The sequence below is a fragment of the Euleptes europaea genome, chromosome 4 (genome assembly GCF_029931775.1).
Source record: "Euleptes europaea isolate rEulEur1 chromosome 4, rEulEur1.hap1, whole genome shotgun sequence".
NCBI lineage: Eukaryota > Metazoa > Chordata > Lepidosauria > Squamata > Sphaerodactylidae > Euleptes > Euleptes europaea.
The window spans coordinates 97489397-97633575 of NC_079315.1; the positions used below are offsets into that span (position 1 = coordinate 97489397).

The 144179-nt window shown below is 43.8% G+C and overlaps 1 protein-coding gene across 1 annotated transcript; it reads right to left on the bottom strand.

The window, feature by feature from the left end:
- Positions 1-11407: 11407 nt before the first annotated feature.
- Positions 11408-84531, bottom strand: MAP3K1 (mitogen-activated protein kinase kinase kinase 1). The gene is made up of 20 exons (XM_056849036.1): positions 83993-84531; positions 47838-47988; positions 46683-46889; positions 46238-46438; positions 44626-44742; positions 43950-44098; positions 35727-35848; positions 34156-34237; positions 33864-34041; positions 32282-32572; positions 30098-30219; positions 26822-26913; positions 24788-24977; positions 21101-22355; positions 20238-20390; positions 19320-19482; positions 16699-16830; positions 15122-15264; positions 13380-13511; positions 11408-11824 (listed from the first exon to the last, which is right to left on the bottom strand). The coding sequence occupies exons 1-20, from the start codon at positions 84529-84531 to the stop codon at positions 11675-11677; spliced, it is 4569 nt and encodes a 1522-aa protein (XP_056705014.1). The 3' UTR covers positions 11408-11674.
- Between the last annotated feature and the right edge of the window lie 59648 nt (positions 84532-144179).

Genomic DNA, 144179 nt, shown 5'->3' on the forward strand with positions numbered 1-144179 from the left:
TGAGAGTGCGACAGCAACCGGAGTCAATTAGTGCTTTGACGGGGATTTGTGGGCCACCGTTAAGTTGCTGTAAAACTGCATCCACGTAGACGGTGGAGTCCACGTCTTTAATTTTGGTAGGAGCATTCGGTTTGATAGGAAGATCCTGAGAGGTCTGTGGAGACGCTCCATTCACCACAGACCGGAGCCGTTTTTTGACAAGTCGAGGGGAGATTCCAGGTTTAAGGCTGGAGAAATCCAAGGATTTTCCTCATCCGAAGAGGGAAAATCGTCCCCCAATGGGGCACTTGTAATCCGAGACCCGGCGGGGTCGTTGGTAGTAGGCAGGGAGGCTGGGTCCCCGGCATGGAGTGCAGAGGGTGTGGGTCTTCCCGGAGCTGCGCTGCGGGTGGCCGCGGTGCCTCTGCGTGGTGGACGACCTCGGGCGCGGGTTGTTGTGCTGGGACGAAATATTTCCTGGCGGCGTGGGCAAACGGCTGCAAAGTGGCCCATTTCTCCGCAAGTAAGACAGGCACCCCTCTGAAATCGGGCTTCACGTTCCTGGGGCGGACGTGGGGGATTTCGTGGGACGAGCAGTGGTGCCTTGGGTTGAGGCTTTTGGGTGCCTTTTTCCTTGTGCTTTTGACGGACGAGAGAAATGAAGCGTCGGCGGCTTTCCACTTCCTCGGCTAATAGGATCCAGTCTTCGAGGGTATCGGGATCGCCTCGCATGTAAGACCAGTTCAAAATGTCAGGATGCAAGGCTTCCCTGAAATGATGGATCAGGGTGGTCTCGGGCCAACCTACAATTTTACTTGCCAGTCGTTGAAATTCATCGGCAAATTCTCGAACTGTAGCAGAGCCTTGTTTTAATTGTAAGAGTTCCGTTTTGGCTCTTTCCCCCAGGAAGGGGTCCTCAAACCTCCTTCTCAGGGCAGTCATGAAGTTGTTGAGGGAACGAATAGCACGAGAGCGGGTGTCAAACTGGAGGACCATCCAGTCAGCCGCTTTACCTGTCAGAAGGGAAGCTACGTAACGCACCCGGCTGTCTTCCGTGGGGAAAAGTTGTCCCTGTTCTCGCATATAACTGTCCACTTGATGCAAGAAACAAGGCAAAGTCTCGAGAGATCCGTCATACGTAGTCCTCAATTTGAGTTGCTTCCAAGGGCCGGGCGCAGGTTGACCCGGTTGCATGGGTGGTCCGGGCGGAGGGACAACAGGAGCTCCAGGAGGCAAGGGTGGAGCAGGCACATTAGCGGGTGGTTGCACGGGTGGTCCGGGCGGAGGAGCAACAGGAGCTCCAGGAGGCAAGGGTGGAGCAGGCACATTAGCGGGTGGCTGTACGGGTACCCCCTGACCCGGTATCGGAACGGGCTGTCTCAGAGTTATCAGGGTTTGTTGTAATTGCCTGTTCTCCTGAAGCATACGTTCCATTACTTCCTGGAGTTGATCAACACGGTCGGAGAGCTCCCGATTCTGGGCTCTTAAGAGATGAGCCTCCTCACTTGGGCCACCAGTAAGCTGAGGCTTACTGGTCCGGAAGCTTGTGGCCCATTGAGAGCTATCCCCATATAAATCCTCGTCTTCAGACTCTTCTGAGTCTCGACGTCGGTCAGCCAAACGGCGTGCGCGTTGGGTCGCGCGCGACGGGACAAACGCCGGGGAAAAGGACAGACCTGATAGCCCTAGTACATTGCCTTTAGGGCGCGTGTCCACGTTCGCCTGATTCCTAATCCTTGCTGCCGCCGCCCTGGCTGCTTCCGCAGCCTCTCTCTCTCTTGCGACCTTAGCCGCTTCGGCGGCTTGCTGATCCGCAAGAACTTTGGCGTTCTCAAGTCTCAGGGCAGCCTCTGCCGTAATGCGCGGCAAAAGTTCTGTCTCCAGGAGTGAGAGTATGGGGTCGGGTTCCCCGCCCAGCAGAGGTTGTACTCGAACCGCCAGTGCGGGTGCCTCGGCTCCGAAGGTCGAGGTCAAAACTTGAGCCAAGGTGGCTACCGGGGTGTCCTTTGTACATTCCACAAGGAGAAGAGCGGTGCTAATAGCGACTCGTTTGGCCTCAGCCTGACAGCTGGCTGCATCCGGGATCAGGGAAAAACCCTCCGGTGGGGCTCCCGCCATGGTAGAAAGAGTTTCTCGAGAAATAAGATTATCCAAAAGTCCAGTTAATATTTGTAAATCCTCAGTCGCCAATCGGGCATCGTCCAGTAATTGATCCAAGTCCTGAAGATCTAGACGAGCATCAGTATCCTCCGACGTTAACATCCAGAGACGTCCTTTAAGAGATTGCCACTGTTCCTGTACCAGTCCCCTCAAGCGGCAAACCTCTCGGGTCGTCCGGAAAAGTTCAGCGATTAAGTCTTGTAACAGAGTAGGATCCTCAGAGAAGGGCTCCAGGGTGTAGATCACCTGGAGAGCTGCACAGCTCCCATCCAAATGGCAGGCGAACCCCCCTGGGCTCCAGCCTGGCTAGTAGAATGGTGAAGAGAAGGGGATAGCTGTCATAATGTCAGCCCTTGGCCCACAGAACCAGAAATCACCACAAAGTCATATAGAGTCCAAACAGATGGCTTTTACTGGTCAATTAGGCATACAGTGCAAACGAATAAAATGACAGCTATGAGAGGCTCACTAGCTGGGAGATATTATAAGGCAGGGAAGGCGGGAGATTACACGTACAGGCTGAATACAGTTTCTCAGGAGCTGGGTTCCCAGGCCTAGGTATGCGACCTTGGGGGGCAGACAATACAACGCAGAGACAGAGGCAATAACGAAACCGAGATAGCAGCCTGACAGTAGATGAGGCTGGCGGCAGGCGCAGGAGCATTTGAAAGCGCCACACGGGGGCAGCTTGTGAATATGGGGAAAGCTGCTCTAGCAGCGAGAAAGATGGTGCCCTTGCAGGAAACCCTACACGTAGGGTTGCCAACCTCCAGGTACTAGCTGGAGATCTCCCACTATTACAACTGATCTCCAGGTGACAGAGATCAGTTCACCTGGAGAAAATTGCCCCCTTGGTAGTTGAACTCTATGGCATTGAAGTCTCACCCGTCCCCAAACCCCGCCCTCCTCAGGTTCCACCTCAAAAATCTCCAGGTATTTCCCAACCTGGATCTGACAACCCTACCTCCTCCCCCAGAGTTGATTACCCCGCCATCAGTGATCGAAACCCTCCTTAACATCCTCGAATGCCTGAGGAGTTAATCAGAAAAATAACTGGAATACCTGTCTAAAACTCAGAATCAAATCATAAATTCAAGTTTAGGATGATAGCCCTTCAGGTTGTGGTTGGAAAATTGCTTCCCTTCCCACATTGAATTACACACACACCCTCTGCTTATAGAAAAATAGTTTGTCAAAGAGAAAATCTTGCTTTTTGCTTAGGCGTGCCAACCTCCAGGTGGGGCCTGGAGATCTGGAATTACCACTTGTCTCCAGGTCACCAAGATCAGCTCCCCCTGGAGAAAATGGTTGCTTTGGAGAATGAACTCTGGCTTTATATCCCCATAAGGTCCCCTGCCCAAACCCTGCCTTCTCCAGGCTTCACCCCCAAATCTCCATGAATTTCCCCTACCTGAAGTTGGTATCCTTATTGCTTGTAGTCTTATATTCATGTGAACGATTCCGCACCCTCCAGGGGAACAATGAAACATACATGGGTACATGTTAGGGTTCTGAAATGAGAAACATTAGCTACACAGCGTGAACTTTGCTCTCCCTCTTGGGTGTTAGTGCTAAATACCCTGACTATGCCTCTCCTGCCACTATGCCTCTGTGTGCGCATATCAAACACTCTGGGACAGAGTCCCATGCCATGCACCTTATCTACTAAAATGTGGGGTGTCCTGGCTGGGGTTTATGTAGTGCTGGGGGTGTGTGTGATTAGGTACGGGGAAGAGGGGTTGGCCAGCACTGGGGAAGGAGTGATTTGGTTGCAGCTGTAGTTGGCATCCTGTGCTCCATTGGGGCTTTTGAATGGGGCCACATCTGTGGGGGGTGTTTTGCCTTTTCTGTTGTATGGGTGCCTATGGGATACACTGAGGTTTTTTCTGGCGTAACTTTCTGACAGTTCTTGGGGGCACCTGTGCTGGGGCAGTTTAGGGAGCTAACTCCTGCCATGTCCCTTGGTCTGCCCCTTTGCTTGCTGGTGCAGTGGCTTGTGCCATCATTGGTCCCTGCCGTTGCCATCCAGCAGGGTTGCAGCACTGCCAGGGCACTCCACTACAACATCTCACAGATATGCCGGTGTAGCACCTCGTTGGCTCCCTGAGTGATTTCTCTCCCCACCAAGGGTTGTGCTGTTATTCTCATTATAAAGGTGAAGGTCCCCTGTGCAAGCACCGGTTCATTCCTGACCCATGGGGTGACGTCACATCCCGATGTTTACGAGGCAGACTTTTGTTTATGGGGTGGTTTGCCAGTGCCTTTCCCAGTCATCTTCCCTTTACCCCCAGCAAGCTGGGTGCTCATTTCACCGACCTCGGAAGGATGGAAGGCTGAGTCAACCTTGAGCCAGGTACCTGAAACCAACTTCCGTTGGGATTGAACTCCGGTTGTGAACAGAGCTTGGACTGCAGTACTGCAGCTTACCACTCTGTGCCATGGGGCTCCTAGTTATTCTCATTAGTGTTTTTTATGTTGTTGTTTGTTTTGTGATTGCAGAAGTCATATTTCTTACCACTGCATTCCAAAGTTTTTAACTGTAGAGCTTCATCAACAGAAATAAAAATCGCTGCTCTGGCAAAGATGATGGCAAACTTGGATTTGAGATTCAACAGCAGAAAGCTGAAGCTAAACAGTTTCAGTATAAGCAAGGAGCTGAAGCATCAAGAGTGGGCTAACTGTATTTGCCTTGCAGAGAATAATGGGTGATAAATATAAAACTAGTGTTCCTTAAAAACTTATCATAGTCAGTGCTTGCAGTATTTCCACTCCCACCAAACAAATTACTGATGGGATAGAGCTCTTGAAATAAAGCTCTGTACTCCCAGCTATGAGAGAGGGGAAGACTTCATGGGTTAAAGGTCTAGTGCTATTGGAAAATAAGTCACATCATCAGTTGTCAAAAATAGATTAAAATAAAAGTAAAACAATGACCACATATGTTAAGCTGTGAAGCCAAAGTGTCATCATCTGGAATGTCTTTAAACATTCCATTCCCCCCTTGTCAAAGCCATTTGAATGTTGTTGCAAGTATTTATGGTGAGCCATGCTTAGCTCTATTACCTCCTCCAGGAAAAATGAGAGATGAAAGCAAAGATGAAAAAAAAATCCTCCAATTATTTATTTTAAACGTATTCTTTACTATTTTGTTACAGAGAAGACCTATATCCTTTTTTTAAATTTTTTTAAAACTTTCTTACATGTGAATTCATTTACTGAACATTTGCAATTACTTTGTACTTGAATCGCCAACAAACTGGTGTGTAAAGTTGTACTTTAGCTGAACACAGGCAAACAGAATAAAGGACTGATGTGTGTTGCCACTGAATACAAGGATCTTAAGGCCTTTCTACAGAGTCGTCAATATGCTCTGCTTTGAGCGGAATGTTTTCACAATCTCATTTTCATTTTCAATAGTGTGATTTCAGTAATGGATTTTGAGGGCAGAGAGTAGCTGAGTCAGAAGGGAGCACAGAGTTGGCAAAGAATGTTTAAAAAAGTAGTAATACACTTTAAAGCATCTCTATGTAATTTTAGATAGCCTAAATAGCCCAGGCGAAGGCAGCATGGTATAGCCCAATCTTGTCAGATCTCAGAAGCTAAGCAGGGTCAGCCCTGGTTAGTATTTGGATGGGAGACCACCAGGCAACCTACAGGGTTGCCATAAGTCAGCTGTGACTTGATGGCATTCACACACAAACATACAAATTGCCCAGACCAGCCAGATTTTGTTAGAGCTTGTAAGCTAAGCATGGTCAGCCATGGTTGGTACTTGGATGGTAGACCACAAAGAAATATCAGGGTTGATATGCAACGGAAGGCAATGGCAAACCACCTCTGTTAGTCTCTTGTTTTGAAAACCCCAGGGCTCCCTATAAATCAGCTGTGACTTCACGACATGCTTTATATGCTTATTTTACTGCCATCTTTTGGTATTTCCATGTAATGGCATGGAAACTACACATTACTTTCCCCAACTGTTAAAAGTATGTTTCAATCCCAACACTGGTAAGAATTTTGTTTACAAATATTTCTATTGTCAGAAAAGGGTAACCTGAGAATGGCCTTAAACTAAGAACATAAGTGGAGCCTGCTGGATCAGACCAGTGGTCCATCTAGCCCAGTGTCCTGTTTCACACAGCAGCCAACCAGCTGTCAAGGAGAACATAAGAACATAAGAAAGGCCATGCTGGATCAGACCAAGGTCCATCGAGTCCAACAGTCTGTTCACACAGTGGCCAACCAGGTGCCTCTAGGAAGCCCACAAACAAGACGACTGCAGCAGCACCATCCTGCCTGTGTTTCACAGCACCTAATATATTTGGCATGCTCCTGGAAAGTATAGGTACGTGTCATGACTAGTATCCATTTTTACTAGTAGCCATGAATACCCCTCTCCTCCATGAACATGCCCATTCCACTCTTAAAGCCTTCCAAGTTGGCAGCCATCACATTTTGGGGCAGGGAGTTCCACAATTTAACTATGCATTGTGTGAAGAAATACTTTTTTTAAATCTGTTTTGAATCTCTCACCCTCCAGCTTCAGATGACCCCACATTCTAGTATTATGAGGGAGAAAAGCTTCTCCCTGTCTACTGTCTCCATACCATGCATAATTAGAGAGCTGCTAAACAGGGCATAGAGGCAGAGGCCTTCCCCTGGTGCTGCCTCCCAGCACTGGTATTCAGAGGTATTTAAAAACTTTAAAAGCCTCTGCAGTAATATGAACTGAGCTAAACACTGGGAGTGGGAGGGGAAGTCCTGCTCCGTATTCAGAAGTGCCACCTTTTGTTTGTTTGTTGTAGTCTATTACAAAGGATGTATTTGTTTTAATATTTTTTTGTAAATTCTCCCATTCCACTGCAGATCTCCAACTTTCCCCTCATACTGCTCTTAAGGGTCCCATTCCCCTGGAGAATTTTTTTTTGGGGGGGTGGAGGTATTTTGGGCTTTCATGAGAGTAGGGAGGTGAGGACACTGTGCTTCACTTATGGAAATCTTTTCATCTGTGGTATTCATATCCTGGCTCTCAAAATGTAATTAAGTGGCTCCCAAAGAAACTAAGTAATTACACATGGCAAGATGAAACATTACACAAGACGAGGTGCAGATGTTTACATAAAGAAAAGGGGGTAATATCCCTGTATATTAAAGATTCAAATGATGGAAATGACTGTAAAGTATCTTGGTTAAGTTAAAAAGAGATGCCATTGTAGAAGGGTTCATAAAGCCTAAAATCTGGTAATTACTAAGGACCAGTTACCCAGATGTCTTCCAAGAAACAAATATAGCTACCTACAAAATGGCTGACCCATTAACCTTCTTTTATGGCAATCAGACTCAGACTGTATTTATACATATTGTATCAAAATGCATCAAGAAAGAGGCTTTTCTATCACATTAGCCAAGTCTCCCAAGAACTCTGCCTGAGACCTACCTAACTTGCAATTGGCGGGAAGTAAAAAAAAAAAAAAAGCAAAGGTACACAAACCCTGTCATCTGTTTTGTAGTGCATCCTCCATGGCTATACTTTCCTAAGTGTGCTCTGCATTTACCTATGTGCTGGCTATTCCCCAGAGCTAGCAATAAGCCCATTAAGAAAAAAAATCCACTGTGTTTGTTGAAGAGGAGACGATGGGGATAGAATATCCTTATAAAATTCTTCAATGTAGATGAGGTGTCAACCGGTTATTAAATTGATTCCTGATTGCTCTGCAATATGTCTAGCAAGGCACTCTCCAAAGTACTAAATGCATTGCAAATGCCACTAAACTGATAATGTCCCAGTAGCCTCCTGAAAAGATGCTATTGCCTTAAGTGATATAACCAATAATTCTATGCCAAGCTTTTAATGTTTTCACATAGCAATAACTTATGGTTCCAAATAGCTTTTATGCTATAAAGTTCAACGAGGGGATATTTTATCATCCTTTTGCTTTGTAAATGGTGTGCACGTCTACATGGTATGGATTAAACTGCATCCTTTCTGGTGTTTAGCCTAATTCTAAATATGAACTATACACAGCCAGGTAACCATACAGAAGAGGTAATAAAGAACGGATTATTTACAGGCGTTTTTCAAACTACAAAAACAGCAAAAGAAGCTTGGCCAGAAATGTGTGCAAGCTTACTGTGGCAGATACTAGAAAATGCATGTGTGCAGTAAACAAAAGACCTAGAGAAGAATTTATCTCAAACTGGAGGCTCTATTATGCTTATGCGAGAACAATATAAGTTATGAGGAGTTTGATACAGAGGATATCAAAGCTGTGCTATTTAAATATATTGTTATTCAAATTTAATATAAATATAGAACTATAGAAACAGATAATAAGTATAGTATATTTTAGAATGTTTCGGGATATAAAGGATATCCACAACCAGGGTAGACATGCATACTTTTGTCAAAATAATTGAACAGTAGAGAAGACTTATGAACTATCACTGTAACCCCCATCCCCTCATCCTTTTTTTCTTATGTCCATCCTTTTATTTTTATTTTTTTAAGAAAAAAGAAAATGCATGTGTGCTTGAATGCAAAGAAGTGTTCACTGCCATACATAATGACAACTTTTGTCCAAAATCTTTTATTTACTATAAAGACAAAACCACCAAAATAGGTACAAATTATACTATAAAATTGGTTCAACAGGGTAAAAACTTTTAATTAAAATATCTTGATATATTTAAAATAACAAAGGATATAATGAAGCCAAATTTTCTTAACCCAGAGATTTTTAAAATTTACTTGCACAGTAAGGTGCTAATAGAAGTTAGCCCTTAAGCCCCTGGAAGTCTTAGGAATCAATCACATAGCAAATATAATTTCATTGTGAAAGTGAACTTTGGTAGAAGAAAATCTATAGGACACCTGAGGTAGTAGAAACTGGAATAAAACAGCAGTAGACGTTATTTACAACTTAGGTACCAAATAACATTAAGAACACAAAAATAATTACACAATACAATTTTCAGTCCAGCTTTGATCCAAAGAAAATAAAGATTACATCACATCTGCATTGTAAAACACACCACAATTACCAGCAAGCTGAGGGAAATGCAAACAAACTCAAACAATGCATTTAGACACCGAGAGGCAGTCTGAGTTTGATATGTGGTAGAATGGTGATCTAAAAAGGTAATACTGATTAGCTGAGGTTCATCAGTTTATACAATTGAAAAAATTTTTGTCAGAAACAAACAGCATCGATCTGACAACTGATCTTCCAGTACATGAATTGGCAAGAGTGCATCCTTTAAAGCTTGCACACAAGAGACTTGGAAGCAATCTGATTAGAGTAATGAAAAACTCTAAACTGTCAAGAAATGGAAATCAAGCAACAAAAAACAGAACTACCAAACTTCACATTTCAATTTTGTTTTTAACTCTTCAAAGTTTGCCAATCTTCAAAAAGCAAAAGGAATGTAACATTTCAAGAAGAAATACACATCCACATTTCATGACATCGCTTTTAGTTAATGCTAGCATGATCATTGCTGTAAACCTCTTGTTTTGATTCCAATTTGCAAGGCTGTACATTGTCAAAAATGTACAGTACTATAGCTTATTTTGTTTGTCCTGAGTCTTTGAGCACAACCAATTTCTGGTCAATAATTCAACTGGCTTCTGAAGAGTTAAAACATGAACAGTTATTTAACAAAGTTGATTGAAACACAATTCAGTACTTTATTTTATTTTTAAAAGACTCATTAAAAGCAAAAGAACAGCTGCCATTTTCCTTCAATATTCCATGCATCAGAATCCAAAAGCCCATCATTAAAATCATCATAACACACTCATTTGCTGAAAAAAAAAGTAGTCTGCACTCCTGGTGAAACATTTCGTCACATTTTATTAAAGGGTTTTCCCCCTCCCTCAAGTCCAAGCTCATTTTTCTGTAAATGTAGTTCTAAAGAACTAGGGTTTTGATTATTATTTTTTAAAGAAAGGTTGCCCAATTAGGTAATATTTAATTGAGGGGGCCTGGGAAATTTTTTAAAAAGCACTCAATTTTCCCCAAGGACTTTTTTTCAAGTTTTTTTTTAAATGTAAAATTGGGAAATTTTGGGGAGCACTGAAAAACCTTTTCAAGACGTGAAAGTTTTTGTAGAAGACTAACTACAGCATCAGATAATTCCTATGTATACTGTAGTCAATCAACTCCCTACCTCTCAAATGACAAAAATTTAGATAGGTCCTCTATGATGGCCTAGGGTACAGCAGTTTGCAGCAGTTTGTGGTTTACTTGCCATCTTATGTGCCAACTAGATTACAAATAAAATAAATAGGAAAGTACTGCATATGTTTCAATTCCCCCCCCCCCCCAAAAAAAAACCTGAAGGAAAAAAAACGGTTTTCCCCATGGCTTCAAAGTTTCTGGAAAGTTTACATATAATTGTGACTGTACACAAACGATGTATGGCAGAAGGAAAACAGCAGGCAAGACGGTATCAAGAGTGGACATGTATGCAGTGCTAAACAGCATTAAGACTGGATTAAAGCTTCGTCTCCCAAAGACTCATAACGGAGGGAGCTGGGTGGCAGCAGGCTTGGCACGTGAAACTTTTTTTTTTTTTTTACAGTTTTACCAAGAGAATTTTTTTTTTTACATGAAAAAGGCTCCCAAACCTAACAGTTAAATTGACTCTTGGATCCATGTCCTGTTCAAAAGCAACTGAGCATTCCCCTCCCCTCCTCCAACGTCTTGATTAAAAACACTGACTCAAAGACAGCATTTTTACCTCAGGTTTTCAAATCAACCTGTTATCACAGTCTCTGAGAACAACAAGCTATCCAGCAACATTTTAGCTCGAACCTCATTCTAGCTATTCTCTGGATATGTTTTTTTAAAAGATCAGTTTTCCCTGAATATGAAACAAAGGAAAAAAATACGAAAGCACAGAACCGCAACTTCGGTGGAGAAGTTACAAGGCTGGCGAGCAAATGAACGCGCAGTGAACCACAACTGCCATGGTCAGGGACTCTTAGGAAGGCAAAATGTGGTCTCAGAACAGTCCAGGATTTCTTTCTCCGTATACACGTACATTAAACCTCTTTTCGTGACCAGTGATGGAACAAATAAATTTGGGTTTCTGAGCCAAAATTGCGGATGTCTACACGGTGTGAAATGGAACAGCAACTGCAGTTTTCCCAATGGCTCCAGAGCCCCTCAGCTGCTAATATTGCTGAAAAAGTGCTCCTAATTTTTTTTTAATTACTTCCTCCGCTAAATAATCATGCAGACTTAAAAAGAAGAATTGTTTTCCTGTCACCAAGAGCCAGATCTTTGAGAAAGGCACAGTTTACATATTTTTGCACAATTTGTGAAAAGCTGCATACTGAGCTTAGGTAGAGATCTCGATTTGTCAGTCACATACTTAAGTGTAGGGTCCTCCGTCCACCTCAAGTCCTCAAAAAGGGGTAACTAAGGCCGGCTGAGCAGTCGCCACGTATTGCTGTGCAAGCTGCACAGGAAGACAAGCGCTGTTCTCTTTTCAGTAGCATCATGTTCAGTGTATCACCGCTTTTGCAGAACTACCACGTAGTGCGGAAGACAGGGTGCTTCAGCAGTTCCCTCGCCGGCGGTCTGTCCTGAGGCTGAAGCTCCAAACACCGAAGCGCCACATCTCTTAAACCCGGAGACAGATGTGATGGGATTGATGGAGCTGTGGTTGCACTGGCAATCTGCACACAGAAGATAAAATACAAAGGTTGCTTTCGGGTTTTGCTCTCAAAGATGACTCCCATCAGATACATACTAGAGGAAAACTCCTCGCAACTCCTCTGGTCTGTATTAAACGGGGCATGCAGCGGCAGCTATGATATCACCAATCTCTCCTTGCTAAGTTTGCAAGCTCACCGAGAGTTCAAGCACTTTTCAACTGTCAATGAACTTTGTTTGCTTCAAGTTGCTTTAATCTTGGACGGTTTAGTTGAAACAATTACAGAAAATTGGTTCTTGTAGGTTATCCGGGCTGTGTGACCATGGTCTTGGTATTTTCTTTCCTGACATTTCGCCAGCAGCTGTGGCAGGCATCTTCAGAGGAGTAACACTGAAGGACAGGTCACACAGCCCGGATAACCTACAAGAACCAATGAACTCTGACCATGAAAGCCTTCGACAATATTTTTAGTTACAGAAAAGTTAGATTAATTTCTTTTTAATAGAGGTTAAGAGTTGAGATTAGCGTTATCTTCAGATGTAACTCATATGCACATGCTGATTGGCTTATTTGCACTTATGTTGATGATCTCATATTCAGTTATGAACCAATCAGTTACCTAGATATCAACCACATGCTTAGAATAAATTTTGAGAAAAATAAGATTGATATTTTTATATAAATATGCACTCCTGTGACAAAACAACAACAACCCAGATTCTTGTCTTAGAAGAAAAAAAGGTAAATTAACTTGGGATTTTTGATAATCTCTAAAAGCAGTGAGACAAAAAACTGAAACTTGATTTGCTTTTAAAACTATTACTAACTATATGATTAAGCAATGTTAGGAACTTTGATAATTTTAGCATTTATATTCACAGTAATTGTAGGGTTAACTTTTTCATGCCTGTATTTTTTTTCTGTCTTGCTCAATAAGAATATTTTCTTTTCAGTAAAAGATAAAAGTGTCTACAGGTGCTATGTCTGGTTTGTGGGTTAAAAGTTCAATCTCCTTTTAATAGATAAATCCTGGAGAACTCTGCTGCCAGACAGTTTTGAACAAGGCAAAGCCTTTGTTCAGTCCAGATCCTCTAATAGGATGTGGAAGGGAATCTCTTCTTACAGGCATCTTGATTAAACTGTATATGAATTGCTTTACAGTAGGATAGATCCATTCTGTTAAGGGTGATTCTTCCAGAACACCTAGCTGGAGCACATTTTCTGCATTTCTCATATCCTATTCTATGGGGCTTACGTATTCCTCCAGATGTACTTGTCAGTCTGGCTTTGCAATATCTTATTGCATACTTACACAAAATCAGAATGGAATAGTTATAGAACAATGAAACAACATGTTACTCAGCTGACCAGAGGAAATATTTCTGTCTTCTTGTAAGCTGAAATTTGCCTCTTCAACTTGGTACAGTTTCTCAATGCAAAATCATCATGCCAACTTCTGCTCTATGATTTTTTAAAAGAAGTGAACACGCCTACATCTGTTTCTTCTGCTCCTTCACATCTGTGGGGGGTCAGAAGTAAGCTCCCAGTGGATTTCTCCCACTGAGGTATAACCATACCTTGAATATCAAAGCAAGATGATTGGAATGTTTCTCAGCGTTCCAAGGGGGTTTAGCACAAGCCATTTCTATAACAGCACAACCAACGCTCCATACATCACAGCTCCTACCATACTGCTGGCCTCTCAATACCTAAAAAGAAAAAAATGCAGACTTTAATTTCTCTTGATTCTATGCCAACAACTCAGCACGTATTGTTAGAAGCACTGTGCAACACTTAACGGTTTAACAAATATTACTGAGAACTGCTTAAAATGTTAGGAGGAAAACCTGTCTGGCGTAGTGCTCCCTGTAAAAGTTCCAAGAGGTGGGGAGCATGTTTAGATTTGCATATATAGCCAAATGAATTAGTAGAAATACTCCGTAACATGCATGCATCAAATCACCATCTTTTGCTCAGGGTTAAAAATTCCATAGGCTCCGAACACAAGCTGAATTATCTTGCTACTTTCATATTAATTTGCCATCATTAAATATTTTTATTTTGCACATTTAAATTTATGTCTGCATCCACTGTAATTAAAACCCATTTTTAATATGAAAGTTAGCCATCTCAAGAATTTCTTTTCTTAAACCTTTTTTAGCCATCTCAAGAATTTCTTTTCTTAAACCTTTTTTATTTTTCAAACGTTACATAGACATATAAACATACACTTCAGATTCTTACATTATAATGGAACATACTCTATAACTTTTATTCTGTTATACCTTCTTTGAATATTATAATTGCATATTCAATAGAGTATTTCTTACTTAAATTTTTACATTCTATTATTTTTATCAGTTGACTATATACTCAAGAAATACTTTCCATTTTTCATAAAAATCAGAACCATCTCAAGACTTATAACAAGGGTCTCCTGTCCACACGAATGTATCTTAAAGGGAGAATGGGTCTTTTGTGATGCAGCCCTGAAACAAATGATCATCCTTACCAATTTCAGTAGTTCTTTGCCTTGAAGAACAGCTTGGTAACCACGGTCATATCCTAACATCAGAAGAAAAGCTCCCAAGATGGACAAATCTGGGTATATGTCTATTTTATAGAATACTGTAAACTGTCTGACAGAGTCACACTGACAAAGAGCAACAGTTACAGGGCAGCAAAGGGTGCCCTGGTCACCATCACACAGGTAGTCGGCCAGCCAAACAGTTCTAAGAAATCCTTTAACAGCAGTAGCAAAACTTAAGGAAGACCCTACCTTACCCATTAGTATCCAGTTACTACAGCTATACATAATAAGGAGAGAGCTCATTATCCCTTCTGTTTACAATCCAAGTGTAATGTAAGAAGGAGTATGTGTGCTTTGGCCAATAATTACAGATAAACATTTTCCCCCTTCTTTTGAATGGTGTTACACCTATCCCTGACCAGGAAGCTCCTTTGCCAGAGATGGTTAATCAAAGCCTATGCCAGCACCTAAAGGTTATGAAATGGCAGCTATGCCCAACTAGCCACCCTAGGAGGTGGTGCCAAAAGGTGACAGGACAAGTTAAAAGCCCTACACATTTTCCGGATGAGAGCTCTTTGAGAGACGAATGGGGCCCATTTATTGCTCTAGGACAGGCACATGCCTCTAGAGTTGTAGAATCTTTTGAACCTATAAAGCACACTTATACAAGTTCACTTTCATGCTCTCTCCTTGCGTAGGATGCCACTTTTAACTGCTTGCACTGCTGCAGCAGCTAAAGCATGGGACAAAAATAAAGCCTCTTCCCAAGCTGAGGAAGGGAATTCTTACCTCAGGTGCCATGAATGCAATGGTCCCCAACAACTGTCCTTGAAACTCTCCAGCACCCGTTCCTTTAGATGCCAACCTGGCTGCAGCTCCGAAATCAGCAATTCTTAACCTGTGGCCTGTACTATCAATTAGCAAGTTGGCACCTGTCAACAGCATGAAAAATGTAATTATTTAGTACTGTGTGCACATTTCTCTCAAATATTATCACACATGCATCTGTAACCATTAGATAACAGCAAACAGAATCTCAAAGATCAGGATATTTTTCTTTCCACAACAGCTCTTACCTAAGAATTTAGGCAATACAGGAAATGGAACCTTTATAGAAAAAAAATGCCATTTCTCCCATATATGAAATCTGGACTCTTTTCTGCAGAGTGAGTGGATTTTTCCTTTGAGCCAGGGTAGAAATAAAGGGGACGTTCAACTTTTGTATGTAATGTAACAGGTTCAGAAGACTTATGTTTTAGTTTGGAGATTCTGGCAAGTTAAAGCTTTATGCGAGGAAACAAATTTCTTCTCACAGAGAAAGCCGCTTAGCTCAATTCCTTAAGAATACAGATGAGGAATTAACAACAAGACATCTGAGTAGGCCATGCTTGATTTGGGTAGAACTCCAGAGCTTATTTCCTGTATTCTCTCCAGGATCAGAGGAGCATGTGTATTATATTAGGTGCTTTGGAACACAGGCAGGATGGTGCTGCTGCAATCATCTTGTTTGTGGGCTTCCTAGTGGCACTTGGTTGGCCACTGTGTGAACAGACAGCTGGACTTGATGGACCTTGGTCTGATCCAGCATGGCCTTTCTTACGTTCTTATGTTATGTATATCCACTGGGTATGGTTCTCATTGAAAACGAGAGGGCTGCAGGTCAAGTGGCTCCCTGATAGCTGGGGAACTACTTTTAAGTCTAACAGGCGCAAAAAAAAACCCTTTTGAGATAATAAGGGACCCTCCCCCCAGCAAAGCACTGCTGATGCAGTGAGGGGACCCGCACGCTGCCCACACAGGTCAGCACTCCGTTTCCTGGGTCAGTCCAGCCATAGACCACAGCCAACTTGCGGTAGACCACAGAGGAATTTGCAGGGCACCCAGCAGCTTCCCATCTCTCTCTCATCTCACATTTTCAGAGCTATGAATACAGGCCACCGAATGAACTTTCTGAACACAATCACAACAGCCTTTGAAAGCAGAAGGACCGCCTTTTACACCATGTGCATTAAAAAAAAATATTGACATACCATACTCTCAGTAAAAAAAAAAACCCTGAGGCAGTTTCTGGCAAGAGCATTTATATTAAAAAACACCAAAGAATTAAAACACAACTATCAGCCTTACAATGAATGCTCCAGGAAATAGTTCCATTACTTTTTAATACAATCTGCAATGCAAGCTAAATTCAAGGTAAGGAAACACAAATAAGGCCACAAAAGTGGGTGTACAAGACACAGGGATTACTACAGCTGGGCCAACTGAAAATAATTCCCCCCCTTCCACTAGAGAGTTCAAAGGAATAGAACAGAGGCCAACATCTGTCTGGCCAACTGTAGTTAATATCTACAAAGGTAACAACCTACCTTTGACATCTCGGTGAATGATCTGATTCTCATGAAGGTAAGCCAGGCCACGAAGCAGCTGTTCTGTGTAGTTCGTAACTACAGACTCTTTGAAGGCTCCATATTTACTTAACAAATGAGCAACGGATCCCCCTAGAAGATAAGAAAATGTTTTTGGAAAACTTATCATTCCTCATTAAGAGATTCTAATCTACCTCTGACTGAAGCTACACAGTTATAACTTGAAAGATTGCAAAATTTGTTATACAGTGCAGGAAAGGAAGCAGCTTTATAGTCAACCTTATACAGTCACTTTTGAAGATCTTATAGTTAACATGGTGCCCTTCAGAGAGGATAGCGATCTTTTATATTTGACTTACATTTTTATTTTACAGACAGCTATATTGAAGCTGGCTCTTTTTAAAAATGAAGATCTTACGAAAGTTCCTGTTCTCTGACAATTAAATTTCTCTACGCACTTACTGTCCCTTCATTTTGCAACACTTAACACCTCATTATACAGTCCTTTATATACACGAAACGCAAATATTTAATTAATAGTTTTGTCACATGAACACACAAAGCTGCCTTATACTGAATAAGACCCTTGGTCCACCAAAGTCAGTATTGTCTACTCAGACCGGCAGCAGCTCTCCAGGGTCTCAGGCAGAGGTCTTTCACATCACCTACTTGCCTAGTCCCTTTAACTGGAAATGCCAGGGATTGAACCTAGGACCTTCTGCATGCCAAGCAGACACTCTACCACTGAGCCATGGTCTTTAATTAAAGTAGTCAGTTAGCTTTCCATAGTAATGCCTGTTTTTCCCCCTTCTACATGACACATCTATTAAGGTGAAAAAAAGCATTTCATACTTAGCTTTTAAAATAAAGCTTAGTTTTTCTGGAAATCATAAATACATTTAAAAAGTGATGATTTTGTCAGTGACAAATGTTCCTTTGCACAATGAAGTATAATCCTGTTGGGACAACACTTGCCTTGATTTATCTACAAGGCATACCTGAATAGAAGAAATCTCTTTTGGATAAGGACTTGCATGTGAAAATGGGTCCTATACAAGCAAAGCCATCTTAGAAAATCTGAAATAGCACTGCTGTGTGTTTGGCAAGGGAAGCAAAGGATGTCTAGACCTGGCCTCTTCCCCACTCGCCCCTCCCCACATTACAGCTGATCAATGCAATGAATGATCTTTTAAAAGGGCTCTATGCACACAGCACTGGTTGCCTGGCCATGTCTATATTTGCATCTGGAGAAAAAGGGAAAATTAAAATATGATTTTCTTCTAAGCAGTAAACACATCTTTTTATTACAACACTATCAATGATGGAAGTGGGTCTGGAAACATTCACTACTGCTGATTTTCATTTCTCAGAGCACTACCTGAACTGCTCACACTTCAGTTACTCAGTCTTCCATCTTATCCTCTTACATGTCACTCAGTGTTCACAGTAAGCTTCCCATTTATTTTCTTCATTTCCATGAGCTTGACATGTGCTTTGCCTAGTAAAAATCATGTATACTTAACTAGGTATGAATCTCCCTACAAATTAGAGGGCCGCAGGTAAAATGGTTCCCTACTGGCTGAGAAATTGGCTTTAAGGCTTTATAGTACTAGACCAGTGATGGCGAACCTTTTAGAGACAGAGTGCCCAAACTGCAACCCAAAACCTACTTATTTATCGCCAAGTGCCAACACCGCAATTTAACCTGAATACTGAGGTTTTAATTTAGAAAACTCTTTCCCCCCCACTCCAGTGGATGGCTTTTCCCAGGGGCCAGGTCTACCAGCTCGGATGACCTGGCCTCCAGTGGATGGCTTTTCCCAGGGGCCAGGTCTACCAGCTCGAGTGACCTGGCCTCCCGGAGCAGGACTGGGGCAGGGCTTTGAACCGCTCAGGGAAGGGGGGAGTGGTTCAAAGCCCCCCCCCCCCCCCGCCCAGCTGCTCAACTTATCCGTGCGTGCTGGCAGCGAGGGCTCGGAGTGCCAAGTCCGGCACGCGTGCCATAGGTTCGCCAACACGGTACTAGACTGATTATGCCAAGATGCAGGCCTGTCAGCAGTGGGCATTCTTCATGTGTTAAGCACCGTCAAGTCGCTTCTGATCTATGGCGACCCTATGAATCAATGTCCTCCGAAACATCCTATCATTAACAGCCTTGCTCAGGTCCTGCAGATTGAGGGCTGTGGCTTCTTTTACAGAGTCAATCCATCTCTTCTTGGGTTTTCCTCTTTTCCTGCTGCCTACAACGTTTCCTAGCATGATTGTCTTTTCCACTGACTCTTGTCTCCTCATACTGTGACCAAAGTTGATAGCCTCAATTGACTCTTGAATGAGTAATACAAAAACGTAAAACCCTTGCCTGTTAGAGGCAGGTGTTTCTAACCACACAAAGAGATGAGAGTGGAGAGAGGATTTTTTTTACTATATGTCACAGGTGTCCCTAAAACATTCTATTTCCATCATCTTTTCCCATTTTTTTCTCTTTAATCTACATACCATCAGAACAGGCAAAGTGGTTCAGAAGAAGGGTGATAACGACAAGACATACATAAAGACAGCCTCATTAATGTGCAGAAGTACATACAGAGAAACAGTTGATCCCTTCTTTGGATATGCATTACCTGCCATCCACTCTATAAATAGATTGTAGTTGCTCTTTTCACATGTTGCACCCAACATTCGAATGATATTAGGGTGATTCAGATGATTCATCATTCTTATCTCCTCCCTCAAGGCTTCGACCACCTCTTCCTGCTCTGATGATGTATTCCTGACATATGTCACCTGGTTTGCAAAAAACTGGGTCAGATTTCGCTTCAACAATTCCTTAACCACAGACAAGCAGCTAAGTGTTATGAAATAAATTTCATCCCAATGTAAAACAAGCAAACAGTGATGAAACGCAACTCAAACCAAAAACAAACACAGCACCGAGACAAAGACAGCACATGTATGATAATTATATTAGTACAAATAGTGACCTATTCAACATCATCGGCAGGTAACCACACACAATTTTTATATAAGGAACACAGAAACCTCAATACACAGAAATACCATTGGGATTTTGTTTTTGGTATAAATTTCATCCCAGCAGCACAAATAATGATTGGTACCATTGTTGAACAGTGCATGAAAGAGGCAGAACACATGGACTTTCTATTCAGTATGTCATACTTCCTGCCCTCCTGCATACCTGGCTGCTCGCTGTTTCTACGTGTTTCTTCACATCTCTTTCAAAACAATTTTCTGGGCCCTGTGGGAACAGGGTCTCTTTTTTCCCTTCTTTTAGACAGCTACTTAAGGGCAACTCACATGTGTTTTTCAGACACGTGTTTACAGGTTAAAAAGTTCTCTTTACACTCCCCCCTCCAAATCCATGCATCAAAAAATGCCCACCATCAAATGTAAGTACAAAAAAGCTGATTTTTCTTAAAAAGGGGGAAGTTCTTTATACCTCAAAACTCTCAACATTTATATTTTTTTCCCTATTTTCTATGTATTCAACACTTCAAAACAATTCAAACAGTAACGTCTACCTGTTTCACTGCCATCAGTGTCCCAGTTCCAACATCCTGAGCTTGGTAACATGAAGAAAAGGCACCAAGGCCAATTTGTTGACCTTTCAGCCACTCTATGTCTTCCCTGTAATGGTGCTTTGCTTTGGTATGCCCAGGCAGGGTCTCTGGTGTCTACAAGGTAAGCCATTAGTGGTCAATGAGCTCAGAACATCCACGTGATTTATTCATTAGCATTGACAGACAGAAAAGAGTGATCAGGTTCTTGAAAAACAGGAGCTTCAATTCTCAGGATTCACACCACAGAGTTTATGCATTCTCAGGGACCACAGGGTGCCATAAGGACACCTGCACTGTTTCAATAGTTTCAGAGGGAGAAACTCAAGCATGCTTGGAACCCATTTACAGGAATTTGAAAGTAGTCTCTTAACCAATTCCTCCCTCACTGTTGCCATTGCTTTTTCAACTAAGTGCATGCTTTAGCTGTACCCTTGTGTAAGAAAAAGCAAGTGTATCCCTATTCCCTCAACACAAATTCCACATTATCTATCAGTAACTTCCACAAGATCCTTTCTAGTACCTTCAAACTCACACAGGGAGCTGATTTGCCCTGTCTGAAGAGTCCCATTTCTAAAACTGTTAGACCTGCACTGTTTCAATATTTTCAGAGGGGGAAGCTCAAGCATGCTTGGAACCCATTTACAGGAATTTGAAAGAAGTTTCTAAACCGATTGCTCCCTCACTGTAGCATTTTCAACTGATCTGCCCTGTCTGAAGAGTCCCATTTCTAGAGGCAAAACTGTTAAGACCTTCGGTTCCCCACATGCACTAAGTAAAGAGTATACACACACAAGACATATAACAGCGAAGATCAATTTACTCACATCCTGCTGAATAATAATGATATCTTCACCATTTTCAACCTGCAGCTGAGGAACGATGGGAAGTGCGTCCTGAGACGCCGACATGGCCATGGCAATCGCTAAGGCTTCCTCCTCCTCCGCTTCCATCTTTTCCTTGCACTTCTGATTGTGATTCACATCATCTTTGTACGTGTCGTCGTTTTCTGCTCGTTCCGGAGACAGAACGGCCACTTCAGACTTGAAGGTGACGGTCCCGTCGCTCGTCGGCATGGACGCCTCAAGTAAGTCCTCCATACTGGAGCTGAGCTCTGTGTTAAGATCCAGATGGCTACGTTTCTCTTCTACCGGGGTGAAAACAGTCTCTTCGCTTGGGATAACCGCAGCGCTATCACACTGTGACAGATCGTTTAAGTTAAGCGTCATGTTATTTTTGGAGGTTTCTCCCTGTTTGTTCAGGTCACATGTGGTAGGTCGAGATGGCTTTGGCCGGTGTATGTGACTGAATGGCAAAGGTCGGGCCTGCGTAAAGACCGGGGAAAGTTTTTCCGATTCTTTATTTTCGGCACAGTTCCTCTGAATCTGGAGAGAAAGCTTCCGTTGCATTTGGGGAGAAGCAGAGGGTGGTTTGCAGGGAACAAATCCCTGAGGTCTGAGTTTAGAAACATCAGCTCCTGCTGGCACAGGCGGAGTGGTATGGGAAGGCAGAGTTGGGAATACTGACTGGGGATGACAGGGCGAGAGAGAAGAGTTCAAGCACTGACTATGGGGTCTACCTTTTGTTTGAATGGCTGGTTTTGGCTGCTCCAGAGTTCCTGAAGAAACAGAAAGGCCTAATGAGACACCAGCCACCGCGTCAGAAATGTCCTCTGGGCTGGCACTTGGCTTTTTATCACCTAAACTTTTCCCACGTTTCCCTGACAACTGAATTGAATTATTGGGGGTATTGCTCTCGGTAGACTCTGGAGAGTTATCAGGAACTGGAGGCTGTGCAAAGTCACGCCTGCATTCGCCAGAATGCATGTTCTCCATACCTAACTGGATGGCTTCTGCTATTTCCATTTCGTCTGCAATGGCCATCAACCGTCGACGCATTCTTGTGTGATGCGTTGAGCTCGTCATACTCAGCATTTCTAACAGTTTTACAAACACGTGGGGTACTCTGGCAACCATTCTGGCAGAACTTAAAAATACTCTTCGTGACAGTTTGCCAACCATGGAATGGGAATTGTCAATGGACTGCAGAGCAAAGTTCAGCAGCGACAGCAGCTTTTTGTACCTGGCAGGAAACAGAAGCATAATTAATCATAATTCAGTTTCTTCTCGTGAGGGAAGTGGTGCTCAACATGGCATAAACAGAGCATGTGATGAGGGAAGGGATTTGCAGCCTAGAATTGGCATTGGGGTAGTGCACAAACACCTGGTTTCTTTAAATGAAACAAAATCCTCTGGGCCAGATTAATTGCACCCAAGGGTACTCAAAGAACTTGCAGATGTAATTTCGGAACCTCTGTCCATTATTTTTGAAAAGTCTTGGCAAACAGGGGAAGTGCCAGAAGATTGGAGGCGGGCAAATGTTGTCCCCATCTTCAAGAAGGGGAAAAAGGAGGATCCAGGTAACTACCGACCCATCAGCTTGACTTCTATACCAGGAAAAGTGTTCGAACAAATCATCAAACAGTCCGTCCTTGAGCATTTAGAAAGGATGGCTCTGATCACTAAGAGCCAGCATGGGTTTCTCAAGAATAAGTCATGTCAGACTAATCTTATCTCCTTTTTTGAGAAAGTTACTACCTTGATGGATCAGGGGAATGCTGTAGACATAGTTGATCTAGATTTCAGTAAGGCTTTTGATAAGGTTCCACATAGTATTCTAGTAGACAAATTGGGAAAATGTGGGTTAGATCCTATTACTGTTAGATGGATCTGCAACTGGTTGACAGATCGTACCCAAAGGGTGCTAGTTAATGGTTTCTCGTCGACTTGGAGAGAAGTGACTAGTGGAGTTCCTCAGGGATCTGTGCTGGGCCCTGTGTTGTTCAACCTCTTTATAAATGATTTGGATGAAGGAATAGAGGGGATGCTTATTAAATTTGCAGATGATACTAAATTGGGAGGGGTAACAAATACGGTAGAAGACAGAGCCAAGATGCAGGATGATCTTGACAGGCTGGAGAAATGGGCTAGAACTAATAAAATGCACTTCAACAAAGACAAATGTAAAGTTCTGCATTTAGGTAGGAAAAATCAAATGCATCATTATAGGATGGGGGAGACTTGTTTGAGCAGTAGTGTGTATGAAAAGGAGCTTGGGGTCTTAGTAGACCAAACACTGAACATGAGTCAGCAGTGTGATGCTGTAACTAAAAAGGCAAACGCAGTCTTGGGGTGCATCAACAGAAGTATAGTGTCCAGATCACGCAAAGTGATGGTATCGCTTTACTCTGCTCTGGTTAGACCTCAACTAGAGTACTATGTTCAGTTTTGGGCACCACAGTTTAAGAAAGATGTAGACAAGCTGGAACGTGTCCAGAGAAGGGCAACAAAAATGATGAGGGGTCTGGAGACCAAGTCCTATGAGGAAAGGTTGAAGGAGCTGGGTATGGTTAGCCTGAAGAGGAGAAGACTGAGAGGGGATATGATAACCATGTTCAAGTACTTGAAGGGCTGTCATATAGAGGAGAGTGCTGAGTTGTTTTCTGTTGCTCAAGAAGGTCGGACCAGAACCAATGGGTTGAAATTAAATCAAAAGAGTTTCCATCTAGACATTAGGAAGAATTTTCTAAGGCCGTTTAAGCACGGGAGGTTTTGCCTTGGGTTTGCTGCTCTCTGGACGCCCGTTGTTCCCATCGGAATTCTCAAAACTCTGCACAGAGGCTTATCTTTGAGTTTTGAGAATTTGGATGGGGGAAACGGGCATCTACAGAGCGGCAAATCCAAGGCAAACCCTCCCATGATTAAACAGCCTAACAGTTAGAGCAGTTCCTCAGTGGAACAGGCTTCCTCGGGAGGTGGTAAGCTCTCCTTCCCTGGAGGTTTTTAAGCAGAGGCTAGATGGCCATCTGTCAGCAATGCTGATTCTGTGACCTTAGGCAGATGATGAGAAGGAGGGCATCTTGGCCATCTTCTGGTCACTAGGAGTGTGGAGGGGGGAGGTAGTTGTGAATTTCCTGCATTGTGCAGGGGGTTGGACTTGATGGCCCTGGTGGTCCGTTCCAACTCTATGATTCTATCACCACTGTTCTGTCTCTAAAAGCAGTATAGTGCTTAACATTCAAGGCAGGAAGTTAGCATTAATGAAGAAGAAGAGTTGGTTTTTATACGCTGACTTTCTCTACCACTTAAGGGAGAATCCAACTGGCTTACAATCGCCTTTTCCTTCCCCACCCCACCACAGACACCCTGTGAGGTAGGTGGGGCTGAGAGTGTGTGACTAGCCCAAGGTCCCCCAGCTGGCTTCGTGTGGAGGAGTGGGGAAACAAATCCAGTACACCAGATTAGAGTCTGCTGCTCATGTGGAGGAGTGGGGAATCAAACCCGGTTCTCCAGATCAGACTCCTCCGCTCCAAACCACCGCTCTTAACCACTACACAACGCTTCCCCCGTAATCATTTTTGACATGAAGTATTAATTTTCTGAACTCCCCCCAAAGTTTTAACATTAGATAAAACAACGTTTCAACAAAACACATGATTTTTCTGAAACCAGTACCTGTCAGCTAGGGTGTCTGCCTGTAAAACATCCCCACTGACAATGTGGGGATAAAATTCACCAGGAAACTCCAACAGCAGCCTGTCGATAAGACAAAGACGCCCAAGGAGTGCTTGCCAGTTGTTCGATTCAGGTTGTGTTCCAAGGATGCAGTTTAAAATGAAATCAATGCCACCTATACCAATGGGCCCTACCAAAACAAAAATTAACAGTGAGAATTATTCACAGTCCCAAGCAGATTGTCTTGCATACACTTTGAGCAGACAAACTGCTTTCTTTAACAAATGAAACCATGGTTTCTGATGCCTACAAATTCTAGATATTTTTCAGAATGCCCAACTAGCCCTGAGTTTCAGCCAGGCTTACCACTTCCACGCCATTTAAATGAACGTGGGCGTTTTAACATGAATGCCCTTTGAAAGATCTGATCTTCAACCACATTACTAATCGATCTTAAACAAGATTGGAGCAACAACACGCATCAAACAAACATTACATAAATCTTTAGAAACACTTCACTACCCGTATTAATCCGCATTTATTAAAGCCAGGGCAACATTAAATGACTCTTCATTCAGTGCAACGTTCAAATGATTCTTGAAAGGCATTAAGCGCAAGTCAATGAATCAGAATTTTAAGAGTTGCATATTTAGGCTTCAATCCCACACACTGCGCAATCTGGGGTGGGGGGAGCATTCAGGGAGCTGGAGTGAAGCACAAGTACCACTGCGACACCGTTAGAGCACCTGGGTACCAGAGGTTGGGTAAAAGGAAAACACACACACACACACACACACACACACATATATATATATATATAGCACAATGGCATTTCCTAAGGTTGACATCTGTAACTACAACCAAACGTGTTTCGGCCTATTGGGCCTTCATCAGTGGTTAATTAAAACCCATGTTAAGCCTGCACACATTTACAGAAATAAATAAATAAATACATATACAAACAGCTCAAACCCAACCAGGCATGTGTATAGGTTGTAAAATCTATTGCCAATTACTCAAACGTCTGGTCAGATATATACTAACCAGTATTACAACTAGAACCAATCTGACCAGACGTTTGAGTAATTGGCAATAGATTTTACAACCTATACACATGCCTGGTTGGGTTTGAACTGTTTGTATATGTATTTATTTATTTATTTCTGTAAATGTGTGCAGGATTAACATGGATTTTAATTAACCACTGATGAAGGTCTAATAGGCCGAAACGCATTTGGTTGTGGTTACAGATGTCAACCTTAGGAAATGCCATTGTGCTATTTTAATGTTTTTAAAATATTTTTAACCTTTACATAGCGCTTCCAAAACATTATATTTACAGTATTTATATACAGATATATATATATTTTTCCTTTTACCCAACCTTGGGTACCCAGCTTCTGTTTTTAGGTTGGGTCTTATTCCCCTCTTTTTTCTTCCACTACCATCAGAGCAACTCCAGTTCAAGCTCCTGGCCCGGCAGAGTAACGAGCAGGCCCAAGATAACAATTAGTCAGTTCCCTAAACCAATCCAGCATGGGAATGCCACCCCCAAGAGCTGTTGTTCGCGCTGGTATTTGACAAGTAGTTTCTTTAGAAGTTAATATTACTGGTTATATATTTTAATAATGTTTATTTATTTGTTTTGTTTATTATTTCCCATTTTTATTCCGCCCTCCCCGGCTGAAGCCAGGCCAGTAATTTTAACTTTAACATCTCCCCCCTTTCAAACCTCAGATTATTTCTTACTCCCAACTCAACCAAAGCCCAGGTTTTGTGTAATAATTAATTGTTTTATGCATGTGCAACATGTTGCTGTTTTGTTAGGCACCTTGAGTCTAAAGAGATAAGCCGGGAATATAAGTATTTTAAAAAACTAGTGTGTGATTGCATGTCCATATTCATGTGTTTGTCATTACTTTTCCCTTCCACCCCCACTTCAGTGCTGAAATTCAAATCACGGATAATCCCCCCCACCCCCAATGAGAATTTCAATATTGTCACGTACGTAAATATCAAAACAAAAAGTTTTACCAGATTTAAATATTTCACTACCAACTGCCAGCATTCCTGCCTGGCCCTTGCACATCTCCAGGAGCGTGGAAACTGAAAGCTGGCTTGTGCGGCTATAAAAAGTCAAAATCAGAAATAAATTCTGTATTACTTAAACTTTATAATTATATTATTATAATATTTTGAGAGGCATTCTCACTAGTAACAGTTACAAGGACAGCATAGCAACATATTAGGAATTTCCATTCTTCATTAATACTATTTTGCTCAGGCTCATCTATAGGGTTGCCAGCTGCCAGGTAGTAGCAGGAGATCTCCTGCTAATTCTACTGATCTCCAAATAGAGATCAGTTTGCCTGGAGAAAAATGGCCGCTTTGGCAATTGAACTCTATGGTATTGAAGTCCCTCCCCTCCCCAAACCCTGCCTTCCTCAGGCTCTGCCCCAAAAATCTCCCACCGGTGGCGAAATGGGACCTGGAAACCCTACTCATCTACTCATATGCCTCTGAATATACTTAACTGTGCAATCCTAAGGAGTGTTAACACCCTTCCAAGTCTATTTAAGTCAATAAGATGTGATTCTGCTTAGGACTGAACTGAAAGTAAAACAAGGTTACATTTATATGTAATTATTGTTCCTGAAGCAGTTCTTTGCTCAGTGTACATACGGAACTGTACATACACAGGAAGAACAACAGACCTCTATAGTAGGGGTGTCAAGCATAAGGCCCGTGGGCCGGATCTGGCCCCTTGAGAGCTCTTATGCGGCCAGCGAGCCAGACACTCTCCCCCACTCTTGATCTGGGCTGGCGAGGCATGGCCCAGCCCGACCAAGTGACATTTATGTTATAGCTGGCCCTCGTAACAATTGAGTTCGACACCCCTGCTCTAGAGTTTCAATACGAGCATATGGCATTCATTCCCTTTGTTTTAGCTGGTACAGGTTGAGTATCCCTTATCCGGACTGCTTGGGACCAGAATAGGTCCGTATTTCGGATCTTTTCGCATTTTGGAGTATTTGCATATACATAATGAAATACCTTGGGGATGGAATCCAAGTCTAAACAGAAAATTTATTTTTTGTATATGTTTTATATACACTTTATCCACACAGCCTGAATGTAATTTTAAATAATATTTTTAATAATTTTGTGAACATTGAACCATCAGAAAGCAAACTGGCAGGCTGCTGAGGGCCTGTTGGTAATGCCTGCATACCGGCTCAAAAAGTCCGGTTTCCAGGTCAGTCCGGATATCCCATGTCCAAATAAAGGATACTCAACCTGTAGCTGCCATCTTTTTGTTGTACTTGTTTTCCTTACTGTCACAGCCACTGAGACCAGATGTCCTATTCTTCTTGACCATTTTCAACAGGCCTTATTTCATGGGCCACACACCTCCAAATGGAGCAAACTGAAAGCTGGATAAGTCCTCCAGCAAAGCAGTCTGCATTGGCCACACCTATGTGATTAGTTAACTCTCTGGGGCAGCGATCACTAACAAATTATACTAACACCAATTTGGGATTTCTTACAGGTATTTCTGAGGATGGGTCAGATTTTCTCATCTTCTGAGCATGGAGTAGGGGTTACTGGGGGTGTTGGAGAAGGTAGCTGTGAATTTCCTGCATTGTGCAGGGTGTTGGACTAGATGACCCTGCTGGTCCCTTCCAACTCTATCATCCTTATGATTCTATGATAACAATAACCAGTCCTAAATCTGGGAATTATAGCTCTGTGTTCTTAGCCTAAGGCAGTGGTCGGCAAACTCATTAGTCAACAGAGCCAAATATCAACAGGACAACGATTGAGATTTCTTTTGAGAGCCAAATTTCTTAAACTTAAACTATATAGGTAGGTACACTGTTTATTAACTTAATAAACTTTAATTAAAGTTTTAAGTTTTAATTAAACTATAGGTCCACTGAATAAAACTTGATATCATACTTAATAGTGATCTTATTTATTGATAAAAATTAAATTGTAAGTCCCTGCCATTTCCCCCTCCCTGTCCGGAGTCCTCGTCTGGAGGCCTGGTCTACCGCCATAAAAGCCTATTGGTAAACCTGGCCTCCGGCTGAGTCCCATTAGGAGGCCAGGTCTACCCATTGGCTTTCTTGGAAGTAGGCCTGGCCTCCGGAGGCCCATAGAGGCCAATTGCTAGACCTGGCCTCTGAAGAGGGACTTTTCCCCCTCCTCGGATTCCAGGTCTACCGCCAAGAAAGCCAGTGGGTAGACATGGCCTCCGAGGAGGGAAAAAAGTAAGTAAGGTATCCATAAAATTAAATCAGGACAATGACTGACAAACACTTAATGTGAACAATGGCCTTGCATCTCCCCGACCCCCACTCTCGGCGGCCGCCCTGGCACATACCGGCCACCTCGGCCTCCTGCGCTCGCCTCTCGGCCTCCTCCTCCTCGCCGCCACCTGGGCTCTTTCCTTCCTTCCCTCCCCGGACGGCCTGCTGTCCGCCCCTCCTCAGCGCCTCGGCCTCCGAGGAGGAGGAGGAGGAAGGCGGAGGGGTGTCCTCCCCCCCTCCCCCTCACTGGCGTTCTCCAGCGACGGAAGGGAAGGGCAGGCCACGAGGGCGACGCGCTGGAGCTTGCAGGTGAGGAAGGCGGGGGAGGGTGTGTGTGCGCTGGATCGGGGCCTCCCTCCCTCTCCCCGGTGCTCGGGCCAACACGTTGCAAAGATCCGCCCCCCGCCCCAGGTGTGGCGGCGGCTCTGGGCTGGCGGAAAGGCGGAGAACTTTTGCGGGACTTCTGCGTGCGCGCAGAGCCCGGCCGGGGCAGGGAAGGGACGCCAGGCTCTCCTCCGCCGTGACGTGCAGCCCCGATCTTCCGCCGAAAGAAGCCAGCCCCACCCTTGCGCCCGGGGAAGGTGGCTTCTCTCGGGTGGGCGGCAGTGATCCTGCAGCCCAGAGCCGCACTCAAGGGGCCAAAGAGCCGCATGCGGCTCTTGAGCAGCAGTTTGCCTACCCCGGCCTAAGGTGATATCTACTCTGAACTCCATCCAACCCACTCAGCTGGTTGGCTTGGCTGGCAATTTCAGCTACGCATAAAAGCTGGTAATTGCTAAGCCAATTACATAGTCCTGATAACTTTCTCAGATCTGTACGGTGCTATGGAGTGAAGGTCTTGAGAATTTTACATTTCTAGGACTCGTATCACTTTTCATACTGGAACAGCATGCATTTCAACCAACGGACTAAATAAATCTCAAAGGTATTTGTTGGAAAAAAGCACATTTTGATAAACATTTATAGAAAGCCAAGGCCATTAGACCAAATACAATACCTGTTTGCATCCGCACATTTCACCAATATAGTCTCTATAACAGGCTTTAGAAGCTGCTGCAACTTCGTCCTTTCTCCTGGGCTATGACAGGGTGTATACACCAGCATGGCTCTTAATGTTTTCTAAAAAAGAAAAAAAAAGCGTTTTTGAAACTACAATTCATTAATGAAAACTCTGTATAAATTCTAGCAGAGCAGAACTGGTTAGTCAGGTCAGGAAGGCGTTGACACCTGCTGTTCTGCAGATGTGTAAAAACAGAATTATCAGGAGGACATTTCTACAAAGGAAACAGGGTTGTAGTTCATTGCATTGTTTTTTGTATGTATTGTCACTGTTTATTATTTTTTTGCATTGTTTTCTATTTTTGCTAGAAAGGTTGATAATTGTTGTCCAGTTTTAGTAATCCAATCTGCACTATTTATGGTACGTCATGTCTTATGCTGGTGCTTATTGCACTGTTCCTGAATTTTGTAATCTGCCTTAAGTCTCAGTAAAAAGGGTAGACCAGGGGTGTCAAACATAAGGCCCGTGGGCCGGATCCGGCCCCTTGAGACCTCTTATCCGGTCCGCAAGCCAGCCGAAGCAGCCACACACACACACTCTCTCAATCTGGGCTGGCGAGACATGGACTGGCCCGACGACCAAGTGGCATTTATGTCATATCTGGCCCTCGTAACAATTGAGTTTAACACCTCTGGGGTAGACTATCAATGAAATAAAATACAGTCTGGTGCAGAAAAAAAGGAGTGGAGCGAGTTGTGAAGAGGGTTGGGCTGTTGAAGTGACTAGGCTCTTAACATATCACTTCTCAGGAAGTGGTCCTTTCTATCTTATTCAGCAAGTCACCAAAGCAGGACTCAACGGCTTTACTTACTTTGTTAAAAGCAAATCTTTTTATTGAAATACTTCCAGTAAAAAAGTTAAATGCAAATTACAAAGCCTTCACACTCTGTTACAATATATGCAGTGACAATGTATTCTATTACAATGTATGCAGTAAAAGCAAACAAGTATTACATACTATTCAGTTTTAAAATGCATTTCAAATATAATAGTCAAATAAATCTGATTCAGTTTAAAGTATCTAATTCACAATATCTAGAATAAGTCAAAACCATACATACCAGTAGCCTTTCTTCTGAGAGACTCTGATTGAGCTCTGAAAATCTAATCTCACTGTGCCTGTATTTATACTGTTTCAAACTCCTTGAAAAGGAGGTAAAAAAGATTCTGCACACTTATTATCTGAAGGGTTCTATGACCCTGCAACAGGTAGGTGCTAAGCTACTTCACTTAGTGTGCTAAGTTGCTCCACTCATAAGACCATATTTGTACATCCACATCTTCTTAGTCTATTTTACTAAACCATAAAACTATTAGTTTTGAGCTTTGTAATCACTCTATATACTCAATTTTAACATCATTGTCATCCTCAGCACAAGACGCATTCATTACATATATTTGTGAATCAATAGTATAATGTCTACACATTTAAATCATAAAACACAATTATATGCTTACATTGCATTACATAGCCTTGACTAGGGTAGAGAACATGTAATGTCCTCTAAAGGGTGGAGAACATTCAATGACATTGATAATGGCATTGAAAAGGGCAGGAAGACATTCTATGTCCTTCAAGAGTGCAGTAAGACATTCATAACCGATAAGATATGAAGAGGCTCTTACATTAAAAAAGGTGATTAAGTTCTTCACTCAAAGATTACTTTAAAAGAATTATCTTGGAAGAGTGAAAGGTTTCCCACTGGAAGACCTTGAAAGGGTGGAAGAAGCATTTCTCCTGACAGATGGCAGGAGTATTTCAGAAACCAGCTTAATGAAGCCAGAGGCTTTTGTTCCTTCTCTTTTGAAAGTAACTAAACCTGCATTTATATAACTGTTCAGCTGTTTGTATGTGTAGCTTTTTAATTTTATAGGAAATAATTCTACACATGTACAACAGAATACTATAGATTATGAGCTAACATGTCAGAGACTGTGACAGTTGCAGAAAAACAAATCTTCCCCGTTTGTTTTTCAAAGCGCATCAGACATTTGAGGGTCTTTTTGCTATAATTATACACATTTACCGAGTGCCTAAAAGAGCACTCTCCCCATCGCCACCTGCCCAGACTGTTAAAATGCTTTTGGAAATCCATTATTAGAAAAGGACGAGCTACTTACTAAAGCAGCAACATACACTTTGTAGACGGGATCGGCGCAGACCATGGAAAGGACACTGCAGCAAGACTCCACGACAACATCTCCTGAGATACTGGTCTGCGTTGACACGCTAGCTGCTCCTACAGTTCCAGCACTTGTGGTGTTCCCACTGTTGCTTCCAGAGTTTCCAGTGCTTTCCCCATTGGCCAATAACAGAGCACCACTAACATCATGGGAAAGGCGTCGAAGGGCCATCTCACGTATATTCCAGTTTCGAGAAAACAAGCAGCCAACTAGTTCTGTTCCAAATACCTTTTTTAAAAAATCAAAGCGTTTATGCTGATGGCAAACACAGTGAGCTCAAGCACCTGAAATGAAAAGCACACTGTCCCACTGAGGTCTGAAGCGGTCCAGTCTAGAAAGGGCAGCGTCACACTACTCTTACATGTCAGAATCAGCTTTAAATTCTCTCTTTTTAAATTTAATGTCATGACACTAAATGTATCTTTGAGGTTTGAAGGCAGCGGATATTACAAGTGTCAGTTAAGTTTTTTCCATTCCCTACTAGGCATTTTACACAGCATAAGAACATCTATCTATCTGGCTATGTTTCTTTAGGAAAAAAAGGTTTTGACAGATCATTTGGTATACACAGTACATAAAGACTGACTGAAACAGAATGCAGTAAAGTATAAAGAACATTATAAAAGAGCAAGAGTCCAGTAGCAGCTTTAAAGATTAACAAAACTTCTGGCAGGGTAGGAGCTTTCGTGAGCCACAGCTCACTTCTTCTGAAGAAGTGAGCTGTGGCTCACAAACAGGGCTACAGGGCTTCTGCCCTGCCAGAAATTTTGTTAGATTTTAAAGCTGCTACTGGACTCTTGCTCTTTTCTACTGCTATTGACAGACTAACACGGCTACCCATTGTGATCTGTAAAGAACATGAACTCATGACAAGGGCTCTTAACCTCCTTAAGGAACTGAAATACAGACACGTGAATCCTATTCATCTTAGTTCTTGAAGGGAATGTGCAGGCTGAAATTCAACATCTCATTGAAGAATTTTTTAGACCAAACCTTGTGCATGGTGTTTAGACAACTAACCAATACCTGGAGTTAGGGGGTTGCTAACCCAGTGGCCATGCAGTTGCTGCCATGGCATATATATGCTGACAGCACACAGACAGCATACCAAAGCTTTTTCAGCCTTGGAGCAATGGCAGCCACAACGTTCAAACCCCAGGCCCTTATAGAACACAGCAACGAACACAAAGCCACGTTCATATTTATTAGCGAGGGGGGCAGAATGCTACTAAAGATGGCAGCAGTGTAAACCATTTAGTGCTACTCCAGCTACAGGGTTTACAGAATACACATTAAACATCGAGTTGCCAAAGCCATAGGAGAAGCCTGGATCATTCATTTACTGCGCACACAGCGATGATCTTTTGCCACACTTGCTCTAGCAAAATGTAATTTAATTAATTGGTTTCCCCCAGAGAAAGTCACCACACTGGCTTTCCTAACTGTCAAAACACAGAAGTAATTCTGAAAATCCAAAAGGTACACAACAAGTGAAACCTCTTTTATAAATTTACTATACCTGAATCCATGGTTCAGCTAACTCTTTATAGGATGAAGGGATTTGCTGAACCCCATAATGAGTAAGGTTGAAACTACTATCTTGACTCCTCCTCGGCGAGCCAATTGTAGACTGTGGAGTTTGCTGCTGGACCACGCGAAGAACAGGAGGAGAATCAACGGGGCTGGGCAACTCGTGACTGTAAGCAAACACAAAAATACAGCATTCACAAGTATGTCAGATATTGTACACACTTTGCTCAAAGCCTATGAATGAGAAACCCCAATCATTCAGTAAAAAAATAACACCTTACCTATAGAAGTCATGAGATCTCCATTTGGATCTGCAAAGAGGGCATATAAGAGGCTCCCTGTTTCTTCTACATTCTTCTGCCCCTAAAACAGCAATAGAACAACAACCAAATATCAGACAGAACAAAAGCAAACATCGGACAGAATATATGGAGAATTATAGTGGCGGTAGAAAGTGCCGTCAAGTCGCAGCTGACTTATGGCAACCCCGTAGGGTTTTCAAGGCAAGAGACGTTTGGAGGTGGCTTTTGCCATCACCTGCCAGGGAAAGCTTCACCTGCCCATTTCCATCCTCAGTTAAAAGGGGAGGGGATTCTTTCTCCAGGTTAATGGCAATGATATCACGAAGGTGGCATATAAATCAAGTAACTAATGAAACGATGTATTGTTCTAGAACGTTATGTTCAAATTCGGCATCAGCAAACTGAATTGACACTGAGGGTGAAGTACTTGAAGACGTGAAGCTGCCGTCTAGTGATTCAGACCATTAGGCTGTCAACGTCAGTACCGTCTACTGTGATTGGCAGTGGCTCTCAGGGTCTCAAGCGAAGGTCTTTCGTATTGGTGGTGGAAAGTGCTGTCAAGTCAGTCACTTTCATATTACCTGATCCTTTTAAATGCTGATGCCAAGGATTGAACTTGGGACACTGCATGCAAAGCAGGTGTTCTGCCATTGAGCTACAACTCCACACTTGCCCTTGAGCTTTTCCCAATTACTATTTTTAACAGAATGCAGACTTGGAGCCTGTAATTTAAAGGAAGACCAGTGTTGTTTTGTGTGTGCATGTGTGTGTGCATGTAGTGTCATCAAGTCATAGCTGACTTATGTCATCCCCGTAAGGTTTTCAAGGCAAGAAGAGATATTCAGAGGTGGTTTGCCTTTGCCTGCCTCTGCGTGGGCTGAGCGAGTTCTGAGAGAACTGTGACTGGCCCAAGGTCACCCAGAAGGCTTCATGTGGAGGAGTGGGGGATCGAACCCCCTTCTCTAGATTAGAGTTTGCCCCTCTTAACCACTATACCACACTGGCTCTCTGGAAAATTATAGATCTAATGAAAAATATAGATTTGATGAAAAATTGTTCTGTGGTAAATGTATCAACTTGCAATAGTAACATCATCATTATTTTCTTCAAATGGAGGAACATTAATCATTCTCTGCATGCACAGAAACTGCTACATAGAAGAGAATGGGAATCTCCTGCTAATATATCTAGGACTGACGCAAATACAGCTAAAACCAAAATCCAAGTCTCAGAAGCAGCAAGGCTGCAGCTACTACAAAAAAATGGCCAATTCTTTTAAAACAATTAAAAGGAAATAAAGGCTACTGAAACGACTTCACAATTCTTTATCATTTTGCACATTTAAAATATGAACTAAACATCTACTTTTTTGAGGTTTTCATTCAGATATATTCATTTTTAAAAGAGGCCAGCTTACACATAATTTTAGCACTCTTCAGATGTTGCCCATGATGTATAACAAATGTAGTATGCATTAATCTTGCATCAGTAAAGTTGGCAAGCATGAAAAGAACTGGCTCCTGTCCAATGCAAAAGCATCACTGACTTACATATTGACATGCAGTGGTGGTGAAGCTTATTTCTACAACCATCTTCACAGACAGTCAAGCTCTCTTCATCCAGCATGCCTAGCAAGCAAATGGGGCACATTTGTTCTTCTTCATCTTTGATACTATAAAAGGGGAGAGAGAATACAAGGGGTTGTAAATTCCTTTCGATTATTTTCATTTTGCTTCCCTTCCTTTTGACCATCTATTTCCACAAAATAAAAACAGAGTTTCACTTACCTGTAACTGTTGTTTATCTGATGGATCTTCTATGCAGTAACACATTGGGACTGCGCAGGCGCAGGCCAGCCACGGAAAAGAATTGTCAGCTTCCAGCAAATTCCAGAAGAGTGCTCCCCCTCCCCTCGGGGCATGCAATCTCCCCGCCCCGAGTCACATGACCCAAGGAGGAGGGAGCACTCTTCCCTCCAGTTCTCCAACCTGCCGCCACGGAACCAACCACCATACAAGCGGAAAGGTCCCACAGCGGGGAAGGAGGGAGGGAATGTGTTACTGCATAGAAGATCCATCAGATGAACAACAGTTACAGGTAAGTGAAACTCTGTTTTTCATCTGAATGGCTTCTATGCAGTCCCACATTGGGAGAGTAGCGAGCTCGCTTACCAGGACGGTGGGTGTGGGACATCACCTGAACAAGGACTGCAACACTGCACGTCCCACAGCTGCATCTCTTGCTGAATCCACATCCACAGAGTAGTGTTTCATGAACATCGATGGAGTGGACCAAGTGGCAGCTTTGCAGATGTCCCGGATATCTACTCTTGACGAGAAGGCAATGGAAGCCGCATACGCCCTGGTAGAATGAGCCTTGATCATGGGAGGGCAATCCTGGTGAGCAAGGTCATAGGCTAATTTGATAGTACATGTAATCCATCTAGAGATGGTTTGAGGAGAGGCCCGCTGTCCTTTGTGTTTTCCCCCAAAACAGAGAAAGAGGTTGTCCGCAGCCCTAAAGGATTGGGTACGGTTAATATAGAACAGGAGAGCCCTCCTTACATCGAGCGAATGAAGGGCTTTATCAGCGTCTGAAGACGGGTTAGGGAAAAAAACAGGTAGGACGATGTCCTGCGAAAGGTGAAAAGCAGACACTACCTTGGGTAGGAATGATAATTTAGTTCTAAGGACCACCCTATTAGGGTGGAAGACAGTGTATGGAGGGGAATGGGAAAGAGCTGACAAGTCACTCACCCTCCTAGCTGAGGTAATTGTGACCAGAAATGCGGTCTTAAAGGAAAGCAAGGCCAAATTACAGGTGGGTTCAAAGGGGGAAGTCATGAGACGAGTGAGCACTAGAGACAGGCTCCACTGGGGAACTGGCGGGGCAGCGGGTGGATATAAATTGTTTAGACCCTTCAAAAACTTTTTGGAGAGGGGGTGAAAGAAAACCGAGAAGGAGTCAACCTCTGGGTGAAAAGCCGATATAGCGGCCAAATGAACCTTAACAGATGAGTTGGATAAGCCCTCATCCTTAAGGAACAGCAAGTAATCAAAAATACTAGACAAGGGGCAGGTAACAGGAGAGATGCCCTTGTCTGATGACCAGTCAGAGAAGCGCCTCCACTTATTGTCATAAGAACGACGTGTGGAAGCTTTGAGCGAATGGAGAAGCACCTGGGCTACTCTGTCGGACCATAGGCTTGAGGTAGGACCCTCCAAGCCGCCAGCTGCAGATTGGGAGGGTGGTGAGAGGGGTCTCTCGGGAGAAGTAGACACTGTCCGTGTGCAAGTGACTTGAGCACTGCGAACCATGATCTCCTGGGCCAGTAGGGAGTGACAAGGATGGCATCTGTGTTGTCCTGGATCACCTTGGCAATGACCCTCTGAAGTAGAGGGAATGGGGGAAACAGATAGAACAGGGTCCCCTTCCAGGAAATTTGGAAGGCGTCTCCCAGAGAGCCTGGGATGACCCCCGCCCTGGAGTAAAATCTGGGGCATACCGCATTGGATTGCGTGGCAAAAAGGTCTACTAGGGGACGACCCCAGTGATGAAAAACATGTTCCAGACATGTGTTGTTCAGTGTGATTTCGTGAGAAAGGTTTGGACAGCGACTGAGGGCATCGGCTAGTGTATTGCTCTTGCCCGCAATGTGAATTGCTAAGAGAGAGGTGTTGTAATGTATGGTCCATTCCCAGATGTCGCTGGCTTCTTTGCAGAGCGAAACGGACCTTGTGCCGCCCTGCTTGTTTAGGTAAAACAGGGCGGTGGAGCTGTCTGTGGCAATTTGAACGCGCCGACCCATCAGGTACCCTGCAAACGAAGACAGAGCAAGACGAATGGCACGAAGCTCAAGCAAATTAATATGCAATAAAGATTCCGAAGGAGACCATCTCCCTTGTGCTGTAAGATGGTCACAATGAGCCCCCCAACCCACCAGGGAAGCGTCAGTGAACAGAAATCTATCCGGAGATCGTCTACGGAAGGGAACCCCTGACAGGACATTGACATCCAACGTCCACCATCGTAGAGAGGATAACACGTATCTAGAGATGGACAAACGTTTAAATTGTGGGTCCACATTAATTGTAGAGGCTCTAACAAACCAGTTTTGCAGTGGCCGCATTCTAAGCCTAGCAAACTCCACTACCGCCGTGGTGGAAGCCATAAGACCCAGTAATTTTTGAATTCGATGTGCCGACTGGAACCTATTGCGGGCAAAACTGTTAACCAGTTTTCTGATGGCGTGAGCTCTAGGTGGAGGAAGAAAAGCCCGGGCCAAGTAGGCATCCAAACGTGCCCCAATAAATGTCTGGGCCCGTGCAGGAGTTAAATGAGACTTCTCAAAATTGACTAGAAGGCCTAGGCTGTGAAGTGTTGCAAGGATCAAATCCATACGTGGGGATAATTCAGATTCTGAGTGGGCCACCACCAACCAGTCATCAAGGTAAGGAAATATAACGCATCCTTTAAGGGCAAGGTGCGCGACCACTACGGCAAGACACTTAGTGAAAGTCCTAGGGGCAGTGGACAAGCCAAACGGCAAGACATTATATTGGTAGCACCTGTTATTACACCAGAAACGTAAATAACAACGGCACTGCTCGTGAATCGCAATATGACCTCAATGACCCGAACGACTCCGACGGCCAGTCCCACTGCGATCAACAGACCGGTCTCGGTGAGCATGGCGACTTCGTTGATCAGATCGGCTCCGGCGCGTGGAACTTCCACGACGGTTCGAGCTACGGCGACTGGCCCTGTTCGAGGCACCCCGACAACTCGAACGGCTCCGACGGAGGGAACAGCTCCGACAGATGGAACGGCTCCGACTGGAACGACTCCGACGGTTGAAACGGCACCGACGGCTAGAACGGTTCCCCGGAGAGCGGCTCCGACGAGAACGGCTCCGATGAGGAGAACGGCCCCGCCGAGGAGAACGGCTCCGACAGGGAGAACGGCTCCGACGGGTCGAACGACTCCGACGGGTCGAACGGCTCCGATGGGTCGAACGACTCCGACGCGGAGAGCGGCTCCGACGCGGAGAGCGGCTCCGACGCGGAGAGCGGCTCCGACGCGGAGAGTGGCTTCGACGGGGGGAACGGCTTCGACGGGGGGAACGGCTTCGACGAGGGGAACGACTCCGACTGCCCGATCCACTGCGGCGACCTGAATGGTCCCGGCTCCTGGAACGACTCCGGCCAGAAGGCGTCGGTGGCTCCTGAACCTCACCTTCGGAGCACAGTTGAGTGGCGCCAACATGGGACTCTTGCTGCTCCGGGGCAGAGCCTCTGTCGAGGGATACTTGTGGCACATCCTTGTAAAGATGAAGGAGGTGCTCCTTAAATTCCGCCGGTACCTCCTGGGCCCTGCTCGGGTCTGGAGCCGAGGGGGTTGCCAGGGGATGAGGAGGGGAATCCTCCACAGTAATGACGGGCTCAGCAGAACGCGATGCCACAGCGAGCTGAGGATGGAGTCGTGATGGCGTCAACGACAGACGGCGCCGAGAAGACTTCAGCGACTTCGAGGCTGAACGGCGCCGACCCCTCCTTGAAGGATCCGACGGGGACTTTGGAGGCCGAGAAGGTAGACGACGCCTAGGAGACCTTGAGCGGGAAGCACGCTTTGACGAGCCGCGGCCATCTTGGGAGCCCGGGGCTATAAACCTCGCCGGGCGAAGGATTACCAAGGATGGTTTCTCTGAAGCAGAGACCCCAGTAGATTTGGCGACAGGGGCCCCCTCGGAAGAGGATGCCTTACCGGTAGGACGGTCAGAGGAATCCTCCTGAGGACGAAGGGACACCTTGTAGAGGTGGGAGATAAGGCGAGACGAGCGTTCCCTCAGAGCTTTGGCCGTGAGTTTCCCACAGCTCTTGCACGAGGAGGAAACATGGCCTTCTCCCAAGCAGAGTAAGCACTCCTTGTGAGGATCAGATTTGGCAACCTTTGCCCCACAAGAGGAGCACTTCTTGAATGGAGCAATCTTCTTAGACTCCATAACCATTGCTGGAACGAAGCTAAGCACGTTCTCTCTCTGTGGCGGCAGAAAGAGAACTGGAGGGAAGAGTGCTCCCTCCTCCTTGGGTCATGTGACTCGGGGCGGGGAGATTGCATGCCCCGAGGGGGGGGGAGCACTCTTCTGGAATTTGCTGGAAGCTGACAATTCTTTTCCGTGGCTGGCCTGCGCAGTCCCAATGTGGGACTGCATAGAAAGCCATTCAGATGAAATAAGAGATACAAATAAATAAATAAATAAATAAATAAGAGAAATAATGTGAAACCATGTTTTCATTTAACTAATTATGGGTAGTGGGAATGTCTGAATGCAGACAACTCTGCTGACTATGACAGATCAGAGTTCATCAAGCCATGATTTCGGTGATTATCTGAGTCAAATCCTGCATCCGAAAGGATGTAAGAGGCCTCCTAGGTCAGACCAGCAGTCCACATAGCCTAACATCCCATCACACACAGTGGCCAGCCAGTTATTCCGGAGGGCCAACAACATGGCAGAGAGAACAAGGCCTTCCCCTGATGTTGCCTCTTGGCATTGGTGTTCAGAGGTTTACTGATTCTGAATGTGGAGGTTCCCTTTAGTCACCATGGCTAGTGGTCATTGATAGACCCCATCCACCATGAATCTGTCTAATCCCTTTTTAAAGCCGTCTGTGCCTGAGGCCATCACTACAACCTCTGGCAGCAAATTCCACATTTTAATCACTCATTGAGTAAAAATTTTTTATCCATTCTGAATCCACTAACCATCAATTTTATTGGATGCCACCAAGTTTTAGTATTTTGGGAAAGGGAGAAAAATTCTCTGTCCACTCTACCCCAATGCATAAAGCCTCTATTATGTCCCTCCTTACTCATTTCTTTTCTAGAGTCCCAGACTCTTCAGCCTTGCCTGACAGGAAAGATGCTCCAACACCTTACTCATCTTGGTTGCCCTCTTCTGTACTTTTTCCAGCTCTGCAGTGTCGTTTTTGAGATATGGTGACCAGAACTGCATGTGGTATTCCAAATGAGGCCGCATCAAAGATCCATACAGTGGCATTATAAGATTGGCTGTTCCACTGTCAAGAACTTTCCTAATAATCCCAAGCTGCTCCATACTGAATTGACATTTTCACTGAGCTATCCATTACGACACCAAGGTGTCTTTCCGTCTCAGTCATAGAACGTTCAGAACTTATCAGTGTGCACTTAAAAGTTGGGAATGTTAAAATTCAGAATGTAACTACAGTTAAAACAAATCACGGTTTCCTGTTATGAACAGAGCCTACATGTAGGAACTGTTTGCTATAAAAATCTACCAGCTTCAACACAAAGTGGAAGACCACCACTGAAAGAGTAGAACCTGAACCACTCCTACCCGATTTTGTTCTACAAATCATTATAACACAGATACAGCTCCTAGGAATTTATGGTCTCTAGGAGTACATAATCCAAAGGAACAAGTTAACCACCAGAAAGCACACAAATATTATTGCAGATTTTAGTGTAGTTGTGAAGTGGTCTGTGCCATTCAGTGATTATGCTCTTAGAATCCCCTAAGAAGAGAGATGTTATCTCATTCAGCTTAATCGCCTACAATAAGAAGACACAACTTTTTGGACTTAAACTAAGTTCTTTTTATTGTAAGCTTCAAACAGAATATATATGTGCTGTGTGAATATATTTATATATATCAGTATATGTATATATCAGTATAAGTCTTGAATACAACATAAACTACAAGCAAGCTCTGTATAACAAGGTTTTTAAAATCTAAGTATAAAACATTTAAACTGATCTGATTCAATTATCTATTATAGGAAAGTAATGGGTTGTACATTCCAAGCCAATAGATCTTCGAGACCCCTTGGTCCCATGCAAGAGACTAAAGGGATCTGATTTTCCTGTGTCTCTCTACCTCTATTTATATGCATACTATATTAATTAAATAATGTCAGAACAATAGTTACTGCTGCTACTCAACACATTCTGTTGCCTCAGTTAAGACTGCTTAGCCACAACTGTACCATGAGAACTGCTCAAAACTGAACAGTCAAAACTGTTACACTAGTTAATACAATCAAATAATAGTACTGACAGTTTAATTTCACTACAGTAGTTAACTCTGTTAATAGTTTAACAGGTATATACAACAGTTAATTTTGCTGGGGTAGGGCACGCTGCTGGTGGGGCACTGGTGGGGCAGGAGGCATGGTGTGCTGCAGGCTTGGCTGTTGCTCCCCCAGTTCGGGCACTTTGAGCATGCCATACATCTACAATCTGAAAAAATCCCTTATCCAAAACACTTCTGATCCCAAGCATTATGGATAAGGGATATTCAACCTGTACACTGGAAAATGCCCTGTGTATCAGGGATGGATGAATGAATGAATGGAAGCCACAGGCATTTTGTCTTATATTTAAGTCCAATACAGAAGCTGGGAAGCCAATATATATCTTCTGTACACAAGCATGAGATCTTCATGTACAAAAACCCACAACATGAAAAATGGATGGTTTTCAAAACCGCCTGCTGTATCCAGACAAATGATGACATTTATAAGCCAGCAATAACCAAGTCTGAAATCCGTGGTGCCACTTTGTTCTCCGGACATCTGCCCAGGTGTCACAACTGTCTTCAGATGCACAAGCTTACCTCCTTATGAATAGGCAGATACCTACATGAAATTCGTGCCCTTTATAACAGCTCCACAGCAATGGAGCTGAGATACATAGGCATAGCATTAATATAAATTTGAGTATTTACATATTACATATAAAATCCTAAAGAGAGAACACAAATTTCTGTTTGTTACAAATTGGAAACATCTTGCATTTTCCTTACAAGTGAAACTAGGGGCCATGCCTTGATTAAAATCTGGTAAGGCTGTTGGAGCCAAATAAAAAACATAGGGGCAGGGGAGATGCTGATTCAGCCATCTGGCTGTCTGTTGGCCATCCCCTGGTAAATTTAACCATCTGATAATCAAGAACAGTGCATAATTCAGGAATATTAAAAAATAAAAGTTCATTTTAAAAGGTGCGAGAACCTCTTCAAGACTGTATTAGGCTCCAAAAGAGGTCCCATTGCATCCACACAGTGTATAAAATACATACTAGGATATGCTATGAGCAAGAAGGCACAATCCTGACACGACAAGTAGCAATGAACACCTGTTACTAAAGCATCTATCTCCTTTTCTGAATTCTCAGTTTCCTTGCATCTAAATTCCTGTTTCTTCGGGGGGGGGGTTTAATTCTGCATGAATTTTGCTCCCTCTGATGGTCAATTCAACATCACACAGCTTTAAATGAAGCAATTCTCCCTGCAGTTTAAATCAGCAGTTTTTTGTGCTTGATAAAAACTGGTGTTATACTGAATTGGCCACTAGAGGGAGCAAAACGTGTGCAGCACTTGATCCCCCGCCAAGAAACAGGAAGTTAGAGAGGAAACTGAGAATGCGCAAAAGGTGTATCACTTCCCAGCACATTCTGAGAAATCTGCTCATCTTCAAAGGACCTAGGATACAAAAAAACTACCTGGGAAACACGACGTTATTTTGCAAACTTAACTAGCCAGAAAATTTAAAAAAGATTCTTGCCTCAGGCATCTGGAAAAATCAAAATTATCAGAACTTTTGTAATGGAGGATGTCTTGTATATGAAAAGAAACTCAGCATGATAAATGAAAGCAAATCTTAGTGTCCATAACTGAGAACTTTAACAACAGTACTACGTATAATTGCACTCCTTTCTTTAGTAAAAGTACTAACCTGTTTTCTGAACTAGATGTAGACGTACTAGATGATGACAATGTATGAGAATTTGACATGCGTGATACAAACTTCTGGATGGTGTTACGAGAGGGGGCTTTGATCCTTGAGCTACGCCTACTGTGATATTTCTGGAACAAACTCTCAACCTAACATTGGAAGAAAACAATGTTTCATTTAAAGTAGAAAATGTAATTTCAGTTTAACCTACTACAACATAATGAATGTAATATTAAAAGAAGGTGGGGCATGGTTTCATGCATTCCCTGCCTCCCACCTTACCACGAGGGACATCAGCACTGCTATTAAGGCAAGCAAGGTTAAGAAACAGGACTTCACTAAAGTGACGATCGATGGGATGCATAAAAATAGCCCATTACGCACTGTCTTGTTCCCAGTCTCTTCATCACAATTAAAACATCAGCAGTCAGCTGTGCACTAGACACTAGCCATTAAAACGGAAGATGATATCATGTTAGTAGCGTATTGCCCAGTGAGCTCTATAAATCTATTTAATGCCTGTTCGTTGTAGTTGCTCGTTACTATTAACAAGGATTTTAAAAGTAACACGGCAAGCAAAAGGCAGAACCCTTACTAATTTAAAATTCTGACAATTTCATTGGCTTCCAGGAAATTGAAAGTATGATAGCCTGTCCCCAAGGCAGAATGGCCCTACCTCGAAGTTCTTCAAGGTCTTTCGCCAAAGCATTGGATCCGAAGGTTCAAGTTGAAACACTCGAAGCATAACAAACAGAAGATGAATACAAAACGTTCCACGACCACAGCTACAGGTCTGTAAACACAAAGGTGTTCATTGTATTATTTTGGATCTTTTACATGATTTTTTCAGGAGCTAAAAATTGCTATATCAAGAGTCATTATGATTATGCCCTTAGTTATTTCATTTTTTTAAATAAAAGAAATCTGTTTCTAACAGTGACTTTCTTTAAAAAAAAAACACAACACTTTGTTTCCACGGTTATGAAGATTTTACACAGGGCAAACAATGCACATTCTCATATATAACCGACATAACACTAAGGAGGGCTCCTTATACTTTATTAGTGCTTTGCCATGCCTACACACATACCCAAACAAATGGGAATTAGGCAAACCAGGAGAGGGACCTGCAGTGGTATTCCCTTTCAAGGGCAGCACTTCACCTGTGCAAGGTCTTTCCCTTTCAGGCTCTCCTGGAGCCTACCCTACTGTCTTTTATTTATTATTATTATTATTATATTAGATTTATAACCAACTCTTTCCCAGCCAAGGCCGGGCTCAGAGCCCCTATCAATAGTCTAATCGACATCAATACATAAATTTTCAATAAAGCATACACAATTAAAACCAATAAAATGTGACAATAAACCCCATTCATTGCACAGACTGGCGCACATTAATAGCACATTGGGCCATAGTGAGCCAGGGGGAAGAAAAGCAATAGGCCCCAGGCCAATTTTCTTACATCATTTCCACAGTCTGCTTCCAGCCTCAGAACCTATTCAGTGCTTTATGCTATTTTTATGAGTTGGGTACATTTTAATAGTTTGTTAATTGTTAATGGCTTTATGGTGTTTTATGCTTTTATTATGTTCTATTTTGTAAGCCACCTTGAACAGAATAAGACTCATGGAGAGAGTAAACTCCCTTCCTTCCTCTGCAGTCTCTGCCCCCTCCCCTGTGCTCTGGCTCAGCTTGCCCACACTTCTTCCCTCCATCTGCTCTGTCTCCACTTCCTTCATCCTACCACGTTCTTAACTCCCCATCCTTTCCCCAGGTTACCCACCCGTCAGCTCCTCCTCCTCCCCATAGTTCAACTGCCTGTCTGGTCCTTCTGCTGGGCTGCTTGGGCCTGCTCTTTTTCTCTCCCTTGGAAGTTCCTTTTCCCCTTCTCTCCTCACGTCTGCATCCCCACAAGCTCATCCTCACCACCCCTTTTTCTTTTGTCATTTTGGATTGCCCGGGCCACCCAAAAATGCCTCAAGTTTGAGTATCTGTGTGAGACAGAGAATGAGAACGGGTTTGTGTGTGTGTGTCTCTTATATACGCACACTGTTCAAGCACGATTAGCCCATCCCAGTTGTTTGCTTGTTTTTGAGTCACATTTTTAATTTTTGATCTGCACATGGGGCCATATGCAGCTATTAAACAAGAGATATGCCACAAATACTGAGAAAGCAAGGTTATTTCGCTACTTTCTTAAAGTTTAACCATTTTAGAAAAGCCTGTTAGAACATGCTCTTAAACATGATAAAACAACAGCTGTGTGCAAAGTATGCAATATATACCTGAGGCCCAATGAAAACCCTGTATTTATTATCAGGGCTGTCTCCTCCTATCAAGAAAGAATTGGGTCCTATCTGCTGTAAGAGGTACAGTCTCGCTCTCATGACTTTATTGACTCGGCGACTGGTTTCCTCAGGGCTGTATGGAGAGAAGCCATCTGGAGACGGAGCTCTTCGAGGCGGTGTTATTCTTCCACTCTGAAACTTAAGCCAATTTATTTCCATTAACTTAACAGCAATTTGGACATGACTTCCCTCCTCCCCCAAATCCATAAATGCAGTTTCCGTTAAATCACAGAACGCTGTAGATTTCCTTGCGTGCTGTATTCTGAAAATACAGGCTGCTGTTCTACCATGCAGTTTCAAAACTTACTGTGTCTATGCTGCTTTTCTCTGATATAGGTCATTTTCTCGCCCTACCCTATAACATAAGAGCTCTCAAACTCACAGGCACTGGAGATACCCTTTTTCTTCTTACTCCAGGCGATTCAGATTTAACAGTCCTAGAAGAGGAAGTAGACGAACTACTAGGAGAAGGGCTCCGTCTTCCCTTCTGAGTAGGTGATGTAGCAGTTGCTTGCCCTTCGGTTGGTGCCTCTATTGCTGGTTTATTTGCTTCACAGCCATCTCCTTTTATTGGTATTGGCTTTACCACCTTGTAAAAAAGATATGAAATTATTTACAGCCATCTAAAGATTTATTTAAGGAAAAGAGATATTCACAGTATATGCCTTTTTGGTGGGGGGGGGGTCCCACCATACTATCCTGTTAAACTCCCTTGTTACCATGCCCTACACAAAGACTGTGAGCTTTCATAGCGTATGGAAAGAGGTATTCCTGATACTCTAGTTTGGAAACCCAGAGTCAGAAATCCCAGCAAGAAGCACTGTTATAAACACTGTCAAATTCAAGAATTGGTAAACTAATACAGAGACATACTATAGCTGAGATCCAAGTGGCTAAAGCTTTCACATACCCAAAGGAATCTGACTGTTTCCTTTGACAGTGAACCACAATGTCATCATCACAAAATGTTTCTGAAAAGCCATTGAATCTGAAAAACCATGTATCCTACATGAACGGAGCTATTGTACAATACAAACAAGTCCAAAGCCTTTCCTGAGATAGCCACAAAACAGTTCTTTAAACCCTTGCCATTTTCTCATCTCTTATCTTGTTCTGTGGTTTGTTTGTCTTTATTTTGGGCTATCTTTTATCATTTAACAGGGCCTTCCTACTTTTGCTCTTGGCAAAATATTAAAATACTAGCTTTGTTTGGCGTTTTTACACTAAACTTAAAAAAAAAACTTCTATTAATAAAATCCTACTTCTTCAGAAACAAGTAATGCTGACAACAGGGGGCAGCATTGTAATGTAATGAGCAATACATATCTTGAGTTTTGACTTCAACAAACCACTGCAGACCTGAACATTATTTGGAATTCAAAGCTTCATAATCAGCAGCTACACCAGTGAAAGGAATTAAAACAAAAAAGCACAGCCAGATATTTACTGTAAGGTCATGCAATGCAATAAAGCAACATTAACTCTGCTCTTTCAGCAATTCCCCTTCTAAAACAATACTTTTTTCAGTGCTACATACCACGGGGCCTCTCCTGCTCTTCCTTTCCAGCCATTCATGCTTCCAGGCAGGCATACATGTTGCCTTGAGTTTCTCCCTGATCATGCGCTCTTCTGGGCGGTCATCCATTTTCTGCAACCCCCTGAGGGTTTCTTTATTTTCCATGTCACGACTACAGTAAGGAAAAAGCAAAAACCATAAATATGACTGTCAGTTAACACAGTAGTATACTTAACCCCTGAACCCCCATATTTTCCTTCCCCTCCCCAACTGTTAAAAGATAGATTACAGTGGCGGGGGCAAACTGCTTAAGCTTCTCTGTAAGTAATATGCTGCCCCTCTGGAAGTGTAATTACTGTGACTATTAACCATTAGGGAAGAGGGAAAAGCCCTTTAAAACCATTTTTTAGAAAGAGATCCCTCTTGCTACAAACACACCAGAATGTGTGATAAGGCAAATCCCTTAAGACATGGAACTATATACAGAAAGACTTTCTGAACAGGCTTCATCTAGAACAACAATTCAGATAAAAGATAATTTCATTTCCTTAGATAAGTGGGGCAGGTACTACAATGGTATGCGCCCTGCACTTCCACAAGAGTAAGTTTGTACAAGAAATGCCTGGAAAACTTTCGAAATAAGCTAACAAAAACAGCCTTGAAAGAAGAGGGTGTATCTTCTGTTACGTGTGATCTTTTCTAGACAATTATAACAAACCTTTAAACAATTTTAATTTAGAAACAGGAATTATAATCAGGCCATGGCCCAAAACTACCAAAAGAATGTCTGTCATTAAGACATGCAATAATACACGAATTAGTAAATAAACCTTACCCCTCAAAAGCAGATTCCCCCCACCCCCACATTTGATAGCAAGAATCAGTGACAAAAACAATCCATTAGTGGACGTGGCACTGATCCAAATAAAGTATTTAAAACAGATGTATGAAAAAATATTAATTTGATTGCAAAGAGTCAATTGCTTCACCCCCTTAGCATACTACCAATTTATCTACCAACTTGTTTTTCAAGTGTTTATTCATACAGAGGAAGAAACATACTTTTTATCAACAACCATAGTCTGGATATGAATAGTTTGTTTGTGCAGTCTCCAACATCAACTGAAGTAAACTAAAAATGCCAGCAACAAACCACCATTTGTAATCACTGTTGTCAACATCTATTACCATCACTGATGCTTCTGCAATCTTGAGACTAATGAAGATGCAAAGTGCTCCACATGGGGTGCTCGTACGCCTCACACATACATACGTGTTCTTAATGGAGTTTATTGTTTATGTGTATATTAAAACACAGCAACCCAACTTGAGCCCATGGAATGAGAGTGACTAATGTGGATATTTTTTGCAAATTCTACCCACGACAACTGAGCTTTTTCCTTCTCTCTTCTGTTACATTCTCCTCCACCTGCGGCTTCCTCCCTTTTCAAAACTACAGGAAAACACTAGTTTAAAATATTGTCGAAGGCTTTCACGGTCAGAGTTCATTGGTCCTTGTGGGTTATCCAGGCTGTGTAACCATGGAATACCAAGACCACGGTTACACAGCCTGGATAACCCACAAGAACACTAGTTTAAATTTCATCAGCTGAATCATAAATTGCATGTGCAAAGCAGATGCACTTGTCGAGGTCGTCTGTCTTCAGTAAATTGCTTTCAATTTATGTCGGATTTCTATGCTGCTTCTCCACACAGCCAGCTCTATCAGTAGACAGGAGTTTACTTGCATCAGACTGGTGGAAAGTGCTGTCAGGTCACAGCCAGCTTATGCCGACCCTGTGAAGTTTTCAAGGCAAGAGACGTTCAGAGGTGATTTGCCATTGCCTGCCTCTGCGTAGTGACCCTGGTATTCTCTGGTGGTGTCTCATTCAAATACTAACCAGGGCCAACCCTGCTTAGCTTCTGAGATCTGATGAGACTGGGCTGGCCTGAACCATCCAGGTCAGGGCTTCATCAGGCTATCTTCAAACAACTGCAGCTAAGACTCTGCATCTACACATCATACTCTGCTACCATCTCAAGGCAGAATGAAAACAGTATGTAGACTGCCTTATTAGATGTGTGTGTGTGTGGGGGGGTGGCTTCCGTGAACTCGGAATCCTGTAGCTCTGCTTAGGACTGTATTGTTTGCACCGTTCAGCCACACACAAATTATCTCCATACCTCTGGAATCCTCCTGGTATACAGGAACCCACCCACACCCTTGGCCCATTTCATATGCACGCAGCATACTCTTTTTACTACTGCAGGGAAGCATTACAGTAAATTTAGTATCAGCAGCCAGTGTAACTAGCACAAACAACTTGATTTGCTCATACTAATCAAAACAAAACCTTAAAATAGCTGTACTTTTATAAGATCAGATTTGTGCAAAGGAATTCCACTGGAAAAATATCACTAAGCAGCAGAAAAATCAAGCAGACTCTTCTATATGTTCAAGTATCCAGTGTCACCTCACCAACTGATATTAAAAAGTTTCCTTGAGGATTTTGCACAAGCATGTATTAACAATGTACTTCAGCAGTACAAGCCCAACAGTCTTTACTTGTTCTCTTCCTCTCATGTGACAGTAAAACTAATCTGATCTTGCTTACAACAAAAAGAGCAATTATTTAAAGGCAGGTGGGCAATTACTGAAAACTGAAAAACATGATCTCTCATAGCTAAAAATAAGCCATGAAGTAGTTTCCATTAGGTGGAACTAAGAGTAAATTTCAAAATTTATTCATTATCCACTCACAAGGTTCAAAGTCGAACTGCATGTTCAGTATTTATATGTGAAGAAGCTAAAAGGCGGTATTTGTTTCAGTTCTAAAACTCTGAAGTTTAGTGACTTCCTAGGATGCATCCTAGCATGGTGTCGGGCAACAGTCAGCTGGATCTTATATGACTGACCTGTGTGTGTGTAAAGTGCCGTCAAGTCGCAGCTGACTTATGGCGACCCCTTTTTGGGGTTTTCATGGCAAGAGACTAACAGAGGTGGTTTGCCAGTGCCTTCCTCTGCACAGCAACCCTGATATTCCTTGGTGACTGACCTACAAAGTGGCAAAAAGTGCCCCATCAGACAGAGTAAGGGTTGACTTGTAAAGACAGTTGCTGAGGAAACTCTTAATTTATTGGCCTTAGTCTTCCATGGTAAAATGTCAGAATATTTCAACTTTACCCCAAAGAGAAAAAGCAGAAGGAAGCATGCAAATATCTCTAGGACAAAGTAGGAAATGGACAGGTGACAGCATGGGACGCCTTAAATTTTTGCCACGTACACTCGTCTTGTTACTCATTCAGCCTATTATCTTGCTTCATTATATAAACTACATTATTAGACAGGTAGGCAACTGAGTCTCTTGCTGACTCTGTGCTCAACGGACTCCACTTAAATGGGATACTCCTGCTTCATCAATTTTGTACTTGTGAGCTGAGATATAAGAGAACACAACAGAGAGCACATATATTGCTATTTTAAGGAAAATTTAGAGCTCAGCACAAAACAGAATTTCATTATTTGTGGTGTCTATATTTTGTTATTAATCTCTATGGAAACCATTACATGCTATCTTTAACAGAATACTCTACACTGTGATTAATCCTTATACCTTGGGTAAAAATATTTGATCAGATCAACTAGTAAGATTCACTTTTCCTTTATAAAAAAAATCTGGAATTACAGATGGAAGACTATGACGAGCCAACACTTTCATACCTAATAAATGCAGACGTTCTCTGTTCATATACCTCTAATTTCAAATCAGTAGACCCAGAAGACCCAACAAGAGATGGATTGACTCAATAAAGGAAGCCACAGCCTTCAATTTGCAAGATCTCAGCAAGGCTGTCAAAGATAGGACATTTTGGAGGACTTTCATTCATAGGGTCGCCATGAGTCGGAAGCGACTTGACGGCACTTAACACACACAGAGAGAAGTACTGCAGTCCTTGACAATTCTTGTGACAAATGTACTTTTCAGGGAAGGTGTTACTGTAATTAAAAGTAGATTGCTGCATCAACAGCCTTCATAAAACAGGAGACCAGAGACACCGTAAAGACTAATATTTCCAGGGCAATGTGGGCTTCCAGTCCCACCCCTGCTTCAAGTCTCCCTGCCCTGGAGGGAGGACTCATTGGGGTCAGACCCAGCAGCAACCACCGAGCAATCTGCACACCTCACCCAGGTGTAACAGCAGCTATTGGATGCACCTAGATGCCACACACTTTGTCTGAGCCCAACAGCAGCCACCCAATCATTTTCACAACTTGGCCAGGACTGGCAGTGGCCACCACAAAACTCACCTAAGGGACACCACAAAGCTCGCCTAAGTGGCCACCACAAAACTCGCCTACCATACAACATTTGCAAATTTGCCCGCCTTCTCCCAGGGAGAGGCTGCCAGGGGAGGGAAGCAAGAGAAAGCAGAGGCAGTGTAGTATAGTGTGAAAAGTGTCAGACTAGGATCTGGGAGATCCAGGTTCAAATCCTCACTCTGCCATGGAAGCATATTGGGTGACCTTGGGCCAACCACTCTCTCTCAGCATAATCTACCTCACAGGGATAGTGTTAGGATAAAATGGTAAAGAGGATAATGATGTGAGCCACTTTACATCCTCATTGGGAAGAAAGGCAGGGTAACCACAAATAAATAGTGATAAATAGCATTAGATTCTCCTTTAACAAACCCACAGAACAAGAACCTTTAAAAACAACAACACAGATTCAAGATAGTGGAAGTTTGTTTGAAAAAATGACAGCTATCTATACAATACGACCCCAGTACTCAGTACCTAAAATACAAAGTTGCTTTACTTCCTTGGGCAAATGTGGACATTTTGTTACTCAGGCTTAATTCAGACATCAAAAAAATGATGGCTTAGTTACACGACCTGTGGTTAGTGTGACTATCTGAATCCACCAATGCTGAGTTCCTTTGGCAGCAACTGAACCTGTCATTCCCCCTACCCAAGAGGGAAGACATCATACTGAGCTTCAGAAGTACTAAGACAGTTTATAGAAGGGACCAAAGTCTCTTTCCTGTCATGCTGGGCTTCAAAGAGAAAGTAGCAAATATCTTGAGAGGTTCTTCATTTGGAGAGAGACACCACACTTTTCATGGGACAGGACTCTCCCACATGCTGGACTGAGTTCTTGCTAGAGGCAAGACCAGTTATCATCACTGTGGGACCTATCTTGTGGGGTCCTACAGGATGCAATCCTATCCCCCATACTCTTTGACCTTTACTTAAAGCCCTTAGACCAAATAATTCATAGTTTTGGTGTTGGCTGTCATCAATATGCAGATGCTACACAGCTGAATACATAGCCTTATCCAAATCTCTTAGTGATGCCGTACAGGTCCTAAACCATTGCTTGGCTGCTGCGGTTAAATGGCTAAGAGTGAGCAAATTGAAACTAAATCCTGGAAAGACAGAAGTAATGCTGGTTGGGAAGATGGAGGTCTTGAAGGAAATTATTCTCCTCACATTCAATTAGGTTCATCTGACCCTTGCCAACTCAGTCAAGAGCCTCAGGGTTATACTGGACGCAACATTATCGCTGGAGAAGCAAGTTAATGCAGTTGCAAAAAAAAAAAAAGGTTCTTCCAACTCGGCCAAGCTCGAAAAAGGGCCCCTTACCTTGATACAGCTGATCTGACCATCCTGATCCATGCCATGGTGACATCAAGACTAGACTACTGTAATGCTTTGTACATTGGTCTCCCCTCAAAATCAACCCAGAAACTCCAGCTGATGCAGAATGCTGCAGCTTGGCTATTATCAGGAGCTAGATGGAGCATGCATATTATTCCCATTCCGCAATCATTTCACTGGCTGCCCATCAGTTATAGGGCTCAAGTATTGGTTATCACATACAAAGCCCTTCATGGCCTTGGACCCTCATATCTGCAAGACCATCTCTCCCCTTGTGCTCTGCCACAACAGCTTCGCTCAACAGGGCCTTCTGCAGGTACCAACATGCAAATGGAAAAATCAACTGCCTGTACACATGTGTTGTCTGTTGTGACCCCCCACCTTGTGGAACGGTCAGCCTGAGGAGGTCAGGAAGGCTCCCACTCTCATGGCTTTCCACAAACTATGCAACACTGAATTACTCAATAGGGCTTTTCTACATGGGCGATATGACAGCACTATCCAAAGTGATTCACAAAGTTACTTGGACAAATTATTAGGGACTGGTCTACACTACTATGTATGGTTTGCTGTAAATTGGCTCCTACTATGTAACCTTGCATTGCTTTGTGTGTCATGTTAACACCTATGCTTTGCTTCAATTGTGTTTTTTAGTTCTTTTTCGGATTTCTGGTTGGTTCTACAACCCAAATCCTACTTCATTGCTTACTGAATGTATTGACTCCCTCAGTGTAATTGGCCTTGAGTCCCAGTGAGAACGGCAGATAATAAATAATGTATTCTATTCTATTCTATTCTATTCTAATCTAATGTAAGTAAAATAAAGAAAGAAAATTTTGAATCATTGGGCAAACATCATGTAAGAATATCATGAAATCTGATGTTCCCTACCCCAGACTGGGCTAGTAGATCAAATATAGGATTTACTGTCTCAGGTCTACACAGTCCACACAGACCTCAAGAGTGTCTCTTGAATCCCAAATCTCAGGGAGCTTGCTTCTATTACCTCCTTCAGCTATTTGAGATTTGCTATTATAATTGCTACATTATCTGGTGACCCATCCCACCATATACTTGGCAGGATAACCCATCTAGTCCCTCTACTCTGCACGAAAACTCTAGTGAACATGGCGGGGGGGGGGAAGAGATTCACTTCACTGGGTTTTGCTATTCTCTACCGGGTTGTTCTTGTTGGATCGTTCATCTGCTCACCATGACTGGCCCCATCCACCAGTAGCAGAAGCAGGGAGAGATGGAAGACATTATAAGAGGGTAAAGAGAAGTGGTAACATCTCTAGAAACAGATGGCCAACTAATTGTAGCTCTGCTGTTCATCCAAACAGTAATTAGTCTAGTCTTATACAAATGAGACTCCTGTACTCATTGCCTCTTCACATACAGTGACACAGTGGGTAGCCGTGTTAGTCTGTTTGCAGTAGTCAAAAAGGGCAAGAATCCAGTAGCACCTTAAAGACTTAAAGACTAACAAAAATATTTTCTGGTAGGGTATGAGCTTTCGTGAGCCACAGTATACAAGCGCAGTATATAATTTTAATAACTCAATGCAATTGTGAAGTTACAGTGCAACCACCAATTACAACCCAAATTAAATATCAAGTACCAATACTATTTATTAATGATATAAAGAAATCTAGAAGATGCAGTGAACTGAAATGTCTCTTACTAAAATAATGCTCCCACACAAAATTATAAACAGCAGTGTCTAGTATAGGAGACCAATTAACAACTTTAAAATGTTATGCTATAATCAAGTCTCTTATTTTTTTTAAATTGTGTTTATAAGTGTTAATATTCATCTATACAGGCTGGGGAAAAATCCCCAGGACTATCAAAACCTATAAGCCATCTTTACAAAATAGTTAATCTAAATGTAAGTAATCATAATAGCGATGTTATGTTAACAGATTTTTCACACATGCCTGAAACTCCAAAGTTATACTTCCCATAGCAATAGCTCACTCAACCTGCACGTTGTAATAATGCATGCGCCATGGAGGCATTAAAGCTAACATAACACTGCTCAATACAAGTGAGGCCCCATTACAGTAGCTGTGGGAACTTCCTGGTCAGTCCATGAATGTAGAAATTACTACTACAAACGGTGCATAAACAATTTAAGAATATCTTAATTATTGGGTTTAAAAAGAACTAGTATGGTAATCTAATATCTTAGTTACTGATAGGGAGCCAAAGAAATACAGAATTATTTCTGTCAGTCCAAAATATCTTTAGACTTCTTTATCTCAAACTGCAACCCTACATGGAAAAGTACTGTTGAAACCGGGGGCCACAGCCCCACTATCGTTGAAACCTCACTCATACCTGCAAAGACAGAAAATAAAATATTCCTCTACACTGCCACACACCTCTTCTGTATACCTATGTACTTTTCTAGGTCCAAAGTGTTTTCATATATGAATAAAGCACATTAGAGGATGTTTCTGCTTTAGAATGTATGATTAAACAATGTGCTTATTGCATTGTTTAATCATACTACACCAGCCGGGGAGTGCATGAGAGCAGCATCAGGGAGCAAGCCAGAATTAAACTGGCAAGTCCACATTTGTGTGTCTCACAAAACCATAGTTGACTAACTATGGTTAACTAACCAACAAGCCATGGTTTCAGATCCAGGCTTGATACTCCCTAACTAGACATAATTAATTGAGGGGCCTGAATTCAGGTAATCCTACCAACCATTGTTAGAAGAAGTAGTAGTGTTGGTTTTTATAAGCGGACTTTCTCTACCACCTAAGGAAAACTCAAACTGGCTTACAATCACCTTCCCTTCCCTGTGAGGTAGCTGGGGCTGAGAGTGTGAGACTAGCCCAAGGTCACCCAGCGGGCTTCATGTGTAGGAGTGGGGAAACAAATCCAGTTCACCAGATTAGCCTCCACCACTCATGTGGAGGAGTGGGGATTCAAACCCAGTTCTGCAGATCAGAGTCCACCACTCTAAACCACTACACCACACTGACTTAATTAGTTTAATGAAGCCATTGTTTCACTATATCTGAGCTGTACCTATGTTTTCATGAACTCAGACCACAAAAGCAAGAACACAAAAAGCCAAGTCAATAAACAAATGACATTAACAGGACTGTGTTTGCCTGCCAGAGTGGAGAAGTGGCCAGTCCACAATGGCTTAAATATGGTTCTGAACACCAGTTCTTTGTTGGAGAATGGGGAAAGGTTGTTGCACTTGTATCCTGGTTATGGTTTTTCCAGGACATCTAGCAGAAACAGGATTCTGTGTTAGATGGAGTCTAGATTATGTACAGGGTAAGCATAGGTGGAGGGGGAAAGTACAGTGAGTGTGTTGGCAGGCATGTCCTAGCCCAAGTTGGCCACAGGAGCGTGGAACTTTTAGTTCTCTCCCTCCCTTTCCTACTTTCTGTAAACATACTTTCTGTTCCAAGTAGGAAGATAAACTAGTTGCAGCAATACCCAAGTGTTTTTAGAGTGTTAGCACAACAAGTTTACACAGTAGTTAGCTGCTAATTTGCATATCAGTACTGCAATTCTCTCTTAGTCTTGTCTTATTTTCTTTTGACAATGCTTACCAGAGCAGAAGAGAAGCTTGCAGACAAGCAGGTTCCCACTGGTATGCTAAACCTGTACCCACCCTGATTAAAATAAATTTACAAAAAGCTGTTTCTCTGCTGACTGATTTCTATGTGTGCAGCACCCATGCACAAGTGGAACGGCTAAAACTACTCTTTGCTGTGTTGGATCCAGACTACATTTTCCAATAGCAAAACGGAAGTTTTCTTCCTCTCCCCTCCCATTGAAGCCCATTGATCTCCACAAAATGTTGCTCCTGGGGGACAGGAATGCCATGGGGCGGGTACAGCAAGAAGGAAGAATCAGGGAAATCACCAATGTAGTCTGGATCTGACTCGCTGTTGGTTAGCGCAAAGTGACTGTACCTCTACCATCTTTTCTGCATGTGTAAGACATTGCACATTCCATGCTACACAGCCACAATGTTATCTCTTTAAAAATTATAGTGAAAGTAGTATGTGTTGCTGCAACCCTTGCACTATAGTTTTTGCAAGTAGAACTATACTAAATGCATTTTCTTTTCTGCTCCTGAATCACTGGACCCAAGCCAGCGCCTCTCCTTTACTGGGGCAGCCGGCTTTACAGGCCAGCTCAGAATCCTATATTTTGATGCCAGTTATTCTTTTGTTTTGAGTCTTTACTTTTTGAGAAAGGTCATGGAACAGATGGTTGCCACAATTTCAGATACCTCAGAGGCAATTGGTTTCCTGGAGTACTGCCAATGTAGCTTTTGCTTTTTTGGCACAGTTTATGGCTGTGACCTTTGACTGCAAATTGATAAAGTACACTGTACTCTATTGATTTGTTTTAAAAATATTTCTGGGGCTTTCAAAACTATTGTTCATAAAAAAAACGTTGCTCTTCAATCTCTTTAGAAATAAAACATTCACCACTAAAATGAGGGCTATTTTGCTGCTGTTTTCACCTTGGTTGTAAAAATTACCAGATCTTCTCTCCCTCAAAGTTTTGTAATAAATAAAAGGAAGTGTCTTCCTGGATAGAAACAGTCTCATACAGTCACAACAGGAATAGATTTGGATATCAAATTAAACCCTGCAGCACTGAAAACATTGAACTCTTCTGCAATGTATTATGTCATACACATTATAGCAAATTAACTGGAAAAAATTAAATAAATCTATCCTATGAAAACTATTGTATATGTCTTCAGAATACACAGAAATAGTTATCTAATGCAGCAGATTGTCTTACATAAAACATCTTCATTTGGCATATTCTGAGTGAATAAAAACTTTAGTTGGATCCAGCCAACTTTTCCATTCAACCTGACTCAGTTCCCCTGCACACTAGTCAGTGCGGCTTTTGCACATGCATGTCCCCAAATCCCCAGAATAGCTTTCTTTAATGATCAAAGGGAACTCGGCCTCCTGCTTTCAGCAGCAGATATGCTAGCTGGATCCAACCCCTAGTCTAAAAAGCTCTTCATTAAAAAAATAACAAACTAAAAAAAAAAACACAGGTTTTTTAGGGCTTCCCCAAATTTATGATTTTTTCCCTACTAGAAAAATAGAGAAGGTTCTAAGAACAAAAATCCCCACATTTTCCCAGGTCTTCACATCTCTGTATACACGCTACCTAGCAAAATTAAATTTTGATAGAGGCGTTTTAAAAAATATTCTTAAGAATGGATTATTTTTGTCAGTACAACTAGTTAAAGCAGATATAGGTGTAGTTGTGGTTATGAAAACCCCATCCCATGATCCACAGGTCTTATGGGAATTAAATAAAGTTCAGTTCTACCTCACATGCTGTCCAACATTTCAAAATGCTCAAACACATCAGAATTGCTACAAAACACCATTACTTGCACACACACTAACAGGACAGATGGAAGTCTCATATTTGGATGGCACACCTGCATGTTAACATCGCCTACATGTGAACCATATGACACAGCTATATAGCTGACAAACTACACCAGTTTCTATTGTATATAAGGCAGCTCTTGACCAAGGTATTATCTGATGACAGCCAAAAAAAATAACTCAACAGCCTGGGGGAAAACTGATATCGGATAATCAGAATAAAATATTGCCTTGAATATATCTAGGGTTGTTTTTTTATCATGACACAAAATAATTTTATCTAAAAATTTGATTGCAGCAAAAGGCACTGAAGTGTCACGACAATCCATAGATTATACACAATGAAGTGGCACAATGTAGTGGTTACAATGTCTAAGACAGACAGGGGTCCCCAAAATGGTGCCTGTGTGCCACATGGCACCCACTGACATCTTTCCTGGTGCCTGCCAAGTGTTTCTAGAAAATTGCCAGGGCCAATGGGGCTTTTGCCCAGCAGGACTTCTGATTGGCTGTACAGATTTTTTTTGAAAGTTGCTTTGGCAGCAGCTGCCACCATTAGGGGTATGCAGCAAAAATAAAATCACAGTTTTTCAGATCCAGATATATTGGAGCCAAAAATATTGGCATTCCTGGTTTCCTGAGTTCCAAATACTGGTTTGGTATTGGATCTGGTCCCCCCCCCCACGCTTCTGATATTTTTTGGGTCCATTATTCCCTATGGGGGAAATTTTCTGGGGGCTGGGGGGAATGCTGTTAAAGGTACTGACACCAAAGTTTTAGGGAAGCTGCTAATGCCTGTCCTTTAAATAACCACCATATTTCAAGTCAATTGGACCAAGAGAAGCAATTCTATGAGCCCTGAAGACTGTGCCCCAGCCATCCTCCATTGTTTCCTAAGGAGGAAAAAAACCCTCAAAAAGGTAAAATCCAAGAATCTCCCCCATAGGAAGGTTATTGCAAGTTATTGCTAAGCCCAACCAATGTAAAATGTAAGAATCTGAACTATGTAAATCCCAAGAATCTGAAACTAAGTAAATCCCAAGAATCTTGACCTATGTAAAACATGAAAATGTCCATGTAAAATGGGAGAATCCACAAAAACCCTGCAAACTTGACACAACCCACTCTAGCAAGTAAGGAACTTTTAAAACAATAAAAACACTTGGGCCTGACAGAATCTTACCTAAAGCATCCTCGCAGGCTGATACCAAGCCTTGGGAGACACATAACCACAGGGGGGAAAGAGGGGGGAAGGAAAAAAACAGCCTCAGGTGCCTACAAACACCAGCTCCTGATAGTCCCAGTTAATGCCAAATGTTTCCAGGATTTTGGAGGGAGGGGAGGGCATTTTCCAGTATCTCGAAAAATCATGGATACATTTGGGAGACTTGATTATATGACTCAGTTATATCTGAGCACACATATCCCTAGCTACCACAGCAGAAGGATCTTCACTATGTAGTTGAATGTAAGCTGTGTACATACAAGAAAATATTTTTAAACAATATGTTAGTTTTAAAAGACATCCTGTTAATCAGAGCTTCAACTTAAAATGTTGATGAGTCACTACTGCTACAGTTATACTTAACCTAATTCCCTGACATTTTGTGGTTTACTCTGCCTCCCACCCCTGACCTGGATGGCCCAGGCTAGCCTGATCTCGTCAGATCTCATAAGCTAAGCAGGGTCGGCCCTGGTTAGTATTTGGGTGGGAGACAACCAAGGAATACCAGGGTTGCTGTGCAGAGGAAGGCACTGGCAAACCACCTCTGTTAGTCTCTTGCCATGAAAACCCCAAAAGGGGTCGCCATAAGTCGGCTGCGACTTGACGGCACTTTACACATACACACACTGCCTCCCATATCAGTCATTTTGTCATTGGCTCCTCCTCCTGCTGCAGTAATTTTGTAGTTATGCCCACCAACTTGTGTGAGAATTCCAAAAGTGCCCACAGGATAAAAAATATTGGGGATCTCTGAACTAGGATATGGGAGACCCAGGTTAATATCCCCACTCTATCATGAATCTTGGTGGGTAACTTGGGGCAATTGACATTCTCTTCGTCTATACAGGGCTGTTGTGAGGATAAAATGAGGAAGGAATCACTATGTACACTACTCTTAACCCCTTGGGTAGGATAAAAATGTATTAGATAGAAAGCACTGTGTACTATAAACCTCCCAACACCATCATTGTACCCTAGTGCTGTCATTATTCACCACTGTGGCTAAGAAGAGCTAGGAGCCACCTATCTGGGTGAAGGAAAGTTCCACTCCCAGGAGCAGAAATATCTGGTGCTACCTGGCTCTGTCTGGTAGGTAGCACTTGTCTGGGGTAAGCTCTATTTTTCTCACACCCACAGCAAAAGAGAACAGTGGAACTGATTTTGCCCAATTCCCCCTCCTAGCTGACCTCTGCCAAGACATATTATCCACAAGGCTTCCTCAACCTCTCAGCATCAGTTTTGAGAGGACACAAAGGCTGCTGGGGAAAGGTGGACTTTGCACAATAAATACAACCCATAAGCTGTAAAATATTGAAACGGGTCCCATACTGCAGTTTGAGATTACAAGTGGGATCTGGGTCGGAAAAGGCTGCATCTTCATTTTGAAATTTTACAACCAGTCATTTATGTATACTGTTTACATATGAAGCAAAGCAAGCACTGCTTCAGGATAAATTATGTAATATATGCAAGAATACCTTAGTTTTTGGACTGAATTTCAAACAAATCTAAAAGCAACTAAGATACAAACACAGTGTGCAACCTACATAATGCATGGCAGAACTGCCAAGTGAAGTTACAATCAAGGAATGAATTAGGCACTCATCTGGAAATCTCACTATGCAGGCTATGTATTTAGCAGCAAGCTTCATGCATACTTTCATAATTGTAGATAGTTACCTGTACTAATGCCACAGTGAAGTACTCCTAATTTATGAAGTGATTGTTCTATAGATCTTTTCAGTGTTAACACTAAAAGAGTCTTTAAATACATGGGTCTTGTCCCATAAATGCCGCGGGGGGGGGGGGGGGAGCTAATGGGATGATGTAGTATAACAAGATAAAAGACTAGAAATGAAATTTCCCCACAGTCTTTCAGGATTCATGATTTTATATTGTTAATTTCTCCAGCATCTATACAGTAGTAACATTTGACAACCTAAAAAAGGATCTGCAAACATGCATTCCTACTTCACTATATGTAATATGAATGTGAAAAGGCATTTTACCAGTAGTTCTCATTTATCAAATACTGCATTCTGCACTCTAAAAATAGATGCCAAGTATTTATATTCACCAAGTTTCCCTTCTATCCTTCATGATCCTATTAGGTTTATAGCCAGCCAATAAAGGCTTATGGCAGTCACAAAAAAACAAACTCTGGCCAGAGAACTCCTTCTGTTATGCAAACTCTCTCTTCTCAGGGACTCTACATAATATTTCCAGCACAAATGTGACTGGTTTTTGAAGGCAACCAGTTTAACCATTTAAACAAGCCTTTCAAATAATGAGTTAGAAAGACATTATACCCACTCCCATTCTGCCTGCCATTTTTAGAAAGACCAAAGCAGCGTGTGTGTGGGTATATCTGTTGTCTCCCATACAGGTACTGATCCACGTGAACTTGGATTCAGTACTTGGATTCTCCCCCTATGCTCTACCATGACAGCTTCACTCATCGAAGCAGGGCCTTCTACAGGTGCCAACCTGCAAATGAGCAGAATTAACGTGCCTTGTGAAATGGCCTGCCTGAGGAGATCACGGGGGTTCCCACTCTCATGGCTTTCCACAAACTATGCAAAATGGAATTATTCAAGAGGGCTTTTTAAAAAATGACAACAGGGTAGCACTGTACAAAAGGCTTCGCAAAGTTACTTGGTAAATAATCGGGGACTGTGGTCTGTACTACTGCATACAGTTTGCTGTGGGCTGGGAGCCAGTGTGGTATAGTGGTTAAGAGCAGTGGACTCTAGTCTGGAGAACCCGGTTTGATTCCCCACTCCTCCACATGAAGCCTACTGGGTGACCTTGGGCTAGTCACAGTTCTCTCACCCCTCCTACCTGACAAGGTGTCTGCTGTGGGGCAGGGAAGGCAAGGTGATTGTCAGCCGCTTTGAGACTCCTTAAAGGTAAAGAAAATTGGGGTATAAAAACCAACTCTTCTTCCGCTCTTCTTCCTTATGTGTAATTTTGCATCATTTAATCTGTCACGTTAACACTTACACTTTAATTCTATTTTTCAGACTTCTGGTTGGCTCTACAACCGAAATCTTATTTCATTGTTTACTGAATGCAATCTGTGCAATCCGCCTTGAGTCCCAGTGAGAAAGGCAACTGTAAATAATGTAATCAAATAAATAAAATACCATGACTGATCCTCTATGTTGATATTTTAGGGTTCCAACATCACATACCAATGATTTATTCCCCTGTGGAAATGGATGAGGGGTTCATTAAACAGATACTTGGCTTAGCACAAATAGAAGCACACTGATTAATACAGAAGGTTTGTTCCTCTACCAAAGGCCAGGTTGTCTAGCTTCATGGAAAAACAGTCCTTATACAACTTTGGTCACACATGCATTAGAGTAAAATCTAGTTTCAAAAGAAAAGAGAGTAAAAATATATAAACAGGCAGATTGCTCACCTCACAGTTCTGACAGAAGTAATTAGTGAACATATAGTTGACTGACATGTGTAATATGTCTGGAGACAGTAGATGAGATTATACCAATTCAAAGGCTTTGATATTTTTATAAATGAGCGACAGATGTAGATGATCACCTGAGGTGAACTTGGCAATGGAGGACAGGAGTGGCCAGACTGTGAATCGATCTATATGTCTAATTCTGAGCATGGCTCAATCATACACATTAAAAATCTGGAGAAAGGTGAATAGGGGAAATTTCCTACAAACTGGGGAAGGGGAGAAATCCTCCAGAAATGCAGTAAATAAATTAGAGAATAGAAAAAAGGTGATGGGAATTTTAAAAACTCAAGCAACTGAAGTGATGTCTGTGCTTGTGCAAACATCACAACTCACATAAAAAAGATCTCACAATGTTATGTTCCAGCCACCAGTTAAAGAGGCTGCCTAGCAAACTCCATACACATTGCTGAAACAGTTGCAGTTTCGGAAGGGCTTTTGGGGGGGGGGGGTGAGGGAAGGATGAAAATAGAGGTAGTGGCCAGTGGGGGGGGGGAGGAAGAGGTTGTCAGAAGGTTAGACGGGTCAGTGAAATTTCCCCTCCCCCTCAAATTCTTTACAGGTAGCTTACTCCTTAGATTCTTTGAAACTCAAGCTAAATTTCTAATTTGCAAATGAAAGCTATCTGTGTGGCTTCTGTGCTTCTAACTGTCAAATGAGGCAGTTTGCTGACACAGTAAGATAAAGAACTACCTTTCATAACAACAGAATCCTTATCTGGGGCTGCCTTTAAAGACAACTCAGAAGCTGCAATCAGTGAAAAATGTGGCTACCCACGTTGAGAGGTTTCAGCCAATATAAGCATATTATACCTTGAAATTACATGAAAAAGTTTTGTACAAGCTATTTTTTTAATTGTATAAACTTCTGAAATTAATATGCCTTTAGCATATTTTGTGAGCCGCCTTTCACTATTCAGGGTATAAATATTTTAAATTTATTTATTTAAAACATTTTATGCTGCCTTTCCACTCAATCAGGGTCCACAAGGCGGATATTCACAAATATAAATATATAAACCCAATGCAGCCACTTGCACTTATACCAGATGTTTTCAAAGAACTTTAATCAGAAATTGGAAAAGTTATGGGAAATAATTTAGAACAAATTACTCTAGGCAAACAGTCTTCATTAAGAGAACAAAAGTCAACCCACTCCATGTCAAAACAAGACTACATCCTTAGCATTATCCTGTTTCCAAATGCAGTCAAATCCACATTTCAGGAAGAATCCACTTCCTTTAATAAAAAAAAAAAAAAAGCATCATCCTTTCAACAAAGACTATGACCTTTTTCCAGAATATCAAGTCCAAGGAAATAGGAAAAATTTGAACTGGATTAGAACACCAAACTGTTTTGCCTGGTACATTTGCAAGTTAGCTCTAATGAGAGAAAAAATAAATTTGTTTTGTGATCACCACCAGAGCCACCTAATGTACAGACTTTCTTCCACAAATTAGCTTCTACCTATAAAGAACAAAACACAACAATATTCTTACACAACATATTGTCTTCTGGAGTTTCAAAACTAAATGATATACTTTTACTTCTGTTTCATATTAAATTATTTTAAGAAAATGGGTGGGCCATTGTGTGTTCAAGCTAAGGCCCTCGCTCTGCAAGGACAAACATCAGCATACTGCAGCTAATTTTTAACCAGTAGCAAGTCAGAACAACAACAGTTGCAGAAACAAGTGAAAAATGTAGCAACAACCATCAACACTTCCACACGATCCATATCGTTAAGCTTTTTCAGTTGCATATAAAACAGTTAAGAAATCGCCTTTCCCTATTTTTCTATCATAAAAAAGATTACATGCACAAGTCTAAAAAAAACCATGACCCTGTAATGCATTACAACTGTAAATCAGACAAGCTGCCCTATAAATATCTCCATGTAAATGTTCTGGGGGCCAATTAAATTTTTATGCCCCACATGGAGGTCACTGACAAGCCTTTCCCCCTAAAGAGCCAAAAAGGCACAGAAAGAGCCTTACTGTATATACTCACGTATAAGCCGAGTTTTTCAGCCCAAAAATGGGCTGAAAAAGCCGGCCTCGGCTTATACGCGGGTCAATACGGGGGGAGGGAGGAGGGAGGAGGGAAACTTACCGCCGCCGCCGGGCCCGTGCCGCTTCCTGCCGCCGGGAGCGGCCTGGGGCAGCCTCCTGCAGCCGCAGGAAGGCTGCTCCGGCCCCCCCGGCCCCCGCCGCCATTTTTCCCGGGCGGGAGGGGCCTTGGGCAGCCTCCTGCAGCCGCAGGAAGGCTGCCCCGGCCCTTCCCACCCCCCGCCGCCATTTTTCCCGGGCGGGAGGGGCCTTGGGCAGCCTCCTGCAGCCGCAGGAAGGCTGCCCAGGCCCCCCCCGGGCCGCGCCGCCGCCAGACCCTCGCCGCTGGAGAGCCCTGTCAGGTAAGCCTGCGGGGGGGGAGGGGTTATAAGCCGACCCTTGGCTTATACGCGGGTGCCTAATTTTTCCCCATTTTTGGGGAGAAATTAGGCACCTCGGCTTATACGCGGGTCGACTTATACATGGGTATATACGGTATGTTTTTACTGCATGTATTGGTCAAATTTCATGAAGCACCTGTAAATGCTGCAAAACCCAAACCAGGAAGGAATGACACCTGCATGCAGTTTTATGTGCTTGGAGAAATGGGCACTGTGGAAAGGTTTTTAATGCCACAACTGCTGCAGGTTCAATGGATCATCAGAGCCATATATACACGTTTTGCTGTTAAATGGCACATTTAAAATGTTAAAAGTATCTCTGGGAATGGTTGGCCACAAAAAAAGCCAATTAAGCCGTACGTTTTTACTGCATGTATTGGTCAAATTTCATGCAGCACCTGTAAATGCTGCAAGATCCAACTTTACAAAACTCAAATCTTTAGCATTGTAATAGAACATAATTCAGAAACAAAACCAACGGAATTACTGATGTCTAGTTGGTGTGCCCCCAGATTTTACACATAAAATATTCACTCTCCAAATTGCCAGAAGCTAGCTGTATATTTCTGATGCTCAGAATAGTACGCGCAGTTGTTAAAGCTGTAGGTAAAAAAATATGAGCAGCACCCAGCAGTTGGTTCAGTCAAACCTTCACTAACATAAATTACTAAAAAGGTGGTTCTTGCCCAAGCCACCAGCTGCCATTTTTATTATCATCAGGTTGTAAAATTGTAAGATAAGCCCTGCTGAAATATATGCAATCCTTGCTGTCCTATCAAACCTAAATTTTACTGCTTTAACATAAAATGCATCATTCATAACTCAGCATATAAAATTGCAATATTTGACATATTTATGGAATTTAAAAGTTAGTTTTATAAAAACAAAATTGCAAATATACCCAATACTTGAGAGAAAATTGCAAGCTGATGCACCCTAGAATATGTACCTTTATTTTTGCTATGTGATCAGAGAGAGCTAAGTTCTCAATGAAGCTTTCTGTTATCCTCTGAGGTTTGGTGGGGTTTCTCCCCCCCCCCCCGATCTTTTTTCTCTCTCTGCAAGGTAGGGCCATAAGCTACTTTTTACCCAGTCTGTGGGTAAATGTGTCACAGAGGTTTGAGGGAGAGGTGACAAGGTCAACCATGACAAGTCAAAAGGACAACAGAAAGCATGCAACTATTGAAAAGCAATGAAAGCCCTGCATGCTCCCCTCATGAAGGTCAGGTATCCTTCTAGGTGCAGAAATGCATCTTAGATTTAAGAGCTGTGTATATATCTACAGCGTGCCCACTTAAAAACAAACAAACCATTTCACTCATCCAAAAGCAGAAAATATTTAATAGGCTTTTTTTCAGTATTTCCCAACACTTCCAATTTTCCTCCAGAAAAACTGAACGAAGGAAAAAAATGAGGGAAAGTTTTTTTTCTGAATTTTTTGATTTTTTTTCCAGGCCATCACATCTTTAGGGATGAATCATGTAGATCACCCTAAACTCCTTGAAAGCAAAGTAGAATACAAATCAATACATTAATAAACATACTCCCGATGGTGAGAGTTTCTGATGCAGAAATACGCAGTTATTTTAAGGATTTGTGCAATATGTACCCAGATTATTTCAAATGCACCACAGCATGGAATGGAGCCTTGATTACTTACCGTGAAGGCTCCTTCTCTCTTGAGGAGAAGGCGTCTTGAGCTGTGGGTTATTTCCTTGCATCATCAGGGTAGGCAGGACCAATTTTGAACTTCCTGTCTCCCTTTGGCGGGAAATAGCCTGCAGACCTGTTACAGTCTTGCCTAGCTACCATGACAGGAATAAAACTCACTCGACAAAAAACAATCAAGAAAACACATATAACATCAACTATGGTACAATTAACCAAAGGATATGTGACACTACCCATGAGGCTGCAAAAGCAGTTCCGGGATAAGAATCGGGTCTCCTGAACGAGACTAGGCGGCTCATAACATAGCACGTGACTAGGGTGGGCAAGACGCCCTCGCCTCAAGAGAGAAGGAGCCTTCACGGTAAGTAATCAAGGCTCCATTCTCCTTTGAGGCTCAGGCGTCTTGAGCTGTGGGACCTACAAGAGCTCCCATGAGGGTGGGTCATGAGCCTTCCTCTGCCACCTGCTGTAGCACCCTTCGGCCGAAGGCTGCTTGGGCAGAGGCCCAAGTATTTACTCTGTAATCTTAATAAATGTTGAGACAGACACCCATGTGGCAGCCTGGCAAATTTCTTCTACCGGAGCCTGTCTGTCAAACGCCGCTGAGGTGGCCGCACTGCGCAACGAGTGGGCAGTGATGCCCTCAGGGACGGGAACACCAGAGGCCCTGTAAGCCTCTTGGATACATAACCTGAGGGTACAGCTAATTGCGACGACCGACATTCTCTTTCCCTTGTTAGGATTGTTAATCCCAATGAACATGAAGTCTGATAGTCTAAGACTAGCTGTTCTGTCAATGAAGATACGTATTGCCCTCCTTAGGTCAAGTGTATGCCAGGAGCGTTCCTTAGGACAGGAGGGTCTTGGGCAAAAGGATGGTAAATTAATCTCTTGTGACTTATGGAAATTGGAATTGACCTTTGGGGTAAAGGTGGGATCAGGTAGCAGTACCACCTTGTCCTTGTGAAAGACGCAGAGACCTTTACGTATGGAAAGGGACCTAATTTCAGAAATGCATCTTGCTGAAGTGATGGAGATCAGGAATACCTTTATGCGAAGGTATTTTAAGGAAACTTCTCTGAGCGGCTCAAACGGTGGTTTGGTGAGTGCATTGAGCACCTGATTAAGACTCCAAGAAGGAAAACGGTGAGTGACCAGTGGCTGAGTTTGAGTTACCCCTTTTAGGAATGCCACGATGTGTTGGTGTCTGGACGTAGGGACCCCGTCTAACTCTGGGATGACCGTGGCCAGTGCAGCAATCTGTCTCCGCAGTGTGGAAGCGGAGAGCTTGAGCTGCAGACCCTCCTGAAGGAACTCAAGAACTTGGTGTGTGCCCGGCTTAAGGGGATCAACCTTTTTTCTTCTAGCCCAGTGGACAAAGGCTTTCCACGAAGCGTTATATCCGTCTGGTGGCTGGTCGTTGTGCCTCTAATATAGTAGCCGCAACATCTTCTGAGTACCCCCTGTATATTAAAGATTTCCTCTCAAGCGCCATGCAATCAAACAGAACCACTGGGGGTCTGCATGGACTAGGTGACCTTGGCGGAGAGTTCCCCACTGTGATGGGATCCTCCAGGGTTCCTGACACGACATTTGTCAAAGGGTTGCAAACCAGGGCCAACGAGGCCAGAACAATGCCACTAGTATTACTTTGGCCCGCTCCTTTTGGATCTTTCTCAGTACTTTTGGCAATATGGGGAGAGGTGGGAAGGCATAAAGCAATTCCGGGGGGCATGGGCTGAGAAGAGCGTCGACGCCCTCTGCTGCAGGATGGCAGTATCTTGAAAAGAACCTTGGAGTTTTTTACGGAGGCGAATAAGTCTACTGAGGGAATGCCAAATTTGGTGGTAAATTGCCAAAAGTCCCCCTGGTCCAAAGACCACTCTTCTTCGTCTGCGAACTGTAGGCTTAGAAGATCTGCTTGAACATTTAGGGATCCCTTTATGTGTTCTGCCCGAATAGACCTGAGGTTGGTTTGGGCCCATGTAAGAATTTGTTCTGCTTCCCGATGTAGGGAAGAGGAGCGGGATCCCCGTTTGTTCAGGTGGGCCTTGGTTGCAATGTTTTCCATTCTTACTAGGACATGTAACCTCTGGAGAAGTGGAGCGAATGCTCTCAGTGCGAGATTCACTGCTCTCAGTTCCAAAACATTGATGTGAAGGGTTGTCTCCTCTGTTGACCATCTGCCCTGTGTTGTGTGAGACAAAAATGCAGCTCCCCATCCCCCCAGACTGGTGTCTGTAAATATTTGTGCCGGCTCCTCGTGGATGTACTGTGTGGGTCGGAGACTCCTACTTGTTTCGGAGGAAAGGGGGATTAACCTGTCTCTCTTCCTTGCAATGTCCCTCTGAACGGGACGGATTTGCCACTGGAGTGGCCTGGAATGGAAGCGGGCCCAAGGTACCACCGCTATGCACGATACCATGAGGCCCAACAGCCTTGCCAGAGACATCAGTTTTACTTTTCTGGACTTGGCTATGGAGGAGGCCAGGGTTGTTATTTTCAGGATCAGTTCCTTGGGTAAAGCCAGTGTATTTTGGATAGAGTTTATCCAGACCCCCAAGTGAACCATGGACTGGGAAGGTGAAAGGGAACTTTTTTGAAAGTTGATCATGTATCCATGATCCTGTAAGACCTGAATCACCCTTCCTGTGTGTAGGAGGGACTGTTTTGACTGCGCACAGATCAGGATGTCGTCCAGGTACGGGTGTACCTGAATTCCCTCCTGTCTAAGCGAGGCTATGACAGTGACTAGTATTTTTGTGAGGACCCTTGGGGCAGAGGCCAGACTGAAGGGGAGTACCCTGAATTGAAAATGGGAGTGGCCAAATGTGAAGCGGAGAAAAAGCTTGTGTGAGGAATGGATTGGCACATGCAAATAAGCTTCTGTTAGGTCCACCGCTGTCATAAAGGTGTTCGGGAGCAAGGATTCTACGATGGATTTTAAGGGTTCCATCCGAAAATGCTTGCATGCCATTCGTCTGTTCAAATACTTTAGATTTAGAATGGCCCTCCAGTCCCCGTTCTTTTTGGGGACTGTAAAAAAGATGGAATAAATCCCTTGATGCCTTTCGAGGGTGGGGACTGACTCTATCGCCTTGATGGAAAGCAGATGTTGTATGGCCCTGAATGTTCTGGCCTTTCTGATAAGGGAATCTGATTTTCTATCTAATTGATCCTTCAAGGATCCCAAACCATCCTCAGGAATGAGGCCTGGAGTCTGTAGATCCACAACTGGGGCATCCACCAGGGGAACTTTTAGCAAATTCATAGCATAGGGTGCTAGTTGGTATAGCTTTTTAACAGCGGGGGGCACCTGTCTACTGGAGGCGTGGTTATCCCACTCCTCTTGTACCACCCTTAGGAAAAACTCGGGAAATGTCACTAAATTATTATGTGGTTGTTTTCTGGGGAAGCATTCAGCAACTCCTTGTTTCAATTTGAGTTTGGGAACCTCCGCGGAGGCTGCTTCCTCGTTTAAATCTAGAGCCAGAATGGCTTTAGCCAGCAAGCTCTGATACTCCCCCCCAGCAAAGAGACAGTTCTGTTGCTCTTCAGGGGGAAGTGTCTCGTCATCAGAAACGAACTCGCCTTCCTCTCTTTCCTCGCCTGAATCGAGGGAGGAGGTATGGGAATCCACTGTAGATGCCTGTTGTGTCTCAACATTGGCTTTTAGGGCCGCCTTGGTAGGCCATTGAGCATTGGTAGAGGGGCCCTGATCTGATGGCAGACCCTCTCCCGTCCCGGTATTACTGGAAAGGGTCGATGAGGATGTTGACTCACAAGGACCCGGCCAGGGAAAAGGAGGGAGGCTCATTTGAAAGGCCTGAAAGGACTGCCATTGCCTTTGGAGGGCAAAGTTTACCCATGCATCTGCCTCCTCCCAGGTTAGAACGTTACCACCCGCCGCCGCGGATGTAGAGGGAGGAGGAAACAACTGCCTGCTGCCGCAGATGGAGGGGGGAAAAATTACCGTCTCCCGACTGGAGGACTGATCCTGCCACCAAGGGGTTAGCCGAGGGGGCCATGGATGCCGCGTCGTGTGATTGCAGCGAGGAGGCAGGTGTCCTTTTCCCGGCTCCGCTCCTATTGCCGCGCTTTCTCTTTTTAAAAACTTGTAGCAGCGGCACTGCTTGCAGCAGCGGCGCAGCTTTTCACACCTTTTTCACTTTCGCTGCTGCGGTCAGGACACCGCTCTGCTCGCCACTCTGCTGAACCGTGCTCCCTAAGGGATCGCTTTTGCGTCTGTTGGGAGGATTGGTCTCCTTTGGGGCAGACTGGACCAGCCCCACCTGGTAATCGGAGACCGACAGCAAATCATCTTCCCTATCTAAAATGGTGTCCGCCATTCTGGATCCCCCAGAGAAAGAACCCCGGAAAGAAAGACACACAGGACAAGTGGAGGGAAGGGGGGAACAAGCAAGTTACAAAGGAAGTGAACTTACTGCACAAAACAGACTTGTAAACAAACGGAAGGTACGAACACGAAAAGCTAGCTAAAGCCTAGGCAGTCACAAGCACGAAGCTGTTTCTGCGACCTGCTACCCTTTCCGAGGCAGGACGGAACTGAGGTCTGCAGGCTATTTCCCGCCAAAGGGGAGACAGGAAGTTCAAAATTGGTCCTGCCTACCCTGATGATGCAAGGAAATAACCCACAGCTCAAGACGCCTGAACCTCAAAGGAGAATTTTGGGTTGTCATAAACTGCAAATTTGGGGGTAAATTAGTTATAAAAATATATTCCAGTCTTTTCACTGCCTTTCTATTTATTTAGGCTGTTGCGCTAAGAATTAAGGTGAAGTGTGTGCATGTTTTTAACTATAGTTTATCCTTGCTTTTAAAATATTTGCTATCACAATACTTACTTTAAACATACCCTGCCCTTTCCCCAATGGAATAGGAAGCAGCTAACATTGCTCTCATCTCCATTTTATCCTCACAACTACTCTGTGAGATAGTGAGGCGGAGTGTATGACTGGCCCAAGGTCACCCAGAAAGCTTCCCTGACAGAGTGGGGATTCAAACCTCAGTCTCCCAGTTCCTACACCAATACTCTAATCACTACACCCCATATAAACAGGAAATACTCAACCAGAACTGTTCATATAATTGTCGCTTATCCAAATGAATAATTTTTGCAGCCAGTCCAGAAGACCCATACATTTGAAGTATGGGGATAGGCAGAAATAACAGACATTTACCACTCGATATTTATACTGAAAAATAAATAGGCTTACTGTAAGTGAGTAGCTGCCTTCTTCCAGCATTCTTCTAGCTTACAAAGGAATAGTGCTGCATAAGTTAAAGCTACTGGGTTGGAGGGTATATATATAAAATCTTTCTTTCAAGCGTAACTGATCCAAGCTAATTTCTCAAGGTAATTTCTACACTTGAAGTCTCTCTCTGTCTTTCTACTAATAACCTTCTATAGAAATAGATTTCTCTCTCTCTCAAAAAAAAAGAACTCAGAATATATGAAGTAGAAGTGTTGGGGAGGGGGGAATGTTAACACAATCCTTTGTGCATGTGGAAAAAAATGTACCCAGCACTGAATCCTTATACGAGATGAGCTGTGTTGAACACATCAGTTGAACAATTAACTTAACTTGAGTCTCACCAAGCTATTATGAGTGGCTTTCATTCTTCATGATTCATATATTTGTTATAACTACACATGATATTTCTGTTAAGGACAGAGATGCTGTTCGAGAAGAGAAAGGCAAGATGGATAAGCTGCTTGAAGAATCTACTCTGCCTGTCAACAAAAGGGGTAAGGGTGAGCCAGGACTGTGATGAGGTTAGAGGGCAAGGAGAGAGAAAAAGACCACAGGAAAATGGCAATAGAAAAAGACTGGTCTTTTGATATATCACTATTAAAGGCAGAGTTCGTTTTATGACTTTGTCATTCCCTTTTTCTTTTCTCCTCATGTTTCTCCTATTAAAGTTGAAACTGTTCAAGGAGAAATCCCGATCTAGAGATTTCTATATAATATTGGGCCATACTGCATCACAAAACACCAGATTTTAAACATAGTATTTTTAAAGGCAGAGATCTTATGGGAATCGTCTATCAAAAACAACATTTTCTATCCCTTTTAACTCTATTTTAGAAGCAGCAATTCTGATCTCTAAAGGTTCGTGAAATATTACCGCCAAGTATGTACCATGCAGAAAGAGGCCCCACTTTGGAAATATACTGACCGAACATCATCACACTATTATGACACTTCTTGGGTGGATAAGGCTAATAAATTAAAACTTCATCAAACAACACAGAGGTCCTACTAATGGGCAGAAGGTCTGACTCAAGAACTGAGCTACCTCGTATCCTGCGTGGGGTTGCACTCCCCCCCCACCCTCCAAGAAACAGCAGGTTTCAGCCTTGGAGGTGGTGCTGGACCCAGGTCTCCTGTTGGATAAGCAGGTTGTGGCAGTGGTTAAGAGAGCCTTTCACCAGCGGCAGCCTTTACTGGGTAAAAGATCTTGCCACTGTGTTGCGTGCCCTGGTTACATGTAGATTAGACTACCGTGTCATAGTCTATGTGGGACTGCCCTTGAAGAGTGTCCAGAAACTACAATTGGCATGGAATGCTGCAGCAAGAATGGCGACTGGAGTAAGTCATGTAGATCATATCATTCTGGTCATGTTCCATCTCCACTGGCTTTCAGTTTGATTCCAAGACCAGGTGAGGGTGCTGGCATTAACTTTTAAAGCCTGATACAGCTTGGGACCAGCATACCTTAAGGACTTTCTACTCCCATAAGAACCTACCCAACCATTATTCCTTCATTCCATTCTTTATGCTTGAGGACCAACTGGTCATAAGCAAAACAAATTCAGTAAATTCCATAATACATAAAAAACCATAATACAAAAATATAATATCTAAACAGTACAGTTAAAAAGAGGTATCATTAAAAACCATAGATAAAAATTTTGCCACAGCAAGGGTTACATTTGGGTCAGTATCAGCCAAAAACTTTGCAACTATCTCTTGCTTTAGGGCAGGTCCCCACCTCTGAATGTATGTTCTGATCCATTTGTCTCTGGTGAGATCATGCTTTTTACAATCTACAAAAAAATGCCAAACAGTGTCCAAACTCCCTGATCCACAATCACAAAATCGCTTGGAAAAGGGGATCCCTGAAAATCTGCCTGCTAACTCCCCCAATGGCAGTGCATTGAACCTGGCCTTGAAGAAAAAAAGCACTCTGTACTTGGGGACAGTTAAAAATTTACAATAAGCAGGTAGAATCTTTGGAATGGGGAGGCCCAGATGGTACAAGGAGCATACCATGTGCGCTCTGCAGCCAGTGCTCCATTTGTCAAGTTGCAACACTCTAGATCATTGGAGTCATCTTTGGAGGCCCAGCTTCAGGTGCCCTGTCATCTGAGTTTAGATGCTTCTTGGTCATCACACAAAAACTGTTCCCCTCTGTCATTATGTTCTGCCAATGGATGAAGATCTTTTTGTTTTATCTGGAGTCAAAAAGGGCAAGAGTCCAGTAGCACCTTAAAGACTAACAAAAATATTTTCTGGTAGGGTATGAGCTTTTTGGAGTTCCCTTACTAATCCTGCTTCCTGCATTTTTTTAAAAAAGTTGGTTTTAAATCTTTTTAATTGTTCACCACCCTGAGGGCTGTAAGGGCACTGTAGTGGGCAGAGGGTCAGAGTAGGATCTCTGAAACCCGAGTTCATATCCCCATTCTGCCAGGGAAGCTTGCTGGGTGACCTTGGGCCAGTCATACACACTCAGTCTAATCTACCTCACAGGGTCTTTGTGAGGATAAAATGCAGGAGATGAAGTTGTAAGCTGCTTTGTGCCCCATTGGTGAGAAAGGAGAGGTATAAATATAAATATGTAATGGGATAGAAAGGCAGGATAAAACTGTTTTAAAGTTTTAAAATGTCAGCAAGCTGTCATGCTGGTGTCTTCCTCCATACAAGACAGGGAAAACGAAGAGCACAGCACATTTCTGGGTGGATACCAGACACTCCAACCACTGTCAAAGGCTTTCACGGTCAGAGTTCATTGGTTCTTGTAGGTTATCCGGGCTGTGTGACCGTGGTCTTGGTATTTTCTTTCCTTTTCAATCGATATTTACTTATACCAAGACCATGGTCACACAGCCCGGATAACCTACAAGAACCAATAAACTCCAACCACTGCTACTCATGACTTCTTTTGCCTTATAGCATCAGAGTCATGTGGAACAGCCGAAACAGAAACAGCTTCTGACACAACTACCTACAAGGGATAGGTAGTGGTGCCTAATAGACACTCAATCCTAATAGGTGAATCACACTAGATAAGAACCCCCCAAGGGGAGGGGAGAACTCTAGGAAATGAAAGAACACAATGGAGGTGCCACACTCTCAAATCCATAGTTCAAACTATGTGAAGAGTATTGTCGAAGGCTTTCACGGTCAGAGTTCATTGGTTCTTGTAGGTTATCCGGGCTGTGTAACCGTGGTCTTGGTATTTTCTTTCCTGACGTTTCGCCAGCAGCTGTGGCAGGCATCTTCAGAGGAGTAACACTGAAGGACAGTGTCTCTCAGTGTCAAGTGTGTAGGAAGAGCTCAAACCCAACTCCCTTCTGACTATATATATTACTCTTCCTACACACTTGACACTGAGAGACACTGTCCTTCAGTGTTACTCCTCTGAAGATGCCTGCCACAGCTGCTGGCGAAACGTCAGGAAAGAAAATACCAAGACCACGGTTACACAGCCCGGATAACCTACAAGAACCTATGTGAAGAGTGTTTGACCCAACTTGCTTTGACCCCACCATGGTGCAACACAGGCAGGATGCTGCTGCAGTTATCTTGTTTGTGGGCTTCGTAGAGGCACCTAGTGGCTTCCATTCTTCATGATTCATATATTTGTTATAACTACACATGATATTTCTGTTAAGGACAGAGATGCTGTTCAAGAAGAAGAGAAGAGAAAGGCAAGATGGATAAGCTGCTTGAAGAAACTACTCTGCATGTCAACAAAAGGAGTAAGGGTGAGCCAGGACTGTGATGAGGTTAGAGGGCAAGGAGAGAGAAAAAGACCACAGGAAAATGGCAATAGAAAAAGACTGGTCTTTTGATATATTACTATTAAAGGCAGAGTTCGTTTTTTGACTTTGTCATTCCCTTTTTCTTTTCTCCTCATGTTTCTCCTATTAAAGTTGAAACTGTTCAAGGAGAAATCCCAAATCCTGGTTGTCCACTGTGTGAACAGTCTGCTGGACTTGATGGGCCTTGGTCTATTGCTACCTCAGAAGGTTACTTGTTACCATCATAGTGTCTCTTGGTTCTTTCCAGCCAGCCTTCCAATAGGGTAGAGGACAGGATGGATCCCATACTCAGTACGGCGCCAACTATCTCCTAAGCCTACCAACATGACCAACAGCTACAAGGACCAGTGTGCATCTGCTGTCAGGCTGCCAACTCTCTTCTTCTACTCTGCTTTTGCACCATTCCAAGCTGCTTTACAGACAAGTTTTTGACCTGTACAGTTGTGCTTGTCATGGGTGTGAAGTGACAGGGAAAGCTTTGTTGTCTGCCAATGCAGTTTTTAAAAGCACAGGATTCGTGCTAGACCTAGAGAGCCAGCAATCCCATTTACCTGACTTGCCTTCAGAACTCTATTCCTTGGTGCTGTTTACTAAATGTTTGGATTGTTTCTCAGCTCTCTCTCTGGGTTTGACAGACAGGGATTGGTTCCCACATGCATGTTCATTTTTAACCTCAAGTTTTTCTGCTATAATACTAGACCTTGGGGGTACCCAATGAAGTTGATGAGTAATAACAGATTCACGATAGACAAAAGGAAATAGTCCTTTACTCAAAGAGTAATTAAATTGTAAAATACATTGCCAGTGAACACAGTGATGTCCACAAGCATAGATAGCTTTAAAAGGGGATTAGACAGACTCATCAAGGGTAGATCCATCAATGGCTACTAGCCATGGTGACTAAAAGGAAAGCTCCACATTCAGACAGCAAACCTCTGAATCCCAGTGCTAGAAGGCAACATCAGGGGAGGGCTTTGGCATTAATGACCTGTAGTCATCCTGAGCAACTGGTTTGTATCTGTGTAACAGGATACTGGACTAAACAGATAGTTCTTATGTTCTCAGCTATTTTCACCATGAGAGAGGACAGAGAGGGTCTCCCTGATCACTGCTGGTTTTTGATAAGCCACATAGGTTACCTAATGGGAATGGGAGAAAGAGAGCAAAGGTTGCTGGAATCAATGGCAACAGTAATTAACCACAGGAATGCAGAGGAAGCATAACAACATGAGAAGGTGGCTAAGCAAAATGACTGGAGTCTGATACAGTCAATCAGCACAAGCAGCCCCTCCTCAATGTTTAAATTTGTTGGTAAATGAATTCCATTAATCCATTCGCAGTGTCAAGCTCTTCCAGCGGTTGCTGTATGATTATTTTAGGCATTTTTTTCTATCTAGAAGATATTATCAGAGATACTTGATTTTACAGTTATCAAACCAGTGAATTTGTGCCTCTTCTTCACAGCAAAAATGTTATAAAATAAACATAAAGAGTTGAGAAAATGACCTTAACCCCACTGGTCCTTTGCACATCTATGTTCACAATATCAGCCCCATACCTCTTAACTGCTAAGTTTCAAGAAGTTTAATGAAGAGAAGTTTGTTTGGAGTGGAATAGATCTGCACAAGGAGCCAAGTGTGAGGAAGGAAGGGCAAATAGTAAAAATGAAAGTCTTGGGATCTTTGTGTGTATAACCTGAGGTTTATCATATTACCATATTTTCTCCCTGGAGGAAAAAACTTATAATGGCAGCAGGCCATAAAAGAGACCCAGTTTAGGAATATTTTAATGAAGTTCCTCTACCTATGGGTAAGGCAGGCATGTGTGCAACATGGAAACACTACAATAAAGAAATTCAAGACCTGGTGGCCCAAATGAAACAACATCATGAGAACTGCTGCAGAAAACCATGATTTAAATCGATTTGATTTAAACCAAATCCACCCTGCAGGTCAGCATGCCAGAATTGCCATATATTGGTTGACTGGTTCCATGTCTGACACAGGAAGTCACTGGCATGTTCTTCCTGGATTGGATGGTGTGGTAGGCAATGTCCCTATGGTCTCTGGTTAAAATTACTATACTCTCATCTCCTTGAAGTCTTTTTTTTTTTTTTTTTTTGCTATTTCTTTCCTCTGCTGAGAGAGCATAGAATATTAGCTAGCTACACTGGTGCCACACCTGCATTGTTGTCAGCATTTGGTGCTTAGGAATGACTTATCTTCTCACCATGGGGAAAACTTTAAAAATTCCTCCATTTTTTTTAATATGGTGTGATGTACAACAGGATACAATCCCTATAACCACACCGAACAGCATATTCGGTTTTATGAGACAAGCTACTAGGATACTGTTTATCTAATATTTTAATTCACTTCATTTATTTACTTATTTACAACCTTTATCCCCAATGGAGATCCAAAGTGACTTACATGGTTCTCCTCTCTTCCGTTTTATCCTCTCAACAATCCTGTGTGGTAGGTTAGGCTGGCAGTGCATGATGGGCCAAGGTCACCCGACAAGCTTCTAATCCTAGTCAGAGAATCTGACCACTAAAACCACACTGCCTTAACACTGTGTAACACAAGCAACATTTCAAAAAACACTATGAAAACACAAAATTGACCAACAACAAGCTGTAAGATATGCTCACGGTGAATTCTCTTTCCAGAATGAATGAATTACTAGACAGACTTGGGCTTAAATTATTCAGTATTATTGTTTATCGTTTTAAAACTATGGATTCAGTATGGAACAACCACTGCAAAATGTTATTTGTGTTTCAGATGTTACTGAAAAATAGCAAAATGTGCATAATTTGATTCAGACCATATTTAGCATAAGGGAAATCTATCTTCCTTAAACATCCTCAAGATGTCACCTTTGAGATACTGAAATATTCAACTGAGTAACTTTTACACACACTAATCTAATATGGGAATTTAGACCACCACACATAGCCAGTTCACATGTACATGTGAATGAATATCTACACTGGGTTGCTTACTGAACTGGATGGATTTCTTTTCATCCACAACCAGCTGTTCATAATGAGTTGCAACAACTAAAGTAGAATTGTTGGTAAAAGGGAAATGTATGCTTTAAGAATGGCAGCATTTTTTACTCTGTTTTTCTTAAAAGATAGGAAGATACTGACGATTTCTGATTTAGTTCTCAGATCAATCACCTAGTTAACCTCTTACCTTTTCCCTCCAGAAATGAACACTGAAACTATTTTTGTAATTCTGAAAACTCAAATCATTTTTTTACTGAAGATCTTTGAAGATTTCTTTTCAAAAAAGTGCAGGCAATAAAATATATGTACACAACATACAGAAGAATCTTTCCCCTGTTGACTGAAAAATCACCTATATTTTAAGCATCGATTTAGCATTGTCTGGTAGAAAGGATAAATCAATTCTTTATCATATGGGAATGGAGTATGTTTAACAATTCCTAATCTCAGTGTTCTATAGAATCTACAAAATGAATTTTCCAGTTTTCATACTGTAATATTAGAGTATTTATATATAAACATTGCCAAATGCTGACTACTAGAAACAAACAGGACCAAGTTGACTTTGTTCCTGTTTCATAGGAGCATTCCATGTATCTTAGCTTCTGCTTGAAAGAAGGGTGAGAAACCTCTCCCACAGCTAGCCACGTCTGAAATAATTCATAAACCTAGGAGCACCATTAGTCATATGAAACAAAAGTAGGTACATTGCCATTATTTGCATATATTTTCATATTTACAGATATGCTTAGCAGTCATGTTCTATGTATCCTAAAATAGTCACATATTAGAACTGTTAGTATCACTTGTGTGATAGCGAAGTCAACTCTATGGAAAAAATACATAGTCATGGAATGACATGGACCTCACCGCAAATTATCTCTGTTTATTTCACGCAAATAGACAGATCTGATGACTCAGGTTGATTACTATTTTAAAATATCAGCAAAACAATGTACATGAAAATTCAAGTGCTTAATGAGAGCATATAGAAACTGTACTTTGGACTCAGTTGCGCCCTTCATGTATTACTTATTTCAATGGAACTATAATCCATTTACAGGATTGCAGGACCTACAGACTCTCTCCTGTTTGCCAGGCAAGGCATACTATATTGTACAAATATGCTTGCACAGGTAAAATATTTGAGTTACTTCAGAGCAGAAACAATGTTTTAAAAAATGTATTATCTTAGGAATTCACTTTGCATTTTAGGAATTATCTGAACTCTAAGAACGCTCTCTGTTATCTCACAAAGGCAATGTCTAAATTATACAGAACTAAACATAGATTCTAGATCTGTAAATGAGGTTAGATATGCTACATAAGTCAGTTATCAATGGCTCTATTCCTGCACCACTGAATCAGAATGCACCTGACATTTAATACTACCATACTTTGCATCATATGCTTTACATTGGTCCAACGAAGAACCATAAAAAAGGATCAAATAGTCTCAAAGCCCTTCTTATATTACAACTAATGCATATAAACCTGAAGAACTTACGTTAATGGCTTCCATAGGAATCTGCCAAAGTGTGTTTCGGTTAAGGGCAACACTCAGGAAAATCCTTCAATGTGTGTAACTAAGTAGAGTCACTATTTCAGCATAAATGATATTGCCAGACGCAACAAGTGCTGACCCATAAAAATACCAATCTGAGAATCCTATTCGAAAGGCATGTTTCTGAAAATGCGTAATCCTGTTATTATCCTTCTGTTGCAGAGAAGGTCTATCTATAATAAATCCAACAACACTGTGAAATGAAGTAAAATAACGTGAACTGTGTTCATTTCATTGCACTTGTAAAGAAAAACTTAATTTTGATTAACTTCAGAATTAGTTCTCATCAGCATGGCCATTCCACCTATTAAGGTATTTTATTTTTTAACACAATCTACAGAATATATACAGAAAACAGTATTCACCTGTTTTCTACAAGCTGCATAGAATTACCATGAAAACCTTTGTTCCTGCTGATTAGTTATGATGGCTTCTTGAGCCAGTGAGAGCTGATAAAACATTAGCCACTAACCGCCTGGATTTTTTATTTATTACTAGAAACATGAGGCAACATTTAGCCATACAGTAGTTTTAAAAATAGCATACGTACAGACACTAAGGCCATAAACCTAAGCATGCGAACTAAAAGTCCAATTGAAATCAGTGGGAAGAAATGTGGTCACGATCAAACTGCAAGTCTTTCTTTATGAGACCTGCAGCCTGAAGCTCTCTTATTAAGTTCTTCTCAAGCATGCACTGATGGTAGTATCCCCACTTCACAACATGGTTACTGAGACCAAATCAGATGAATGTGTAAATACAAAACAGCAAGGAGGTACGTTTAAAAATGGAAACAAAAAAAATTAATAGCTTCATATAGGTAGCAAAGGCACTTCAACCACCCGATTATTAAACATGTGCCATTTATTTTAATAACCACACTTGAAACATGGTTTCCAAGAATACTGCGAACTTGTCAGTAAATTTAACCAAAGGACGGCATACCAACTGCTAAAACTCAAGCAACCCGACAGCATGCTGCAACTTATTTGACTTGCTTCTTAAGCAGGACATATCTACACATTAGTGTCCTCTCAGGAGACCCACATAAAGCAGTTCCGCATTTTCAGGCTGCAATGAGGCAGAATAAGGCATTGGGGGGGGGGGGAACCGCACACACCATTAATTTGTCAAGCACCGAATATACCTCAAGCAAACCTGACGATTTCAGGAGACTGATCAGACTACCAAGCTGTTAATTTCAAAGCTTCGACCCCCACCCCCAGAAACCCCAGCTCCGGGTCCTACCCCACAGCAAATAAAAGAACCGCTTGAGGAATTAGCGGCTTTAGCCGCCCTGCAACTGAATGGCTGATGCATCCGGTCTTGGGTCCTCCTCCTCTTCCTCCACCACCACCCGTAGGATAAATTTAAACTTCAAAGACCTTTTTTTCCCTTTGCAGCCGCTAAGCAGATACCAAGCGGCTTTTCCGCACAGGAGGTCCACTGAACCAACACACACACACCTATTGCTCCAAGAGGGGGGAAATAATGCAAAAATAAAACGGGGGTGGGGGGGGGAGGAACCAAACGACAAAAGTAGAAATGCAAGAAATCTCGGTGCCAAAACAATGCGGGGAGGCACACTGACCCGCACCCAAGAGCGACCCCTGGCAGCCTATCTGCTGACAGCCCGGCCATTTATTCATGGAAGGTTTTGCATTGGATTTGTCACTCTATAGATGCACATTTCCCCCATCTGAATTCTCAAAACTCTGCATGGCGGCTTATTGTTGAGTTTTGAGAATATGGACGGGGGGGGAAAGTGCGTCTAAAGAGTGGCAAATCCAGTGAAAAACCTCCCGTGAATAAATGGCGCCCCTTTCCAACTCCAGGGAGGCAGCAAAGCCGGGCGAGCTCAGCCCGGGGTCGAACACGCAGCCCTCGGAGGGGGCGCCCAGAAGCCAAAAGCCCCCCTCCCCTCCCGCAATACCTGCCCACGGCGCGGAGGGAGGAAAGCAGGTGGCCCCAGGCACCTTCCCACTTGCAACCCCCCACCCCCCACCCCAAAAAGCCCTCTTCCCCCGACGGGCCTAAACGCACGCTCGGGGAGACCCCGCCGCCGGTCTCGAGAGTCACCTTCTTTCTTTTTTTCTTTTAACTTTTTTTTATTGATTTTTTTTATAACTAAACAAAAAACAAAAACGGGGGGCAAAAAAAACTAAAATAAAACCATAATACAAAAAAAAACACAACCTAAAAACACAAAATCACAAAAAAGAGCCTTTTTACAACCAATGTACACAATTTGCAAAATGTACAACTGTATAATTAGAATAACCTAATTCTTATCACAACCAATACATGTACACAATTTGCAAATGTACAACTGTGTAATTAGAATAACCTAATTCGTAAAACTAAAATAGTATAATAATATAATTTGTAAAATGTATAGCGCCTACTATCCACCACCCACCACCCTTGGACTTCCGGAGAAGTGTTTTGACAGGGTTTAAGAATCTGCTATTATTTTAAGAATCTGTTATTATTTTAAGAATCTATTATTATTGTTCTGTTCTGTTATTGTTCAAGAGTCACCTTAAAGCAGCCCCCCCCCCAAAACAACCACCACCACCACCACCACCACCACCCGGCCTCCACCGACCACCGTGTGGCTCACCCTGCAGCGGAGTGGGGCGGCGGCGGCGGCGGCTCCATGGTCTTCTCGGCTCCTCCGGCCCCCGCCGCTGGGTTCCCGGCGTCCGGCGGCGGCGGCGGCTCGTGGGAGCCGGCGAGGGGGAGGAAGCCGCGGCCGGGGGACGACGCGGGGCTGCAGGGGGTGGAGCGCAGCCCCGGAGGCGCGGGCTGGACGGCCGTGGGGGAGGGGGAGCCGGGGGCGGCGGCGGCGTCCCCCGAGAGGCGGAGGGGCAGCTCGGCGCACTCGGCGGGCTCGGGCAGCCCGTCCAGCTCCACGCTGCGCACTTTGCGCAGCTGCTTCCGCCGCCAGTCCGAGCGCGGCTCCCGGCTGCCGCCCGGGTCTCCCCTCAGGAGCCCTCCGACGCCGCCTCCAACGCCGCCGTTCCTCGCAAGCTTCGGGCTCCGGGCGGCCGCGACGGACGACAGGGGGAAAGAGGCGGCGGCGGCTTCGTTGCCCGAAGATAATCCCACCGACGAGGAGATGCGATTCGCGGCCGCCGCTGGTCCTCCCGCCGCCGCCATTTTCTCTGGCGGGTCACCTCACATCCCACGCTCGCACCCAGCCAGCCGCAGACCGGACTCTGAGGGGAGAGAGCGCGAGCGCCTGAGCGTTCGCCCCCCCCCACGCCAGCGGCGCGGGCTACGCAGGAGGCGTAGCGCGGAGGGGGCTGGGCCGCTGGGCGGACCCAGGTCGAGGGAGGGAAGCGCGAAGAAAGGGAAGGGGGCGGGGGCGATAGGTAACCCGCGCTCCCTCCGCGCCTCCTCGCCGCCCGCCAGGTACTTCGATGGCGGCCTCGGCGTCAGGAATAGCGCCTTGCCCCTTTCCCGCAGCCGAGACCGGCTCCGGCAGGACCGGACCAAACCAAACCCGAGCGAGAGGGGGGGGGAGCGCTTCTGCTTGCTGGAAGTTAACCGTCCCGTTTTGAAATCCTGCTGGGAGGCAGAATCTACGTGGCGGACTGGTTCTAAACATATTGGCTGCCAGGAGACAAAGGGGGCCCAACCACAACTATAAGGCTACCATTTAATCTTTATAAGAAGTAAATAACATTAAAAAAAAATACGTGGAAAAAATTTAGTTGCATACAGTAATAGTTGCCCTGCCCTGGATGGCCCAGGCTAGCCTGATCTCGTCAGATCTCAGAAGCTAAGCAGGGTCAGCCCTGGTTAGTATTTGGATGGGAGACCACCAAGGAAGTCCAGGGTTGCTATACAGAGGAAGGCACTGGCAAACCACCTCTGTTAGTCTCTTGCCTTGAAAACCCTAAAAAAGGGGTCACACTTTACACACACACACACACACAGTAATAGTGTTGCCATTACTTCCAGGTAGTTAAGCAATGCTGGAATTGCCTAGTAATAAAAGACAACCTGTCTAATTTCCTATTATGGACTGTTGATTTATGAGCCTTCCTGCTGCCTCTTCTGTAAAGTAAACCTCCAGGCAGTGGGTGGAGATCTCCTGCTATTACAACTGATCTCCAGCCTGTAAGAGATCAGTTCCCCTGGAGAAAATGGCTGCTTTGCCAATTGGACTCTATGGCATTGAAGTCCCTCCCCAAACCCCACGTTCCTCAGGCTCCGCCCCAAAATCCTCCCGCCTGTGGCAAAGAGAGACCTGGCAACCCTAGTAATAGTGTTGGAACTTCTATTATATTTTCAAGCTACTAAAAGGTCGTTATGAGTAAGTGACTAAACTGAGGCTATCGTACTTTGGTCACATTATGAGAAGACGAGTCACTGGAAAAGACAGTCATTTTAGGAAAAGTTGAGGGCAGCAGGAAAAGAGGAAGACCCAACAAGAGATGGATTGACTCTGTAAAGGAAGCCAAAGGCCTCAGTTTGCAAGATCTGAGCAAGGCTGTCAAAGATAGGACATTTTGGAGGACTTTGAATCATAGGGTCGGAAGTGACTTGATGGCACTTAACACACACAAAAGGTTATTAACACTTTTAACATATTGTCTAATGTTTAAGGGGGCCCACTTGCCATCGGGCAAGCTGACACCCTGGCCAGTCCGCCACTGCAAAAAAGAACCAAAGTTTGCACATGGACTGTTTCAGACATGCACGTTCAGTGCTTGAAGGCTACATTAAAGATGGATTTACATGTGGATGGTTGGCCACAGAGATTTCATTTATATATGTATTTAATAACCAGATTTTTTAATCCTGCCCTTTTGCTCTCTCATAGGACCACCAAACATATAAATTAAAACATCTTAAAAAGCTATTGAAAGCAGCACACAAAACACATCTTCAAAACAAGTTAAAACCAGAGCTTAAAATAAGTGTCCACACACAAAAAAGTTAAAACATTGGGGAAGAAGGATTGATCACTGAGGGAATGCCAAGCGGAAGCGGGGGGGGGGGAGTCTTTGTGCAAGATGGCAACAGAAGGGGACAGGCAAATCTCTCTGGGGAGAGAGTTTCAGAGTTTTTGGTGCCACTACTGAGAAGGCGGTCTCCCCCTGGCTGCTTTGGAAATTCCTGGAGATTTGGGGGCAGTGCCTAGGGAGAGCAGTGTTTGGGGTGAGGAGGGAGCTCAACAGGGATGTGATGCCAGAGAGCGAAACTGCAAGTGACAATGGTCATAGGGCCATCCTGTGGCCGCCAGCACCATTTTAGAAGAGCCCCAGGGTGCTTTCACACATCCTGAATAATCTACTTTCAATGCTCTTTAATGATGGTCATTCATATATGGCCGTGATTCTCCTTAGTCCACATGCATCGCTGTCTCTGGCCTGCACGATCGACCTGCGTACTTCCAATACTTCCCCGCGTTTTGCTGTTCTTGTTTTATCGCAACTTGAAGTTTAAACGCGCTGCAAAAGTGAGAGTTTACTGGAGCATTTAAGCTTCCGGGTTGACTCCCCAGCCGAGGAACTACTTGGGCCAGCCTAATGGCAGCAGCAGCAACAGTAGCACCCTTCCATCCCCCCAGACCCAGTGCCCTCACTCTCCCCCTCTCCCATCTGCCGCCTCCACCCACTGTCGGCTTTGCCTCGCCAACGGCAGAGCAACGCCAGTCACCGCCTCCTCCACCCGGCTTCCCCTCGCCTCGCCGGGACGACGGCAGAGCGACGCCAGTCACCGCTGCTTCCACCCGCCAGCTTCCCCTCGCCACCACCTGGGGGCTGGTGTGGTGGAGAAGCACAGAGCAGCAGCCATGCGTTTAATTTTTTGAATTCAGTTCCACAAAATGTGCGACCACAAAGGAACAAGGTAAGTCGGATCGAACTGTGCATTAATGGCTGATGTTTGTAAATTGATTTTGCTGTTTCACACAGTAAAATCCATCTGCAAAGTGCATTGAAAGTGCATTATTCAGCATCTGTGAAAGTACCCCCAGTGTAGAGTAGGGGTTAGAATGTCGGACTAGGATCTGGAAGACCCAGGTTTGAGTCCCCACTCTGCCATGGAAGCTCGCTGGGTGACCTTGGGCCCATCATTCAGCCTAACCTATAGGGTTGCCAGGTCCCTCTTTGCTATCGGCAGGAGATTTTGGGTGCAGAGCCTGGGGAGGGTGGGGTTTGGGAGGGGAGGGGCTTAAATGCCATAGAGTCCAATGGCCAAAGCAGCCATTTTCTCCAGGTGAACTGATCTCTATTAGCAGGAGATCTGCTATTACCTGGAAGTTGGCAACCCTACTAACCTCCCTCACAGGGTTGTGAATGGAGGAGAGGAGAATGATGTGAGCTACTTTGGGTCCACACTAGGGAGAAAGGCAGGGTATAAATGAAGCTGCCACTTCCTCTAGGAAAACTGATTTATGTAGCCTGTAGAGCAGCTGTAATTCCTGAAGGACTCCTTGCCCATGTGGGCGTTAGTAACCCTACACCCAAGGTCCAAAGATCATTTATCTGTATCTCAGTGCAAACTTGTAACATGGCCTCTCGTCTTACATGCAACCGGTTATTAAAAAAACAACAACACCCAGTTATGGGGTGTTATTAATTTACTCTGTAAAACCAGGCCCCAGCAAAATGTCTTGGGCCCTGATAACACCTCTGATAAAGTATTGTGGCACTGGCAGCTCAGGCAAACTATTTTGCAATAGAGTCAATTTACAAGTTCGTCTCTAAGCCATCAGTTCATACAGTAATCAAATACAGAGATATATGTAGCAAGATCTTATGCAGAATTAGTCTGGTTTCAATGGAACTGGATTCAGTTGCACAGGACTGAACCCTATTCATATTCAGCTATTTGTAATCCACAGGTATGTATGAACCAGACAATTACTCAAGCAGAATAAGCTGGCTCCAGGATAGGAGATTTGGAGCACGCTGATCCATTTTTTGAAAATAAACACCTTTTCATGCAGCTAGAAACCTAGAATTGGCAGCTTCGGAAGCTCCTTTGAGTTATCTTGTCCCTCAAACATCTTTTTATTAGGACCAACAAAATATCACAAATAGTAAGCATGTTTTCAAGTGCCCCAGAACTCTTCACCAGACTGGATGAAGTATTCAGGAAATTAGGCATTCTTTTTTATTAGATTGTGTGGGAACATACACTTCTCCTATTTTAGGGATCTTTTAAAGACCTACGATATTTGCCTGTTGCTGGAATTTTCCCTTATTCTGGGCACACCCCATCCAACACCCATGGCTGGCCTTTTGCCTTATGGAAGATCAGTGGATATGGGCAATGCTTAATTTTATAAATAAAAGGGGCTCATATCTGCATGTAAGTCGTATCCTATGACCTGGAAGTCCCTTTTCCTAACCCCACATATAGATCTCAACAATTAATAAATTCTAACAACATGCCAAATGCAACGTCTTGTTCTTCCTTTCCTGTACTCCTGCTGCTTTTCTGTAGGCAGAATCGCACAGCTGTCTAACTTGATGAGAGCAACTGTGTTCAGTTTAGTCTCTGCTGATTTCCTGCCCTAACAGCTTGTGACAAGTAGGTGCTATGCATTGTATTACTACACCCAGGGCTCATCCAGAACCAGCTTCTAGTGTGCTACTGCAAACACAGAGTATATCCACAGGCATGGCAGAAGTTCACGCTGCTGTATTCAGAGCATGGTTGCAACAGGCAATCACTGTTTGCTGCAGGCTGGTGCATTTGGAGACCATTCCAGCTACCATAGGCTATGTTGAATGCATGCATTTTGACTGAATTGTGCAGGGTGGATAATGGGAGTAAAGTGGAACAGTCAAGCTGGTAGAATGGACACTTGGGGCTGTAGCGTGAGATCACATTTTTGAACGCACTGTCATGCAAAACAAAACAAATGCCTGCAGCTATAAAACTAGTATGGAAGGAGAGGGCTGGACTACAGCATTTTCCCAAGCTGTGCTAGTTTTTCTGCTTTGAAGCACAGGAGGCATGCAAACATGGTGTCTCCAACTGCAGCCTGAAGTGGCACAGTCCATTCTATCCCTTCAGAACTCTATCCCCACATTTTGCTGCCTGTTTGTACTTGGCCTTACACCCTGATCCTAAACCACTTACAGAAGTATGTTTCTTCAAAAGGAATGGGGCTAGTAACTATATCCAGCATGGCATAAGTGGTTAAAGTGCTGGACTAGGATCTGGGAGAAGAAGAAGAGTTGGTTTTTATATGCCAACTTTCTCTAACATTTAAGGAAGAATCAAGCCGGTTTACGATTACCTTCCCCTCCCCCCAACTGACACCCTGTGAGGTAGGTGGGGCTGAGAGAGCTCTAAGAGAACTGTGACTAGCCCAAGGTCACCCAGCTGGCTTCATGTGTAGGAGTGGGGAAACCAACCTGGTTCACCAGATTAGCGTCCGCCGCTCATGCGGAGGAGTGGGGAATCAAACCCGGTTGTCCAGATTAGAGTCCACCACTCCAAACCACTGCTCTTAACCACTACCCCACATTGTAAGTTGAAATTCTTACTCTGCTATGGGAGTGTGTTGGGTGATCTTGGGCCAGCCACTCTCCCTCAGCCCAACCTATTTCACAGAGTGGTGGTTGTGAGAATAAAATGGAGGAGCAGAGAGTGATGTTGTGAGCCGCTTTGGGTCCCCATTGGAGAGAAAATTGAGATGTAAATATCTAAAATCAACAAGGTGTTAATTGTTTAGCTAAAACTCCGACAGGCATGCAGCCAAATTCTAGGCATGTTGCTTTGAAAAGTCTCACTGACTTCAATTGGATTTATCCCCAAGTAAACATGCATAGGCTTGCAGTCTAATGCAACTGCTTTTTTTGACAATATATATTCAAGGACTGAGCAAAATTAACATTGTTTTTCCTATTCAAGTTCTTTGGAAATACAGCATTTCCAAGAGTTTTACTGTTCAGCCCTTTTACAGTGGTCCTCCTGCCCTGTCAAATAGAGTAAGGCTCATATTTCCCATCTGAGCCAAACTCACCTTCAAAATAGTGTGTGTGGGGGGGGGAATCGACTGCAGGGTATGGCGTGGTGGGAAGAGGGGCTTCAGTTGTCTATTCTGCACCAAAAAAAATGGTAGGGGGGCTGCTTGTCCCACTGCTAGTTCCACCTGTCTGCCCACATTTGGCAGTGGATATGCCCATGGGCAAACACCAGCAGTGGGACAACCCCCCCCCACACACACACACACCATTGCTGTTGAAAGCAGCATGGGATGGGAGAGAGGGAATGCTGAAGCCCCTCCTGCCACTGCGTTGTGTTCCACAGCCGATTCCCCCCCCCCCCACACACACACACACATTATTTTGAAGGTGAGTCCAGGTCAGACGTGAAATGTGAGTCAGGTTTGGGAAACCCCCAACCTGACTCGCATTTCACATCTCATGTAATGAGATCCTTAGAGTAAGTCTAATCAAGTTGACTTACCTACGGAGCTCAGATACTGAATCATTATTATTCTTGCAGCAAAGAAGACACCACAATGTCAGCAAGGATAAAAATCATATATATATATTGTCGACAATTTTGCAATGCCTCAGCTGTACTCACACATCAGAGGTTTCACATACCTTGTAATTAGAATATTTGCATCCTTGAACGTTGCTGAGCTACTGTCATTGACGAGTCCTGCACAAAACCATGAATAGACAGAGTGGCATCCTGACACTGCAACTCAACAATCATGTAACGCAACATTTGAGTGTTGTGCATGCCAGTCCCATTCTTAGTTTCTCTGGAATGTCATTTGATAGTCTCCTCTGCCCTTTCTTCCCATCTGCTCAGAGAAACAGTGATGAAGTGTGTCTCATTTGTCCTTAGCCTCATCCTCTTACTGTTTGGGGAAAATGAGGGTCTTCAACATCTTCCAGCCAGTTTGCTCAGCACAGTTTGCTATGTATCTAACAAGAAAAGAGTCTGTTCCCCTGCTTAACAGAGATTCATTCAATCCAGCAGCATAAGAAGTATCTATCCTTGGTCTTTTATGCATGGCTGTTTCACTTGCCATCACCCTTCCGATGACTTCAGGTCTTTGTGTTGATTATGCATGCCATTTCCGATTGTCAGAGGTCGCCTGGCTCTCCCCCTGCATTTCCCCACGTTTTGTCCGTGTTTTCAAATTTGAGATAAAACAGGTCTCTGAAAACGTGGGGGAAACATGGGGAAAGGCAGGGGGAGAGCAAGGTGACTCTGACGGTTGGAAAAGGCTGCATAATCAACACAAAGATCCGAAGTTATTGGAGGGGTGACAGTGAGTGAAACAGCCATGCATTAAAGACCTTTGACAACGGCCATGTTAAGCTTCAATTCCAAAGGCAGTTTCCTGGGAGTAAGCCCTGTTAGATAACATAGGACTTACTTCTCAGTAGACTTGCTTAGCATTGCCCCCTTAGTGTATCAGGAAAACTTTACAAAAATGCATACAATCCTCACTGATACAGAAGTTTATTATTTTGAACAGTTCCCAAAATAAATATAATATTTGGCCTATCAAGAAAAATGTACCATATTAACTACAACCTGTAGAAACATATGCAATTGTGTGTCTTTTGACATGACCTAAAATGTAGAACTACTTGAAAAATAACATGGTGGAATGTATTTGCACTTCCAAAATTATGAACTTTTCTTTTTCTGTCTTATTTCAATCTTGCCATTAGCAGCTACTGATGTCAAACAGAGGCAGGAAAGAGGGGAAATATATCACATGTTGTGGAGTGGGTTAACTTGACACAGGACTTCCATTTTCAGTGGTAACCTTCTGTTCATTGTACCATGCAATTCTGCTTTAAGCCCCATACTTGTAAGCAAATATGCTTGAGGTTGCAGCATTTGGCTAACGTCCGACTTGAATAAATAATAAAGGCTGCAGTACTAAGAACACTTTCCTGGGAGTAAGCACCATTTAATAAAGTGGGACCTGCATTTGAGAAAATCTCCTTAGGCTTGCTTTCCAAACTGTCATATCTCAGACTTTTTCATTTTTACAGCAAAACAAAAACAGTAATGCTGCATGTTTATAACATCAGTCTACTTTTAAGAGTTCATTTATTTATTGAAATAATTTATATCATATCTTTCCATCCATAAAATGGCCCCCTGAGGACATGTTACAACAAATTAAAAGCAGCAATCATATAAATTACAATGCCATCACCCAGTGAGTAGCCCTTCATTTTCCTCTTAACAATGTCATAAAAACTAACATTCAACTATCATTAGCTGAAATCAACTTCAATCTAAACCAGCATCACAATATTACACTCCAAAATGTTTGTGCCATTATTAGCAAGCATTAAAAGTATGAAGATAAATGAGTTGGATGTTAAGTAATATTAAGTAAATATCCCACAAGATTTTCTGATTTTATGAGCACTGTGTGAAGAGGTGTTGCATAAGTATGACAACAGAAGCCTGTTAACTAGCTTATTGCTTGACTTCCATTCACCAGAAAAATCTGTCTTGGATTGGTCTAGCTGCCTCGAGTTCTGCGATATGCAAAAACAAACATGGTATCATAGGACCATAGTCTGTGCCTACCAACCCTGGCATCACTATGCAACCTGATTGGCTGCTGGAACTGAGGCGGGACTAGGAAATGCCCATATTAAGCACGCATTCTGGGAGGCTGCCAGGAGTAAGACCAAGCTCAATGCCTCCTGGAAGTCCATTCCCTGTGCTCTGATGTGGAAGATTAACCACTAACCTGCCAGCACATCTGATCTTCCAAACAACTCCTTTGCTTCCCAGCAGATGAAGCCACCAGCCAGGTAGGAAGCCAGGATATCTGAAGGCTGTGCTTCTTCTATGGCGACACAGGCCATTACAGAATTATCCCAGCAGAAAGAGGTCATTTATGCATGGATACTTTCACTCATGAGCGCCCCCAGTCTGTCTCGGTTCCTTGGAGTTATGCATGAGTTTTCCATTGATTAGAGATGACCTCATGCCCTGCCTTCACAATATCCAGGTCTTTCCATTCCTCTTGACTCTTCCATCTTCCCTGAGCAAAGCCTGGTGAAATCCCCATGCATAAGGCAAAGTGCGAGACATGCAAGCTTGGTTTTGCTCACAGCCAATTACAAAGTAGCATATCCAGAGGCGGGGATTCAAAGTCTTCCTGCTTCCTGGGAGCCCTTTCTGAGCAGAAGAAAAGCTTTTTAAAACTGAGGCTTGGATTTCTCTCCCCCCCCGTTTTCAGATTGCTCTGGTTTTGTTGTTGTTCTTAAAATGCTTTTTTTATGTGGCAACTGGGTTGGGGTGGAATTTTCTCTTACAGTAAGCACTGCAAGTAAGCCAATTACAAAGCAGCATTTAAAGGGTCGGGGACTTGATTTGAGCTTGGAGACTGCTGGTGCAGAGTCTCTGATGTTTGTACAGTTTACCCTGGTGCCTCTTGAACTTCCATGACAATATATTCTTTGCATATAGAGCAAGGTGTTTGTACATAGGTGATATAAATTTGACATAGCACTGGCAGAATGATACTTTTATGGAGAGTGAGCATGAGTCAAGGGCATGTTATTATTCAGAAGGTCCCATATTCAGTCCCTGATGACTCCAGTTAAAGGTCCTCAGGTAGTAGGTGGTGGGAAAGACTTTTGCCTGAGTCTCTGAAGACCGACTGCAAGTCAGCATACCAAGTAAGTGAGATAGATCAACAGTGTGCTTGGAATAAGGCACTTTGATATATTCTGGGAAGCTGCTTACATATCAAGCTGTTATCTTACATATCACACAAGCAGATTTTGGTTGCAATCCTAAGAACACTTCTCTGGGAGTAATCAGCTTGGGACTTGAGTCTGCGTGAAGTGGTTTAGGATTGCCCTCGGCCTACATATTAGGGTTGCCAACCTCCAGGTACTAGCTGGTGATCTCCTGCTATTACAACTGATCTCCAGCTGATAGAGATCAGTTCACCTGGAGAAAAGGGCTGCTTTGGCAATTGGACTCTATGGTATTGAAGTTCCTCCCCAAACCCCACCATCCTCAGAAGGGTTGCCAACCTCCAGGTACTGTGGAAATCAAGAGAGTAGCACAAGACAATTCTTTCTATAATTTGTCCCTTAACTAAATCAGATTGCACCATCATACAGCCCTCTGCCCTTACTGCCGGCCATTTTAGGTGCGGTGACTGCAACGCATGTGCGCAGGCGCTGCAAGTCAAGGAATTCTGGGACAAAAAAACGGGCTTTAAATTTACATTAAAAAATTTTACTAATTGTAACAGTAAATATGTTATTTATATTATCAGATGCCCATGTGGCCTTCTTTATGTTGGCAAAACGTAAAAGAGCTATTAAAATCAGAATACAATAGCATAGGTCCCGCATACAGAATCGGAATTTGGAGGCGCCACTTACCGTCCACTATCTAGAAAAGAAGCACCAAGATTTTGAATTGCAGTTTTTTGTTGTCTGGCAATATAAGGGCAGGCCCTTCTCACTGTTGATGTAGACCGTCTTATGTCTCAACAGGAGTCTCGTTTTATATTCATGTTCAGTTCTCTGATTCCAAATGGTCTTAATACTTTCATGGACCTTTCTAGTTATCTGTAAGTTTTTTACTATTCAGATATGTGGCACTTAAAAAACTTCATGGACCTTCTAGTTATCTGTAAGTCTTTTACTATTCAGATATGTGGCACTTTAAAAAACTTCATGGTGCCTCATATAGAGTTAATACAGTAATGAGTTTGCTTGTTCTGAAACCCTTTTTAATGACGTGACAGAGTTACTGATTCAAACGTCTTACTTTGCCATCCAGATACAAGGAAAGGGTACACTCCTATGTGCATTGACTGGTATGATATTTTAATTATTTATTCTATCTATTTATGAACATTTTATAATGAATGGCATATTGTAGAACCATGTGTATTTTTTGCAGAATAGTGCACAAAAAGATTGAAGGCTTGAAAAAGACTGCACGAAATGGAATTATACCGGATTTCCATTGCCCTTCATCTTGCTTTTGCGACCTACTGATGCACTTTATGAAGTTATTCATGCGGACTCTATAAGGACTGAGTATTGTTCCCGTGGTTCACTCATGCACTTTATGAAATTATTTATGTAGACTGAATAAGGATTGAGAATTTGGGCTCATATTTGTATTGTAAAGCCCTTATTGAAAGTTGGGGTCTTAATTACCTATGTGATACTTTTTTGCTCCAGAATTTTGTTCTTTGTATGTTTCCAATACATATTCTTAATAGCATTAATTGCTATAGTTTGGTCTTCTTATTATAGAAAGAATTGTCTTGTGCTACTCTCTTGATTTACACACTCCCTACTTAGCACTTGCAAGCCGTTTTTTGATTACTAACCTCCAGGTACTAGCTGGGGATCTCCTGCTATTACAACTGATCTCCAGCCGATAGAAATGAGTTCACCTGGAGAAAATGGCCTCTTTGGCAATTGGACTCAATGGCATGGAAGTCCCTCCCCTCCCCAAACCCCGCCCTTCTCAGGCTCCGCCCCAAAAACCTCCCGCCGGTGGCGAAGAGGGACCTGGCAACCCTACTACATACTAGGCCTACAGTGCCATCCTAAACAAGTCTACTGAGAATCCTACCCAGGTCTGTTGATTGGGCTTACTCCCAGGAAAGTGTTCTTAAAATTGCATAGTACAAGTACTATCCTATAACGTGTGAGGATTAGTACTGTCCTAGGACCCTTAAATATTGTATCTCTAAACAATGCAGTCACAAGGGCTCTCGGTGTCTTGATTTAAACTTCAAATATAGTACCTTGGAGTAACATGAAACTTTAAACCGCTTCCAACATGTAACTTCCCTCTGAATTACAAGTGGCGACACCGGGGACTGTTTGGGTAACATAAGCCTCTGGCCTTCAGCCTCAGCTTGGAGTCATGCAACATTTGGAACGTAGCGGCAGTTGTAGAGAGAAAGTTATTTCAGGAGCACGCTAACATCGGCACGGATTTGAGAGTAACTTCCATTTGTTTCCATGAGACCGGCTCTCTAGAGAAGTGGGCTTTTAGGATCACAACCCACAGGACCATTGTTCAAAATGTATATGGGATATTGACTGATGTATACTTAGACATCTTTCAACAAAAAGCCAGCTGGCTGTGTCAATACGTAAACAAAAATCCAGTGTGTTTAGGGTTGCCAGGTCTCTCTTTGCCACCGGCGGGAGGTTTTTGGGTGCAGCCTGAGGAGGGTGGGGTTTGAGGAGGGGAGGGACTTCAATGCCATAGAGTCCAATTGCCAAAGCGGCCATTTTCTCCAGGCGAACTGATCTCTATCGGCTGGAGATCAGTTGTAATAGCAGGAGATCGCCAGCTAGTACCTGGAGGTTGGCAAACCTAAGTGTGTTTGATGGCAACAGGTATTTCTTGACAGGCCTGTATAAGGTAAAGAGAGGAGAGATGTTATAGGCAGTTACGTTAGAAAGCCAAAAGAGCAAAAACTTGCTTTCTCCACTGATTTTCCCATTATGAATCACTGCATGGTTTGAAGCTGATATAGGAGTATGGCTTACAGGACATTTTTGCCACAGTGCATTCAGTCCAGAAAGGCCCCTGCCATTAATCTTCTTCTTATTCTGTTGCTTTAATATTTTCTCCCCCACCCCTTTCTACATTCCAAGTATACCCTGGGCCAATACAACCCATCAAGCTATTTGATTTCACTTCTACTATACAAAAGAATTACTGGAGGCTGATCAAGTCTAACTGCTATTTGGTGCCACCCACTGCTATTAAAAACAATAGGAGCAGGACTTCAGCCCCATTTCGATGGCTGCCTTCGACTTCCTCAGCTGGATAGTTAACTAGAGACAGGCATCCAGTATAGGGTTGCCAACCTCCAGGTATTAGCTGGAGATCTCCAGCCGATAGAGAGCAGTTTGCCTGGAGAAAATGGCCGCTTTGGCAATTGGACTCTATGGCATGGAAGTCCCCTCCCCAAACCCCACCCTCCTCAGGCTCCACCCCCCAAAAAAACCACCAGTGGCGAAGAGGGACCTGCCAACCCTTATCCAGTATGCCAAACCTACATATTTCAAGTTCCTTCTGGAAATTCACAACACCTTTTCCTGAAGGCTTGCACAATGTAAAAGACCCCATATTTACTTTTAAAAGGGATTTCTTTGATTAAAAGAGACAGAGAATAAGATAAAAGTCTGAAGAACTTCTGAAGACCCATTGAATGGTTTCTGAAGTCAATACACTCAGTGGTCCTTTTCTCATGGGTAGCCCAACTGGTCTCATTCAGAAATCAATTATCTCTCCGTTTGCTTTTCCTTTACTATGGAACAGCAAACCTTGAAAAAGCCTGCAAAATTCATCTTTCAGAAGCCTATTTGTTGAAATTGACTATTGGATTGATGAATTATGAATTTTAGTGTTTGGTGAATGCTTGAAGTTATGTTGATATATATGTTGATATATAATAAATATCTTGGTGTTTAATTCTTCTTGAAAGCTGCCCTGTCCCAAAAGGAGCACTATAAGTATTTTAAATAAAATAAAGCAAACAGAAATTGCCAATATGGGGATAAAACAAAATGGTTAAAACCCCAAACCAGAAAATCAGGTTCTGTAATTAAAAATGAATGCTGGAAGGCATAACCATATGGAATTTGGATCTTGGCCAAGCCCATGAGCATCCTTGAGAAGAGCAACTAAGTAACAATTTTTCTAAACAGGGTGGCCTTAGGTTACTTTTCTGTTCATTATCCTTATGCCTGCTTGTTAAGAAGGTGAGAAAATTCACCCAAATTCTAGTGAAAATTCCAAAACAGAACTGCTAGTAAGACCCGATCAAACACCGCATGGTCCATAAGAGGTGGAGGGTGGGAAGCAAAGTATCTTTTACAAACATCTTTCAATTATGTCGTTAATTATGGTTTCTTCCAGCTCCGTTGGTTCTGATTATGTGCTATATTTCAGCATTACCAGTCTATCTAAATTAGAAATGCCAAGTTGGTTTTAGCTTTGCTGTTCTTTGCAGCTGATGTAAGTAAGAGAGCTGCAAAGATTTTGAAATCCTAGGTAGGGTTGCCATCCTCCAGGCAGTGTCTGGAGATCTCCTGCTATTACAACTGATTTTCTGGCGACAGAGATCGGTTCACCTGGAGAAAATGGCCGCTTTGGAAGGTGGACTATGGCATTTTACCTCATTGAGGTCCCTCCCCAAACCCCACCCTCCTCAGGCTCCACCCCCCAAATCTCCAGCTATTTCCCAATCTGGGCCTGGCAACCCTGTCCCTAGGCCACCTCCCATTGTGTGCTGCAGGAACTCATTAGATCTCTTATTACTCTACATATGTATGGTAATCAGACACTGACCTCCCAACTATACAAATATAGTTATTTGCTATATTTGTATACCGTTTTTCCTCATTGCTCAAAGCAGTTTATAATAAAACAAGTGAAATAAAGCTGACCAGCAACTTGACATATTAAAACGTAAGTACCATTACTACTTCTTCTTCTTAAGAAAAAGGGCCAAACTTGTCCTTATAAAAGTGCTCCTCCTCTTCTCTGTTCTTCAGCTGTTCCCTTTTCATCTTGCTGCTGACGCTGGCCAGAAACGAAGCCTAGGCGAGCAAACCATCATGAAGAGCAGCTGCAGCATCCACAGTGTGACAAGGAAGGGAAAGCACCGACGCCCAAGCGGCAGTAAACACAAAAATTAGGCCAAGTCTCAGTAGTGTGCCACACTCTGGCTGTGAACTAAAAACCAGCTGCATAGCGCTGCAGTACTGGGAATACATCCCGTGCATACAGCAGGCATTTCACGAACAACTTCTGAAATAGTTTTCAGCCAGGTGAGAGAGAGATAATTCACCCAGATGTTTTGGAAAAGCAATTACAGCTAACTGTTTATTCCCCTAATTATATTTCTCATTGCATCATTAAAAGAAATGTTCATCTTGCATTTTAATGTTCCCCTCGGTATTCCCAACAGCTGTGGCAATTCAGCAAGGCAGTGTCAACTACAACATGTCTTCTGATTCCACATCATCACACCCAAGAGAATCACTCAGAAAAAAGATGACTGGGGGGGAGACATAGTAGAGGTTTATAAAATTATGCAGTTATGCATGGGGCAGAAAGGGTGGATAGAGACAAGTTTTTCCTCCATCTCCAAAAAGGCTAGAACGTGAAGGCACCCAATGAAGATGATGAGCAATAGATTCAAGGCAGACAAAAGGAAGTACTTCTTTACTCAACAAGTTATTAAAATGCAGAATTCTATGAGAGGATGTAGTGATGGCCACAAGCATTGATGGCTTTTAAAATGGATTAGACAGATTCACGGAGGAGAGGGCCATCAGTGGCTACTAAGGGGAACCTCCACAATCAGTGGCAGTAAACATCTGAATACCAGTGTTAGGAGGCTACATGGGGAAAGGGCTTGGCCTCTATGCCCTGTGATGCACCGCCATTCTAACCATATAAAGTCAGTGTGTTCAGTTACTCCCAGCCCCGTGGCACAGAGTGGTAAGCTGCAGTACTGCAGTGCAGCCAAAAGCTCCAGTTATGACCTGAGTTCGATCCCCACAGAAGTTGGTTTCAGGTAGCCGGCTCAAGGTTGACTCAGCCTTCCATCCTTCCGAGGTCGGTAAAATGAGTACCCAGCTTGCTGGGGATAAAGTGTAGATGACTGGGGAATGCAATGGCAAACCACCCCGTAAACGTAGTCTGCCTAGTAAACGTTGAGATGTGACGTCACCCCATGGGTCAGGAATGACCCAGTGCTTGCACAGGGGACTACCTTTACCTTAAGTGTGTGATAGCAGCCTTATAGAACCAGTGTGGTGTAAAGTTTGAGTAGACTAGGATCTGAAAGACCCAGGTTCAATTCCCCACAGTTCACAGGGTGGTCTTCCCTCCCACCCCATGTGCCTATCCTACTTCAGAGCATTGTTAACCACCCTGACTATAATCCACCCTGAGGTCCTTGGAGGAAGCTTGGGATAAATATGTATAAAATAAATAAATTAAAGGCAGGGCAGGACACAAATGAATGAACCCACAAACACTGCCTTTTCCTGCTCAAGATGAATGCCCAAAGTCTCTGAGTGGCCTTCAGCCAAGCCTTTTGATTAGTTTGACAGCCCTCATATAAGCTTCCGGATGGTTGTTTCTGTACTCCTTTGGCTTTCAATCCAACTATGGCCCACCCCTCCCAGTTCTTGTCCTCTAGCCCTGCAAATATTGACACTTGCTGATCTCTCTTTGCTACCCGATCATGATAAGTGCTTCATCCTCTTAAAATTAAACCTGGAAGACTAGCCCAACTGAGATCCTGGCCTCAGACCTGTGCCTAGGGCTGCCAGCTATGGGTTGGGAAATACCTGGTGATTTGGGGGCTAGAGCCTGGGGAGGATAGAGTTTGGGGAGGGAAGGGACCTAGCAGGATATAATGCCATAGAGTCCCCACTCCAAAGCAGCCATTTTCTCCAGGGGAAATTATTTTTGTCGTCTGGAGATCAACTGAAATAGCAGGAGATCTCCAGGTGCTACCTGGAGGTTGGCAACCCTACCCACACCTGATAGTATAGATGCACTGCTTCCATGACTAGCCAGAACAACAGCACTGTTTCTCTCTTAAAGGCATTGAATATGTACCACCAAGGCCTATATAACTGTCCAGGACAATAAGCAAACCCAGCAGCCCTATTAATGCCTTAGTCCATCATGCTGTGCTTTCCTGCCAAGACCATGTCAGTTATCTCTTGTTCTGTCTTACTAGTAATTCAAACAGCTACCTGCAGAGATTATGGAACCGAATCAGTCGGCTTTTAAAATAAAGGCCGGAGGCAACTGCCGGAATCTTTTACACTCTAGCTGCTAGACCCAGAATGTCATCTTGTTTCTTTAAAACAAGGACATTGGGTTGTTGCTTTGTTTGTGGGGATTTTTTTGTTTTTGTAGTTTGGATAGGTCTCGGGTATTTCATGTTGCCTTTCTTCATATCCTGAAGTGTTCTCCCATGTAGCAGATGAAATTATCTGGAGTCAGGAAGAAGAAGAAGAGTTGATTTTTATATGCTGATTTTCTCTACCTTTTAAGGAGAATCAAACTGGCTTAGAATCTCCATCCCTTCCTCTCCCCACAACAGACATCTTGTGAGGTAGGTGGGGCGGAGAGAGTTCGGAGAGAACTGTGACTAGCCCAAGGTCACCCAGCAGGCTTCATGGGTAGGAGTGGGGAAACCAACCCGGTTCACCAGATTAGAGTCCACTGCTCTTAACCACTACACCATGATGGCTCTCCATGCTGAAGATTTCAGACAGCTTCAGAACACAGGTTGACAATAATATTTTGTAATACTTCCCTTATGTCTTAAAAATACCTGCCCGCAGAAAACTAGAAGAGAGAAAGTAGGTGGAGAGAGAAACTAGTTCCCCAGTTCCTCAGTTCAGACATCATGCAAAAAAAAAAAAAATCACAGTTGAATAAGAGTGAACATCTGAATGCAGGCTACCCATTAACTGTGCGACCCTAAGCAGAGCTACACCCTTTTAAGCCCCATGATGTCGCAAACAAGGTCAGTGGCGGACGGTGGATGCCTTTGGGGAACTATTTTGTAATGATCACTGAAGGCAAAGGTCTACAGAGGGACCATCTATTTTGGATACGAATGTGTCAATCCAGGAAGGATTGAGTATCGGAAAGCGACGGCAAAAACGGTACTTGGATCCTACGGAATGTATGACAGAGTGTGTTGGGGGGGGAAGCATTCAGGCCCACCATTGATTATCGCACATTCCAGACAAAATGGAATATGTTAATCCACAATCAGTTCCAAAGAAACAAAACCAGAGGTTAAAAGTAAAGGGTGCAAGCCGTAGCCAATCAAATTTCCCCATATCTCGTGCAATGTTTCACTTGTGTAAAGGTAACGTGGTGGGGTGTGTGTGTGTGCAGGGAGAAGCGGTCTTGACATATTAGTAGTACCCTGCGAGGACTGACAGTCCTGCGAGGACTGACAATACGTACATTACAATTCACACAGCCACTATGTATGCTATGTGTGTGTGTAAAGTGCCATCAAGGCAAAGCTGACTTATGGCAGCCCTGCAGTGTAGGGTTTTCAAGGCAAGAGGCATTCAGAGGTGGTTTGCCATTTCCTGCCTCTGTGTGTGTGTGGGGCTGAGAGAGTTCTGAGAGAACTGTGACTGGCCCAAGGTCGCCCAGCAGGCTTCATGTGGAGGAGTGGGGGATTGAACCCGGTTCTCCAGATTAGAGTACGCTGCTCTTAACCACTACACAGCGCTGGCCCTTGGAGGGCATAGCTAATGGGAAAGCTGGGTGTCTATGTGGTGGTGGGTAAAACAACTTCCACAAAACGCGCGGGAAACAAGGGGAGAGCGAGGCGACTTCTGAAGATTGGAAAATACATGCATAATTAAAACGAAGCCCTGAAGTAGTAGGGGGGTGACTGCGACGGGAACAACCCATGCATAAAAGGCCAAGGTGCTGCTTCCAAATAGGCACTCCCTGCAAATACAGAGGTGATGCCTTCTAAACTTGCTTGCTTATTTATTTAAAACATTTATGTCTCACTCTTCTGCTCAACGGAGCTTTTTCCGATGCCAAGGAGGCGGAGGAGAGCCTGACCAGCCCTTCGCTTTGACTTTGAGGAAGAGATGTTGTTTGGATTCCAAAGGAAGGGGAGAATTTGCTTTCTTTCCAGTCACAGGGTGAGATTTTGAAGTTCAGAAACATAAGAGAGCCTGTGTCGATGGCCAAGCCTAGGTTGCACGGCTGGGATGCATTTGCACAGGATGTGTATAGCATTTTGCTAGCCAGAGTATAGGAAGTGACCTTAAGCTCCCTGCTATTTTTTTCATTCAATGACTCCTTGGATTTTATCCCCAAGACTTAAGAAACAAGCAAGCGGCAGGAAACACCCTGCACATGTTGTGGCACTCTGAGTACCATGTTTGGGATGATGATGATGATGGTGGTGATGATGATGATGATGATGTAGAAGAAGAAGAAGTAGTAGTAGTTTTTATACCCCACTTTTCTCTACCTTTAAGGAGTCTCAAAGCATCTTACAATTGGCTTCCCTTCCTCTCCCCAAAACAGACTCCTTGTGAGGTAGGTGGGACTGAGCGAGTTTGGAGAGAACAGTGACTAGCCCAAGGTCATCCAGCAGGCTTCCTGTGTAGCAGTGTGGAATCAAACCCGGTTCTCCAGATTAGAGTCCACTGATGTTAACCACTACACCATGCTGGCTCTCTGGAAAAGTTGTTACTGGGTAGTATATGAGCTCTGATTTCCTTTAATTCTTTTATGGTGTTTCAAGTGTTGCAATGCCTGCATGAAGCCTATTCAATCCATTCTGCAGCAACAGAATTCTTTCCAGTCACTTACAAAACGCAAAATATTCTAGAGTGTCAAATTCCAGTAATCACTTTATTTTTGTTATAACCTTGAGATGAAACTCTGACCTTGTATGTAAATGTAAGTTCATAGCCAGCTGGCTTAAGTTTTGTTTTTTTGGCACTGGCAGCATATCTGTTTCAAATACTTATTCTCCACTTATAATTATTTCACCAAGTGACGCGTCCTAGATGTAATCACCAACAGCCATTTTAAAATAATATGTTAGTAAAGCAGTTGTCATGAGGCCTTCCTAGAGGTTCAGAGGCACCCAGGCGGACTCTAATCTGGAGAACCAGGTTCATAAGAACATAAGAAAAGCCATGCCGGATCAGCCCAAGGTCCATCAAGTCCAGCAGTCTGTTCACACAGTGGCCAACTAGGTGCCTCTAGGAAGCCTGCAAACAAGACAACTGCAGCAGCACCATCCTGCCTGTATTTCACAGCACCTAATATATTCAGCATGCTCCTCTGATCATGGAGAGAATAGGTATTCATCATGACCAGTGCTGGATTTACATATAAGCTAAACAAGCTATAGCTTAGGGCCCCACTCTCTTGGCCCCCCAAATTTTTTTAAAGAAAAACAACAACTGGATGTACATTTCCAAAATATAAGATAAAAAACAAATAAAATAAAACCTACATACAACAACAGTGTTTTGTGTTGTGTGGGTATAAAGGGCCCCATTACCTTCAATAGCTTAGGGCCTCATCAAACCTAAATCCGGCCCTGATCATGACTAGTAGCCATTTTAACTAGTAGCCATGAATAGCCCTCTCCTCCATGAACATGTCCATTCCCCTCTTAAACCCCTCCAAGTTGACAGCCATCACCACATCCTGGGGCAGCGAGTTCCACAATTTAACTACATGTTCGATTCCCCACTCCTCCTCATGAAGCCTGCTGGGTGACCTCGGGCCAGTCACAGTTCTCTTCGAACTCTCTCAGCCCACGCGGAGGGAGGCAATGGGAAACCGCCTCCGAACATCTCTTGCCTTGAAAACCCGAAGGGGTTGCTGTGAGTCCGCTGTGAATTGATGCCACTTTCCACCACCACCACCACAGCCATAATTAGAATTTTAAAAACAACAACACATGATGCACATAAAAAACAAGCTGCAAAACCTATCAAGTACAACCCCTCATGTGCCTAAATTTGAGGTCTCCCTTTGATCTTGTGGCCCGGACCAAATGGCCCGCCATACCCCCCTCCAATTGGCTCTGGTTGCCATGGTGTCAGGACTTCACTATCATAAGATACCTGCTGTACAGAATGTCCGGTGTGCTCCGGGCTTGTCATTAGGGCTGCCAGCTTCAATGCCATAGAGTCCAATGGCCCAAGAGGCCATTTTCTCCAGGGGAACTGATCTCTGTCTCCTGGAGGTCAGTTGTAATAGAGGGAGATCTCCAGCCATCACCTGGAGGCTGGCAACCCTACTTGTCACACTTTATACCTATCTGTAGCCTGGACTGTCCAGGACCCAGTGTGGGGCGCCCCACTTTGTAATAAGGTTGCCACCGTAGTGTTTTGCTCTGTTCCTTAGAAACTACAGCTTCTTCTCCCCAAGGCCCATTCTTTCCCCAGTCCTTTATCTGCACCTATCCCCTATCTGGTGTGCTGTTTTGCTTACTGTAGCACTCAGGCGAGAGGCAGGAACCTGTGGGAGGAACTGGGTTGACTGGAGTTCCCACAATTGGTGTACACAGCCAACCTCTGGCAACCTTAATTTGCATTTGCGGATTGGGAGGACTGAATGTACTGAAATACAACTCCAACCTGCCAAAGTAAGAGCCTTGTGGATGTGCCCAGAGGAGACAACAAACCATTTTTGGATTATCTTCTCAAAACTCATAACATTAAAGCTGCTCATTAAAGACCTAACTGTAACTGGCAGAGGATACATATGTATCAAAGTAACATGTCTAAGAACCTGTCTGATGGGATTAGTAAAAACTTCTTTCCGTAAATAGGCAAGAGGATTTGCAAGAAATGGGCGCAGCTCAAAGGCTTTTTAAAAAAGCCATTTCTATGTTCATTGGCTGCCAGGCCTGGCTGGGGACCAAGATGCTGGCAGTCATACATGAGGACTTCCAGCGCTATCATTGCCTGCAAAAAAAGCAGTGCCAGAGGTGTACAAATTGCTATCATATTACAGTTAGAGTTCCTCATATTTATAAGCAATTCGACATTTACATTTAGCAATTGCCACGGGACCAGAGCCAGAGGCCATGAGACTTGGGTCCATGAACTCTCCAGGGGTCCCACAATGGACTTGATGAACAGGCCAGACAGGATTCCCTTCTAGGGATGCCCTGAAGTACATAATTCATATTAAATTCTCTGAATCTGCAAGCAAAGAAAGAATGCTTCCACAAGAAAATATTCTGTACCGGAAAGCACTTAACAATTGTTGCCTCCTTCTCTAGGTCCTACTTTGCATTTCTCATAATCATTTCACAGTTCTCAGGAAATGTGTTTTTTACAACCAGGAAGACAGAAACATGTTGAAAATAGCTGAATTCTTTCCATCAGGTGATAGCTCCAGCAACAACAGAAAGAAGACAATCCTTGAAATGATTACTCTCTTAAAAGTCCCTGCCTCTCATTTTACATTTTACCTTCATCCGGGGCCAGATTAAGAGCTACTGAGGGTCTAAGCGATGTCAAGAGTTAGGATGCCCCCTAATAAGTGCCGTCAAGTCGCAACTGAGTTATGGCGACCCCAGCATGAGGATTTCAAGACAAGCGAGAAGTAGAGGTGGTTTGCCATTGCCTTCCTCAGCAGGATCTTCCTTGGTGGTCTCCCGTCCAAGTATCGACTAGGCTTGCCAAGTGCCTGTTTATGGTGGGCAGCCTCCCAGCAAGTTTGGCTGCTGCCTGCTGACACTCAGCTAGTCAGTGGGCAGAAACGGGCCAAACATTATCCCTGAGCACGACCTGGAAGCCCCAGAGTTGGCTTGCACTGCTGGCACGACCTGGAAGCCCCAGAGTTTTCAGTTGAGTCGTGCTAGAGAGTCGCCCCAGGGCAATGCAGGTGCTTCCGGGTTGTGCAGGAAGGGACATCATCATGCAGCGCTAGTGACGATCACTCCCCAACAAAGTACCCACCTCACCCATCCCTTGCTTGTTGCCTGGAAACCCTAGTCTGACCCTGCTTAGTTTCCGAAATCTGACGAGATTGGCCTATACCTTGCCTTCCCTCCAGAAGACACCCCATATTGTTACCAAAAAGGGGGAAATTGAGTAATTTTGAATTTTGTTTCTTGGTTTGTTTAGAGTTGTGGTTCCCAAAGTGGGCAGCACCACCCCCTGGGGGGCGGTGAGATTACCTAGGGGGGCACTAAGAGGCAAGGGGGCAGCATGGACGCTAGAGGTGGGCCCCTTCAACTGTGTTGTTAGATAGGGCACTGTGGTTGAGTTTGTGGAACCAAGGGGACCGTGGCCTGAAAAGTTTGGAAACCACTGGTTTAGAGGTTCCCTCATAATCTGAGGCCCTAAACTGTAGTTTACTTAGTTTGTGCATAAATCCGGTTTTGCCCTGGTCTCTTAAGGGTATCCAACCAGTTCCTTTCTGCTCTAGAAGGTCTCTGATCTGCTAACAGATTCAGTTTCTAGATACAGACATTGGCCATACGATAATTGTTATGGACAGAAACAGATTATATTATTTTATGAAGTACAAATAAACCCTAGACTAAGATTTCCTAGAGTGAATTTCCAGTTTGCATATTCTGTGATGCTTAAGGGCTTGCGTGCCGCTGCTGCGTCCCAGTCAAATCACTCCTTCCTCTCTCGTAATCAGCAAGGTCTGTTAATGCTACACCCTCCATAAACACTGTAGGCTGAGAGATAGCAAAGGACAGAGAAGGGCAGTTCTATGAAACTGCAGCCTGCATGGAGCAGAAGAGACCCGTGATCTTGGTTAGAGACAGCTCTCCATCAGATCCAATCAGATCTTCAGACAACTGCTTGCCTCGGGGGCCTTCAGCAGACCAGAGACGCTTAAAAACACGACAACCCCATTACTTTGGGAAAGAAAGGGAGGCAGGGTGGAAAGAGATCAAAGCAAATAGGAGACCCGAGGAGATAAAATACCAAGAAAATAAAGGTTTTGCAGAAAGAAGGTAAGCTGTAGGCAGGCCCAATCCTGATCTTTGATAACAAAAACAAACTTCATTGCTGGGTGTTTACATCATCGGCCGCATCTCAAGTTTAGTGTTTTTCAAATGCCAGTAGTGACATGTTTAGGCATATTGGAGGTTTGCATCAATTACTAGTAAAAAATTAACAGTGTGACTGGAAAAAAAATACCTTCCATACCCTCAGTTGCTTATCGACCATCTATGCTTATCAACAGTTCAAAAAGGAAAATAAGTAAGTTTGTTTCATGCTAAATGAATGAGGGATTGATAATATGCATGAATGCAGACAGCCTGGGTGGATACTACCTCATCCTCCAGGGCTAGGGGTCAGGGCTGCTCTAACGCATGGGCATGCTGGGCAGTTGGCCAGGGGCCCCACGAGCTTGGGGGCCTCATGCTAATCTATGTATGTTGTAACTGGCTGTCAATGAATAAATATATACTATACCAAAGTATAAATATTTGATATTGGAAAATGCATATTTACCATGTGTTTTACAAAAGATAATGAACAATATTAATGTTAATTTGGGTTTGGATTAAGAATAAATACTGAAGTATAATATAAAGAAAGGACTCATTCATTATGGAAGCACCAATAAATATATCTTTAATTTTATCAGCCATTTACATTTTTATTCCTGTGAGTGGTCGGGTAGGTAGGGGCCCCAGGGCACTGCTTTGCCCAGGGGCCTATAATGTTGTTAAGATGGCCCAGGCTGGGGTTGCCACCCACACCCAGCAATCCCCCAGGAAGCATGGGGATGGGGGGGGGGTGCAGAAACAGGCACAGCAGCATGCAATTGGCAATCCTAGGCATCATGGCACCCGCAGACACCTTTTCTGGTGCCCACCAAGTGTTTTTAGGAAGTGGGCAGGGCCAGGTAAGGCTTTTGCCCAGCAAGGCTTGTGACTGACTACTGGAGATAGGGTTGCCAGCTCCAGGTTGCGAAATACCTGGAGGTTTGGGGGGCGGAGCCTGAGGAGGGCGGGGTTTGGGGAGGGGAGGGACTTCAATGCCATAGAGTAGAATTTCCAAAGCGGCCATTTTCTCCAGAGGAACTGATCTCTATCGGCTGGAGATCAGTTGTAACAGCAGGAGATCTCCAGTTAGTACCTGGAGGTTGGCAAACCTAACTGGAGCTCTGACTGGCTGTGCAGACTTTTTAAAATGCTGCTTTGGCAGCAGCTGCCACCACAGCACAAGGATCTGCACCGTGTTGCTGAAGTTAAGCCGTGGCAATCATTTTGTGGTTGGCTCTGCCTCCTGCTGCAGGAGGGTTGCCAGGTCCCTCTTCGCCATTGGCAGGAGGTTTTTGGGGAGCAGCCTAAGGAGGGCGGGGTTTGAGAGGGGAGGGACTTCAATGCCATAGAGTCCTAGTGCTAAAGCGGCCATTTTCTCCAGGCAAACTGATCTCTATTGGCTGGAGATCAGTTGTAATAGCAGGAGATCTTCTGCCACCACCTGCAGGTTGGCAACCCTATGTGGCAGCCATTTTGTTGCTGCACCCACCATGCTGTGTCAGAATTCCAAATGTGCCCTCAGATTCAAAAAGGTTGGGGACCCTTAACTAAACCAAGGTGTCACGCTGAACCAAGCAAATGTCTGAGAGTCAGAAGCTGGTGGGGGTTTCTGCCAACGATAACTAGTTGCTCATAGTAGAGTTATCCTTAATTAACTGATGCAATCTTTCTTGAAATATTTTATTCTAGCGGCCACTGTTTGACCATAAATGCCATAGACTAATGGGGGGGACAACAGAACTTAATTTAATTTGTCTTAAATCAGCTGCCTCTCATTTCATAGGATGGCTTGTGAGGTCTTTACATCCCCCCTCCCCATATACATTCTGTCCATACCACTCATGATAAAAGCATTGCGTGACTAGAATTCGAAGCAACCCATTTCTTAAGAATATCACCATATGCTTCTCCCCTCAAAGGCTTCAATAACCAACATTATATCCCTTGGTGAATATACATGAATAATACAGGGGCCAGTTTAAATGGGCAGAACTGTCATTTTCCATTTTCCTCTTGTTCTTGAAAAGCATTAGAAGTCTTCACTTGCATACAAGTTTGCACTTTAAAACTTAGTGCTCAGAAACAATGCAAAAATTTTTTAAATTCCTCTATACATGTGGAGAACAACAAAAATTCAGTTACATTCTATGTTGGTTAGTAATTTAGTAATTTCTGCTTTCTCTCAGGACCAAAAAAAACAAAAAACAATTATAGACTAGTGCGTCAGGATCAAGTTGCCACTTAATCTGTATAGAATGGAGGAGCACAGCTTGGGTGAATGAGTGAAGAAAACTGCAGTCCTAAACAGAGAAGAGTTACACCTGTTTAGTCCATTGACTCAATGGGCTTGGAAAGGTATAACTCTATGTTGGATGGCACTGTAAGTCTTTCTCTGATCCAACCTCCACCCCACTTCCGTTACTTTTTAAAATAAATAAACCTCCACCTCACCCCATTACTTTTCTTAAGACATTTTTTCACTGGGGAGAATCCATGCCTGGAAGTAACCACTGCCAAATGAAAATGTCTAAAAACTAGTTCAATGCAGTTAGAGAGGATTCACCTCCCTTCACGTACTACACTTTAAAGCTCCTCTGCCACCTCCTTCATAGGGATTGGGCATGACCTCGGATGAGGGGTGTAGAGCCAGCGTGGTGTTATAGGGTTGCCAAGTGCCAGGTGGTGGTGGGCAAACCCTACCAATCCACCTGGCTGCCCACCGACCAGCTGAGGGTCAGCAGGCAACACGTGCATGCGCGGCAGCCCGCAGCGCCACATCACTTCTGGTTTACACCTGGAAGCACTGCATCGCAACGGGCCTTTCCCCACTCAAACTCCCAGTTTGAGTGGGAAAAGGCCCTTTGCGATGTGGCACTTCCAGGTGTAAACCCAGATCTTTGCCTCACCTCCGCCCCAAAAACCTCCTGCCGGAGGAGAGGGGGAACCTGGCAATCCTAGGTGTAGTGGTTAAGAGCGGCAGACTCTAATCTGGTGAACCGGGTTGGTTTCCCCATTCCTACAGATGAAGCCTGGTGGGTGACCTTGGGCTAGTCACAGTTCTCTCCAAACTCCGCCCCACCTACCTCACAAGGTGCCTGTTGTGGAGAGAGGAAGGGAAGGCAATTGTAAGCTGGTTTGAGACTCCTTAATGGTAGAGAAAATTGGGGTATAAAAACCAACTCTTCTCAGCACATCTACTTTGGATCTTTCTCTCACATAGGTATGTAACGGGGAGGGGAATCTTCAGAACATCTCTGTCAGTTACTAAGGTCTATGGCTCTTATGGAAAGACAGGTCTTTAAACAGGAAACAGTAGGTACGAATAAACACACAGTATTCACAGTGCAGATAAGGTTGCCAGCTCTGGGCTGGGAAATACTTGGAGATTTTGGGAGGTGGAGCCTGAGGAGGGCAGAGTTTGGGGAGAGGAGGGGCTTCAATTGGGTATATAGCCATAGAGCCAACCTTCCAAAGCGGCTATTTTCTCCAGGTGAACTGATCTCTGTTGCCTGGAGATCAGTTGTAATAGTGGGAAATCTCCAGCCACCACCTGGAGGTTGGCAACCCTAGCCATAGGCAATAAGTCGTATATATGCGTGTATAAATATAAAATTACAAAATTTGACACATCGCTACAGAGAGAAGTATTGAGAAGCAGAGGGTGTACACACTGAGTAGATGATATATTGGCAATCATCGGGGGCTGATACAATGAGATCAAAGAAGTTTTCAGATTCTTTAATAGATAGAAGAGGAAGGCATTTTTACCTGGATCCACTTCCTGGAGCCCAGGCCAGTCTGTCCTCATTTGCTAGTCCCTGAGGTTTGAAGGCCAACCTAAAGAGGAAGCAGGCCTACCTGCACTTTCCTGGCTCTCACAGGAAGGTGAGCCTTCCCCCAAGAGCGGAGTGCTAAATGGATGGTAGCTCCAGCTACATATTTCCCTCTTTCAACCCCTTCCTTCTTTGTTTTAACTGCATAATTGCCCTCCTGAACCCTGTCCCTTTGCTAGGCCAGATCTGTGTTGCTGGCTCCTGACCAAGGAGCCGGTGGTGTTCCCACCATGGCTGGAACACTGTGGTCCAGTGACATGAACTGCTGAGCCCTTCTGCCTGAAGTGGGAGGGCTCCCAAGAGTCCCAACTAGGGTTGCTAGCTCTGGGTTGGGAAATACCTGGAGATTTTGGGATGGTGCCTGAGGAGGGTGTTTGGAGAGGGGGCTTCAATCCCAAAGAGTCCAATGGCCAAAGCAGCCTTTTTCTCCAGGGGAACTAATCTCTGTCACCTGGAGAATAGCAGGAGATCTCCAGCCACCACTTGGAGGCTGGCAAACCTATTCCCAACCCCCAACAAGCTTATGAGCTACTGAATGATGTGGGGAAAAACGAACAGAAAACTTTAAAAAGGGGATTAATCGGATTCATGCGGGTGGCAGGCCTGTCAGAAGCCATAGGCTATGATGCCTAAATGGAACCTTCATATTCAGAGGCAGCATCCCTACGGCTGCCAGCCTGTGGAAGTCCAGGAAAGATCATGGTGGGGGACACCATCAGGCAATGACTTGATGTCACTTCTGGGGAAAATGAGAAGTTATATCATACCTCTCTAGGAATGGCTGGTAAAGCCTGATGGTGATTTTTATTATTTGTTCCCTCCCACCTGTCCCTGGAGCAGTGGCAGGAAATGGGAGCCAGCCTCTCCCAGTAGGACCTTGGGAAGCCTCTCTATGTCTAAATGCGGGTTGTTGGGGAAAACTGTGAGAGGTGGGTGTTACCTTTAATCCCTGATGGTGTGATTCTCAGAAGCGCTGGGCTGGCCAGTGTGGTGAATAGGAGTATGGTCCTTATGGACTGGACAGACCTATTCGTAAGAAAGCTGTTGCACACCTTATCCACATTTTTACAGAGGGGTTTTAAAATCTAGTTCAGTGATTCCACTTCTTCTTCTGCATCATTAAGCAAGCTCCTGAATTATTAAAGTGTGCATGAAGAAAGGAGACTGCAGTTTTCCAGTGTTGAGAAGAAGGCATGCCGAGAGGTATTTTTCTTCCACGACTCAGCCTGTGCCAAAAACAAATTCCTGGGTTAAACTCTAGTGGAATCTTGGCACAAACTAAGTAAGTAGCTGTGAAGGTCAACAATAGCAGAGACAGATTCTAGAGGGGTAGCCATGTTAGTCTACTGTGACAAACCCCCAAAACAATCCCCCCTTGTTTCCACATTGGCCCAGAGCTGCCTGGAGTGGCGAGGGCCGCCACCTCACTGGGAATCCTGAGCAGCCATGTGGAGGATGCAGCGGGATTCTCCAGGAACAGCCCCAGCCAAGAGATCCCAGAAGGCAGGTGGGTAAGGCGCCCCTGCCTGGAGCGGAGACCTGGCACCAAAGGGGGGCCAGGACCCTGGGCGGGCGTGATTCGGCACCCGCCGGGGACTTCCAGCTGGGGTCTGTGCGCCCTGCAGGTTGGAGACCATCCAAAGGTGGTGAGGAGGAGTAGGGCTAGTTTGGTTGGGGCAGAGCAGGCACACAAACCTGCAGGAGGGCCCGGAGGCCGGAGTGGTGACCAGGTGGCTTTCCCACTAGCCTCCCTGCTGCCTGTCGCGCTGCGGATGGGAGAGAGGGGGAGGGAGAGAGAGGGGGTTGGTGGTGGGCAGAAAGTTGCTGCTGCCACTGCTGCTTCTGCTGCCGCCGCTGAGGCTGGGCAGCTGGTTCTCCTGGCGGGGAGTCAACCTGGGTGCTGAAACGCCCCAGCAAGCACTCACAGCTGTTGCAAGGCTTTGTTTTAAAATCACAAAATAACAAGAACAGGAAAACTTGGAGAAGTTACAGAAGGGGGAGGGTTGATCGCTTAGGCTGCAGACAACTATGCGTGTTGACTAGGGAGATTCGCTATATTCGCAGGAGAACCGCGGGACTAAACGGCCATGTATTTTCAGCCCTACACATCTTAGGGGAGGGGCTTTCACAACTAAAAGGCTCTCCCATGAGCCTTTGCCAGCTGAATCTCAGATAATGCAGATACTCACAGGAAAGGCCTCCTTACCTACTGACTGCAAAACCTGGAAAACATCCAAAGGATAGACCATTTAAACTTTGCTGAGAATCTTTTGTACACACATGCACTGAAATTGGGTTATCCCTCAACAGTGAAGTCAGGAATAAAGCTTCTGCTAGCAGTGTTGCCAGTGAGTGAATCATACATTGAGCTACAGATAACTGGAGTATGGACGAGACAAGCCTTTAAACTGCTTTTTTGAAGACTTTGTTGGGTCATATGGCTTTCATGACCCAAGAAGCTGGCTCAAAGCCAAAGCCACGGGCAATAGGTTTGCCTCAGAAGACATATGTTCTCCACTGAAACCCCAAAAATGCATGTCTATGCAAGCAGAATGGCAGTCACAGATATGTCGGCTCAGTGTAGTGCAGCAAGCAAAGGCAGTCCTAAAGGTACAGTATAAATCAACCACACAACTATAGTAGGGTTGCCAACCTCCAGGTACTAGCTGGAGATCTCCTGCTAAACTGATCTCCAGCCAATAGAGATCAGTTCACCTGGAGAAAATAGCTGCTTTGGCAATTGGACTATGGCACTGAAGTCCCTCCCCTCCCCAAACCCCGCCCTCCCCAGGCTCTGCTCCCAAAACCTCCCACTGGCGGCGAAGATGGACCTGGCAACCCTAAGCTACAGGGAGACTCAGCTAGGAAAGTGGAAGGGAGGGGAAAGGGAGTTTCTGGATGTGGGGATGCAACCACGGGAAAGGGGCAGGGCTGGGTGGGATTGCAGCAGCAGCAGCAAGCAGCGTAGGCATGGGCTGTGTGGATGATTTCCCCACCTGCTTCCATGCCACTTGCAGTGGGAGCACATTATGTGCTGCTATGTAGAAGCAGCCATCATTAAACTACACCACAATTTTGCCCGATGTCCAAACTGAGCCTCTGTCTGCATACCTCCTTCCAATAAGCCTCTGTTTGGACAGATACTTTTGTAGTATTGTGTCTGCCTTATTTGCAATTGGATCATTCAGTGACTATCAGTGCAGAGATGCCAGCCGACAGAGGAGGCTGTCCATTGCCTGTCCGCATGAATCACCGCTGCAGCAGTGCTTCTATCTAACCAAGTAGATCAGCAACTCATGCAGAGACCAAAAGGAGCATAAGACTGGAGGGCCTTCAGTTTCAATTCAGAAAATAAGTGTGTCTCAGCAGTTAAAAATCTGGGAACTATGGCTCTTGGATACTTCTCGCATTGGTGCAATCTCTGATGCATTTTAAGCTGGTTCACAGAAGAAAAAAAAATTGCTGACTGTTATGACAGTAAATTGGTATTGTGGAAAAAAAGCAAGCAAGCAGACAAGCAGACATATTCCGCTTGATTATTGCTTCCTCTAATGTGACTCCATTAAAAAAAAAAAACACCCTGGCAATTATTCTTAGCTGTACTTTAAAGGTTTTCTATATTTGGTAGCAGAATATGAATTTTGATCTGCATAATCTCTCTTCATCATTAATCCAGACTCTGAAATGAATTATGCCTTTTGCAAGAGACGAAACTTACTTATGCTTATGAATGTGATTTTCTTTCCTTTTTTTAAAGATAGCACACACATGACAGACCATTTAACAATCAGCTTGTTATGTTACTTACTGCAGCAGCATGAACAAGGCAGATCTGAGGCTGGAGCAGAGTGATTAATTCATATGCCATCAGCTTTAGCTTGAAAGTAATTTGATAAAGGGCATATTAGAATGGCAAAGATGACATGTTGCCTTATTACTTTCTGAATGTATTCATTTTCCAATTTGCATTGCATAACAAATGCAACCGAAAGGCGCTTATGTTTAACCATATTTCAAAAGGCTTCGGGTGAGTTGTTACAGCAATTTTGCCTCACTGTCCTTTGCCTTAATTGTCTCTGTTCTTCTTACATTTGCACATGGGTATAAAGAGGCAGAGAAGGGAAAACCCTTTTTTTTTACTGAACCAACTAATGTTGGTAGAACAGAATTTTAAGAAGAAGAGTTGGTTTTTATATGCAGACTTTCTCTCCCGCTTAAGGAAGAATCAAACTGACTTACAATCACCTTCCCTTCCCCTCCCCACAACAGACACCCTGTGAGGTAGGTGGGGGCTGAGATAGTGTGACTAGGGTTGCCAGCCTCCAGGTACTAGCTGGAGATCTCCTGCTATTATAGCTGATCACCAGACGATAGAGATCAGTTCACCTGGAGAAAATGGCTGCTTTGGTCGTTGGTCTCTATGGCATTGAAGTCCCTCCCCTCCCCAAACCCCACCCTCCTCGGGCTCCACCCCCAAAACCTCCCGCTGGTTGCAAAGAGGGACTTGGCAACCCTGAAGCGGGTCGTGCTGTTCAGATGACAGGCTCTTAGAATGTTTCACTTACTGAGAAGTGAAGGTATCTTATTCAGCCAGTCATTGATTAAGCAGGGCTCCACAACTTTACTTACTTTTAAAAAGCAAGTCTTTTTATTGATATACTTCTAGTAAAATATGTATAAATGCAGATTATCAAGTCTTTAACACGTCTATAAAAACTCTTGTCAAAATACAATGTATGTATGTACAATGTATGCAGTAAAAGCAAGCAAGTCTTACATACTATTCAGTTTCAAAATCTAACTTCTAAAATATAACAGTCAAATTATTCTGATTCAGTTCAAAGTATCTAATTCACAAAGTCTAGAGCAGTGATGGCGAACCTTTTAGAGACCGAGTGCCCAAACTGCAACCCAAAACCCACTTATTTATCGCAAAGTGCCAACACGGCAATTAACCTGAATACTGAGGTTTCCTCCCAGCTCGGCAAGGGGGGGGCGCGCGGGGAGTCCAGGGAGGGGGGGGGGCTTTGAACGGCTCCGCGTTCCCTTCAAAGCCCCTGCCGCCCCCACGCGTGCCCACAGAGAGGGCTCGACGTGCCGGACTTGGCACACGTGCCATAGGTTCGCCAACACGGGTCTAGAGTAAAGTATTTAAGCCATACATACCATTCAACCTTTTCTGAGAGCCTTTTGGAAGGTTCTGATTCTCTAGCTGTACTGTGGCTGTATTTATACTGTTTCAGACTCATTAAGAGTGAAGGGAAATCTTTTATCCCCACTTTCAGACAACATTTTCATCCATCAAGAGGAATACCTTTTATTCCCTCTATCAGATATCATGAGCAGTGCAGTAATGCCATAGTTACAGCTGCTCAGCTCCCCATGACCATATATGGGCTTCCTTTCCTTTCAGTCTATTTTACTTAAAGTATAAACACTCATTTCTGAGTTTCATGATCACATTATATACTTAATTTTTATACCATTCTCTTCATTAGGACAATACGCATTAAATGAGACCATTTAGAAATCTGTAGCACAATATTTAACTGTATAACTCATAAAACACAATTATTGCTTACATTGTCACTTTGTGACCATCTGGTCAGTAGCACATAGCCTTGAGCAAGGTTACAGAAAGCAAGGAAGCATATTACTCATATTCTTGATAGGACTGCAGGAATGTTTAATGCCTTTAAGTTATAAAAAGCAAAGTTTAAGCTATTAATGCACTCTCAGTACATTAAGATATCTTCAGTAGACCTTGAGGAGGGCAAAACTGTTCTGCCTTTGAGATTCAGCTGACAGCTCAGTCAGAAAAGGTGATTTTAGTTACATCTTTCTGACAGATAATGAAAGGTGCTTTGCTCTTCTCCCTTCAAGGACAAGACCAGAGTAAGTTAGTTAGTTAGCTCTTGAAAGAGCTGACCTTGAGAGAATTCTGTCAGCCTGTTCTAAGGACATTTGCATTACACAGGCTTTTCATTACACAAACCCCTGCAGTTTTGTGGCTCAGTTTGCATGTTATGTTCAAGCTCTACAGGGAATTAATTCTGCACATGTACACAAAATACCATAATTATGTCAGAGACCGTGACAACCCTAAGTGTGACCCTAAGCCCAAGGTCACCCAGCTGGCTTCATGTGTAGGAGCGGAGAAACAAATCTAATTCACCAGATTATCCTCTGCTGCTCATGTGGAGGAGAGGGGAATCAAACCTGGTTCTCCATATATCAAAGTCCACCACTGCAAACCACTGCTCTTAACCACTACACCACACTGGCTCTCAGCTTTGAAGTTTCACAGAAATCTTCATTAGGCACAATTGGACATTAGGTGAAATTACGCCTTCAAAAAGCATAACTGTTCTTACGAGGAGGAAGGTTATTCATGATGGCAGTATTATACATAGCTTCCCCTACATGTGCTTAAAAATAACCCAACTCATGACAGACACATTGGTTGAAGACACATTGGCTTAAATGTATGTAATCAAGTTGGCAGCCCTACTTGGCTGATGTCCTATCCTACCAAGAATTAAGGATGATTTTACTGCTCATTAACTGCAAATGAGTAGTAAACCAAATGGTTCTGTGTGTGGTAAAATGGTTATAGCTACATTTTCTTCTCGTTCTGCATCTTAAAGTAATTGTCCTACAGCAACCAGGAACTCTACAGTTTATCAGTGGCCCCAATGGAGTCATAACTCTCAAAGTGAAAAAATATTTTTGATTATTTATACCTCCTCTCTTTGTGGTGGTCCATGCCTATTAGGACCCACCTCCTCCCACTTTAAGAAGAACTAGTTTAAATATTGTGTTTCCAGAAGTGTCCACAGTAGGGCTGCCAATCTCCAGGGGATTTCTCATGTAACAAAAACCTATGTTGAATAACAACTAAGTTAACTTAACAACAGCACAAGGGCTCAACTAATAAGACAATCATACAATACTTTACTGACAATAATGTCTGCAATACACTTAACAAATTCAATTTGCAAGGTACATATATTACATCAACATCTCAGAGGAATCTATAAATAGCAACCCAAAAGATGACTATAAAAGATGAGTAGAAATCATAGCGAAGAAGTAATGAACTTCCTTTCAATTTCAGTTCCAAGGAAACTCTGGGTTACTCCACCGGAGTGTTCCGCTTTTTCCAGTGAGAAAAATGTTATCGTATGGTCATGCAGAGTGAAATCAACAATAAACAAGACGACATCCCTAGGTTGGTGTACGTTTTGCACTAATTTGCTTCATCAGTTGAACTTCAGTGTTATTATTGCGAATTGCAACATGATAGATAACAAGCTTAGGGTCAAAATACCTATGAAAGTAAATTTTTACAAGAATGCTTACTCATTTATACATACAAGAACAAAGATATACAAAGACATGTAAAAATTAGCTTACCACAGCAGTTATCAAAAAGACCCACAGGGTACTTCTATCTTCATGAGAAGTTTTAGAAACTAGCAATTTGCTTAGTATAAATTAATAATCGTGAATGCTCACCAGCTGTGTTCACTTTTAAAGGACATTGTTAGAATTGCACTCCACCAATGGCTTTGGGTCTTTGTTGTGATTATGTATGCCGTTTCCCTGCGTTTTCCCCGCATTTTCAGGGACCTGTTTTATCTCGAATTTGAAAATGCGGGCAAAACCCTGGGAAACGTAGGGGGAGAGCAAGGCGACCTCTGACGGTCAGAAACGGCCTACATATTCAGAACCAAGACCTGAAGTTGTCGGAGGGGTGACCATGAGGGAAACAGCCATGCGTAAAAGGCCTTTAAAGAAAACTTCTAAAACTTTAAACTGGGAATGTGTCAGGTGAGTTTACTTCCCAGAGAACTGTGATCTATGGTGGCTTCCTACCAAATGGCGTTCTGCCCTGTAACAACTAAAGTGATCCTATGCGGAGCTCAATAGGTGCATGGCTGGGGAGTACTTTCCTACATGTAAACTATTATGTATGCATGGGTGATGCACAAGACCGGAGATGGAGTTCCAACACAACTGCTTCATTAACAACAAGAAGTGATTTCAACGGTAACTGTGGAACTCTAATGAACCCTCACAACACCCTGGCATATATGCCGTTCCCAACCACCCGGAGCCACGCCCCCAAGTCCGCGATTGGCTGGTTGCGAGTCCATTGTCCAATGGGAGCTCAGGAGCAAGGCAAATGCATGATTGGGGGCTATAGACCACTGTCCAATAGGAACGCACAGGCAAGGAGCCTGGAGCAGACTTCAAGCTCAATATGAGCCTGGCTTCTTGGCTACATACATAACATAAACCATGATAATACCCTACCTTGTGTCGCACTAGCTGAAATGTTTTAGGAAGAGGCACTTCTAGTTGATCTGGTGTACAAAAGCATGTTACTGCCTACTATCTTTTGAGCATTCCCTGGATATATCCCCAGAAATCCTGAGCAAGCATTTCAATTCAAGAACAGCTATTGAACTGTTACAACTAGATCATGTTATAACTAGATCATAACTGTTATAACCAGATCGTGTTGTATTGGCTCACACTGAGTTGTGCTCATATACTTGGCAGGATGAGGTGTCGATGGCAGGTGTTGGATTTGCTATAAATGGAGAATTTATAAACAGAGCTGACAACTGGGAAAACAGAGCAGTGGGGAATGCTAGCATTCCGGATGCCGGTGGCTGATTTTCTATCGGAGGGTCCACAGCATGGGATTATTGATAGCTACTGTTCTGAAAGGGAGGCAGTTGGATGATGTTTAAATGAATTCTACCTCAGTAGGTCTAGAGTTTGTGGATCTAAAGTTAGATATTTTCAACAGGGCAACAGAATTCTTTACCATGCAATCCCAATACGAGTTTACGCCAGTCAAAGCAGACTGATCCCGACAGGTTTAGACTGAAGTAAGTCAGCACAGGGTTGCATTTCTACCTTCTTAGGTTGGCGTTTGGTATATAGTTTGAATAGTTTCTATAGTTTAATTCCTACATTGTTGGATTAAATCTCAGAAGGTATAACTTCACAAAAGTTTTTTTTTTTTAACTGATGGAGCTCCAAGGTCTCATCTTGTTATGCTTCATCTAGATGGCTAGTAATGTCAATGTGCCTTCTTCAGTTGCTGGGTTTTGTCATAGAAATTCCTTTACATTGCAGAGAATTTTATAGTGTCTTAACTATTTAAAGCATTCGGAGAAGAGCCTGAGCCTCATATAGCAGAGACATTTATGAATCCAAGGAGTAGCCATGCTGGCAATCAAAAGGTAAAGCTCATCATATCTAGGATTGCCAACCTTCAGGTAATCTCCTATTACAACTGATCTCCAGCCGATAGAGATCAGTTCGTGGTAGGTGTGGTCACCATCTTGGCTGAATAGGGGCTCCACACATATTTTCCATGTGCTTATGGCTTTGATGTATACAAACTGGGGAGGTGAGGTGGCATGGTATAGCCCGATCTTGTCGGATCTCGGAAGATAAGCAGGGTTGATATTTGGATGGGGGACCACCACCAAGGAAGATTCTGCAGAGGAAGACAATGGCAACCCCCCTCTCCTTCTCACTTGCCTTGAAAGCCCCTTGCTGGGGTCACCAAAAGTTGGTTGCGACTTGACATACTGATTCGCACATGAAAAATATATGCAGCACCCCTGTTCAGACGACATGGCAATTGTTGATATTAGGAGAAACACACTCATGATGTTCACAGTTGCTGGCCGCTCAGTTTGCACGGACATAGCACCTGAAAAGAACTGTTTTGAGAGGATATTGACTTAAGTCTACACTTAAAAACATGATTGGTGAACAGGTGGATGCCTTTGAATATAATACATAATAACTGTATGTATTGTATATAGGGTTGCCAGGTCCCCCCTCACCATCCCAATCCAGTTTACCCAGGAAACGCTGGCATTACATGGGATGCTCTAGCACATTCCTCCAAAAACTCTATGAAAACCATAGAGTTTGTGGGGGGAGTGCTAGAACGTCCCTGTCACTTCTGGGGTAAACTCAGAAGTGACGTTATCACACTGTATGCACTCATGCAACTCAGATAGCCCCGCCTTCAGCTGATCTGCTTCTGCCTGATGGCCAGCTGAGGGGCGGCGGGCAGCCCCATTAATTGGCAGGCAATTGCTCGCCGTAACCGTGCACTTGGCAACCCTAATTGTATTTAATACAATATACTATAATAACTATGTATTGTAATCCGGTGGACAGGATTTTATTCCATAATATAAACTGAGTTCTTGAGTATTTAGGAACCCAACACTTCATTTGGTGCCACAGCTCTCTTAGAGCTCTCTCAGCCCCACCTAACTCACAGGGTGTCTGTTATGGGGAGGAGAAAGGAAGGTGATTGTCAGCCAGTTTGATTCTTCCTTAAGTGGTAGAGAAAGTCGGCATATAAAAACCAACTCTTCTTCTTCTAAATGGAGAATGTTCGAAAGTCAGGAAATCAGGCTGCATCCAACTGTTTTTACTTTCTCTTACAATAAAAGAACACCAATTCATAAACCTTTCGTTCTTACTCATGCAATTATTTTCCTTCCAGCCTTAATAATGCCAGGCCTTTGAACCTGCTGCATTCCTGCTGTGACTTCAGGCCGCTGCACCACCATTTTTAGGCATAGCCCACCAACTGCTATTTCTGCATAAGCACCATTGAAATGAATGGGAGTTGCAGGACACCAAAGTTAGGTAGATGGTTACCTTTGTTTCTCTTGTCTTTTGCGCTGCTTCTGCCGCATTTCAAGAAACCAGTTTCTCATTCAGTCATTCGTCAATGTGTCTCGTGGCTCCTGCGACCTGCACTTTCTTCCCTTCAGTGTTCGAAGAAACTGTATCAGTTAACCAGGCTTTGATAACTTTTCCCTAGAAATTTTGTGCTGCCAACCACCGACAGCTCTTTCTAGCCTCTTGCCATATCTGACTCTTGGAATATTCCCTTTTATTGTTATTGCTTATTTTAAATCTCTCTCTCTCCCCCTCTCTCTTTTTGCTTCTGGAAGTTTTAATTATGCAGGCAGCAGTTTTTGATGAAATTGTGCAAAGGAACCCACTTGGGAGAGAAGCGAGCAAGTCTGACAATAATTTTAAGTGACTCTGACATTCCCGAGTACTAGAACAGGCAGCATAAAATTAGGATGGCTGAACATAAATAATTAAAATGGAAAAAGAAAGTGTTGTATCCACTTCACAGTGGATGAAATTCAAAATGGCAAAGGAAAACGAAGGAAAAGCAATATACAAGTTTCACATGTGTACATTCCATGTGCTCCAGATTTCATTTTAAGACCCAGATCTGGGTCATAGCAGGTCATAGCTCTGCACAGTTTGTTTTATCTGGGTATACAGCTAATTCACTCCAAACATGTAAATCAATCTGGTGATTTCTAGGCAATAATCACATACTACCATTTTCTTTCATGTAAGCAGTAACCAATATGAAATCCTTGATGTAGATTGTCAGAGGCGACAAATCATGGCTCTCCAATGCCTGCCAAGGCTAACTAACGAAGTCTCTAGCTGGTTTGTATCTCTGGAAAACCAGCTTCTGCAAGCATACTAAGACCATCAATGAATTCTTTAATTAGCTTCTAACTAAGGAGCAACAGTGGGCCTCCTATACTTGAGACCTGCAACATATGCAAGTGCTTGGTGTAACTATACAAGTCACCTCTAATATGCTGAGTGTGGCATGTTCATGAGTTCAGATATACTTTATTGAGTACAAAGAATATATTTCAAATCAAAGAATATATTTCCAATACATTTCCCATAGCACATAATGATTTCAGGCATTACAATACCAAAGAAACAAGGAAAACCAGTAAATGGCAGCAATTGTGCATGGACTCTCTCTGTCTTTCCATTCTAGCTGGCTTCTGCCCTGCCTGAGGCATTTCCAGCTACAGAGCTGTGTTGCATAAGAGGTCTGTCACAATGGGATGGAGTTTATCCAAGTTCTCACCCTCAACTGTCCTTTATCTAAATCCTTGGTCCCTGGAGTCTCTTACTGAAGATTTATTGATCCCTAGAAAGAATTATTCCTTACCCCAAAAGGGACTTTTCTTGTTGGTCCTTCAGGAGTCTGGGGAAATGTATATTTGTGATGAACTCTTTCAAGGGTCTCAGAGCGATATTTACTCCCATTTTGGAGGGAAAGGGACAGAGGCTACAACATAGATCAACATGGTGTCCATCCGTGCCATGGCACCTGCTGATTAGTTTCGTGGCCTTTCTCCCCAAGACAAACAACCAGTCCTGGTTTTTCTCCATCTCACTGGAGCAAAAGGTGCTTCAAAAGATGTGCCAGGGGACATGATTAAGGAGCAGCCATGCAGAAACAGCTGCCCCCTTCATAGGAGGACACTTGGCTTGCAGCTTTGTCCTGGGCCCAAGAAACCACGTGGCAGCCATTTTGTGCTGGTGTCCACTCCCTGTTCTCAAAATTTAAAAAGTGCTGACAAGACCCAATAAGATGGAGAACCCTGACATACACTGTTTTGCCCCCAGGAGGCAATGGCTGTTCTGTTTAGTCCAATAATCAACTGTTGAGATGGTGACCTTGGGCAAGCTTCTGTCCCACTATTTGCCCATTTAACTCTTATCAAAACAGGTCAAAAGCATATAGTCCTGTCATGTGATGAAGCTGACACATGATCATTGTGTGAGCAGGCTAATGTGGTGGGTCAGAATGCAGCCTTCAGATGATAGGGTCTGTTGGAAGGGGACAGTTTTTCGCAGCTGTAGATTTGGATAGTTAGTTACAAACAGTTCTTTGTTGTCTTAGATATATAAAATATGCATTAGCCAAGAAGAGGCACTGTGGCTTTTATAGATACTTTCTGTTTTGACATATGTCTCTTGAGACTTCAGCTCCCAAGAAGATTTTTTTTTGTCCTTATGAAGTTTGACCCCAAGGAATTAATTTTCAGGACACTGTTCAGGAAATAGATGCTCACTGTTTATTACACTGAGCGGGAGCTGAATATTTAGTGCCTCAAAATGCACAGCTGAAACAAATTTTAACAGATGACTCAGTTCACACAAGACAGAATAGGATATTTCTGTGCAGATTCACAAGGAAGTATCTATCTACGCCAGAGAGCTGTTCTTCCTTCAAGGGATGCTATTAAACCACATTAAACTCTAGCCAGGCAGTCTGCACAATGGCGTTCATTATGAAGAATCTGGTGGAGAAATTGCTAGAAGCTCCTCCTTTTTCCTTTGCATTTCCATCAAGTGCATTCATAAAATATTGCAGGCAAAGAACTGGTATTGCTTCTAATGAATTTCTGCAGTGCTGGCAGATGTTATCAGATCCATACAGGTCTCCCAAAAGGAAGCAGGGCACTTATTAAAACTAAGATTAAAGGCACACAAATTAGTAGCATTATCACATATTTTAATTGCCACTGCTGATTACAGCGAGGATATCCAGAATATGTATGCATACACTTTCCCCAGTATCTCTCATGTCTCTTCCACTTCCTTCCAGCACACAGTGAGGCACCATTTTAAGGAACTCACTGTGATTACAAAGAGATGGATGTAGCAGTTAGATCAACAGCCCTTTCCTGAACTCCGAGGACGAAAGTCCTCAGGAGACCAGGAAGGGGCTGCGCTGGCATCAGGGCCTCCTGTGCCAGCGCCTGGCCTACTTACGCCACTGTGAGTAGCCCCAACACCAGCAGTGAGGTCTGGACGTTGGTCTCCCAGCAGCGCCACCCAGGGACGCCAGCTGGGCCTTCTGCCGGCATCCCACCAGCGTGAAGGCCTGCACCGGCGTTCCGGGGGACATGTCAGTGTCCCGGGGATGTTCCCAGGGCATGCCAGGGACACCGGCGCTGAAAACGGTGGTGCTGCGACTGCTATTTTGCAGGCGCAGCCTTGCTACTCTCTATGGGGCATTTTGCCCCATTTAAACTTTTAAAAGCTAGCAAAAGGCTTTTAAAAGGCTTTCGGCGGCCGGGAAACGGCCTAGGAGGTGCCGCCGCGGCGCCTCGTCCATGCTGTCTCCTGCCGCCGAACACTTAGGAATGGGCTGTAATTCACAGAACATGTAGATGTGCTAAAAATAGTAGTTTTGTTAGTTTGTTCCCAAATGTCACAAGGACGAACACTGAAGTAAATAAAGTTCCTTGAGACATTATCACTATTTGGCCAAAGGACAGAATCCTGGAGCAGGTGTGGTCACTGAAAGGAGATTCTCTGCCATTGGCCGAATTTCTATGGCCTCACAGAATGTTCATAAACATTCTAATTTTCAATGAATTAAATGGTCACGGCAAAGGCCTAGGTACTGAAAAGGCTGTCAGTTGATGAGGAGCCAGGGAAACAAGAACTGTGAACAGTTGTTATGCTGATCCATACATAATGCCAAAGCATGATTTGATCTTAGTTTGCAATTCCAGAGAGAAGGGTGTGAGAGAACTTGAAGCTCATTATAAGCTTGATTGTGGTTGGGCTTGGGCATCATGTCTGAACAAAGCCTAAGTATGTGAATTTTGTGCATGAATTGGCGGAAGAGTGTTTGGGTGTGTACGAGAGAATCAGGTTTGTGAATGCGTGTGTGAAAGTGGTATATGGATAATATAAATGTATTTATTGGGGAAGGGCTGTGGCTCAGTGGTCGAGCCTCTGTTTGGCATGCAGGAGGTCCCAGGTTCAATCCCAAGAATCTCCAGTTAAAAGGTCCAGGTAGGAGGTGATAAGAAAGACCTCTGCCTGAGACCCTGGAGAGATGCTGCCTATCTGAGTAGACAATACTGACCTTGATGGACCAAAGGTCTGAGTCCGTATAAGGCAGCTTCATGTGTTCATAATATCAGTATGGGTTTGAAAGATGAGCAGTGTTGTGTGTTTGGATGAAGAAAGCATGTGTGTATGAGTAAAGTGCCATCAAGTCGCAGCTGACCTATGGTGACCCCTTTTTGGGGTTTTCATGGCAAGAGACTAACAAAAGTGGTTTGCCACTGCCTTCCTCTGCACAGCAACCCTGGACTTCCTTGGTGGTCTCCCATCCAAATACTAACCAGGGCTGACCCTGCTTAGCTTCTGAGATCTGAAAGCATACCACATTTTAAATTCAGCAAATCACTCCACCACAGAATCTGCGCTAGTAAAAAGTGGCAGTCCAGCTAGAAGAGAAGCATCCAGTCTAGTGCCAAAGGGTCATGTGAATCAGCCCTGAAAGTCTATGATTTGTGACAGATCTCACTTTTGGAAAGAAAAGCAAACATTCCTTTCAGTGAGGGATGAACACGACCCTTCCCCCTCCCTTCCCATAACTTTTATCTCTACCTGAAAGTGGGAAAAATGCAATAGATAGTATCACTTCCAAGCCTATTATCTTTGGCAGGAAAACAGTGCCAATTCAGTAATAATTCTTTGGAGATAATCAGTTTTTGTAACTCCTTGACCTCTTCCCAGCCGCTTCTAGGAGAAAATAAGATTTAAACCAACCCTTGCAAACAATCATTATCTTTTCAGTTTATATTTGCAGAAGAATTTCTCTTGGGAAATGCTAGGTTTATTTAGGACTAGATATTAGGTTTATTTAGGATAGATTTGGGACTAGATAACATGCAATAGCACCTGCCAGATTTTGACAACAGACATGCCATGGTATTTTGTATTTGACAGCTATTATTTTAACTCTGATAGCATTTACTAGTTGAAATTGTAATACTTTTGATATGCAACTGCTCTAGTATTTTTGCTGCTCTTGGAAACTGGTCAAATAATGTGACATCAGCACGAAAATTATACCTGCTTTTGGGAAAATCACAACTTCTTTACTTGCCCTGTGTTCTTCTAAAAGATTTATTTATATAGAAAATGATTGATTGATTTTATTATTACTGCAATAGCCAGATAAGATACAAACCTTTTCAGTAAAACCGATTACATAATAAAAATCTCTATATACAAAATACAGATAAAATTATATAAATTAAAATCACCTTGTTCACATAGGCATGTATCAATTAAAAGTCACTAATACCCTTCTCCGAGCAGATTTTAATAGCTACAGAGCAGTATTTGGCTACTTGTATAAGCCACCTCTCCAGGCAATTGCTCAAGGCTGCTTAAAACTAAAACAATAAAACAAAACCTTTAAAATGCAACCATTAAAAGCAAAGACACTAAAACCAGTCAATAAAAACAAGATGACATTAAAACAAGACCCTAAGAACCAAACTGACATAATTAAAAGATGTGTTGGCAAACAGGATCAGTGATTAACAGTTCTGGATTAGTTCATTTCTACAATTTGTTTTGTTAGGGTTGGTTATTTCAAGAGAGTCAACCCAAAATGGCATTTAGAAATATCAGGTGTCCAAAGTGTCCAGAGCTGGCAGCCCCGGCCCCTCACTCACCACTAGGGTTCCCAGCTCCGGGTTGGGAAATACCTGAAGATTTTGGGGGCAGAGCCTGAGGGCGGGGTTGGAGACGGGAGGGACTTCAATGCCATAGAGTCCAGTTGCCAAAGTGGCCATTTTCTCCAGGTGAACTGATCTCTGTCGGCTGGAGGTCAGTTGTAATAGCAGGAGCTCTCCAGCAACCCTAGCCACCACCAGCTCCACAAGGGCCCTGGCAGCCAGAGGCAGCAGCAAAACAGGCCAGCTGGAGGCTGCAGCAAGCCACTCGGCAGCCTGCAAAGGAGGGGAATCCTTCAGACAGCCCCAGAAGGAAGCAGAGGTCACAGCAACAACCACTCCTGAGGGAGTAGGGTTGCCAGGTCCCTCTTCACCACTGGCGGGAGGTTTTGGGGGCAGAGCCTGAGGAGGGCAAGGTTTGGGGGAGAGGAGGGACTTCAATGCCATTGACTCCAATTGCCAAAGCGGCCATTTTCTCCAGGGGAAGTGATCTCTATTGGCTGGAGATCAGTTGTAATAGCAGGAGATCTCTAGCTAGTACCTGGAGGTTGGCAACCCTACGAGGGAGGAATGGCAGGAAAAGTCAGTCATGGTGTGAGGAAGGGGTGAGGGCCTGTATGGGCCAAGCACACGGTCCTTTTAGGCAAACAGAAGGGAAGATGGGGCAGAAGGTACAGAGGCCCTGGGGAAGGAGCCAGTGGAACTGGGCCCTGTCCTTCCTGCAAGCCGAGCCCCAGGGCTGTTGGGATTGGCAGAGCCTGGGGATGGCCCACCACCAGAGCACCCTTTAAAAAGCTGTCCCAGGGTTAGGGCTTGTGGGGAAAGGAGAATGGCAGCTGAAGAGAGGGGGCCAAGTGTGAAGCTGAATTCTCACTTCCGAGGCTCACCCTAGGCCAATGCCCGAAAGGAGTCTGGAGGATGAGCCAGTCCCAAGCTCTGACCCACTGAGGCTGTTTTAACGCATGGCCATTTCTGTCTTCTGATTGTCTCATGCTTTTCTATCCCGTGATGGAAAACCCCAATGCATGGGGGCTTCTCCTGGTGGCGAGAATGTGCCCGAGCAAGTGGTTGCAGCCAGCTTTTTGAAAAAGGAGTTCAAGTGGCCCTGGAAGGGGGGCACCTCGGGGGTGGCTGGCTTGTTTCTTCTCCCCCCATCCCTGGTGCGAGGCAGTGGCGGGGCTTACAGGCAATGGGGAACACCTTGTAGCAGCGCCAGTGTGAGGACAGGATGATGGGACAGATGCTCGTCTTCGGTAAAAGACTGGTGGTGCAGCTCCGGGACTGACCAACAGAAGGAGGGAATGGAGGAAGGAAGAAGGCCAGCCGCGTGTGAGAGAGTAAGTTGGGGCTTGGCCAGGTGGTCGGCCTCCTGGTGTTGCTGCTGCTGCTGCTGCCGCTGCTGGGTGGCCATGGCGAGAAGCAAAGAATGGGGAGGCGAAGGAGGGTGCGGGAGCAGTCGACCTGAGCGCTGAAATGCACCAGGAAGCAATCGCAATTGCTGTGATTCTTAAATTTAAATCGGGAAAAAGCAGGGATGGGAAAAGCTGGGGAAGTATCGGAAAGGGGGGGTTGATTCAGGTGGGAGACGAGCATGCATTTTGCCTGTGGAGATTGGTTAGATTTGCCGGACTATTGCAGGACAAAATGGCCATGCGTTAATGCCCTGATAGTGGAGCTTGACACAAAGCGATATAGAATTAGGACATACCGTACTATTCAGCTCCATTAAAAAAAAAAGTGAGATGGCAATCACAGAGGTGAACTCTCAGGAACAGTATAGGAGAGCAGTGGGGATCCACAGTAGGAGAGGGAAATTGGAAATTACCATGTGAAGACTTACAGTAGAATCCTAAGCAGTTACATTCTTTTAAGTCCACTTAAGTCAATAGGCTTAGGCGGGTGTAATTCTGGTTGGGATAGTACTGTTAGGTGTCCTTCAGAACTATATGTTGGGAGACATATATATTCCTTCTCAGGCTGCTGAGGAGACTTTGGATTTCCACCATCTCACACAGGAGGTAGAAGGACAGCACTTCATTGGCCTCTTACCAGCCATTGCATCTGATACTATAAAGGACAGAAATGTTTGTTAACATTCATGTTTTAATTTTGTAAGTCATTTTGGGAATTTTAAAAGTTGAGAAGAGACTAATAAATGCATAAAGTAAATAACAAGCATAAATACAACGATATAATTCATCAGGTGCCATTGATGGCCTATGTCTCATGGACAACAGAGTGAATTTGATGGAGGGCCATACTGATACACTTAAGAAAAAGCAAAATATTGAAACAGGAAAATATGTAATTTAGGAAACATAGTCAAGGTGATGTGCAAATGGCCCCTGTAACCACACGTTGCCTTTGATGTACAAAAATTAATTGACTTTTGCTGCAGCTTCTACAAATCAAGAAAATCTATAGATTGCTTTCCTTCAAAAACTCTTTTCATCATTAAAAAACTTACCCAGCAAGAGATGCTCCATGGATCTTGTGTAAAGAAGGCTGAAAAGTAAATACTGTGGAAGGGCCCCCACAGAAGGTAATTCACAAAGATTCTGGTTTTGTTCATGTGATATGGACCTTCTAGAACCAACATAACTGTGTGGATCTCAGTCATCACACTACTAGTTGGGTTCAAATACTGTTAAAGTACGATTGGTGAAGAACAATAGGGGGCCCCTCCTGCTATGAAAAACAGAAAAATTAAAAGAAATGTTAGGAAACTTCAGTCTAGCAAGGAATCATGTAAATGTTTTCTGGGACTTGTATACAGGGGGGAGAAGTGTAAATGTCCATTGGGGACTATCTGGGCAGCATCTGAATCAGTTTAATGCCCAGCTGATAGCGGACAAGGCCTAAGAGGCACAGAAAACTGGCTTACAGAGAGTGCTCTGATGCAGGGTGACACAATGTCGCAACGCATCAGCAGTTTAAAGGAGTATCTTTTTTTAAGGAAGTGAGTTCCTGGTTTCCTGCTGCCGACATCCATCTCTCCTCGTCATGTCAGATAACAGTCAGGAAGCAAGGCATGAAAATGGCTGGTGCTGGACACCAAATGAGGTGCTGGATTCCTGAATACTCAAGAACTCAGTTTATATTATGGAATAAAATCCTGTCTGCTGGATTACAATACATAGTTATTTTATTATATTGTGTTATATACAATTAGGGTTGCCAAATGCACAGTTATGGCGAGCAATTGCCTGCCAATTGATGGCACTGCCCGCCGCCCCTCAGCTGGCCATCTGGCGGAAGCAGGTTAGCTGAAGGGGGGCGATCCGAGCGCATGCAGCACACATGGTGCGATATCGTCACTTCTGAGTTTACCCCGGAAGCAACGGGGACACTTTTGCACTCTCACCTCAAAACTCTATGGTTTCATACAGTTTTTGGAGGAATGTGCTAGAGCATCCCATGCAATGCCAGTGTTTCCGGGGTAAACCGGATCGGGATGGTGAGGGGGGACCTGGCAACCCTATATACAATGCATACAGTTATGTATTATATTCAAAGGCATCCACCTGTTCACCAATCACGTTTTTAAGTGTAGACTTAAGTCTTAAGTCAATATGCTCTCAAAGCAGTTCTTTTCATGTGCTATGTCAATGCAAACTGAGCGGCCAGCAACTGTGAACATCATGAGTGTGCTTCTCCTAATATGAACAATCGCCATGTCATCTGAACAGGGGTGCTGCATATATTTTCATGTGCGAATCAGTATGCACTCAGCAGAACCCTGGAAAATCCAGCGGTCAGTTTTTATGTATGTACATAAGTGCTATCAAGTCGCAATCAACTTACGGCGACCCCAGCAAGGGGCTTTCAAGGCAAATGAGAAGGAGAGGGGGGGTTGCCATTGCCTTCCTCTGCAGAATCTTCCTTGGTGGTGGTCTCCCATCCAAATATCAACCCTGTTTATCTTCCAACATCTGACAAGATCAGGTTATACCATGCCACCTCACCTCCTCTGTTTGTATACATCAAAGCCATAAGCACATGGAAAATATGTGTGGAGCCTCTATTCAGCCAAGATGGCGACCACACCTACCAGGAGAAGCATGCTACCGATACACATGGATGCTGGCCTGCCAGAACACACAGATATAAGATCTTAAAAAGTGCTCTTGTAAAGTGTGAAAAGAGCCCCATGGCGCAGAGTGGTAAGCTGCAGTACTGCAGTCCAAGCTCTGCTCATGACCTGAGTTCGATCCCGACGGAAGTTGGTTTCAAGTAGCCGGCTCAAGGCTAACTCAGCCTTCCATCCTTCCGAGGTCAGTAAAATGAGTACCCAGCCTGCTGGGGGTAAAGGGAAGATGACTGGGGAAGGCACTGGCAAACCACCCCATAAAACAAAGTCTGCCTAGTAAATGTCAGGATGTGACATCACCCCATGGGTCAGGAATGACCCGGTGCTTGCACAGGAGACCTTTACCTTTTTTAAAGTGTGAAAATATCGATGCACAATAATAAACCTCCTGAAAATATCTGGGATTAAAAAGAAAAGTTTCTAGGCATTTTTATAAAATACGTTGAGGGAAACAACAGAAATCGTTGTGTTTGTGTGTCGGAGGAAGCATTCCACCAGGCCTTTCCAGTGGCGGCCGATCAATCACTCAGCAACTTAAGGTGCTTTCCCAGGATTCCCCAAACAGTAGAGCATTGGCCGAGTGCAAAGAGGGCCAGATTGCTCTGAAAGCCACTTAAAATACTCTGGAAAGGAAACCGTAAGCACAAGTGCCAACTGCTTGCAACAGCAATGACAGATTTGTAGAGAGGGCTCAGCCAATTTTTTCTCCCAGACTTGGATATTGTGCAATATAAATTTTGTCACTTAAAAAACAACAACCCCGTGCAACCCTCGAAGGGCTCCTTAATTCACAGATGAAACAAACGAAGCGACTGCGGCTGCTATGCAACAAGTAAAAAGGGAGAAGTGGTTTAGTGATATTTTTGGATTCCATGGGGAAATACACTTGTTACTGGTATATATTTTCATAGCAAACCGCTGCGCTCTTGCTCCCATGACATTTATTTACTTCATTTATACCACACTTTTCGCCCCGAATGTGGACCCAAAGTGGCTTACTATGTTTTCCCCTTCTCAATTTTATCTTTGTGACAACCCTGTGAGTTAGGTTAGGGTAAAAGTTGTGTGACGTTCCGAAGGTCAGACAGCAAGCATCCATGACGGAGCGGGGATTCAAACCTGGGTCTCCCAGATCCTAGTTTGACACTCTGACCATGATACATTGCTGATTGTAAGAAAAGCTAAGTGATTCCCCCACAAATGGCAATGCTGGAATTTTATTATCAATAAGGAAGCCTGTGCATTACCAAATACAGGTGCAAATCTAGCTGTTCCTGGGAAAACTACACTGCCGGCATCCAGGTACTTAGATGGGAGACCACCAAGTAAGTCCGGGGTTGCTATGCAGAGGCAGGCAATGGCAAACTACCTCTGGTGTTTCCTGTTTTCAAAACCCTATGGGGTTGCCATAAGTCACCTGAGACTTGACGGCACTTTCCACCTTCATTTGAGAGAACGGGGAAGAAGGGGCACACAACTTCTCCATATTTTTAGCAGAAATGTGGAAGTTTCCGTTCTCTTTCAGTTTGAACGCTGGGGTCTTAAAGTAGCATGACTACCGATGGAAAAGCTGTACCACGGATCACTGCTGAGGATCCAAACATGCTCTAAGTGGCACTCTTAAAAGTGCAATCCTAAACAGAGGTACACCCTTCTAAGTCCATTGAATTCAATGGGCTTAGAAGGGTATAACTCTGCTTAGGATAGCACTATGAATCTCATGGGCCATAGTGCTCAATGAAAGAATTGTGTTGTCCCAGTACCAACTAATGGAATCTAGTCCAATCCCCTGCACAATGCAGGAAATTCACAACGACCTCCCCCCACACCCCCAGCGACCCCTACTCCATGCCCAGAAGATGGCCAAGGTGCCCTCCCTCTCATGATCTGCCTAAGGTCATAGAATCAGCATTGCTGGCAGATGGCCATCTAGCCACACAAGGAATCAAATAGCACCTTAGAGACCAACAAGATTGTTGAGGTATATACTTTTGAGAGTCAAAACCCTTCTATCTGATATAGGAAGAAGAGAAGAAGAAGAGTTAGTTTTTATATGCCGACTTTCCCTACCACTTAAGGAAAAATCAAACCGGCTTACAACCTCCTTCCCTTCCCCTCCCCACAACAGACACCCTGTGAGGCAGGTGAGGCTGAGAGAGCTCTAAGAGAACTGTGACTATCCCAAGATCACCCAGCTGGCTTCGTGTGTAGGAGTGGGGAAACCAACCCGGTTCACCAGATTAACCTCTGCCACTTATGTGGAGGAGTGGGGAATCAAACCCGGTTCTCCACATTAGAGTCCACCACTGCAAACCACCGCTCTTAACCACTACACCACGCTGGCTCTCTATTGAGAACTTTGACTCTCTAAAGCCCATACCCTGAAAATATTGTTGATCTCTAAGGTGCCACTGGACTCGAATCTAGCTCTTCCGCTAAGGATGGCACTGTAAACCTCCTCTTTCTCCTTTTCCTCCTTCATTAAGAAAGCATAACACATACCACACCACTCTCAATGTCTTACATTTCGACTGTGCAGAAACCCTTCGGGCTCAGGTAATGTCTCTCAGATTTTTATGATTCCAGCCCTGGCAAATGAGTACAATGAGCCCCTTTGTCTCTTTGCATTTGTCAGGCTTAGGCTTTCATCTTTGGAAAAGGCTTTTAAGCTAGAACTTTAATTGAAAAAGGTCAGCCTCTTGACAAGAGAAATAAAAGAGAAGAAGATATTCACGAAAACACTCGCATGAGTACAAGCAGTAAAAACCTACCTGGATGCATCCTTGTAAAGCGTTAGCGAACCTGGAACAGCATTTCTCCAACAGAGGAATCCTAAACAGAGTTAAAAGGTAAAGGTAAAGGTCCCCTGTGCAAGCACCGGGTCATTCCTGACCCATGGGGTGACATCACATCCCGACGTTTACTAGGGCAGACTTTGTTTATGGGGTGGTTTGCCAGTGCCTTCCCCAGTCATCTTCCCTTTATCCCCAGCAGGCTGGGTACTCATTTTACCGACCTCTGAAGGATGGAAGGCTGAGTCAACCTTCTAAATCCTCTCAATATACTCAGAAGGGTATTACTCTGCTTAGCAGTGCGGTGTTAGTGAAATGTTGCTTCAGATTCTCTAATATTTTACATGGCTATGTCTGTGGCATAGGATTGCACTATTACACCTCTCTGCTGCAGACGGTAGGATTTCAACACAGCCACTTTTAGTGCATGCACAAAACAGCTGGGAAATCTAGTTTGGTTTCGTTTATTTGGTTTTTACTCCGCCCTTTCCTGACCATTGTCAGGCTCAGGGTGGCTCACAACCAATAAAATACAGTTAAATAAAGCACACTATACAGACATTTAAAATCCTTCTCAATGTTAAAATTCAAGACAGCGCCCCTACAGAATGAATGCTAATAATAATTATAATTATGGGAAGAACAGTCAAGGAAGGGGAGGGAAAGGGAAGAGAAAGAGAAAGAGAAGGGGGGAAGGAAGGAAAAGAAAAAGGGAAAGGAATGGGAGGGGAGGGAGAGGGGCAGGGAGGCCAGCTCAAGTGGAACCGTCACTGTCCTCAACCATAGATAGGGTTGCCAACCTCCAGGTGCTAGCTGGAGATCACCTGCTATTACAACTGATCTCCAGTCAATAGAGATCAGTTCACCTGGAGAAAATGGCTGCTTTGGCAATTGGACTATGGCATTGAAGTCCCTCCCCTCCCCAAACCCTTCCCTCCTCAGGCTCCACTCCCCAAAACCTCTCACCAGTAGTGAAGAGGCACCTAGCAACCCTATGGATGTCACCTTGACTTCTGAAGAGTCAGGGTATAAGTGTTCTAAATAACATTTAGAGATATGGGAGAATTGTTCTCAGATAGAGTTGTAATTAATGGGATAGCTGGACTGGATAAACAGCTGTTATGTGTACCTAGCATATACTTAAGATGATCAAATATCAATGATGGCTTGGGAGAGCTTCCTGCCTACTTGATGCAGCACCCAACTGATCAGTTCACCTGGAGAAAATGGCTGCTTTGGCAATTGGACTCTATGGCATTGAAGTCCCTCCCCTCCCCAAGCCCCACCCTCCTCAGGCTCTGCCCCAAAAACCTCCTGCCGGTGGCGAAGAGGGACCTGACAACCCTAATCATAGGCATGGTGAAACTTCTCAGTCCTGCAGGCCCTGCAGAACTGAGCCCGGCCCCACAGGGCCGGGGTCTCCTTTGATAAAGAGTCCCACCAGGCCAGAAGCTCTTAGGGCACATCTTTACTAGCACCGGTAGCCCATTTCTTCCATTTCCAATGATAACTCATAGCTGGAATAGAAAGAAGAGACTCCTCCTTCTTTGAACAGGATAGAAAAGGAAAGTGACCCTGTCCATGTACTTTTTCAGAGTAGTTTTTCAGAGGGGTGGGCTGGAGGCAAATAAATATCTTTTAGTGATCTGAAAGTCATTTAAGCAAGTCTTTGATTCCGATAGTCTGCATATGTAAACAATCTTACTGTCGCTTTAGGTTTCCCAGGTTTTTGAAACAACAGGAAAATCTGTTTATCGGCAGCAAATATGGAATGAGTGTGCATGGCATAGGCAGCAATCTCTCATTGAAATGCCTGAGAAAATCTTATAACTTCATCTCTAATCATCAACAGCGTACCAAGATCATTTCTGAAGTTATTCTGTGCACAGACAGGGGCATTTTCGCTCAGGGAGGGAAAAAGCTGAAGGAGCATTTCACCAGCTTTTTAACATTTTTGGTGAGGATTGGTCTTTTACTTCCTATTTCCGTTATCCCAAAAAAACTTGGGTGTGACCAGAGAGAGGTGTGAGGCCTTGGGTTTCAGTGGAGGAGTAAGAGCTGTTGGCCTTTTGGTTTTTATCCCATGGCTCACTGGCTGCCTCCAGACAAGCCAGCCAATGAGTCCATCAGCTATATTTTGGGCAGGTCATGTTTGTTTGCTTGTCTACTGGTTTATTTATATGGTAGTGTAAGCTGCTTTGGGTCCTTCCAGGGAGAAAAGCACAGTACAAATACTTACTTAACATCAAATTGATCTTCCGTCTAGACATTAGGAAGAATTTTCTAACAGTTAGAGCAGTTCCTCAGTGGAACAGGCTTCCTCGGGAGGTGGTGAGGTCTCCTTCCCTGGAGGTCTTTAAGAAGAGGTTAGATGGCCATCTGTCAACAATGCTGATTCTATAACTTAAGCAGATGATGAGAGGGAGGGAATCTTGGCCATCTTCTGGGCATGGAGTAGGGGTCACTGGGGGTGTCTGGGAGAGGTAGTCGTGAATTTCCTTCATTGTGCAGGGGGGCTGGACTAGATGACCCTGGTGTTCCCTTCCAACTGTATGATTCTTCGTGACCCACCTGTCTTCCAAGGAGCTCAGAGCCTCACACACTGTTCTCCCCTTCCTCATTTTATCTTCACAGCAACCCTGAGTCAACAGAGAACTGGCTCAAGATCACCCAGTAATGTTCACGGCACAGTGTGAATCTGAAGATGATAGTGGGCACCATAGCAAACTGACTGCCACAGGGTCCAATCACAAAATGTTGGAACGGTCCACAAAATTTTAGGCGCTTCCAATTCAAGCCTATGCTGAAGGTAGATGTTTCCAAATGGGTGTTCCACGCAGACACACCGGTGATGTTTCCTGGGCTCTTCTGAAGCATCTCCTTCAGTGAAATGGAGAAAAGCAAGGATTAAATCTTTGCTTTAGGGAAGAGATGCTTTGGGAAAGAAACAAGTGGGTACCAGGAAACATACTGGCGCGCACCATGGTGCCCACAGAAACCACGTTGGGGGCCACTACTTCTGTAACCTCTACACCAGAATGTAGAGTAATGAAAGCAACTACTACACTTGTCCCCTGATCTTACCTGGTGAAAGGGTAAAGTAACATTTGAACATCCTCTTTTATGTTATTACTCTCAACATAAAGGAACCCTGATGGCAACTTCAGTGATACCTAGACAATCCAAGAACATAGAGGGAACACCAGAAGATCAAAACCTGACACAATGGCCATTGCTCTACTTCCTCTTCTGTCCGACTTGGCTAGTCCTAGAACATTTGTTTGTAGTGAAAGGCTGGAAAATAAATGTCTGATTGTGAAACTGTCCATACTTTTATTTGGGAAAACAAGAATACTTGATGTCAACAGATGCTAATATTGTACAATAAATTGTCCCAAGGGGATGATGCAATATGTAATACAGTAAGATTTCACATCGTCCTCTGTTTACATATGGCTGTCACTCACCGTAAAGGTTACTTATCTTGCTCTTTTCTTCACATAACAAAAGCTAACTGTAAAACTTGAAACCATTCTGGGAAATGGCTTAGATACACAAAGAGCATACAGGTCTATCTTTCAGTTGGGTGCTTTTTTCTGAGTCTCCCATAAAAGCTTTTTTGGTTAGCTTTCTAAAGGTCTAAGTACACTGGAACTACAGTAGCACATCCTCTGGGGCTTTTACTATTTAATTTGCAACTTGTTCTTGTTCTCTCTCTCTCTCTCTCTCTCTCTCTCTCTCTCTCTCGCTCTCGCTCTCGCTCTCGCTCTCTCTCTCTCTCTCTCATAGGCAAACCACATAATTCACAACAATAATTTTAATTACAGATGTACCATATTGAAGGCTTTAGGTATTTTATATCAGTGGGATGAATGGTAGTTTTTAGATTCTCTCATAATTCAGACTTTTTAAAAAAAGATAAAATATAGTGCACTGCCATCATTTTGGCCTGGTGGCACAAAGGGGGTGCTTTTGGCATATTTTCGAAGTATTTTCTTGTATTTTTGAAATAGTTTATTGTATTATTTTTAGTGCTCAATATGAGCTTTAAAACAAAAATCAAAATAGTAAAAAAAAATCTTTTTTTTTGTCACTGGAGCGAGGGGCGGAGGAACAAAGATACTTTGTGAATCTTCCAATCAAGAACAGTGCCCCGAATAGGGTTGCCGACCTGCAGGTGGTGGCTGGAGATCTCCTGCTACTACAACCGATCTCCAGGTGAAAGAAATCAGTTGCCCTGTAGAAAATGGCCGCTTTGGCAATTGGACTCTATGACATTGAAGTCCCTCCCCTCTCCAAACCCCATCCTCCTCAGGCTCCACCCCCAAAATCTCCAGGTTTTTCCCAACCTGGAGCTGGCAATCCTAGCCATGAAGTCAGCCCAAGAAACTGGAGTCTCAAGAGGGAAAATATACATCACAGAGGACGAGTGAAGTATGAAACTGATAAATAGGGAACTGTTTCAGCTGCCCACCTCTGAGTGAGGATGTGAAGGGGATGGGGATGAAGCAAACTTGTGCTAGTTCTGCAGGTCTGGTTCCGGTCAGCATGAGAGGTGGGTGACTATCTCAGAAACCTCTGTGCAGTTCTTTCAGTTCCATGGAAGAAAGTGGGGCTAAAAATACATAAACACTAGCTTAGAATTGAGGCTACACCTTCTCCTCTACATAAAATACATGAATACATAAGCACTAGCTTAGAATTTACATTAAATACATAAACACTAGCTTAAAATTTAGGCTACACCTCCTCTAGCCAATGTTAAGACCGCCATGACTTTTCCTCAGTCGGCAAAGCAATGTACTTTGGCTAATCAACCCTGGCTTTGTTTCGGTAGAAGGGGGAGGAGGGACCTTTTCCAGGGGCAAGATCTTCGTGGGTCACAGGCTTCGCATTGTCTACACTGTTACAAAAATTTGTAAATGACCTTGGACAAAATCACTTCGCTTTTCTGTTCAAAGGTAGCGACTGCGTTTTCCATTTTGATTTTGTTTAAGTGTACACATGTATCAGAAATACTATCACAGTGGGGAATTTTTCATGGAGATTTGCTGCTGTTTCGACACTGATTTGCGACGGAGTCAAATTTTGGTTATTCACTGCAGATCCGGCTTTTCCCTGATAGAGGTATAAAAGCCGCGTTATGTCAGCGGCAAACCAAACCACTTCTGAGCCGTACTTTCCAGTAGAAGCGCGTTTTGTTGCTCGGATGCCCATGAAAAAATGTTTGCTTCAGTTCCTCTGTCCCTCCCCGTGACGTCTCCTTTCTCCTCCCCCAAGAACGGTGATTGGCTGGGGGAATTTCGCGCTCGGACAAAAATACCGCTCCTTTTGCTGCCTGCCTCCCTGCCTAGAGTCCTGGCACTTCTCTCCCTCCGTCCCGGAGGCTGGCGGGCGGGCAGGCGGCACGCCTTCCCTGCCCCTCGCCCGGGATGGGCCTTGGAGCTGGGCCCACACCTCCAAGCCCAGGAGGACGTCGGAAGGACGGCTCCAGGGGGAGACTGGCAGGGCCACGCCATGTGCTCCTCGCGCGTTTGGGGTGGTGGTGGTGGCAGCTCAGTCTAGGGCAGCTGGACCCATGGGGGGATGTTCAAGGGAAGGGGCTGTTGGCCCGTCTACCCCAGCGGGGAGGGGGGACTTTTGAGAAATCGGATGGGAAAAATGTGCATCTTGAGAGTGGAAAACTTAAGGCAAAACTCCCTCCCATCACTCTTCTGAAGATGGGCGGCCAGCCTGCTCTGGGTCTCCCTCCTCTCTCTCGATGCACTGTGGCTGGATCATGGCCGGGCGCAAGCCAGGGGCCTTCTTTCCTCTCCCCCTCCGCCATGCCCCTCTACCCCAGCGGGGAGGGGGGATTTTTGAGAATACGGATGGGGAAAATGTGTATCCTGAGAGCGGAAAACCCAAGGCAAAACTCCCTCCCATCACTCTTCTGAAGAGGGGCGGCCAGCCTGCTCTTATCTCCCTCCTCTCTCTCGATGCACTGTGGCCGGATCATGGCTGGCGCGCAAGCCAGGGGTCTTCTTTCCTCTCTCCCCCCCCCCCCCCCGCCATGCACACTGGCTGGATCGGGGCTGGCGCGCAAGCTAGGAGTCCTCCTGTCTCTCACGATGCAATGTGGCCGGATCATGGCCGGCGCGCAAGCCAGGGGCCTTCTTTCCTCTCCCACCCCCCACCATTCCCACTTTCAGCTAAACACTTCTCTGGGCACATGGATGCAATTCTTGCCGCCCCCCCAATCCTGTCAATCATTAAAGGGCAATAGGTTCCACAACTATAGAAAATAGAGGGAAGCTTTGAGGAAAGCGCTGCCTTGCCCCCCCCCCCCAATTTGGAATCTGACTGTTCCAAAAGCAGAACAGAGCGAGGGTGGAAGAAAAATGGAGGAGACCGGAGGGATTGGTGCTTGTTTTTTGCGCTGGGGCTGGTGAACCGCACGAGGTAATCTGCTGGGCGGAGTTGGGGCGGAGCTGGGGGCAGGCATAAACAATGAGTCTGTTGGAAGGGGAGGCCTCCTGCAAAAGGGACAGACCAAACCGTTGTCAAATACAGCTTGCTTTGTTCCCATGAAAAACCAAAACTACAGATAATTGACGGGGATAAATCGCCGCCAAGAAAAAAACATTTAAATCGGGTTTTTTATTGGTCCGTGGCAAAAGAGAAGCAAAATCTACAGTGAAAAATGCCCCAGTGAGTAAAGAGATGTCTTTTTTTGTTTTGGTTCGGCGATGTGTCAAGGTTCCCTTGCTCAAATCACAGAGTAATTGCAAGTTACAATCATCATCCTCAGACAGCCTGGAAAAAAAATATGCTTGCTTTTTACCAGCCGCTCAAAATGGTTCTAAATTGTGTTGCAAAAAAGAATACTGAAGAGGATCATTCTGTCTAGCTATGAGAGGTAGATACATTTTCTTAATTAAAATCATAAATCATTTTATATTGGCTTTAGTGCCTCAAGTCAACACACTTAAAGTGAGATTTTGGCAATATAAAAACATATAGGGATTTAATCCACAAAGTGAGTAATTAATTGGTTAAAAGTGAAACGATATTTCAACTAAAATTCTGCAACTGGATGACAGCTCAAGTTGTAGGGTTGCGAGGTCCCTCTTCATCACTGGCGGGAGGTTTTTGGGGCAGAGCCTAAAGAGGGTGGGGTTTGGGGAGGAGAGGGACTTCAATGCCATAGAGTCCAATGGCCAAAGTGGCCATTTTCTCCAGGTCAATTGATCTCTATTGGCTGGAGATGACTCACAATGCCATCCATTTGAATATGTGAGGTATACTCCTCATGTTTGGATAAAGCACCCTGTCCTGCAGCCACCCAAGGATTTCTTGGATCGATGAAGCCTGAACAGGTGAAATGGGTATAAATACCGGAAGCCCATCTTCTTATGGAATCCAGTGGCATCAATGGTGCAATGAGCAAATATAGGTATAAATGAAGATTGATATAATTGAGTACCTGGAGGTTGGCAACCCTATCAAGTCGGGATACCTAATTAGAAATTATAGGTACTAGCATTAAGTTAAAATTGCTCCCTTGAGGACCCTGATCAAGTGGAAAGGTGACATTAAAACGTTTTTTTTAAATAAATAAAAAATTTGAATCCTGCTTCTCTTGCCAACGGCCCTTATAGTCCATGCAAATAAAAGATTCTTGGTATTTAGCTAATTCTTGCTACATGGGGAAAACAATTGTTTGCTCCCTATGCTGATTTCTTGTTGTTTGCATGGCTATGTTTTGCAAAGCATTGCTCTTTTCTGTTCCTTGTGTGCAATGCTTGTATGCATAGAAGGTCAATTTCAGGTCATACTGGCATCTTTCTGACCCTGCGGTATGTAGACATGTCTTATCCTGCTCTGTGTAATGCATCTCAGGAAATTTTCAAACAAAAGACTTGAAACACATTAGAAGTAACTGTTCTGATCTTTGCTTTAGACTTTCTTATAGGGGAGTAGCAAATGCAGAAGTTTGTATTTAGTACACCCAGAAAAGCAAAGAAAAGTTCTGGCATAGCAGAACCACCAAATGGCCAAGGTTTTAAAGATCTATTGCAAGTGGAAACTGACACAGGAGCTTGAGAGAATGAAAGCAAGGTTGTTTATTCATGGGAGTTTTACCTGGGGTTCGATGCTCACTTGACCCACACTTTTCCGTTGTGAATCCAAAATTTGCTATGCGCCAGCAAAGTCACCGAGCTCAAATCCAGAAGCATCTCCCCGCCCCTTGAAAACACTGCTTTGTAATTGGCTGTAGTACTTACTGTGAGAAAAATGTACAGCTCCTCTCCCCGCCTCCGCAGAAACCCAAGTGCCATTTTACAAAACGGTTTCAAAAACCAGCGTTCTTTAAAAGGAACGGGGGGGGGAGGGGGGAAGAAACCCAAGCGTTGTTTTAAAAAACTTTCTTATGTTAATATATGCTCAGAAAGAACTCTGGGTAGAGACAAAAAATCAGGAAGCATTTGTGTCCCCGCCCCTTTACACGCTGCTTTGTAATTGGCTGTAGTGCTTACTGTGAGAAAAACATCACCACCACCACCCAAACTCCTCTGTCGCATGCTTTGGCTTATGCATGAAGATTTCACCCAGGCTGATCTCAGGCCACATCAAAGAATTGGGTGATTGCATGAACAGAAAGACCCGGGATTTCTGAGGGCTGGCCGTGAGGTCATATCTAATGGATGGAAAACTCATGCATACCTCCAACGAACAACCAAGACAGTCCAGGGGTAAACTTGAGTAAAAGTACCCATGCATAAATGACCCAAGTGTTCTTACTGCAAGTTATATACTTGCAACAGGAAGCTGTGCTGTTTATTTCAAATTGATGTGCAGGCATGCGTCATTGATGCTGAGTGTATTCAGACTGAGCACAGGAGGTTGGTGGTTGCCCATGTGGTGCTGACACCTCTCTGAAAGGCAGAATCCATCACTGTTGCCACCATCACTCCTCAAGTGGACTATCTCTATAGTCAGGACAATCCTTTCTTTTTGGACACATCAGCAAAGACAAAAAAACAGCAATTGGTGCAAGGGAAAAGTATTTAATAATTAAATTGCCCCAACACGTTTCACATATGCTTCCTCAGGGGGAATTTTATTAACTCAAATGTCCCAAGCAAGCAATGAAACGATCATGAATCC

Excerpts from the sequence above, each read along its gene's own strand:
- MAP3K1 (XM_056849036.1), bottom strand. The coding sequence starts at position 84,531 with ATGGCGGCGGCGGGAGGACCAGCGGCGGCCGCGAATCGCATCTCCTCG. Across the intron at positions 22,356-24,787 it reads GCAGACACCCTAGCTGACAG|GTACAAAAAGCTGCTGTCGC; the intron begins GTACTGGTTTCA and ends GTTTCCTGCCAG. Across the intron at positions 16,831-19,319 it reads ATTTATAGAGTGGATGGCAG|GGGGATCCGTTGCTCATTTG; the intron begins GTAATGCATATC and ends CTTATCTTCTAG.